This window comes from Chiloscyllium punctatum, chromosome 50 (genome assembly GCF_047496795.1).
Source record: "Chiloscyllium punctatum isolate Juve2018m chromosome 50, sChiPun1.3, whole genome shotgun sequence".
NCBI classification, from domain to species: Eukaryota; Metazoa; Chordata; class Chondrichthyes; order Orectolobiformes; family Hemiscylliidae; genus Chiloscyllium; species Chiloscyllium punctatum.
This window is the reverse complement of record NC_092788.1, coordinates 13,027,023-13,171,201: the sequence shown is the minus strand read 5'-3', so window position 1 is coordinate 13,171,201 and position 144,179 is coordinate 13,027,023. Positions and strand designations below refer to the sequence as shown.

Genomic DNA, 144,179 nt, shown 5'->3' with positions numbered 1-144,179 from the left:
CAGAATTCCCAGTCCAATGTATAATAAAATCTTACATGGTCACTGTAACTTTTCCTTTCCTGCAGATCTTTTAGCTCCTGGTGTGTCTTACACCCCAGCTCCTTGTACATAACTCCACTTGCATTTTTTTCACCTTTTTGATTCCTCAAATCTACCGACACAGATTCTACACCATCTGACCTTATTTAATTTCTTATTATTGATTATTGACTCAATTCCATTCTTAATACTGAGACAACTCTATCTCTTTAGGATGAATATCATTGAATATTCAGCTCCCAATCCTGATCCTCTTGCAGTGATGTCACTGTAATTCCCAATATGTCGTACCTGCCAATTTATGGATGAGTCATAAGCTCATTTACCTTATTCCTTATACTGCATGCATTCCGATATAATACTTCAGTCCTGTATTACCCGTCGCTCTTCTCATTGTCATTTGTTTGTCCAGCTACTGATACCTAAACGGACTCTGACCAGTGGATCATTCCCCTCCCGTTCGAAGTTCTGCAACCCAGATGATATATCTCAAACCCAAGCTCCATCTAGGCAGAAATCTTAATCCCAATCACGGAGAACAGTATCTATGCTTTTAACTATACTATCACCAATTATCCATCATTGGGCAGCATAGTGACACAGGAATGCTGCCTCACAGTGCTAGGGACTTGGGTTCATTTTCAATCTCTGCACCCTATCTGTGTGGACTTTGTATATTCACCCGTGTCTGCATTGGGACCGTTAACTCTTTTCTCTCTCCACAGTACGTCTCTGTGTTTGCTTCAGATTTCTACCATCTAAACTATTTTTGCTTTTGTTCGATGGAGAAATGCAGCAAATGTGACAGGTTTTTGGAAAAGCAGCCGTGGTTCGCGGGTTCCTCTGGGTGTTTAGGAATCTTGCCCGGCCACTTGTCTGAGTAAAGTGACACTGGATGCCCATTCCATCTCTCTCAGTTCCCTCAGTCCCTCGTCACTACATGCAGCCTTTCCTTGTGCCACCCCTGGGACTCCCCACACCCCATTCCCTGGCACTGGATACTCCCTTCGCAGGACTGTGCACACAACGACACTGGGAACTTTCTGACCCGCTGGGGATGCTGGGTAAAGACCCTGCCATTGAAAGGAACAGAATAACTAGAATCCAGTTGTATAGCAAAGCTGAGTAAACAGGCTGAATTACATCCATCTGCTTTGCCATGTTCTAATCTTCTGTTTATCCTCGTCCACCTGCCGACTCGGGAATCCCAATGATCCACATATCGGAAGTGCTGCCTCCCCGACCAGCTCTTTGGCCGTGTATTTATCTGTGCTACTTTACCATTCCTAACCTCACTCGCACGTGACATATTCTAATGTCTCCAAAATTCAAATATCCTTTCAGCACAACTCCAGCAAGGCCTTTTCTTTAATCTGGATAGACTTGATAATAAGCCCTTTGTCTGGTGCGATACCCTGTGAGTACCGTGCTGATACTGCCTGTCATCCCAGATCATTTATCGCCAATGACATCACAGAGCTGAGTTGCTGACAGCTAAACACAATCCAATAGACCAATACATTGATTCCATGGAGAAGATGGATTAAGTTAAATATTCTGGGCCAACAGGTACTTGTAGCCCCTCTCGACACTGCGTGAGAGGCAGGGTGGAATCTCAGTGAAGGGAATCACTGGCAGAGGGGAAATCAGGATCTCAGCTCTGGGTCAAATAATGATTGATAAAGTTTTCACATCACTTCCATGGTTTTGTAATTCACATTACAATTTCTATAGCTCACATAGTAAGTGTATTTTAACAACATTGTCTTTTTGTAGTTTTCATACTTTGGTATGTACACAAAAGCTTTTTTATTCTTGTATTTTGTGTTGAATAAACGCATTTATTACTGAGGATGAAAGGACCTGCTCCGATGGGACAGTCGTCATCTGAACCATGCTGGGATCAGAATCCGAGTGAATCCTAACCAGGGCTGTCAACTGAGCTTTAAACTGATTAGGGGTGTGTGTCAGGGTGGGGGTGCACTTGTAGGGTTGAATTAGAAAAGCCGAATTAAAAGAGGAGGTAAGAGAACAGAACGCAGGAGAGGTTATTAAAATCTCCAGCACAGACGCAAATAGAATAGAGCATCTGGAAATGTTTAACATATCACACTTCAAGTACACTGCACAAATGAATGACAATGAGAAGATGGACGGTTAATGCAGGACTGAAGGGGTTCCAACTGAATGCATGCTGTATAAGGAATAAGGTAAAGTAGCTTGTGGTGCAGAATTAAATTGGCAGACATGAAGCGATGGACATCACAGAGATGTGACTACAAGGGGATCTGAATATTTAAGGATATTTATCCTATCGAAAAGATATGCAGGTGGGCAGAGGGAGTGGGTTTGCATTTTAATAAGAAATGAAATTAAATCAATAGTTAGAAAAGAAGTAAGGTCAGATGGTGTAGAATCTCCGTGGGTAGAATTGAGGAACCACAAAGGTGAGACAACCACAGTTGAAGTCTTGTACAGGGCTCCAAAGAGTAGTCAGGAGCTGGGGCACAAGATACCCCAGGAGATAAGAAAGATGTGTAGGAGATGCAAAGTACAGTAATCATGGGTAATTTCAGTATGCAGGGAAACTCGGAACATTAGATTGGTACTGGATTAGTGGTGCTGGAAGAGAACAGCACCACTAATCCAGTATTTGGTTTTCAGCATCTGCAGTCATTGTTTTTACATTAGATTGGTAGTGGTTCGCAAGGAAATGAATTTTAGGAACGTTTATGAGATGGCTTTTTGGAACAACGTCTGGTGGAGTCCACTTGGGAACAGATGATACTGGATTTAATGACGCAGGATTCGTAAGGGTGAAGGTAAACTTCAGAAGCAATGATCAGAACATGGACGAATTTATAGTGTAATTTGAGAGAGAGAAGATAGAATCAGAGATAACAGTATTTCAGCTGAATAAAACAAATGCAGAGGCATAAGGGAGAAGCTGGGTAGAATTAACTGGGAGAGGGATCAAGCATGAAAGACAGGGGAACAGCAATGGCAGCAGATTCCAAGATTAATTCAGGAGACACAGCAGAGATTCTTGCCGAGGAATAGAGGCATGGCAGTGGAAGGATGAGACAACCAGGGCTGACGAGGGAAGTCAGGGATTGCATACAAGCAAAAGAGCAAGCGTATAATATGGTGAGGGACAGTGGGAAAATAGAGAATTTTGGAAACTAACAGAGGGCAAAAAAGGACAGAGAAGATTAGATATGGAGGTAAGCTAACCAGTAATAGAAAAGAGACTGTAAGAGGTTCTTTCGATATATAAAATGCAAAAGAGAGGCAAAAGTTAATATGGACCACTGGAAAATTATGCTGGAGAAACAGTAGCGGAAAACAAAGAAATGAATGAGGAACTTTGCATCAATGTTCATGGTGGAAGACACGAGTAATTTCCCAAAAAATGAAGGGAGTGATAGGGCAGAGCTGGGTCTGGTGGGCATCAGCAAGAAGAACATGCTAGAAACCTGAATGGCCTGAATTTGGATAAATCACCTGAACCATATGGACTATACCCCAGCATTGTAAGGGAGATAGCGGAAGACGTACTGAAAGTGAAAGTGGTGATCTTTCAGGAATGACTAAAATCAGGAAAGGCTACAAAATTGCTAACGTGACACTCCACGTAATAAGGGAGTTAGGCAGAAGATGGAAAATTGCAGACTCATTAGCCTAACCTTGGTTGTGGGTAACATCTTGGAATCCATCGTGAAGGATGGGATTTCTGAACACTTGGAAGCATTTAGTAAAACAGTGCAAAGTCAGCATTGTTTCATCAATGGGAGGTCATGCCTGACAAACCTGCTGGAATACTTTGAGGGAGTAACGGGCAGATTTGACCAAGGAGAACCAGTAGATGTTATCCACCTGCTTCTCTAAATTCCTGTGATAAGGTGCCACGCAGGAGGGCTTTGAGAAAGATTGGGGCCCTGGTGTTACAGGCAAGGTGCTAGCTTGGATAGATGCATGGCTGTGTGACAGAAAGCAGAAAGTGGGGATAACAGTGTCCTTCTCAGGATGGAAGCCAGTGACAAGTGTTATTCCTCAAGACTCAGTGTTGGGACCACAAAATTCGCTTTGATCATTAATGGTCTACATGAAGGAACTGAGGGCATTCTGGCTAAGTTTTCAAACAGTGCAACGATGGAAAAGAGGGATAGGTAGCATCGAAGAGGTGGTTCGGCTTCAGAAGGGTGCAGTAGCACCCTCTATCACCCCTCTGATGTTCGCCTTCCAGACCACCAATCTCAGGATACAACGCATCATCCTCCACCATTTCTGCCACCAACAGTCAGACCACACCACCAGAGATATACTTCCCTCCCCACCCCTATCAGCATTCTGCAGAGACCATTTCCTTCACGACTCCCTCGTTAGGTTCACGCATCCCCCATCCCACACCTCAACAAGCCACCTTCCACTCCCGGCACCTTCCCTTGCCATTGCAAGAGGAATGAAACATGTGCCAACAACTTCTTCCTGACCTCCATCCAAGGCCACAAGGGATCCTTCCACCTCAGACAGAAAATATCCTGTGCATCCAAACACCTCATCTACTCTCTCCATTTCTCCTGGTCTCCTCTACACTGGGGAGACAGGACATCAACTTGCAGAACAGTTCAGAGAACACTTTCCGTCACACACCCAACAACCCCACTTCCCTGTGGATGAATACTTCGCCTCCCCCTACCACTCCTCCAAAGACATGCAAGTTCTTGGCCTCCTCCACTGCCACATTCGAGCCACTAGACGTCTGGAGGAAGAGCGCATAGTCTTCCACATTGGAACCCTTCAGTCACATGGTATCCAGCGCAATGTCACCATTTTCCTCATCTCCCCTCCCTCCACCTTATCCCAGATCTAACCCTCCAACTGAGCACCACCCATTGAACTGCCCTACGTGTCTATCTTCCTTCCCATCTATCCACTCCACTTTCCACTCTCACCACTCACCTCAATTTAGCCTTCCAAGCTACCTTCCTCCCAGCCCCTTCCATTCATCTATCAACCTCCTTCCGCCAACCAATTCATTCCTGATAAAGGCTTTATGACAGAAACGTTGAATAACCTGTTCCTCAGAGTCTGCCTGACTGGCTGTGCTTTTCTAGCAGCACACGTTTTGACTCTGATCTCCAGCATCTACGGTCCTCACGTTCTTCTGCTGAAGGATTTGCACAGGTTAGGGGAGCAAAGAAGTCGCAGGTGGAGTATAATGTGGGTAAGTGTGATGTCATGCAATTTGCCAGGAAAAATAAAGGCATGGACTATCTTCTAAATAGCGAGCAAGTTCAGAAGACTTGGTGGTGGGGGGGATCAATGGGAGGGTCTAGTCCAAGGATCTTGAAAGGTAAACCTGCAGGTTGTCAGCAGTTGGGAAGGCAAATAAAATGATTCCATTCATTTCAAAAGGGGTTGAATATAAATGCAGGGATGTACTTCTGAGGCTCTATAAGATTTTGGTCAGGCCGTATTTGGATTATTGTGCTGGATCTGGAACATTTTCCGATGAGATTCATGAAAGTGCTCCCAGGAATGAAAAGCTTAACAGATGAAGAACATCTGAGGGCTCTGGGTCTATATTTGATAGAGTTCAGAAGGATGTTAGGAGGTCTAATTGAAACTTACAGAATATTGAATGACGTGGACAGGGTGGATTTTGGGAAGATATTTCCAATGGAGGGGAGACGAGGACCCGAGGGGACAGAGTAAAGAGAAGTCCTTTTCAAACACAGATAAAGACGAACCTCTTCAGCCAGAGAGTGGTGAATCTAGGGAATGCACTGCTACAGAAGGCTGTCGAGGACAGGAAATGGAGTATATTTAAGACAGATAGGTTCTTCATTGTAAAGGGATGAAAGGTTACAGAAAGCGGAAGAATGAGGTTGAGAAGCTTAATTGCCATCATTGAATGGCGGAGCAGGCTCAATGGGCTGAAAGGCCAAATTTCTGCTCCAATGTCTTCTGGTCGTATGGTTAATATTGGCTCTCCTCATTCCTCATTGGAGATGTATCCTGGAATTTGATCTTCTTATGCTTTATAAAGAGTAACATCCCAATACTGATGACTGGGAAATATCATGTTCCCTCCCTCCAGTCTCTGCAGCCATGTCCCCAATATCATGCTCACATTCAAATTGAAAACCAGTGCATGGTACTTAATCACAGTTGATTGATATCGACAACATTAACAGCATGACCCTCACCTGCCCTCTCTGATCCTCGACTAACCATCTGAATTGTGTGTCGCATCATATTCTCTGTTAACATATCCATGCCATTTGTCTGTTATAACTCATGTTGTCATAGGCACATTTGCCTGTCAGATTATGGACTAGAAAAGTTCTCTCCATATTTTACTGACATTATAATCACTGATCAGTTGTTACAGACTGAATGTTTCCATTTATAAATGGAGAAACTTGTTTATCCTGACAATCCTTTGACATTACTCCCATATCTAAGGCAGATTGAATGATTACACGTAATCAATCTACCATCTCCAATATTCCTTCCCTCAGTCACCCCCAATATGTCCTAAGCTAAATGAGTAAATTTTAAACATTCTTTTGAATTTTAATAAAATCAATATTAAACTCAAAGGGCTTAACTGAAGCTATTCATTAAGTGACTGTAATTAATGTCCACTTCCATGGATCCTAATTATCACATTGGAGAGTTTCCATCGTTGAAAGATAATGGACTCTATTCAATGTGTTATCGCATAGTTTGAGTAGGAACATCACTGACAGCACTAACAGGGATCAGCAGCTCCAGAGAGAAGGGGAGGAGAGATCAGAATCTGAGAACATTAGGCAGGAGTGTTACAATAAGTTTTCATAATCTGAGGACCATGGATTGGAATGTTCCAACAATGTATCAGAATCTGAGAACATTAGACGAGAATGTTCCAACAATGGACAGGACTTTATCCTTGAGTCGTTTCTGGCTTTCTCAGCCTTGGATATCATTAGCATATCAGATCCAGAATAGTCTTTGGATTATTCAAGGTAGTTACTATCCCATCCTTGCAATAGTTGGCGTTCCTGGTAAGTCATTATGTTTGTCTACTAAACCGGGTTGAACTGAATTTCTGCTCATGATATGTACATTTTGGAAAGTGCAAGTCAATATCTTCAGTTCCAAACCAAAATTCATTTCTTTATATATTATAACTATCATACTACGATTTATAAAGTACTCACTGTTTTGCGAGAAAGAACCAGACTCTTCTCAAACTCAATCATCCATTTTGTCCTACACAGATTTAGATCTCCATGTCCTCCTCACTCACCAAACCTGTCCAATATTACCGTCATGATATCCCAGTCTCGTCCTTAGTCTCAATGCGATATCTGAATAAACCATTTGTGCCTTTGTTCAATCCAGATACAACAGTTTCACGTTCCTTGTGACCACATGCCCGTCACTAACTAATTACAGTTGAGAATGTTTAACTTGTTCTCTGCACATAAGGGAAGACAGTTTATGGTGGTCAATCCATTTACTCATAATCTAGAGCCACAGAGAAATACCACATGACGGAAATTGAGGAGTTTAAAAGCAATCATTATTATTTGTTATAAAACCCAATCTGCTTGCCTCAAGTCCTTTAGGGTTTCAATGTGTCATGCTTCCATCGTCAAGTTTCCATGTGACTTCTGTGATGAACACGTGGGTGTATTTACCTCTGAGAGAATTAAAAATCAACAATAACTATCTGACAGCACCAAGAGTTCTGAAAAATAGATATAATGTAACATTTGGTCGAACAACCCAATTAGCTCATTGCCTGAAAACAATTTCAGCAAAACATTTTAAATTATACCCCAAAATACCCACCTACCAAGTTTCAATTTCTTTTATTGACAATCTTAGCAGCCAATGATACAATACAATAATTTGGCAGTACAAGACCTTGGAAAATTGAACAGTTGAGAGGAGAACTTCCAAGCTACCAGCATCCAAAGACAGCCTGAAAAATAGCTCTCCTATAGGTATCTTTATTGATTAGTAACTGGTGAAGCAGATTCCACAAGAAGAAAGGAAGACAGGAATATGGAGAAGAACCGAAAGCTTCCTGGTTTTGAGATAAGAAGTTTTGTTTTGTATATCTTAATTCGGAGTGTAATTGGACTAGTATTGTGGAGGGGGAAGGTAAATGACAGGTTAGAGGAAGAAGTTGTAAATAGCCTTTCGTTTATCATTCTCTGTTATACTTTAAGAAATAAAGTTGTTAATTTTTACTTTAAATAGATTTGGACTCTAGAATTATCACAGATTACTGCATGGGATAAATCGTTTCTCTGTTGCTGGTTTTAATTAAGCAGGAAGATTTATCCTGTGTTGTAACACTACAAACCCATAGATATGCGTTTTACTCTTTACGGTACTGTGGAAGAGCTGAATCAGCTACTCAGTTCAAGATCTGCATAACGTGCTGCCCTGACCAGGGCTTCATACATCCTGGGAGAGAAGAACACAGGTAGAGATAGCTCCCTTTCTCTGCCTGTTTTCTGTATTGCTACATCTCATATCCATTCAGTTACGTGATCATCCCCGATTTTAGGTTCAATCTCATTGAAATTCTCCCCGAGAGTGATGCACATCTCCATAGGTATCTCTGGTGCTAGCTTTATTGATGCTACGTACAGATGTAAGGGACTTATAAATTCCATGTCAGTCATAGTGCATAGAGAAGGAATGGCTTTTTGTGGCACAGGAAAGAAATGGCGAAGTCTAAGTGAGAGGAAATATGTTTTTGACAATCCCTGAGAGTGTTGTTGAGGCAGTATTTGGGGTATTGTGGATAGACATTCTCTCAAGTTTCGCCAGATTAATCGCTGTGCTGATGGCACCATGAGCAGTGAGTGAAGCTCAGTGAGAGAATAAGAGGCGTTTGCATTGAACCTTAAGGGGGATGGATAATCACTCATGATGTTCTAAATACGTTTTGATACGGAGAAAAATTCCATTGCTTGTTTTTTACTTGGGTTGTATGATTGTCGATTGTTTAAGAGCCTCTGAGAGCATTCCCCTCAACCCACACCAAATTCATATGTCGCATGAGAGAGACAGAGGGCCAGTGTTTGAATAAACCCTCCCCAAATTAATACAGTGCATTTAGTGTATGGTCCTACACTGTAAGTCTCGTTATCCACAATCCCTACAGCAGCCACAATACCTTCATGCTAAAACAGTTAATTATTCCCAACAGATTCTGACCTCCATGGAGAACATGGGTCTGTCTTCTCGGTGATGGAAGATTCCTCTTTGAGACTTGGCACAAATCATTTGGCTTCCCTCCTCATTGCCAGTAAACTATGTTAAAGCAGCACACGTTCTACAAACAATGGAACCATGATTAACATCATGGAGTCCTCTATCAGTGCAGCCTCGGTTTCATTGGTTGTTCGTGTTGGAATATCAATGACCCCCTCTTGTTCCTGTCAAACTGTCTCGTGGGGATGAATAGCCTCCTTCTGGTCTCATGGAACATGTTTAAATGTCTGATTGGGTTCCGCCTGCTCCTATTTACGAACTCGATACACTGAACAGACTACTCTTCTTCCTGTGTAACAGGCAGGAGTATTGAATCTGCTGTCGTTCTTCCTGTTCCTGAATGTTAGCTCATACCCGTGTTCAACCAACTTGAGATGCTGAATGAGCTCCTCTTTTAACTGTGAAAATGTGCAGTGTCTGGCCATGCTGTTACATAAATGTTACCGAAACGTTAACAACACAAACCGGAATGCTGTCCGGGTCTTGCTGCACATGGACACAGAATGATTCAGGAGCTGATGGGGGACAAAATGTTCTGAACATTCTGTGATCTTCAGTCATCACACCTACTTCTGATCTTATGATGGGAAAAGACATTGAAGGAGCTGAAGATGTTTGTGCTGAGGAGTATATCCTGAGGATCTCCTGCAGAGATGTCCCGGGACTGAGAGGATTGTTGGTGACTGACCCCAAACCTTATTGTGTTCTAAAGACCCCATCCAGTGGGAAGGTACAACTGATCCACATTCAGATCAAGTAAGTAGGTGGTCCTGATGCCATCCTCAGTCAAACACTGCCTTGATATCAAAGACATTCACTCTTTCCGGAGCCCCTGTGGTCAACTCTTGTTCATATCAATAGGTGACGGTGTATGTGTCGGGAATGTTTTCCACTCACAGAAGGTAATCACTGTCAGGAATGATCTGGGCTGGAGACCGAGGGGAACTATCGCACGGAAAGCATTTAAGGAGGAGTTAGATGGATTTTTGGCCTGTCAGACAGCTAAGGGGTGAAGAATTGGGCATTAAAGATGAGTTAATGACAACAGTAGATCAGCCATGATGTTATGCAATGGTTTGATCATCCGAATTACCTGATCCTGTTTCTTTTCTCCTCATATTCAGCAATTGCAAAGTTAATGGCTGTAATTTTCCTGAATGTTCTTTTATTGAACGTTGCAATCAGAGAGAGTAAAGTATTTTGTGAGTCATCTCTTGTTGAGGTATGGGGACTGTATTCACGGTGAATCTGGGTCTATAAAATCACCAACAAATGAACCACACGTTGCAGAGAGGAAACACTCTGTAAAGAGACCAGAGACGTCTTTCGAACCAAATAACATTTTCGAACGGACACCAAACCATGTGTGACAGGCTTGAGGGAGTGGGCCATTAGATACTTTGTCACCGCTCTGTGTGCTTTTGGTCTCAGCAGCACGTTTCTGTCTGTATGCCATTTTACACATACCAAAAACAACTTTGAATAAATGCAAACATCCAGAAACCACAATCCTCTGGGGAAGGGAATTTCTACTTGAACATCCCTTTGAGAATTTCTCATTTGTGTTCCAACAAATGTTGAAGGGTCACGATGTCCTTTTCCAGTCCCACTCCTCCATTGGTTACACCCATCTTAAAGGCAGCCAGTTTAGTGAGGTGACCAATGATTTAGGTCATAGACTAGGCCATTTTCTAGAAAAATGTGAGACACAGAAAGTTGAACTCATAACAAATGGCAAGATGATAGAGTGCCCTAAATTCTATTCTGCCTTTGAAGTTATTCTGCTCATAGAACCTACTGGTAGTGGGATTTCTTTCTTGAACAGTGGGATTTGGCTGAATTCCCTTCTTTTCAGGCAGTGGAGAGATTCCAATGAGTCCTCACCAGGAATCCTTCACAAGTGGTAAAGATGACACAAGGATTTTATGGTCTCACACTTTGCTATCTGGCGGAACAAAGTAAGAGAGTGGGTTCAATCGGCTGCTCCTTCTCAGACAGGGGACATTTTTCTCCCTCTCTGTGTTGGAACATACAATTTTGTCAACGGAACACCAAACTGGACCATTCTCTCGAAAACCTGATTATGGATTATATGCAGGTGGGTCATTGCTCTTGTTGTACACAATTCCTTCCAATCGCAAAAAAATGTCCCTACTTTATAATTTGATGACATGCTTACATGTGTCTGTGTAATTTGTAAATATTGGTAGGTGTCTTCATAGTATGTGTGTTAATATCAATGCATCTATTTCTTAAAGGTTTTTCTCTAGCTTTAGTCTCCCTGACAGGAGATAATATGCATCCAGCTGATACACCTTTCAGAAAGTCATGGATGGTTCAATACTATTTCTCAGCTAAGATTGAAACTGATAATCCCCCATAACAAAAGGCCGGCCTTCCAGGAATGAGTACAGTGAAACCGATTTGAAAATCTTCGAAAATAATTATACCTTTTTTATTTTAGTTGAGGGGATCAATCCTTCACACAGTGCATCAGGTGTGGTCTCAGCAATGCCTGTACAGATGCAGTAAAACATTCCTGCGATTAACCCTGATACCTTTTGCCAAAAACAGCATCATTCCACTTACTTTCCAAATCACTTGCTGCATCTGGAACTGACTTCATATGATTCATGTCGCAAGAACATGGAAATCTCCTGTATCACAGAGTTCGGCAATCTCTCTTCATTTAAATTGTTTACCATTGTTTCATCTTTCACGCCAAAATAGACAACTTACCTTATATTATTTCTGTTGAATGTTTGCTCACTAACCTTCCCTGTCTGTATCACATTGCAGACTCATTACCTCTATTTGACGACACATTGAATGACCATCTTGGTATATGAGCTAATTGAGCTCCAAGCCACTCGCTCCCCTTCCTCCAGATCTTTGATTCCGATTATTGATCACTGATGACCCCAAAGAGATCTCTGAGGCACTCCATCATTTACAGCCTGAAAATAAACATTTACCTCTACTCTCTATTTCCTGTTAGCGACAGCTTCCCTTTTCCTGTGTAGCGGCTCAGGTGGGTTGAATGGCCTCCTCCTGGACTGTGTAGTGTACTGAACGAGCTGAATTACTTCATTCTATGCTCCTGTGTAATTCCTGACAGGGGCGGAATGGTCTCCTCCTGTGTCATTGTAACGATCCTGTCTGACTCAATGGAGTGGTCCCCAACCCTGTTGGATTGAGGGAACAACACATGGGATGGGCAGAAGTTGCCCATTCGGCTGCACCATTCAGAATGTTCATGGCTGATCCGAGTGTGTCTGACCATCCATTTCCTGTCTGTTCCCAATAAACACTAACACTTCTGTCCAGTAAAGATGAGTCGAGCTCAGCCTTGAATATCTTCAATAACTGAGTCTTCACTGCTCCCTGAGGATAAGGACACCACAGGTAGCACAAAACGTCCTTATTTCATTGTGGGACTGTTATTTTAAAACTGTGATAACTGAACATCAAATCTCCACATCTTTTCAGACATAAGGACAGAATAATATGGAATAATTCGGAATGTAATCCATTCCGGACTCCAAACCTATCCCACATTCCCACTGACCCTTTCCAATCAAATATGTATCGTACCCAGCCTCTGCTGCTGTCTCAGGAAGAGAATGCCTGATAGCAGAAGACCGCAGGAGCATTAAGGAAATGATCAGATTGAGGCCATTCAGCCTATCGAGTCGGAAATTCCGGGCAATAATTCTTATATGTACCTCGATCTCATTCTTCTGCCTTCTCCCTGGAATCCTTGATCCCCTTACAAATCAAAACACATCGACTTGTGTCTTAATGACACTTGTGTCTGTGCCTCTGTGTATCTGTATGTAAGTGTTTGTGCGTGTGTATGTGTGTCTGTCCCTCTGTTTGTGTGTGTCTGTATGTGTGTGTGTGCCTGTGTGTGTGCGTGTGTGTGTCCAAATGCTTGTATTCTGTGTGTTTTCGTGTCTACATCTATCTGTCTGTTTTTCAGCCTGTGTTTCTACCTGTATTTATGTCGATTTGTATGTGACTGTATATGTATTCGCGTGTTTATACGTGTATATATATCTATATCCTTGTAAGTATTGTGTGTTTCGTCTGTGTATTTCTGTGTCTGCGTCTCTGTGCAGTGAGGTAACTGTTTTTTTGGGGGAGTGAAAGGACTGTTGTTGGAACTGCCAGTGGGTTTAAACTGAGAATTGTCTTTCACTGAACATTGCTACTTAACATTGTCAGTAGGACGTGGATGTTTCAGATTCTCCACACGAGGCGTCCTGGTCCTCTCCAGCTCTTTAAGAGTCCTTCACACATGACGGGGTGAGGGGAGTGAGAGAACGGATATCTGTCAGTCCACTACCTGGATTGGCCCTTTCTATCCTATTGCAGGCTGTTTCTCCTGGAATGGGAGAAAGGGATGGAGGGAGAGTGTGAATGGGTGACCCTGCTGTTTGTGCTGGTGTAGGTGGGGGGAGTTGTGAGGTGTCTGGAGTGAGTCAGTCGACAGTTTTGAATCCATATAGTATGATTAGTTGCTGAATTCAATAGTAAGAGTAGTAGTGCCTTAGCCTTATTTGGAGATAGAGCGTGAACCTTCTTCGGGGTTAGGTGCTATAACAGATATACAGTGAGTGTGAGGGATCAGAGAGTATATGGTAACTCTTATCCTAATAGAGCGAGGAGGATATTGTTGCTTGTCCAGTATTGTGGGACATTCCTTCAGATCATCTCAGCGTCTAAGTGAGCCTCCCTGAATGTTTTGTCCAGGTCTATCACTAATAACGACACAGACATGTCCCTCAGGTTCCGCAGTATCAGTTGAGGTGGAATTTACAGATAACAAGGAGAAGAAAATATTAGTGTATTATATATCGAAACCAAATGGTAGCAGAAAATCTGAGCATCATATGTTCTGGAAATTAGATAGGCAAGTATTGTGGATACCGCAGTCTTATTGAATGGTGTCAAGTTGTATCTAAACTGCGTTAAGTAAGTGACTGCTGAAGCTGTGAAAAATAAGTTCTGTAAGTTTATATGAGGTGAGTTGAAGAGTATGTTGCGAAGCAAACTCGAGAGCAGGTTATTTCGGATTTGATGTTGTGTGGTCAGAAGGTCGAATTATTAACCTTGGTCTGAAGCAGCCTTCAAGGAATAATGACATTTATAAGTTGCAGTTTACAAGTTGTCTGCATACAATATTGAATGCTTAAATAGTCCAGTCAAACATCATTGAAGATTTGAGGCGAGAGTTCAATATATCTACAGTGAATTTGGAAAGTATAATATAACATTCAGTGGGAGACAAGCAATGGTTGTTAGAGTCATAGAGTCCGACATCACGGAGACAGGCCCTCCAGCCCAAACTGGTCCATTCCGACCGAAATGCCCACCCACGCTAAACCCATTTCCTGCAATTGCCCCGTATCATTCTAATCTTTTACTATCCATGTATTTGTTCAAATGCCTTTAAAATATTGTCAATGTATCTGCCTCAACCACTTCTCATTCCATATGCATTACAGCCACTGAGTTAAAAAGTTGTTCCTCAGATACCCTTTTATTATAGAACATAGAACATAGAACAATACAGCGCAGTACAGGCCCTTCGGCCCTCGATGTTGCGCCGATCAAAGCCCACCTAACCTACACTAACCCACTATCCTCCATATACCTATCCAATGCCCGCTTAAATACCCATAAAGAGGGAGAGTCCTCTACTGCTACTGGCAGGGCATTCCATGATCTTACGACTCGCTGAGTGAAGAACCTACCCCTAACATCAGTCCTATATCTACCCCCCCTTAATTTAAAGCTATGCCCCCTTGTAATAGCTGATTGTGTCCCCTCTGACCTTAAACTGATGCTCTCTAGTCTGTGATTGCCCAACCCTGGGAAAAAAGACTGTGCATTCACTCTATCCATGCCTGACATGATCTTATAAACTACAATATGATCCTCATCATCTTCATGCACACAAAAGTAAAAAGCCCGAGCTTGTCCAACCTCTTTCTATAACTCAGACCATTGAGACCTTGGCAACATCCTTGTAAGTGTTTTTCTGCACTCTTTCCAGTTTAATAACATCCTTCCTATAGCAAAGTGAACAAAACTGAACATAACGTTACCAATATGGCCTCACCAGCGTCCTGTATAACTGCATCATAACTCCCTAATTTCGATACTCAGTGATATAAACCGATTAAGGCCACTGTGCCAGAAGCTTTCTTCAATGTCTACCTCTGAATCAACTTTCAGAGAATCATGCACCTGAATTCCAAGGTCCCTCTGTTCCACTACACTCCTTAGGACCCAACCATTCACCATGAAACTCCAACCTTGATTTGACTTTGTAAAATACAAGAACTTACAATGATCTATATTAAAATCCATTTGCTATTTCTCAGCCCACTTCTCCAGCTGATCAAAGTACTGCTGTAATTTCTGAAATTTCTGATAACCTTCCTCACTCTCCATGTTGCCGCTTGTTTTAGTGCCAGCTTCAAACTTACAAATCATGCCTGTACATTCTCATGTAAGTCATAGATATCTGTAATATGTAGTGGTGCCAGCATTAACCCCTGAGGCATTCCACTATTCACAGGCCTCCAGTCTGACCAGCATGTTTCCAGTATTATTCTCTGCTTCCTACCATCAAGGCAATTTTGTACCTAATTTGCCAGTTCCCCCTCAATTTCATGCGACCTAACCTTCCAGAGCGGCGTACCATGTGGAACCTTATTGAAGGCCTTACTGAAATCCATCCAGACTACGGATACCACCCGGGCCTCCTCAACGTTGCTGGTTACTTTATCAAAGAACTCCAATAAAATTGTGAGTCATGATCTTCCTTGCGCAAACTCCTGTGCTGAATTTCTTGAAGGGCTTTTGCCCGAAACATCGATTTTCCTGCTCCTCGGATGCTGCCTGACCTGCTCTGCTTTTCCAGCACCATTCTAATCTTAGTCCGAACCACACCCTGTCTTTCCAAATGCATGTATATCCAAACTCTCCGAACCTTCTAAAGTAACCTACCCACTAGATTTTAGGATTACTGGTCCTTAGTTCCCAGGTTTATCTTTGTAGCATTTCTTGAACACAGGCTCAGCATTCACTATGCTCCAGTCATCCGGGACCTCATTCGTTGGCCAGCGATGATAGAAAAGAGCCAAGTAGTGCTCCCGCATTTTCTTCTCTATCCTCCTATCCTCCTGCGCTGTTCCTGAATATAACTGGTCAGGACCAGGAGTTTTTAGAAATATTGCAAAGTCTGCAACATACATTTATTTATTTCAGGTACAAACACCAAAGAGTGAGAAAGTGACTCAGTGATGGTTAACATAACAAATTAGAAAATATGTTAATCATAGGAAGTGACTTGAGAAGAATTCCAGCTATTGTGAAAACCTGAGAATTCTCAGACATTAACGATCCAAAAAAGAAAGGCCGTGAAACTGTAAAGGAAATCAAAAAGAGAACGTACATTTTAACAAACACGAACACAAAGACTGCATCAATCTGCGATCTATATTTCAAAGGAAACAAAATAAAAGCAGAGTCAAATGTGGAAATTTGTAATCGGGAGAGGAGAGGTCATTGTGGAGAACAGGGAAATGACCGAGAAATAACCAGTTACCTTGCATCTGTCTTCATGGAGTAAGAGCCAGAAAATCCCCCAGTAATATCAAGTGATCATATCGGACTTCTGGAGCTAAAGACATCAAGTCAATTCATATCAGAAACAAGGTAGTATTTGAACATGGAGCTGGATTGACCATTGCTAAGTCTGACGAAACAGATGTACGTCCTATCAATATGTCAGAAATAAACTACCAATAGAAGTATTAATTGCACTGTCGATGACTGTTTTATTTTCCTGTACATTCTGCAGAGACCGGAAACTGTTGTGGATAAACGTGATCCAAGAACGACCGACGAATGGAAGGGATCTAAACAGCTACAAAGGGAAAAAGACATAGTGTGGCTAACTGCAGACCGGTTAACTTGACATTTGTAGGGAAACTGTTGGAATCTATTACACAGGATGGCATTTTTGCTATTTATAAATTAACAGCAACAATGGAGAGAATCAGCATGCATTTCTGATGGAGAAATCATACTTGATAAACTTCGGAATTGTTCGAAGTTGTTCCTTACAGCATAGATAATGGGGAATCAGTAGATTTGGCATAGATTGGATTTTCCGAAGGGTTTCTATAAGAACTCAAAAAACGAGGTTGTAAATGCAATGAATGTGAAGGGTATTTGGAGGAATATATGTAAGTGTAAAGTTAAAGTTTGGTTCGCCTTCATATAAGAGAGTCCGAACATCGATACAAAGATATGTTGAAGCAGTTTCACAGCGTGTTGGTAGCACTGTACCTGGAGTAATGTGTACAGTTTTGGTGACCAAATCTCAGAAAGAATAAACTAACCACAGAGGAAGTGCAATGGACATTCTCCAGATTAATCCATCAGATGGTGAGAATGCCTGATGAGGAAACTCGGCCTGTGTTCGCTAGAGTTTCAAAGAATGAGAGCTGGATCACAGTGAAATTTAGAAAATTCACAAAACATCTGACAAGTTGGAAATTAACGGAACGCTTCCCTCGCTGTCTATTCCACATTCAAGGCAAATAATGGCAGGATCTGGGACAGGCCAGTTAAGGCTACAATAAGGAGGAAATTCATCGGTTGGAGGAGACTAACTAACACAGGGGCATGGGAAGCTACTGGCAGGCAAGATTAGGGAGAATGTCCTGATATTCTACAAGTGTCTCCAGCAGAACAGAATAACCAGAGAACAGGTAGGACTCATTAATGACTTGCCAAGTTGCATTCAAGCTAAAAATTGCATAACACCAGGTTATAGTCCAAAAGGTTTATTCGGTGGCACGAGCTTTCGAAGTGCTTCATCAAAGCACACAACCACCTGATGAAGGAGCAGTGTTTCGAAAGCCCGTGCCTCCAAATAAACCTGTTGGACTATAAGCTGATGTTTTCTGATTTTAAACCTTATCATAAAGAATGCAGCAGTGAATATGGACGAGCGGTGGGGAGTGTCATAAGTAAGTTTGTTATTGATACGAAGATTGGCCGGGTAGATGACAGTGTGGAGGAACGCCTTATGTTACAGGAAGATACAGATGGAATGATCAGATGGTCACATCAATACAGGGAAAATGGTCAGATGGGTGGATCAATGGCAGATGGAATATAACTCTGAAAAATATGAAGTGATGCACTTTGCAAGAAGGAATCAGACAGGGGAGGACTAAATAAATGACAGCACACTAGGACGGTCAGAGGGTGCTTCTCCACACATCCGTGAATGCGACTGGACAGGTTATTGCACAACTTGGGAACGCATAGGGGAGCGTAAACACAGCCTTTATTCATCGAAGCATAGATTATAAGAGCTATGGGGAACTTTCGTTAGGCCAAGATGGAATACTGTGTGTAATTATGGGGGCCAAATTACAGGAAGAATGTGATTGTACTGGAGGGAGTGCAGAGTAGATGCACCAGGATGTTCCCTGGGGTGGAGTATATCAGCTATGGAGAGAGGCTGGATAAGCTCGGGTTGTTTACTTTGGAGCAGAAAAGGCTGAGGGGGGGGGGGGATGTGAATCAGAAGGATAAGATTCAGGGTGGATCGACAGCAGCTGTTGCTTTTAGTCAAAGGGCGACATTTTTAAAGTGAAGAGTTTGAAGTTTAGTGAGGATTTGAGGACTGTTTTTTTACCCAGAGTTTGTGGGGTCTGGAATGCACTGCTTAAGAGGGGAGCTGTTATGGTAACCTCAAAATCTTTAGAAAATACATAGTTGTGCAGTTGAAATGCCAAAAGATTCACAGCTACAAGCTTGTGTCGGAAAGTGGGCCGAATGTAGGTCGTGTTGTATTTCTGATGGAAGAGTGACAGTGCTTCTGTTATTGTATGGATGTGGGAGGTCAATCATTGAGTCGCTTAAGATAAGAATTGATGGGTTTCTGAAGAATATCTTACCAAAGTATGTAAGAGGGAACTTGTAATAATTTCTGAAAATATGTCAATGGCAAAATTAACAGAAAAAGTTACAGCTTTCTTACAGTCTGATACCAGAGAATTGAGGACAGGGAAATAGCAGATCAACGGAGCAAATACTTCAGTTAGGACTTCATAGAAGAGAAAAAAAACAAAAAAAAATCTTCTTAGAAATACTAGATAACTTTAGTCTGGTGAGAAAAAGGGAATAGCCACTAAATTAGCAACTAAACAGTTTTAGAGAAAAATATTGAAGTGAAATTAATGGGCATAGACAAAGTCAACAGAGATTTATGAAATGGGAATCATATTTGAGAAAGTGGCTTTTAACAAAATTATGAGAAGGTATCCATGCAATATGATTGGAATCTCAGAAAGAGTTTTGATAAAGCCCCAAGCCTATTGTGCAAATTCGAATCCTGTGGGACTGGGGCTAAAATACGGTCATGGTTTTAGAATGGGAGAGCTGGCAGGAAAGAATGAGTAAGAATAGGACCATGTTTTTCTTTGAATGGAACACTTCGAGGAGATAACAAGGATATATCGAGATTTGACATCACCTATTCCCAATACACATCATATCTTTGGTTGAGGGGCTCATATGCTATATTCCCCAGTCTGCTGACAGTACTAAACGATGTCAGCATGTGAGTGGATGAGGAGGATGTAAAAAAGATTCCAATGTGATGGAGATATGTGGAGAGACTGGGCAAATACGTGGTAGATGGAGAGCAATCGGAGAGATGAGATGTTGTACACTTTGATGGGAACAATAGAATGGTATCCTATCATTTGCAAAGGGAGTGGTTGAAAAATGTTGCACAAGAAGTGAACTTAAGCTGCATTTTTATTTTATTTCTGCGCGGCCCTCCGAGTCCATGTAAGGCAGTGAGTTCTGAAGCCAGAAGTCAATACTAGGAATAGCATTGGCACGCTGACCAGTGTATATATAACCAACAAGTGGGGAGCTGTAACATTGAAAACGATCTGTATTTCCCTGTACACCAATCAGTGAAAGTAATATTGTAGGAGCAGAGAGCAGGAAGGCAGATAAATGGTGTATTCACCTTCATTTCAGGGAGATTTGAATACAGGAGTAAGGGTGATTTACTGCAGCTGTATAGAGCCTTAGTGGGGCCCCATCTCGAATATTGTGCAATATTGTTCGCAGTTTTGGTCTCCTTGCCTAGTAAAGGACATTGAGGGAGAGCAGTGGAGGATGACCAAACTGATCTCTGGGATGACAGGTTTGTTGTGGGACCAGCGATTTGGGGTGACTGGGCCTGTATTTTATGGGGTTTAGTAAAATGAGTGGAGATATCATTAGACAATAGACAACAGACAATAGGTGCAGGAGTAGGCCATTCTGCCTTTCGAGCCTGCACCACCATTCATTATGATCATGGCTGATCATCCTTAATCAGTATCTTATTCCTGCCTTATCTCCATAACCATTGATTCCACTATCCTTGAAAGCTCTATCCAACTCTTTCTTAAATGAATCCAGAGACTGGGCCTCCCTCTGGGGTAGAGCATTCCACACAGTCACCACTCTCTGGGTGAAGAGGTTTCTCTTCATCTTTGGTCCTAAATGGTCTACCTGGTATTTTTAAGCTGTGTCCTCTGGTTTGGCACTCACCCATCAGCGGAAACATGTTTCCTGCCTCCAGAGTGTCCAATCCTTTAATAATCTTATATGTCTCAATCAGATCCCCTCTCAGTCTTCTAAACTCAAGGGTATACAAGCCCAGTCTAGTCTTTCCGCACAAGGTAGTCCGGCCATTCCAGGAATTGACCTCGTGTACCTACTCTGCACTCTCTCAATAGCCAAAATGTCTTTGCTCAAATTTGGAGACCAGAATGCACACAATACTCCAGGTGTGGTCTCACCAGGACCCTGTACAGCTGCAGGGTCTTTGCTTCTATACCAAATTCCTCTTGTTATGTAGGCCACCATGCTATTAGCTTTCTTCACTATCTGCTGTACCTGCATGCTTACCTTCATTGACTGCTGTACAAGAACACCCAGATCTCTCTGTACAGCCCCTTTACCTCAATTGATTCCATTTAGGTAGTAATGTGCCTTCCTGTTCTTTCCACCAAAGTGGATGACCATACATTTTCCGACATTAAACGGCAACTCACCTAACCTGTCCAGGTCACCCTGTAATCTCCTAACATCCTCCTCACATATCACCCTGCCACCCAGCTTAGTATCATCAGCAAATTTGCTAATGTTATTACTCATACCATCTTCTATATCATTAATATATATTGTAAAAAGCTGCGGTCCCAGCACTGATCCCTGCGGTGCCCCACTGGTCACTGCCTGCCATTCCGAAATGGAGACATTTAGCACGACACTTTGTTTCCTGTCAGCCAACCAGCTTTCAATCCAAGTTAGTACTTTGCCCCCAATACCATGCGCACTAATTTTGCTGACTAACCTCCTATGTGGGAATTTTTCAAAAGCTTTCTGAAAGTCCAGGTACACTACATCTACTGGATCTCCCTCGTCCATCTTCAGAGTTACATCCTCAAATAATTCCAGAAAATTAGATTTCCCCTTCATAAATCCATGCTGTCTCTGACCTATCCTGTTACTACTCTCCAGATGTGTCGTAATTTCGTCCTTTATAATTGACTCCAGCATCTTTCCCACCACTGAGGTCAGGCTAACTGGTCTTTAATTTCCTGTTTTCTCTCTCCCACCTTTCTTAAAAAGTGGTACAACATTAGCCACCCTCCAATCCGCAGGAACTGATCCCGAATCTGTGAAATTCTGGAAAATAATTACCAACACATCCACGATTTCACGAGCTGCCTCCTTCAGTACCCTGGTATGTCGACCATCAGGCCCTGGGGACTGATCAAACTTCAGACCTAACAGTCTCTCCAACACCAATTCCTGGCAAATATAAATTCCCTTAAGGTCAGGCCGTTCAGCCAATGTTACCTCAGGGGGATTGCTTGTGTCTTCCCGAGTGAACAGAGATCTGAAGTACAAATTTAATTCTTCTGCCATTTCTTTGTTCCCTGTAATATGTTCCCCTGTTTCTATCTTCAAGGGCCCAATTTTAGTCTTAACCATTTTTTTGCCTTTCACATATGTAAAAAAGCTTTTTCTACCCTCCTTTATATTTTTGGCCAGGTTACAATCGTACCTCTTTTTTTCTCTGTGTATTTCCTTCTTAGTAATCCTCTGTTGTTCTTTAAAAGCTTCCCACTCCTCCGTTTTCCCACTTATCTTTGCTACGTTATACCTTTTCTCTTTTAACTTTATATGTTTCTTAACTTCCCTCGTCAGCCACAGCCGCCCATGCCTCCTCGTAGGAGCTTTCTTCCTTTTTCGAATGAACTGATCCTGCATCTTCTGCATTCTACACAGAAATATCTGCCATTTCTGATCCACTGTCATCCCTGCTAAGGTATTGCACCATTGAACTTTGGCCAGCTCCTCCCTCATAGATCCATAGTTCCCTTTATTCAACTGAAATATTGTCACTTCCGATTGTACCCTCTCCCTTTCAAATTGCAGATTGAAACTTTTTGTATTATGGTCACCACTTCCAATGGCTCCTTCACTTCGAGGTCTCTGATCAATTCTGGTTCGTTGCACAATACCAGATCCAGAATTGCCTTCTCCCTGGTCGGCTCCAGCACCAGCTGCTCTAAGAATCCATCTCGGAGGCACTCCACAAAGTCTCTTTCTTGAGGTCCAATACCATCCTGATTCTACCAGTCTACCTGCATGTTGAAATCCCCCATAACAACTGTAGTAACATCTTTGCGAGAGGCCAATTTCAGCTCCTGATTCAACTTACATCCGACATCCAGACTACTGTTTGGGGCCTGTAGATAATTCCCAAGAGGGTCTAAGTACCCTTAGAATTTCTCAGCTCTATCCATACTGACTCTACATCCCCTGATTCTAGGCCCCCCGGCAAGGGACTGAATATCATCTCTTAACAACATGGCCACCCCACCCCCTCTACCCGTCAGTCTGTTCTTACGATAGCACGTGTAGCCTTGAATATTTATTTCCCAGGCCCTGTCCACTTGAAGCCACATCTCAGTTATCCCCACAATATCGTATCTGCCAATTTCCAAAAGAGCCTCAAGCTCATCCATCTTATTTATAATGCTTCGTGCATTCATATATAGTATTTTTAATTTGTGACTATCCTCACCCTTCCCCAAAAAACTCATATTTCACTCAACCTTATAGCATGATCACTTTTTGAGTTTTCTGCGTCATTGATACAGTTGTCTTTCTTGACTTCCCTTTTTCTAACTTTCCCTTCGATTTCCTTCTCAAACATCCAGTTTGTCCCCTCCCCCCAGCTACTTAGCTTAAATGCAGCTGTGTTGCAATAGCAAACCTGCCTGCGAGAATGCTGGTCCCCCAACCTATTAAGGTGCAAACCGTCTCTCTTGTATAATTTATGCTTACCACAAAACATACCCCAGTGATCCAAGAATTTACATCCTTGCTTCCTGTGCCAGTTCCCCAGCCACACGTTCAAGTCCATTATCGCCTTGTTTCTGGCCTCACCAGCCGGAGGAAATATATCAAACTCTGACAGTGTGAGACAGATTGGAAGCAGGGATGATAGTCCACTTTAAAGAAAACAGTCAAATCGTATTTTTTACACAAGCGTTATCAAAGAACCGCGTGTATATCGAATAGAGAAGCAAACTTGATGGGCCGAAAGCACTACATCCGTTCTTATTTTATATTTCACAATGTATAAACATATTATTTGGGATATGAACATTGTATGAGGAAAACTGCATTGAGGAGATGTGCGGCCCTGAACTAGCATGACGAAAGCTCAACGTAATGAATAACCTCCTCCTTTCCCGATGTTTGTGTACAGTCTGTGGGAAAGCTCTGTAAATGTTGTCACAAGTTCTCAGATGTTAGGAAGGAGATCTCTGCAGGATCGATAGGACTGTGTTTCCCGTTCCCTTTTCTGATAACGAGGCTGGTGCCAGCTGTTCTGTCCTGGTTTATCCTTTAAGACCTCAGAGCAGTTTGATACAATTGAGTGTCTTACTTGACCGATTCAGAGACCATTGAAGAGTTGATCACATGTCTGTGCGTCTGGAGTCACTTTTAGGCCACACCAGTAAAGCACAGGAGATTCACTTCCTGAAAGTACATTGGGGAAGGAGATCGATGTTTACAATCAACATTGGACACAAGAGCACTATTACTGACACCAGATTTTCGGACTCGATATTTTATTAATTGTTTCTAGCTTCCACCAGCTGCTAGAGCATTGACCTGGTCTGCATTCGTAATCCAATGATATTTCCACAACAGCACCATCTCCACATGGGGACCTATCGGAAACCACACTGAGCAGGTTATTTCTGTGCTTCTTGACAGCTCTGTCCAAAAGAATTCCCACCAATTTGACTGTCGTGATGGGAGTTCGAGGTGGTAATTGGTAAGATTGTAATTATTCTCCTCTTCGGGGACTGGACATAGCTGAGTAATTTTCCGCATTGCCAGGGAGATGTCAGAGTTGGATCTGGAATGAAAAAGCTTCCCCAGGGACGCGGCTTGTTGTGCAGCACAAGTCTTCAGTCCCATTGCAGGAATGGTTTCAGGGCCCATTGCCGTTGTCATATCTACTGTGTCGAGCTGTTTCTTCACGTCACATACAGCAAATCGAATTGCTTGAAGACTGGCATCTGTGAATCTGTGGGCATCATGATGACTGTGAGTGTGAGTCAACACCTGAGGGTAGTGCAGACTTTTTTTCACTGATTTAGAGTTGTTCCGATATTTAGGATGAGGATTTTTATGGCGTCTTCTGCTCCAGTAAATTGTTTAATAATCCATCGATATTTATGTTTGGATTTGGCAGGACGACAGAGCTTAGATCCGATCTGTTAGTCTTGGGATCATTTCCCCTTCTCCATCAGTAGTTATTTCTGCTGTTTGGAATGCAACCAGTCACGTGTGGGTTGTCAACAGGTTTAGGTGCACGTGATACCGTATTTGGCATCAGCCCTGTATTCAGTGACCTAACCTGGTTTCTGATGCGGTAACACTTCCATTTTCATATTCTCATTCTGCTGAGAGCATCTCTCTGGTGTCACACCTCCAATTTGTTACTTTATCTCAATCCATTTAAGGTAATAATCTAAATCGTTTCTTTTCCACAATGTCAACTTCGGTATTTGAAATGAATGTGTTTCCCTCTGTTTTTCTCCCTGACATGACTAAGAGCTCTGCAGTGTCAATGATGTCAGTCTTGTGCAGTTTTAGAATCTAGGAATTTGTGCACCATGCATTATCGTTCTGTCCCCAGTTTACGGCGCTACAGGTTGGATGGGATGATTCAGCATCATTGACATCCTTCATTGGAAATTGTCCAAAAACAGAAATTGCTGAAGAAATTACTGAAAATGTTGCAGCATCTTCTGGAATGAATGCAGAGTTGAACTTTCAGGTCCAACGACCCTTTACAAAGCGCCCAGTTCTTCAAGCAATTTTTGTATTTTTATTTCCAGTAGCCACAGTTACTTGTTTTAGTGAAAATTTGTTCTGTGCCTATTCATTTCTGGAGAAACTCACCAGGTCGGTCAGCATCTGCAGAGACAGAGAAACGGCGTTAGCATTTCAAGCCCAGTGTGACACTTCTTCAGAACTGAAAAGGATTGGAACCTGGGATTTTTAATCCCTTGTCAGAAGTGGGGGATGGATGACAGGGAAAAGAGGGTGTGGCAATGATTAACGGGCTTTTCGCACTGCTGAACGAGTGCATGATGTAAAATGTGTTTAAATTAAAGTGTGAATGGGGGAAAGTGGTTCTCTCAATTGAGTGCAAGATAAAGAAGACACAACCACACAAGGTCATAGGGAGGCCAGGAGGGAGAGTGTTGACTATGTGGCATTATATAGATCTGGCTATAGATACGTTTTCACTGTCGAGATCATCGCCCCCTTTAGACAAAGGAATCCAAGTGTTTGACTTCTTATTGGCACTAGTAAGCATTTCATGCAGTCTTAGTATTGTAATATGGAGAAAAAACAAATCAGCATATGAAGTTTGGGCTGAGTATTGTTTACCTGTTATGTTTAATATTGTTTAAATTTGCAGTGCTTATCTTTAAATGCTTGTTCTTGAAATTAGTATCAGATGGAGTGTAGGAGGTTGGGTGGTGATATTGTAAAAGCGTCTAAAATCATGCGAGATATGGGTAGGGTGAATAGCCAAGATCTTTCCAACGGCATGGGGGAGTTCAGCCATAGAAGGTACAGGTTTAAGCTGTAAGAGGAAAGATTTAAAAGGAACGAAGGGACAACTTTTTTACACAGAGGGTGGTTGGGTATGGAATGAGCTGTCAGAGGAAGTGGGGTAGGTGCCAGTACAACTACAACATTATAAACTCATTTGGACAAACATATGAATGGGAAACATTTCGAGGCATATGGGCCAAATGAAAGCAGGTGGGACGAGCTTAATTTGGAAAATTTGGCCAGCATGGACAGTTAGAAGTGCTTCACGCAGGGTCCAAGTGGTTTTGTGAAAGAGAAATTATACTTTGCCCTGTAAAATTATGCAAAGTATTTCTGGAGATGCCTGAGAATGTAAAAAGCAGACTTGATAAAGGGGATCTGGTAGACACGAGGCTTTCCAGAGATTTTCCACAAGGTATTACAAAACAAAAGTTCTTACACGTGACAGAAGGTCGTAGGATGATGGATAATGTATTAACATGGGATGGTGATTGGTTCACACATAGAAATCGGAGAGTCAGGATTAATGAATCTTCATGATAAAGGTGTATCTGCTGGAGTACCACAGCTCTGAGTCCGATGGCATCAGTTATTTACAATCTATACTGATAGCCTGAAAGAGGGAGTTGAGTGCAACATACATCCAAATTTATGGATGACACTGAGAACCAAAGGCAGGCAGTTATTTAATGGAGAGGACTTCCAGAAAAGGAGCAGTACAAAGGGATTGGACTCTTCCCGTGTATGAAACTTAAAGTCAGCATGCTGGTGCAGCAAGTAACTGGGTTGTTTCAAAAGATGGGTTCCTGGGACGAAAGGATTGTGTTAATGAGAATTTCTAAAATGGTGAGGCGATTATTCATTGGGGTTTAAATGAATGAGGAGTGATACTGCTGAAAAATACAAGACACACAGAGGGGTTGACACTGTAGATGTTGAGAAGTTGTTACCATTCCTGGGTGGAGTCCCGAACTTGAGGACATAGATACCGAATATGGAACATCGATTTCAGTCTGAGATGCAAAGTGATGTCTTCTCTCAAAAGGTAGTGAATGTCTAGAATTCCCTAACCCGGAAAGGTGTGGAGGGACAACAAATTTGGACTATACAAACACCCAGCGGGTATATATAACTCATTCACTCTCCTCAAGGATCGGCAAGAAAGTGGAGTAGAGTCCTGGAGTAGATCAGCCATGTTCGTATTAAATGACAGGGCAAGCTTGAGGGGCCGAATAGCCTACTGTTGTTCCTCATTTCACATGTTATGCTTTTGAAAAGTAATTGGTTATTTTCCTGGAAGTTGTGTTGTGTAATGCTACATTCGGATGAGCAGAGGATTTGTTTGAGTTTACCCTGGGTGGGATATGGGGGCTGTATTCACAGTGAATCTGGGTCTGGGACATGGCTTAAATTTGGAGCAGAAGTTACAGAGATGGGAAGCCTGGAAACAGGGATTGGAGGTGAGGGTCACTTCCTGATCCAGGCTAGATTTTCCAAGTACATTTCCAAAACTTCACCTAAGCATCGGAGTGGCCTCGATTTGCAGGTCCGAAGGGCTGAATGGAACATCAGAACACAGGGCTGAGGGATAGGAGTGGGCCATTCGGCCCTTTGACACTACCCCACCAGTAAATGAGATCGTGGCTCATCTCATTGTGGTCCCAGCTGCACTTTTCTCTCCATGCACCTTTATCCCTGATTCACCTGTCTATGGAAAATCAGATGAAGCCAGCCCCGATATAATATAAAGATTCAGCCATCCCAAACTTCTGGGAAAGAGGATTTCCACTTGACTAAATTCCCACTTTGTGAATTTCTTCTCACTCCATTTGTGACTGAGGATGAAGGGTGTTTCTATTTCCTTTTCTAGTCCCAATCCTCCACTGCTCACAACAAATTTTAAATGTAACCAGGTTGGTGATATGGCCGATGATAAAGGTCTCAGACTGGCTTAGGTTCAGTGATAAGAAGTCAGGCAGATTTCTTTCGTCAGCCACAAGTTATTAACAGAACTAACGGAGGAGTATGGTGGATCTGTGAGTGGCACTGCTTCCTCACATCACCAAGGAGCTGGGTTCGATTCCAACCGCGGGCAACCCTCCATGTGGAGTTTGAACATTCTCCCCGTGACCGTGTTGGTTTCCTCTCAGTGCTCCAGTTTCCTGCCACAGTCCAAAGATGTGCAGTTTAAAGTGGATTGCCCATAGTGCCCAGGGATGTGTAGGTTAGGTGGGTTAGTAATGGGAAATGTAGGGTTACATGGATAAGGTAGGGGGCCACGTCCAGGTAGGATGCAGTTTAGTGCATCAGTGCGGACTTAATGGACGGAATGTCCTGCCTCCACACTGCAGAGGTTCTATGACAATGACTACAAATTTGGCCTATACAAACACCCATGTAATCCACACTTATCAAGGTCTTGTATGTTTCATTCTCATTCCAAGCGTACCCTGTTAAAGCCTTCATAATATAAGCCCATGAATATGTGAAATGAAACATCTCTGAACTGCTTTCAATGTAATTATATCCTTTCTCAGATAAGGAGACACAAAAAAAATCTCACACTCAGATCATAAAGTTTATATTTGTTTTCTCAAGGTGCTGAGTGTCTTTGGAACTCTCTTCCCCACAGACCGTTGGAGGCAGAAATATTGAATATTTTTGAGGCACCGACAGAAGGTTTATGAATAACAACAGAGTCAAGGATTATCGAGGAATGGGCAGCAATTTGCAGCGTAGAGGAAAATGTAGACAGTGGTGTCAAATTACACCGGTCCGGAACATCCAGGAATATAATGCAAAATGAAATTATAATATCGATAAAACATTAAGGGGGAATTCAAGATACCGGAGATCCGGAAGGTCTGTTTTGCTGGGCTCTGCATCATAGCACGGGCAAAGTGGTTCTCTAACCCATCCCATCCCAGCCATTTACGTAAAATTCAACATTAAAAGAGCGATAGAATCTTTACTAATCCCGTTTTATCATATGGAAATGACAAAACATGGGAAAGGATCGAGTAAGTCCCAACACACAGTGCACCCGTCAGAAGCATCGAACATGCCTGAGGCTGTAGCTCTAACCCACTCTGCTCGTTCCATAGACCCAGTTACTCACCAGGCCTTGGTCACTGAGTTCACCAAGTTATGTGAAATGATTGAAGTAATGATTGAAGAAGGGTTCAGCAGTGGCTAGATCCGCTCTCAGCCGTGCTCCAAAAACATGAGCAGCAACTTGACAGCCTTGGAAACAGAACAGATTATGCCAAGCGCTGAACTGCAGTGACAGAGACCGCGATCAGTTCCTTTCAGGAGAGGATCCTCGCCTTTGAAAAGCAGGTCCATACCTTAACTGACCATGATGACGACGTCGAGAACAGGGATAGGATGAAGAATGTTCACATCGTCAGTCTGCTGGACCGGATGGAAGGTGGTCAGCCAGTGAGTTTATTGAAAACTGGCTGCAGCGATTCCTTCACTTCAAAACTGAAAAGGGGCAGGTGAAGACTGAGACAGTTAATCGAGTTATGGTGCGGAGGTCAGACTCAGACCAGCGCCTTCACCCTGTCCTTGTGCGGTTACATAGTTATGGGGATAAACATAGGCAGATGGAATCTTCCAAAACCCAGGGGAAAGATCTGATGGCTTTAATTCACGAGGGCTCCAGGATGATGATCTTTCAGGACTTTTCAACGGCGGTGATTCAGGACAGAAAATCTTTGGATGATATCAAGAGAAGAGTAAGGGAACTCGGGAGTCAGTATTCCTTCATATACCCAGCGGTGCTCCGTATTGCTTTCAATGGATCCATACACTTGTCTGACTCTCCAGAGAAAGCGAAAACTTTGTGACATTTTAAAGTAAGATGGATGTTTAGATAATCACGTTTCTCTCTTAAAGAAATTTTCTTGGATTTTTCTTGTATTAACCAGTGTTAAATTATAGTCGGGGATGGGTAGAGTACTCACTTTTAACTTCTTCATTAGTATTACTACACTTTTTCTCTTTCCTTGCTTGTGTCTGGGGAGCGACTCAAGCTGGAGCGGGTTACAAAGGTAGTTGTGATGACTAAATACCGACCAAAGGGCAGTTGAAGCCCGATTTTTGTCGTTAATTGCCCTGAATGTCATGTTGGTAGCAGACAGAAGATGAAGCTTTGGGGTATGTAACCGTCCTCACTGCAAGGGCGTGGTGGGGGGGCAGGTGTTGGGGAGGGTCATTGGCACTTTGGATTTTGTTTCACTTTTTGTTTTTTTTGTGTGTTTAGTTTTGGAAAGATTTGAGAGCTTGTTAGATGTAGTAGTCTTAGTTCATGTTGTTTTTAAGCTCTATGAGTCTTTTTTCATTTATGATCAGTGATGTGTAATTCGAGTTCTTCCTCTCTAGAGCTCAAATGTTGCTACAGTGTGTGATGGATAATGATGTGCTTAAATGTGGTACCTGGAACAATAAGCGGAGCCATCGTCCAGTCAAGAGGAAAAATGTACTGTCTAGTCTTAGGAAGGAGAGGGTGGATGTTGTCCTATTGCAGGAGATGCACCTTGATGACAAGGACCATTTGATATTACAGCAGGGCGGATTTGATCGGGTTTATTTCTCGTTTTATTAATAATAGGAGTAGGGGAGAAGCCATATTGGATAGGAAGAATCTTCCAGTTAAATTACTAGATTACATTGGACATTCACAGGAGGTTCATAATCCCCAAACCCTTGAACTATGGGAAAGAATACAGTATTTTGAATGGTTATTGCCTCCCGTCGCACCCTCTTAAAACCGTGGTAGATGCATTTTCCAAATTAAGTTATCTTGTCTCATGGTGCATTAGTGTAGATGATTTCACCTGTCGTATGGATCCCACAGTGGACAGAATGTCCAAAGGTTCCCCAATACCCTCGTCATAATGTAAGAAATTAGTTGATTCTTGTGCAGAACGAGAGCTGGTGGATGTCTGGAGGCAGATCCACATCACAAGTAGGGATGTTATTTTCTCCTATCACCCACTTAAATGCCACACGAATGTTGATCTCTTCTCCATCCCTGCAACATTCTTAGATTCGGTGGCATCCTGCACAATTGGGAAAATTACAATTTCTGACCATGAAGCAGTTTCACAGTTTTGAGACGCTGGCGAATGGATCCTTATTTTTCTTAAGGCTCGTTAGTTCATTGAGTATTTCTGTAAAGATTTCAGATCTTTCTTAGCCATTAATGCAGATTGAACCAGTAACACATCCATTCTATGTGAAACTACTGACGCTCATGCCAAGGAAATAGTTATTCATCAGGAAGCGGCAGAAGGGGGAGCAGGAACGCTGGCTCGAGGCACAGCTGAGGACAGTCGAGAGTGCATACTGTGATAGCCCCTCAGTGCCTAATCTGCAGAGGATCAAAACGCTTCAGTCTACAGTGAATTCCACGCTCACACAGACATCCAGGAAGGAACTTACTTTTGAAAAACAAAGGCTGTTTGAACATGGTGATAAGCCAGGCAAGTATTTAACCTAACTTGCCAGGAAAATGAGCGCCCCCTCAAGCCATTACCTCAATTAGGGAATGTACTGGGATCCTTCCCTCCGATTCCAAAAAGATTAATGCAGCCTGTCCGAGATTTTTCACCAAATTGTTTCAGCCTGAACATTTTGAGGATAGATGGATTAAGATGGAGTCATTTTTCAAGAACCTGGGTCTTCCAGGAGTAACCCCTGAATAAGTGTTGTGCCTTAATGTACCATTGTCAGCGCAGGAGGGCGTGAAGCAGCTTCAGAATGTAAAGGCGCACGTTCCTGACGGATTTCTGAGTAAATTTTATAAATAATTTATAAACCTATTGTCAGGGCTGATGTTTAACGTGTTCCGTCACTCATACAGTCACGAACCCATCCCTCCATCCTTAAAAGAGGCTCATATCTCTCTGATGCTTAAGAATGGAAGATCCTGGAGGATTGTGCTTCTTACACGCCAATCTCACTTTTAAATTTCGGTTTCAAAATCCCGTCTGTGACCTGTACATTAAGGTGGAAACTTTGCTGACTTCCGTTACCAAAGAGGACCAAGCATGCTTTATAAAGGGCCACAGATCTTCCTACAATGTTAAGAGTTTACTCAATATGATCCAAGAGTGTCAACAACAATCTGTCCAGGGATTAATGATCTCTTTAGATGAGAGAAGGCATTTGTTTGGGTTGAATGGCCGGAACTCTTCTGTACATTAGAATGGTTTGGTCTATGCAAGGTTTTTATCAAGTGGGTGAGGGTCCTTTACCGTGATCCTCTGCCTGCGGTTCTCACTAATGGTGTGGCCAACCAGTAATATTAATATTTCTCCAGGCAGCCGACAAGGTTAACACCTTTCACCATTGTTGTTTACGTTGTGGATTGAGCCACTGGCGGAGGCCATCCGTAGGGATGCCAACATATTTGCCCCAGAAGTAGGATAGAAGTCACATAAAATTACATTGTATGTTTTTTGTCAAATTCCGCAATTTCGGTGGTTCATGTGATGCAATTCATTGATTCGCTTGTTGCCTTTCCGGGCGATAAGATTGGAGGCCATGCCTATGGGAGGTCTTAGGGAAATACCTGATACTGTGGGCAAATCCTGGTTTCCTTTTAAATGGTCACTGGGGTGGTTTCTCTATTTCAGTATATTCATTGCATCTGTCTTTGATAATTTATTTATCGTGAACTGTATCCACTTGTTTGACAAAATTAAACAAGACCTTCAAAGATGGGAGGCATTTCCAATATCCTGGCTAGGTCGGATAGCTGTTGGGGTAAATGTAGGGGAATGGGTCTGAGTGGGTTGCGCTTCGCCCAATCAGTGTGGACTTGTTGGGCCGAAGGGCCTGTTTGCAAACTTTAAGTAATCTAAGATGATTTTTAGAAAAAAATGGCTGGTTTAGCTCTTTTATTTGGCACCATAAGTGATCTTTATCAAGCTAACAAAATTGCAACTGCCCCACAGATTTTGGGGAGTTGATCTCCCCGATTAAAAGCAATCGGTTTTTTTCATCCTATGTGAGTGCCTGGGCCACTGTGGTCTCGGCATCAATATGGTTCGACATTGAGCCCTCTCAGACAAAGTGAACCCTTATTAGTCTGTTGTTCTTAGATAAAATGACAACGTTTATGGAGTATTGTCATAAACTAATGATGATCAATACTGCTAAAACTTTAAGGACAATGCGTCAGATCGAGGGCAATACAGACAAAAACATGTTTCTTACCCCTATAATTGGTATACCGTGTTGTCAACCGGGGATAATGGATTCCAGGTTTAAACTCTGGGCAGTGAGGGGGATACCTTGCTTGAGTGATTTAGAATTAGTAGAATCCCTACAGTGTGGAAACAGGTCATTGGGCCCAGCAAGTCCACTTAGACCCTCTGAAGAGTAACCCACTCACACCCATTCCCCTACCATCTTATATTTACCCTGATTAATGCCCCAAATTACAGATCCTGGAACATTATGAGCGATTTAGCAATGGCCAATTCATCTAACCTGCACATCTTTGTAACTGTTGGAGGAAACCTACGCAGACACAGTTGAGAATATACGAACTCCACACAGCCAGTCACCCAAGGCTGGAACCAAACCCGTGACCCTGGTGTTGTGAGTCAGCCGTGCAAACCACTGAGCCACCACGTGTTACTTGAGGGAGAAACAATGATATCATTTGGTCAAATAACTCGTTAAGTATGGACTACCTAGTATAGACTTCTTCTGTTTGTATTTCCAGATTAGAGATTTGATTTTTTTAAAAAATTAACGGAGACTGATAGATCCGATACAGAGAAGTGGGTTCTTTTTGCTAAGAATACACTCTCTGTCAGTCCCCTTTATCATTAGTTGGATAATATCCCCTCAGACAAGACTATGCAGCTTCGTGACGTCTGTGCGAGAGAGTTGAGGGTTTAGATCTCTTCAGAGACATTTGAGAATATTTGTGAAAATGCTCAAAGGATTTTAATCTGCAACAGTACACATTGCATGCAGTTGTAAATTCTTCATAGGGTCAATCTGACACCAGTGTTTCTCTCAAAATTCAAAGTGGGATTATCTTCAGCATGTCCTAAATGCAGAATGACAACAGCACTCTTGCTCATTGCATAATGTCCTGCTGCAGGCTTCATATATATTGGAGCACTGTGTTCGGTGTGGTAGAGTGGGCCTTGGGGACCGAATTGGAGATGGACCCGGTTTCTCTTTTCCTGGGCCTGCCCTGAGTATCTTACGCATGGGAAAAAAATCCTTGCTTTCTGTGCTAGGAAACTTATTCTGTTGTGTTGGATGTCTGAAAACTCCTCGGGGCTGTTGGTCTTTGTAAGATCCTCATGGAAAATATCCCTTTGGACTTTCTCACCAGTATGGTGCACCAAAAAACAGAGATTAGTATAAGTCATAGAGTCAGAGAGATGTAAAGCATGGAAACCTTTGGTCAGACCCATCCATGCCGACCACATATCCCAAACCAATCTGGTCCCACCTGCCAGCACCCGGCCAAAAAGGCTCCAAACCCTTCGTATTCATATACCCATCCAAATGCTTCTTAAATGTTGCACTTGTATCAGCCTCCCCCACCTCACCTGGCAGCTCATTCCATACACATGCTACCCTCTGTTTGAAATAATTGCCCCGTAGGTCTCTTTTATATCTTTCCCCTCTCACCCTAAACCTATGGCCTCTCGTTCCGGACTCCCCGACCGCAGGGAAAAGACTTTACCAATTTACCCTCTCCATGCCCATCATAATTTTGTAAACGTCTATAAGGTCACCCCTCAGCCTCCGAAGCTCCAGGGAAAACAGCCCCAGCCTGTTCAGCCTCTCCCTATAGCTCAAATCCTCTAACCCTGGCAACATCCTTATACATCTTTTCTGAACCCTTTCAAGTTTCACAACATATTTCCGATAGGAAGGAGACCAGAATTGCACGCAATATTACAACAGTGGCCTATCCAATGTCCTGTACAGTCGTAACATGATCTTCCAACTCCTGTACTCAATACTCTGACCAATAAAGGAAAGCATATCAAATGCCTTCTTCACTATCCTATCTACCTGCGACTCCACTTTCAAGGAGCTGTGAACCTGCACTCCAAGGTCTCTTTGTTCAGCAACACTCCCTGCGACTTGACCATTAAGTATATAAGTCCTGCTAAGATTTGCTTTTCCAAAATGCAGCACATTGCATTTATCTGAATTAAACTCCATCTGCCACTTCTCAGCCCATTGGCAATTTGGTCAAGATCCTGTTGTAATCTGAGGTGACCTTCTTCGCTGTCCACTACACCTGCAATTTTGGTGTCATCTGCAAACTTACTAACTATACCTCTTATGCTCGCATCCAAACCATTTATGTCAATGACAAAAAGTAGTGAATCCAGCACCGATTCTTGTGGCACTCCACTGGTCACAGGCCTCCTGTCTGAAAAAACAACCCTCCACCACCACTTTCTATCATCTACCTTTGAGCCAGTTATGTATCCAAATGGCTAGCTATTCCTGTATTCCATGAGATCTAACCTTGCTAATCAGTCTCCTATGTGGAACCTTATGAAAACCCTTACTGAAGTCCATGTAGATCACATCTACCCTTTTCCCCTCATCAATCCTCTTTGTTACTTCCTCAAAAAACTCAAGCAAGTTTGTGAGACATGATTTCTCAGGCACAAAGCCATGTTGACTATCCCTAATCAGTCCTTGCCTTTCTAAATACATGCACATCCTGTCCCTCAGGATTCCTTCCAACAACTTGCCCACCACCAACCAGGAAACATCTTTGGAAATTTGTTCTGCATACTTTCTAGTTCAATAATATCCTTTCTAGAGCAAGATGAACAAAACTAAACACAATACTCCAACTGCCGCCTTACCAACATCCTGTACAATTGCAGCATAACGTCCCAACTTCTATACTCAATGCGTTGATGAAGGCCAATGTGCCAATAGCCTTCTTCACTGTCCTGTGTATCTGTGACTCAAATTTCAGACAACCGTGCACCTGATCTCCAACGTCCTTTTGTTCCACGACACGTCTTAAGGCACTATCATTCGTCATTAAACTCCTACCTGGATTTGACTTTCCAAAATGCAAGACGCCACATTTATCTATATTAAACTCCATTTGCTATTTCTCAGCCCACTTCCCCAGCTGATCAAGATACTGCTGCAATTTCTGATAACGTTCCTCACTGTAAATGATGCCTCCTAATATAGTGTCATCTGCAAACCTACTAACGTTGCGTTGTGCACTCTGGTCCAAATCATTGATGTAGATAACAAACAGCAATGGGCCCAGGACCGACCACTAAGGCACTCCACTAGTTACAGGCCTCCAGTCTGACAAGCATGCCTCCACCATAGCCGTTTGTTTCAGAACATTAAGCAATTGTGTCGCCAATTTGCCAGTTTACATTGGAGTCCATGCGATCTAACCTTCTATAGCGGCCTACCATGTGGAACCTTATCAAAGGCCTTACTGAAATCCATATAGACTATATCCACCATCTTTCCTCGTCAACCTTCCAAGTCACTTCCTCAAAAATCTTGATCAAAATTTGTAAGGCATGATCTGCCACGCACAAAGCTATGCTGACTGCTCCAAGTCAAACTCTGTCTTCCCAAATGCATCTATATCTTATATCTCCGAACCTTCTCAAGTGGTTTCCGAAACAGATTTGAAGCTTACTGGTCTATATTTCCCAGGTTTTTCTTTGCAGCCCTTCTGAATAAGGGCACTACATTTGCTACTGCCCTGTCTTCCGAGACCTTGCCCCTGAACTACCTTCTCTCGCCTTGTGGAGTGCTCTTAGATATATCTGGTCAGGACCAAGAGATTTATCTGACTTTGTGCATTCTAATATGTCCAACAGCACCTCTACTGTGATATGGACTGTACCAAGATATCGCAACTCACCTCCCAAAGGTCACAGATCTTCATGTCTTTCTTCATGTCTTTCTTCATGATAAACACAGAGGGGAAATTGAAGACCTCACCCATCTCTTGAGGTTTTACACATGCATGCCTATTTTGGATTGTAAGGCGTCCTATCTCTCTCTAGTTGTTCATTTTATTTACTATACTGAATTTGGATTCATCTTAATCTGCTCAGCCAAGGCTAACTCATACCACACTTTAGCCCTGCTGATTTCCTTCTCCAGTAAACTCCTGTAACCCCTGTGTACCTCCAGAGATTCCCTTGGAACCAGCTGCCTGTACCTGAGCGACGCCTCCTTTCTTTCTGGTCAGAGCCTCAATATCTCTTGTCATCCAGGGTTCTCTCTTCCAGCCTCACTTTCCCTTCACCCTCATAGAAACATGTAGACCTTGAACTCGAGCTATCTCACTTTTGAAGCCCTCCCACTTGCCCTGGATCCTTTTACCTGTAAACACACTACTCCAATCAAGCCCTGCAATCCCCTGTCAAATTTCAACAAAATTCGCCTTGCCCCAATTTAGAACTTGAATCTGTGGACCAATTTTGTCCCTACCATACCTATTTTAACATTAATACATCTCTGGTCACTTTTCCCAAAATGCTCCCCCACTTTACCGCCGTCACCTACTTTCCCAACAGTAGGTCGAGTTTGTCCCTTCCCCAATAGGACCCTCTACATGCGGCTTGTTGAAGCTTTCCTGAACACACTTAACAAATTATATTCCATCTAAGTTCTTAACCCTCTGGAAGTCCCAGTCTATGTTAGGATAATTAAAATCACCTACTATGACAACCCTATTGCTCCTGCAAGTCTCACCAGTCTTCCTGCATATATGTTCTTCTAATTCCCATTGATTATTTGAAGGCTTATAGTGCAACCACTATAACGTCACCAAACCCTCTTATCGTTTGCATCATTTACAAAATCTCATTGGATATTATCTCAGTTATTTCATCTTTAAATATTAGAGTGATACGTGCCTTAATCAGAACTATTGATATTTAAATTGTTTCCATTTACATCTCTTCCTCGCAGTGACTTTCACATTCGCAGCATCCCTTGTCAAGGCACAGTGGAGATATGGAGCTGTAAATGGATGGGAGCTGCACATCCTATCAGTTCCAACATTGGTTGCAAGTTTCCCCACACTGAGCTGCGATCTAACACAGTCTTCCCGAACAATGCAACAATCTGGGTTTATATATGAATGAACTAGTGCGGACTGCACAGCCCCCCCACGCTGGACATTTAGCCCAGGATTATAGATCCAGCATTGGTGTGGGCTGCACAGAGTTTCACTCTGCACAGAGCTGGGTTGCATTCAGCAGACACTAGCCGGATCTACACAGTGGTCCATCCTGAACATGTAATGGTTATGTGAGTTAGATTGCGAATGTGAGAGAACTAAACATCCGGCTATGTCTTTATTTTTGTTTTAATTCTTGTGATTGGACTCTTCAAATCCTGACTCATCCAGTTTGACCCGACCCTCTGGATGAGTCATGGTACCTGTTGTTGCAGCATCTGTGTCTGACACATGACCAACAATGGAGCAGAGGCTGCAGAGAGGGGCATCTCTGTAAAATGGAATGAGGGAATCACCATCAGATCAGCCGTGGTCTTAGTGAATGGTGGGGCAGGATTGTGTGGACCACTGATGCAACTTATCTTATATTTCTGTTTGTTCCAAGCAAACTCCCCTTCTCTCCCAGTGTCCCATACTGGAGGGGACTGAGTCACCTCCTCCTGTTCCTGCGTCACAGGATCCTCAAGCCTCACTAGCCTCCAGATTTCCCTGTGCCCCAGTTTTGAGCAGTTGAATAAATGGCTCCTGTTCCTGTGTCCCAGTCTCGAGCGGTTGAGTGACTGTTTCCTGTCCCTGTGCCCCAGTTTCAAGCAGTTGAATGGCTCCCTCCTGATCCCAAGTTTGTGAAAGTAGATGTCCTCCTCCTGCTCCTGAGTAACAGGCTCCAATAGCTCTGTGCTCACCTGCTGCTCCTGTGGAATGGAGGTGAGGGACTGAATGGCCTCTTCACATTCTTTACAGCTTTTGTTGACGAAAGGCCTTTCCCCGTTTCTGTAAAACACCATCAAATTCTGAATGATGTATTTTTGTATTTGACTCTCCGTGATTGAGCAAACAAGCTGGTTGGCAGAAATCAGATGCTGAATAGCCTCCTCCTGTTCCCGTGTTATACACTGAGGAGTCAATAGACTCTCAGAGATGTACAGCACGGAAAAAGATCATTCTGTCTGGTCATCCATACGCCAAATATCATAAATTAATCTCGTCCCCCTTGCCAGCAATTGGCCCATCTCCCTCTAAACCCTTCCCATGAATATATCCATCCAAATGCCTTTTAAATGGTGTAACTGTCCCTGCCTCCACCACCGCTTTTGTCTGTTCCATCCATACACACAGCGGTCTTTGTGTGAAAATGTTCTCCCTCATGTCCCTTTTTAAATCTTTCTCCTCTCACCTTAAACTTTTGTCTTCTAATTTTGGACTCGTCTATCCTGGGAAGACATTGACTGTTTACCTTATCTATGCCCCTCATGATTTTATAAACCCCTTTAAGGATCCCCCCCCCACCCAGCCTCAACACTTGAAAATAGCCCCAGCCTATTAAAGCTCTCCCTGTAACTCTAACCCTCCAACACCTGCAACATTCTTTTAAATCTCTTCTGCACCCTTTCAAGTTTGACAACATCTTTCTGACAGTAGGGAGACCAGAATTAAAGGCAATATTACAAAAGTGGCCAAACCAATGTCCTGTACAGATTTAACATGTCATGCAAATGCTTCGACTCAAAGCACGCACCAATCAAGGGAAGATCACCAAATGCCTTCATCACTGCGCTGTCTATCTGTGACGGCACTTTCAAGGAACGGAGAACCTGCACCACGAGGCTATCTTTGCTGCCTCACAGGGCAGCGCCCTGGGTTTAATTCCATCCTCGAATGACTCGCTGTGTGGAGTTTGTACATTCTCCCCGTGTCTGTGTGAGTTTCCTCCGGGTGCTATGTTTTATTCCAACTGTATAAAGATATACAGATAAGGATAGATTGGCCATGCTAAATTGGGAAATGCAGGCTCAGAGGGATAGGGCAGGTGTTTGTCCAGTGGGATACTGTTTAGAGGTTCGGTGTGGCCTCGATGGGCCGAAAAGCCTGTTTCCTCACTGTAGGGATTCGATAATTTCAATGGAGTTCTCCTTCACTGGCAGCTTTCGATAGGGCACTACCTGTAAGTCTTACCTTGATTTGTCTTGCCCAAATGCAACACCTCATATGTAACTAAAATATACTCTATCTGCCACTCCTCGGTTCACCTCAGCAAAGTCCCATTATAGTCTGAGAGATCATTCCTTACTATCGACCACACCACCAATTTTGGAATTATCTACAAACTTACTGACCATACTTCATATATTCAAATGTAAATGATTTGTATCAGTGACAAAAGGCAGTGGACCCACTATTGATCTTTGCGGCACGCCACTGGTCACAGGTCTCCACGATTAATGAACAAATGTCCATTGTCACGCCCTGTCTCCAATATTCAAGAAAATTTCGGATCTAAATGGCGAGTTCTCCCTGGATCCCAGCCAGTCTAACCTTGCTAACCAGTCTACCATGTAGAACATTTTGGTAATCTTACTGAATTCCATAAAGACAACATCCAGTGGCCTGTCTTCATCAATTATCTTCATCACTTCCTCAAAAGATTACACCGAGTCAGTGAGACGTGATCTCCAATGTACAAAGCCCTCTTCAGTCCTTGTCTTTTCAAATGCATTTCCATCCTTTCCCACAAAATCCCCTCCAACAATTTAGTCTCCATTGACGTCAGGCTCAGCGATCTATGGTTACCTGTTTTTTTTTCCTTACTTTCTTAAATAATGACACTATGTTAGCTGCCCTCCAGTCTTTTGACACCTCACCTGTGGAAATCAATGATACAAATATATCAGCAAAATGCTGACCAATTTCTTTCCTAGCTTCTCACAAACATTTGGGATACAACTGATCAGTTCACCTTTATGTGTTTTAAAATGTCAAACACCTCCTTGTAATATAGACACCTTTCAATGTTTCACTGTACATTTATTCATTCTCTCGCTCTTGTAACCTCCTCCTCATTAAATACTGAGGAGAATTTTTTGTGTCATATCCCTCCAATCTCGGGTGGTTCCATACATAGGTAGTCTTACTGATCTTTAAGGGGCCCAGTTCTCCCCCTAGTTAATCTTTTACCATTAAAGGATTTGTACGATTTCTTCAATGCCTCGTTAACCCTATTTCTAAAGCCATCTCATGTCCACATTTTTTGGCCCGAATTCCCCATTGACTGTCCACTTATTGCCCTTATACTCCTCTCGGGATTCACTTGATCTCAGCTCTGTTTACCTGACATATGCCTCCTTCCTTACCTTGACCAGACCATCAATATATCTACCCATCCAGCACTCCCTGCACCCACCAGCCTTGCCCCTCTCACTAATGGGAACACGTTTGCTCTGGATTCTCTGAAACCACATTTTGATGGCCTTGCATTTTCCAACCATCCCTTTACCTGTGAATAGGGTATTCCAATCAGCCTTTCACAGGGATCGCCTAACACTTTCAAAATTGGCCTTGTTCAAAGTTAGAACTTTAATGTTGACATCAGGTATTTCCTATTCCACAACTAATTGAAAACTAATATTTATGCGAAACAGACTTGAAAGTTAAATCAACACTTCCTGCCCCTCTATAATGGGCTCGAAAGTCTGACTAGGCTCCTCCTGTCCCTCTGTAATAGACTCAAGAGACTTAATGGCCTCCTCCAGTTGTTCTAAACACACTCGAGAGGCTGCACGGCCTCCTCCTGTCCCTGTGTAACAGATCCGAGACACAGCAACCCATGGATTGTGAGCAGCCGTTAAACTGTATCTGATGGAGGTCCATGCTTTCTCAGATACAGAAACACAGACAACACAATGTACTGCAGGTGCCCTCTCAGTTACACTTTATGCTGCTGCAGCAACACATCTCTTTGTTCTGAATGGTTCTGTTCACAAAATGTGCCAATATTCCAGCTTTCCACCTTTTCAAGTAGCAACAGGCTAATATGGGCTGAATGGTCTTCTCTTCTCCCTCTGTAAGAGGCCCATTGGGAGAGAATTTCTTTGGCCTGTTCCTGAGCAGCAATCCCAATGCTCTATCTCAAGGTTATGAAAGGATTTGATAACAGGACATTAAAACCAGGATTGGCCGCACACTGGTCAATAAGCACCGTACTTTGTGTTCAGGTAGCTAGAAACTTGCCCACAACCCCCCCCCCCCCCCGCCTTTTTATGCAGCCGATCTGTTATTTTATAACTGCCTCCTTTCATAAACAGAATGGAACATACATAGACCCCTGCAGTGTTCTGTTAATACTCTCATATACAAGGAAATAAAAGATATAAAATATTGAAAGATTTATGGTCCATCCCTCAGCAACCCTCATCCATTGCATCCAGTATATGAAAAGTGATTTATTGAACTGGTTAACTGAGCCTATTGTTCAGTGACTGCGATTAATACCAATCTCCATGGATTCTAATTATCCCAGTGGAGGGTTTCCATCTTTTAATGATAAATGGGCTCCGTTCAATGTGTCAACCCATAACATGAGCAGAGCATCACCGACAGCACTGACAGGGATCAGCAGATCCAGAGAGAAGGGGAGGGGAAATCAGAATCTGAGAACATCAGACTGGAATGTTCCAACAATCGATCAGAATTTGAGAACATTAGACTGAAATATTCCAACAATGGATCAGAATCTGAGAACATTAGACAGGAATATTCCAACAATAGACAGGAGCTTATCCGATTATATTTGGTATCTTTCTGCATTTGATTGGATGTCATTATCATTGCGGATCTATTTCGCTCTTCTCATTATTCAATACTTTTATTATCCCTTCCTGGCTATCGTTGGTGTTCCTGGTGAGTGTCACTATCCAGATTTTGTTTTCTATAAACCAGCTATGACTGTATTATAGTTATTTCATATCGTCTACACTTCCTGCCACTATTATTGTTCCAATCCAATCCAATCTCTCAATCTCGATATTCACTCTACAGACCACTGCTAACTGCATCAAGGTGTTCAATTCCTGTCTCTCTCTCTGCTCTGGCAGTGTTACTCACGGATCTCTATGTTGATCTATTCAGTTTCAGGGGAGAATCATAATGCATCGTATCATTGCCTTTGCTGTTAAGAGCATGGAGATCACTGTCTACTGTTCTGGTTACAAACTCCACTTCCTTCCACTGTTTCCATCCCATCCCTGGCCAATATCTGCAGCTGAAGCAGACAAGTCACAACTGTGGGATATCTCTTTGACAATGAGCTGATTCTTGACACCATTCCCTGACATTTCTAACTTGAAATACTCACTACTCCAGAATACATCTCACTGGTTTATTCCATCTGCTGTTTGAACCTTGAGCTATGAAGTACAGGCTTAATGAAGCCAATAATCTGCTGCTGACGGTCCCGGCTTCAAACCTGCCGAAGCAAATCTGATTCGACCTCACACCAAACACCCATCCATCTGTCATTCATGTGCACGCGGATGTATATTGCTGTTTTGTCTGGCAATGCCTTTATTTTAACATTCTCAAACACTTCACCTCATCTGTCCATGAAACTTCCCTCGTTCTCTCTATTGATAAACAAAAAGCCTGCCAGCTGTTCTTATTTAAAATTGTTTTCTCCATGTGCGTTCCTTCTCAAACAATGAGTTTCGCATTCAACCACGCCTATCGCGCACACTGTCTCAGTCTCTGATGAACACACAGACAGAGCAAACCTTCCCATTATAGGCAGTAATCTGATGCAAGTATAGTTAGCATATGTTAGTATAGTTTTCAATACTCTCCAGATAGTGCAGTTTACTGAGCAACACACTAGCATGGTGTGCACAGCTCTCCATGCTGGGCTGTCATCTTGTCCCAGTTTATGTTTGTTTGTGGTGTTCGGTGAAGCAGATTCAGAATTTGATGTAACAAACCATTTCAGCTGATCTGACAATGCCTTTATTCAATGTTCTCATTGTTGTAATTTTACTCACGAAGATCTCACTTCTGCAGTTAGTCCCACTGCCCTGTCTTTTCCCCCAAATTTACACAACATCTTTTCAGTTAATTAACTGTCTGTTTCTGTCTTTAATGTGAATCTCTCTGTCCCTCTGTATCTTTCCCTGGCCTTGGGTTTTGTCTCCCTAGTGTATCGAGTGCTGGCATTGTGTAGCTCCGAAATAATGAAATGGCGTGTGTCAGGCTGTTGTTCACTTCCCGGTGTGTCCCATGTGCTGGTTCATGGACAGGTGTATTTCAGAAGTTATGAGATACATCCTTGTACCTTGGTGTGTACCTGTGGCTGTCCCTCTCAGGTGACCTAGCGATCAGTAACACGAGAAAGACCACTGAGTAAAGGACCAGGCATCTAAATTGCCTGACAATGCTGTCACTTTTTTAATAAAATGTTATTTTCTCCTTATTTTTAGTAAGAGGTCTTTAAGGCCAAACTTCCTACTGAAAACGGCTCAAGTAAATAACTTATGGGGGTTTTAGGTTTTAATAAATAGTAGTAACCATGGCCAGCTCGCATAGACCAGGCTTTCTAGGTTTCTTTTCATTGTAGCAATAATAATCACCAGGTGCTTGGGGTCCCAGAACGGGTGTAAGTTTTAGTAAATGATCCCTAGCTGCTATTCTCTCTGGAAGCTCACTTGATGCTCTTTCCTCCTGGATTGGAGAACTGTATGCAAGAATGCATGTTTGAATCTTCCTTTTTGCCAAGGGGTGTGTTTAGGTGATTGTAGTATATTGGAACAGTTCTTTTGTAGAAGGTACTGTATCCATTATTCTGTTATGGTTTCCAATAGTTAAGTTAGTCTAAATTCCTCTTCATTGTGTATGGATTTTGATTACAGTGTTTAAATACATTGTGTTTTGTTTAATGGCGAGTGATTTGACGAGTACCATCACATCTGGAACACCCACTTCACATCTTCCTTTAAAATAAGGAAAGGTTGGCATCCAAGATAGCTCCTTAAACAAGTTTGAGTCAGTCTGGTTGGTCTATTGCAAACTGGAGACTCTTATCTGGTTCTAAATCGGTAGCACCAAATTGGGTTTAGAATTACAATCCCTACAGTCCGCAAACAGGCCATTCGACTCAACAAGTCCACACCAACCATCCGAGGAGTAACCTACTCAGACCCATTCCTCAATCCTATTATTACACATTTACCCCGACTAAGGCACCTATCCCACACATCCCTGAAAACTACAAACAATTTAGCATGGCCAATTCACCTGACATGCACACTTTTGGATTGTGGGAGGAAACTAGAGAATCCAGAATAAGCTCATGCAAACACTGGAGAGTATGCACTGGGAGGGTATTGGGTTCAAAGGTCCTGTATGGTAGTTGTTAGTGTCTTTGGTTCCGGATGTTGAATTCGGATGGTTTAAACAGTGTGTTGAGTATAAAGACAATTTTCGTCACTAAGAGTTCTCTGGGTGTGGAAGAAGTAAAGTTAGGGGTTTTACAAAAGGTAATGAAGGGAAGCTGTAGGAATTGGCAGACAAGCTGGAGTTGGGGTTGTGTTTGTCTGTGCGAAAATGAGAGATAATTACAGCTAGAGCTCGGCAATTACATTTGGTGGAAACGCCATCAGAGTCTTTGGAAATGGCTAGAATTCAATTTCAAATGAGGCTCCTTGAACATGAAAAGGAATTGAAACAGTTTGAATTATGATGAAAAGTTGAAATAAAAAAAAGGAAATGAAGACGAAAGAGAGAAAAAGAGAGAAGAAAAGCAGAGAGTTTCAACTTCAAAAGTTAGTAATTCGAGAGGAAAGTTGACATAGAAGGTGGAGATGAAGGCAGACAGTCGGCTGGATAAGGAGGATAGTGAGGATGAGCAACCCTATATTGCCAAAGGACTGATGGGGATCTGTTTAAATACATCCAGGTATTATCTAAATTTGATGAGAATGATGGAGGGAGCCTTTTTAATATCATTTCAGAAAATGGCTAAACAAATGCAGTTGCCAGAGAACATGTGGATTTAGTTGATTCAAACAAAGCGGATAGGCATTTGCATCCCTATCAGAGGAGGTATCTGCTGAGTATGAGGAGGTAAAGAAAGCCATTTGAAGTGCATATGAGCTTGTGCAAGAAGTTGACAGACAGTATTTCAGGAATCTAAAATAGCATGCCTGGTTAAACGCACGTTGTGTTTGAAAGGATCAAACAAATTTTGAAAGGTGGGGAAGGGTATTAAAACAGAGCAAACCTATGACCCTGAGAGAGATTCTTATTTTGGAGAAGTTCAACAATTTACTTCCTGCAGTCATGAGAACCTCATGTGGAAGAGCAGAGAGTAACAATGGGAAGGTTAGAAGCTAAAATGGCTGATGATGATGATTGAGTTCAGAAATCAAAGTTTGGTTTCTGTGAGAGATTGAGAAGAATGTGTGAGATTTTCTTAGAACATATCCCTGTGAGAGTAAGGTTTACTGGCATAGGCCAGGAGTAGCAGGTAAAGAGGTTAAAGCATTAAGAAGCAAAGAAGGAGGTAATTCTTTTATGCTGAGACATGAGGAGCTATGTCATTCAGAAGGACTATGGGAGAGATGAGAAGTGCTCCATTATGTAACGTGTGGTTGGAGTGTCCAGTGGAAACACCAACAGATTGATTCCCCAATGGGGAAGGAGGCCTTGAGCTTGGTGTTGGTGTTACAACATTTCAGCATTTAAATTGCAAATAACGTATCTGAGACAAATCGTTTTCACTGATCGTGACCCCTTAAAGATTTTGGAGATGTTTTGGGAGAAAAATACCAGTCTGTGTCGACTGAGCTTATTATTTCCGCCATTCAATATGAGATTATACATGTGACAGGGTTAGAAAATCTAAGTTTTGACACTTTGTGGAAACTTGAGTGAAGAAAGACAAAGGCATTCTGTGGCAGGAGTAAAATGACTGAAATCGAATCTCGTGAACATTTGTATGCTCAGAGTCAATGTAATATATATGCATTGCAGTCAATAGACAATAGACAATAGGTACAGGAGTAGGCCATTCTGCCCTTCGAGCCTGCACCACCATTCAATATGATCATGGCTGATCATTCCTAATCAATATCCTCTTCCTGCCTTATTTCCATAACCCTTGATTCCACTATCTTTGAGAGCTCAATCCATCTCTTTCTTAAATGAATCCAGAGGCTGGGCCTCCACTGCCCTCTGGGGCACAGCATTCCACACAGCCACCACTCTCTGGGTGAAGAAGTTTCTCCTCATCTCTATCCGAAATGGTCTACCCCGTATTATTAAGCTGTGACCTCTGGTTCGGCACTCACCCATCAGCAGAAACATGTTTCCTGCTGCCAGAGTGTCCAATCCTTTCATAATAGTATTTGTCTCAATCAAATCCCCTCTTAGTCTTCTAAACTCAAGGGTATACAAGCCCAGTCACTTCAGTCTTTCAGTGTAAGGTAATCCCGCCATTCCCGCCAGTCTACTCACAGAGGAAGATTAGGAGGTCTAAAATGAATCCCTTTTTGTATATTGATGGATCAGTTTATTAAAGGTGGAGTTGTGAGTATACTATCACTATAAAAAGGTTATTTTATCTAGGGATTTTTTTTTGAAGAGAGGTTATAAAGACAGAGGTGCAGAAATGCTGTCTGAAAACAGTTTAAGTAAATAATTGAGAAAGCCTTTAGGTTTTATTAAAACATTGGTAACAATGGAAGGGCAGCGGCCAGCTCTCCCAGACCAGGTTTTCTTGGTTTGTTTTTAGCTGCAGCATTCAGAAGCTGTTGAGGATTCCGGAAAGGGTTGGAAGTTTCAATAGCTGATCCCCAGCTGCTTTTCTCTCTGAGATCTCTGTTGATGTTGATATCTCTTCGATCGGAAAACTGCATGTAAGGATCTGTATTTGAATATATCTTTGTGCCAAGCAGTGCATACCAAGAAGATACGGTATCTATTGTTTGTGTAAGTGTTCAAACATATAAGCTATTTCAAAATGTTCTTTTCTTTAAGTGTATTTTAACTAAAGCATTTCAATAGATTATATTTTGCTTAATGTCGAGTAGTTTGACCAATCACAACATATCTGGAACGCAAACTTCACATCTATTTTTAAAATAAGGAAAGTTCTAAGCGACCTTCTTAAAATATTTTGCAGGGATCTGGTCTGGTCTACAACACTGATAGATGAGGAGTTTCTGACTGACTCTTATTGATAATGTAGTGGAGGGGTTGGGGATGGTTTGCTGGAGGTTGTGCTGTGAGCTGCCTGAGACATTCAGGGAGACCTGAGGAATTGCTGACCCATCTTTGGGTGGAGCCTGGGGACTGTAGTTACAGCATCTGGGTCAGTAACATGAGCTACAAATGGAGTAAAGGTTACAGAGTGGGGAAACTCTGAAAACACAGAGTTAGTGTGTGTGTGGAAAGGGATCTGTTGGACCCACCCGAGTTTTCTATTAACAGCCTCGCAAGCTACACTTAATCCAGGAGCAGAGTGTGAGGGGACACTGATTAAACAAGGAGCTGGTCACAGAGCAGTGTCACCTCCTTTAACGCGTCCTGCAGCTTCACCCCAGGGGAAAGGACGGTGCTGCCAGTGGCTGTTCGGGTCACAGTTTCATTCAGCTTCTATGTTCTGGAACTTTCCAAACAGGACTGGGTGACATAGCAGTCATAGCCCAGTATGTTGCCATCAATGTAACCATTCGGTGACAGAGGATATATATGGTGGATGAGGTAAATACATTGTTTCACCCTCATCAGGGAGCTGCTGGGTGTATCCAGTATAATGGGATTCCCGATGGTGTACATGGCATCTGCAGAGTACCCATGTCAATGGGGAGAGGTAGAGGAACTGAAGTAGCTCTCTCTCTGTTAATGTTACCGTGTGTCCATGCACAGTACACTATGTTGGTGAATACCTCTGTCCTGACAGCAGCCACAGTTCCTTCATTCACAAGCCGACAGCAATCCCATCGTCTTCGGGTCTCCATGTAGAAAGGAATGAATGTATCTTGGATAAAGGCCGTCCCCTTAATACATGCTTGAAAACAGTATCCCCATCACCAACCAAACACTTCAAAACATTCCATGTGTACGGAGAGCAATGGGGTCACTTGGAGTGTCTGGGAGCAGACGATCAAGATGGAGAAAAACCTCACATGTCTGAACGGGTCTGAGAGAACCCCCCAGGACACAGTATCATTAATCCCTGTAATCCCTCTCCATTTCAGTAACATACTGCCTTCCATTATTACTGTAAATGAAATTACAGGTTATATCGTGTTATATTGCACCTGCCAAATTATTATCCATTGCCTTTACATCTCTTGATAATTTAATCTCTTGCTTATCACAGCAACATGACCAAACTCAGTATCTCTATATCTGTTCCATCCTCCTGATCATTGATTTCGATTGTCAATAGTGGAGGACCCAGCACTGGTCACTGTGTGACTCCACTGGTGACGTTCTGTCAAACTGATTTAGACTGATTTTTCCGGAGTACCTGCTTCCTGTTTGATACACAGTCCTCCCCCATTACTGTGTAACACAGTGGAAAAGCTGAATATGAATGAGGAGAATCAGTCAGGAATCCAAACTCTCGAATCTGCTCCGCCATGGAATACAATCTTGGCTGATGTCATCGCGACTACTGTTCCACATCCCTGCTATCTCTCGATCGTTAAACTCTGGTCTCTTGTTGGAAATTGCGGCTGATGAAAAAAATATCCACTCCACATCTGCACTTTCAATTATATTTCGCATTTTACAGACCTCAATGAGCTCTCCTATCGTTCTTAAAAAATCGAGAGTATAGGCCTGAACTGCTCAATTTCTCTTCATAAGACAAACACTTCAAATGTGGAATCATTCTAATGAAGCTCTTCTGAATTGCGTCCAATGGAAACACCTCATTCTGCAGGACACCCAAACTGTACTCCAGTTGCAGCCTCACTAATGCCTTGCATAGCTACAGCAACACTCCCTACCTTTCTACTCTATCCTTTTACAAATAAACGATGAAGTTATACTTGCATTTCTCAGTACTTGAAGTACCCGCAAGCAAGTTTTCTGTGATATGCAAGCAGGCACCCAGATCCCTCTGCACTTAAGCTCTTTGAAGTTTCTCTCCATTTAGATAATAATTTGCCTTTTTATTAGACTGGCCAACTTGAATAACCCCATATTTATCCACTTTAGTTTTCATTGCCAAATGTTTGCCCATTCATCCAATCTATACATATAGTTTTTAAATCTCTTGCATCATCATTCCGAAGTAATTTCCCGCCAATGTTAGTGTCATCTGAAAATGTAGCTATAGTATTTTCTATCCCGTCAACCGAGTAATAATGTCGATCCCAAATGGTTGAGGCATGAGAACCGAAATCTATGGCACCCAACAAATTGCATTTTCCAATATAAAATGATACATTTAATTCATCTGACTGCATTTTGTTGGTTTACCAATCCTCCATCCAAGCCAATAAATTACTCCTAAACTGATGCTGTCTGATCTTACCACTCACTCTTTGGAGAAGCGACATATCCGATGCCTTCACAAAGACCAGATATATTCCATCTCCAGGATTCCCACTATCCACCTTGCTTGTCACAACTTTAATAATTCAAGAAAACACCTCAATCGTAGTTAATCTTTTGTAAAACCATGTTGAGTCCGATGGATTGTGGTTGACGTTTGCAAATGTCCTCAACAATGGATTCTAATAATTTGCCTGAAATTACAATACTTTATTGTGACATTTTACTCCCTAATGTATACAGCTATTTTAAGTTCTTCCCTTTCTAAAACCTTTACGTTTTCTTTGAATTCCTGTTTGATGGGCAAAAGGGTTTTAAGAGATGTGCTCCAATTGCTGCATAAGCGGTATGTGTGGCTGACTGGACTCAACATCCTGCTGGTGTACAAAATCAATGGGATGAAGTCTTTCTGGGGTTCCCATGTTGTCATCTCCAAGGCCAGAATGACCACCTCCTGTTGATGCGTTAGAGGGGTGGGGGATTATGGAATCTTCCCGTTGCTGTGTAACATTTTGAGGGGCTGATGGGTCTTCTCATATTTCTCCATAATCGGTGGAGATACTAAACGTTCTCCTCATGTATCCCAGAGATGGGACGAAGGGAGCAATTGGTCTTCACTTGTTCCCATACAACAGACACGTGTCTGAATTACCTCCTCCTTTCTCATGAAAGAAGTCTCAGATAGTTTGTATCCTAACACATTTCCCTTGCAACAGATTCGGTGGGTCTGAATGGCCTCCTGTTATCCCAGTGTAACAATCTCCAGTCATTGTGTGACCTCTTCCAGTTCCTTTGTTACGGACTTGAGGAGGCTGAATGGACTGATCCTGTTGCTGTGTAACAGGATACTGGTGCAGCATTGCCTACTCTGGGTCCAGTGTTATAGATTCAAGGGGCTGATTAGCCTCCTCCTATAAATATACATCAGGCTCGAGGGGCTGAACAGCCTCGTCCTATTCTGGTGTAACAGGCTCGAAGGCCTGAATATCCTCCTGTTGTTCCTGTGTAACAGGCTGGAGAACGGAATGGATTCCCCCACGATCTGTGTAATTCTCTTCAGTTCTTGGCTCCTTACTGTCATCAATGTTGAAATAAGATCATCCTTTATTTTTGTAAACTCCAATGGATACTGGATGAACCTGATCATCCTTTCGTTATAAGCTAGCACCTTCATAGCAGGAATCAGCTGAGGGAACCATCTCTGAGCTGCCTCCAACATAACAACATCCTTTTTTCATTGAAGAGGTTAAATCTGTACACACTACTCCAGATGTGATCTCACTAAGATCCTGTACAGCAGCAGCAATGCTTTACCAGCCTGCTGTAAGGTTCCCACCCAGGTTAGAGCAGTCTCAGCTCTCTGGGGGAATACAGAGCATTTATGAACGATCATTGTCCTTCTCTACTCCACTAGCATAACGGGAGATCTGGAGAAAATGTCACAATGATGCTTAAGAAGATCATAAATGATGTGGCGAGATGATCTCTACCATTAATCTCCCCAAATCCCACATCGCTCAGATTCTCCAGAATCTCGTAAGGTGGAGTGCAAAAACAGCAAGGAGAAGGAAACATTGATTGGAGTTATATATCAAAGTGAAAGCTTCAATACAAATGCTGGACATGTTATAAAACAGGAAATGAGATATACACATTTGTGTCTACTGCAGTAATAACGTACTGTTGACATTATATCTAAACTGTGTTAACCCAACTGAATGCTAATGCTGGGAAAAATGGATTTCATGAGCATGTGTTTGATAGCTGGCATTAACATTTTGTCGAGCACTGAGCTAGAGATCAGGTTATTTAGAAATTGATGTTGAATGATCAAAAGAACTAATTGAAAACTTTGCTGTAAAGGACCTTTTGGAACAGTGACCACAATGCATTGGCTTTCTTTTATGCTGTTTGAGTACACGGTAGTTTTGTTTTATTTGAAGTAACTGTCATAAATCTGAATCATGCAAGCTCTGAAGGTGTGAGGAGAAATTGGGGACTGCAGATGCTGGAGATCAGAGTCGAGGAATGTGGTGCTGGAAGATCAGAATCGAAAAGTGTGGTCCTGGAAAAGCACAGTCAGGCAGCGTACTAGTAGCAGGAGAATTGACGTTTTGGGCATAAGCCCTTCATCAGGAATGAGGCTTATGGATGAAGGGGGCTGAGAGATAAATGAGAAGGCGGTGTGGCAGGAGGGAGTTAGCTAGGAATGCGATAGGTAGATGAAGGTGGGGTTGAAAGTGATAGGTGATGAAGGGAGACAGAACGCCTCATCTACTACATACATTAAAGCCAGTGTGGTCTTCTCTACATTGGTAAGGCAGGTGGATCATTTCAGAGAACATATCTGGGATAGCCACATTGACCAACTCCACTGCCTTGTGGCTGAGCACATTAACTCCCCTTTCCACTCTGCCAAGGACGTGAGAGTCCTGGGCCTCCTCCATCGCCAAACCCTAACCACCCGAAGCACAGATGAAGAAAGGTTCTTCTTCTACCTTGGGACCCTCCAACCACAGAGGATTAATGTAGGTTTCACCGGTTTCCCCATTCACCCTAACTCCACCTTTTCCCAGTCCAATCTTCCAACTCAGCATCCTCCCCCCTTTTGAACATTCCTATGTGTTCATCTTCCTTCCGATCAATCTGGTCCACCCACCTCCCCGACCTAACCCTTTCAGCCTCATCTTCCACTATCTAGTAGATCACAGGAATTAGCTTCGAAAAATGCCAAGTACCGTAGTAAGCCAGGGGATTCGGAGAAATATAGGACCCAGTAACGGATGACCAAGAAAAGAAAATCAAAAAGCGAAAAAGCATACAAACAAAAGAAAAACATAAAGACTGCTAAAAAAAGTACATCAGTGTATGAAACAAAAATAAAAACAAGGTCAAATATGGAACAGTGGGTGTGCGGACAGAATAATTTATTGAAGACAACAGAGAAATCGCAGGGAAAAGAAACAGTTTCTTTGTGTCTATCTTCAAGGCAGAATATCCAGAAATTCTCCCAGAAATACCAAGTGACCATGGGGCTTGTGTAAGTAAAGTCTAAGATTATTCTTATAAGTGTTGAGGTCATGTTTTAAAAGAAAGCTGGATTGAGTATTTATAAATCTGACAGATCAGATGTACTTGATACAAGAATTTCAGAGGAAGCAGCAATAGGCATATTGATAGCATCGCAGATTATCACGTTGTTTTCCAATACATTCCCGAAAGATATTTAGCCAGTCTGGATAAGGCAAAGGTTACAAATATTATCCAATAGTTTAAGAAAAGATGAAGATGGAGAGTGGTGAACGACAGATCAGTAACTTGTCATCCGCGGTCGGGTGTCTGTTGGGCTCGATTATAAAGAACGTGTTACTGGATAGATAGAAGGTAATGGGAAAACTAGGGAGGATGATAATGCATCGATGAAACGAAAACCATAAGCGGCAAACATTTTTTGGAATGGTTTGAAGATGATTCTTGTGGACGTAGGCAATGAGGAGCTAATGGATAACGTATCTTTGGATATTCAAGAGGACCTTTTTTAAGAACTCTCCCACTAACATCATAAGAAAAGTTAAAGTAAAAGGAATTGGGAAGAATTAGGTGGCACAGTGATATAGTGGTTAGCACTGCTACCGCACAGCGCCAGAGACACGGGTTCAACTCCCACCTCAGGTGACTGACTGTGTGGAGTTTGCACGTTCTCCCCGTGTCAGCATGGGTTTCCTCCGGGTACTCCGGTTTCCTCCCACAGTCCAAAGATGTGCAGGTCAGGTGAATTGGCCATGCTAAATTGCCCGTAGTGTTCGGTAAGGGGTAAATGTAGGTGTATGGGTGGGTTGCGCTTCGGCGGGTCGGTGTGGACTTGTTGGGCCGAAGGGCCTGTTTCCACACTGTAATGCAATGTAATCTAAACACAAGCAAATAGGAAACGAAAAATTAGGTTTACATTCATGTGAATGTAATTGAAATATAGAAGATGCCATGCGCCAGCTGCACAGAATGTTGCTGAGACTAAACTGAGAGTATTGTGTCCCGTTTGGAGTCCCAATCTAAGATAGAATATACTACAGACGAACTGCAAAAGGTATTCTCCAGATTAATCCCTAAAATGGCAAGATTGTCTGATGTGGAAACTCAGCCTGTGATCTCGAGTTTCAAAAGATGAGAGGGGATTTTACTGAAACTTAGAAACATAGAGGGGAGAGAATAACCGAGGGACATGAAGAAGTGCAAGCAGGAGAGATGAGGGAGAATCCCATGATATTCTACACGGACAAGTAGAACAGAATAATCAGCAAACAGTTAGTATCCATTAGAAACCAAAGGGGCAATCTGTGTGTCAACCCGGAGAACATTGATAGATTGTTACATGTAAACATCACAGCTGTTTTACTTGGGAGAAGGAGGATGCAGGTACAGAATTCAGGAAGATGGACTGGAAAGCTCTTGGAAAGAGATTGATGTAAAATACGAGCGGCGGTTTGAGGCTTTGTCTGGTATAAAATTGGACCAATCTGCAGGTCTGGATACTGTTGGAGTCAAGGGAGGAAAGACGCTGACTGGAAATTTTAATTAGAATCTGACAATAGGGGAGGTGCCAGAGGACTGGAGAACAGCTATTATGATTGCACTTCACAGTAAGGGTGGTAGACATAGACCAGGAAACTATAGACGAGCGAGTATTAAATCACTGTTCGGGAAACTACTGGAGAAAATAGAGAAGGAGAAAATTGAACTCCAATCAGAATGGCATGGCTTGATCAGGGATAATCATCATGACTTTATCAGAGTGAAGTCACACTAATGGAGTTGATTCAATTAGTTTGAGGAGGTCGCTTATTTAGTTTTGATGCAATGCCTTTGACAAAGTTCCACATGGGAAACTGAAAAAAAAATAAAGTTAAATCTCAGAGTATCAAGGATAACTTGAAAAGTTACAGCGAAAATTGTCTTAGTGTCAGGAGGCAGAGGGTGGTGGGAGAAGGCTGTTTGTGTGATTGGAGACCAGAGTCCCCTGGTGTACCACAGGGATCAGTGCTGTGTCCCTTATTGTTTGTAGCATTCATAAATGATATAGATGTGAATCTGGAGGGGGAGTGGGGGGAGGGGTGGGAGTTGTGCTAAGTAAGTTTGTGTTTGACACAAAGATTGGCCGGGTGGTTGGTAGTGAGGAGGAAGTTCTGATTTTGCAGGAAAATACAAGTGGAATGATCAGATGGGCAGATCAATGGCAGATGGAATGTGATCCTGATAAATATGAGGTGATGTACTTTGGAAGGAGGAACTAGACATGGGGTGTACACAATGATTGGCAGCACACTAGGGAGCTCAGAGGGTATTTCTCCACACATCCCTGAATGTGACTGAACAGGGTAATGGACTAGTTAAGAATTGAACCGTGGGTGGAGCGTTTATTAATCATGGAGAAGATTATAAGTGCTATACAGGGCTTGGTTTAGTCCATGATGGAGTACTGTATGTCGGTCTGGGACCCTCATTACAGGAAGGATGTGATTGTACTGGAGGGGGTTGCAGAGGAGATTCACCAGGATGTTCCCTGGGATGGAGCATATCAGCTATGGAGAGAAGCTGGATAAGCTCGGGTTGTTTACTTTGGACAGAGAGGCTTAGGGGGATGTGATTCAGAAGGATAAGTTAACAAGGGGCATCGACAGGGTGGACAGACAGCAACTGTTCCTTCTAGACAGAGGGTCAAGAACAAGGGACATCACGTTTAAAGTGAAGGGTTTGAGGTTCAGAGAGGATTTAAAGATGACGTTTTCTTCACCCAGAGGGTGTTGGGGTCTGGAAAGTAAATTCTGAGAGGGGGGTTATCAAGGATAACCTCTCAACTGTTAAAAGTACTTGGCCAAGCACTTGGAAGTGCCATAACATTCCAGGCTATCAGCCTTTTGTCGGAATGTGGGACTAATATAGATCGTGCTGTATTTCTGTTGGCACAGAGACTATGCTCCTGTGAGTATATGATGTGGAAGGTCAATGATTGAGCCGCTTTACACAAGAATTGATGGGTTTCTGAAGATAATGTTCACAAAGGTTATAAGAGTGAACTGTTATAGCTTGTCAAATTATGTCAATGTGAGAAGTATGAAAAAGAAGTGGAGGTTTTTTCCAGTTTGAAACCAGAGAATGGAGAATGGGAAACAGGGAAATGGCAAAACTATGAATCCACTGCTTCAGTTCTGTCTTCACAGTACACAGACAATACCAGGAAAACCAAGTCTGGCGTGGAAAACGAAATAGTACATGGAACATAGAACATAGTAAGTAAATCGTTTGGGAGAAATGATTGGGACTGAAAGTAATGGTCATAGACAACACTAACACAGGTTTATGAAATGGGAATTATGTTTGAGAAACAGACTGGGAGAGAAATGAAAGAGAAGCAATGGATGTAAAACATGTGGATTTTCAGAAAGATTTTGGTAAAGCTCCAAGCCTAGTTTGCAAAATCAAATCTTCGTGGATTGGGGTGAATATATGGCCATCCTTCTAGAATGGGACAGCTGGCAGGAAACAGTGAATAGAAATAAACAGACTTGTGAAGCAACAGCCTGACATTGTATTTAAGGTCTGATTCTGTGAGTATGACTATACCCCTGACACCCCATCACCTTCCCCGGATATCTCCTCTCTCACCAGCAGGACAGACAAAGCAGAAGTGGTGGCACCGTGGGATACAGTTTGAAGGGAATTGTTCTGGGAGTCCTCAACAGTGACTCTGTATCCCATGAACTCTCATGGCGTTAGTTTACACATGGGAAAGGAAACCTCCTGCTGATTACCATGTACCAGCCTCTTCCAACTGATGAGTCAGTACTCCTCCAAGCTGACCAACACTTGGAGGAAGCTCTGAGGGTGGCAAAGGCACAAAATGTACTCTGGGTTAGGGACGTCAATGTCCACAAAAAGAGTGGTTCACAGCAGCATTACTGATTGAGCTGGTTGGGTCCGAAAGGATATAACTTCTCGACTCGGTCTGCGGCAGGTGGTGAAGGAACCCACAAGAGGGAAAAGCCATATTTGACTACAGCCTTACTAATCTGCCAGCTGCAGAAGTATCTGTCCATGGCAGTATCGTGTAAAAGTGACCACTGCATAGTCATTGTGGAGATAAAGTCACACTTGCATATTGAGAATAACCTCCACCATTTTAGGTGGCACTGTCACCATGCTAAATAGGACAGACTTTGAACAGATCTAGCAGCTCAAGTCTGGGTTTCGATAATATGTTGTGGGTCATCAAAAGCAGCAGAATTGTGCTCCAGCACAACCTCATGGCCTAGCATATCCTCCTCACAACAATTACCATCAAGCCAGAGGATCAACCTTGATTCAATGGAGTGTGCAGGAGGGCAGGAGCAGCACTGGGAATACCTGAAAATGAGGTGTCTGCCTGATGAAGTCACCAACCATGACTACCTGCGTGCCAAACAGCATAAGCAGTTCGTCATAGACAGAGCTAAGTGATCCCACAAGCAACGGTGCAGATCTCAGCTCTGCAGTCCTTCTACTTCTAGTAGAGAATAATTATGGACAATGAAACAAGTAATCGGAGGAGGACATTCCACAAGTATCCCCATCCTTAATGATGGAAGAGCCTAGCACTTCAGTGCAAAAGATAACGTTCATGCATTCGCAACAATCTTCAGTCAGAAGTGCTGAGTGGATGATCCATCTCGGCCTCCTCCAGTGGCCCTCAACCATTCAGTTACCAGTCATCAGCCAATTTGATTCACTCCACAAGATATCCAGATTCAGTTGGAGACACTGGATACCTCAGAGGGTACATAACCTGACAACATTCTGGCAATAGTACTGAAAAGTTGTTCTCCAGGCCTTGTCACTGCCCTCACCAAGCTGTTCCAATACCGTTACAACAACATTTCCCCGATTACATGGAAAATTACCCCATGTATCTCCTGTATATAAAAAGCAGACCAAATCCAATCCGGCCAATACCACCGCATCAGTATACTCTCGATCATCAGTAAAGTGGTGGAAGGTCTCAGTGCTTTCAAGCAGCACCTGCTCAACAATACCCTGGTTAATGACGCCCAGTTTGGGCTCCACCAGGGCCACTCAGCTCCTGACCTCATTACCGTGGTTCAAACATGGACAAAAGAGCTGAATTCCAGAGGTGGGGTGAGAGTGATAGCCCTTTAAATCAAGGCTGCCTTCGCCCAAGTGAGGTATCAAGGGGTCTTAGCAACACTGGAATCAATGGGTATCAGGAGCAAACTCCCCGCTGGTTAGAATCATACCTGACACGTAGGAAGATGGTCATGGTTGATAAAGTTCAGTCAACTCAGCTCCAGGATAAATCTGTCGGAGTCCCTCGGGCAGTAGCCTAGGCCCAAACATCTTCAGGGCTGCTTCATCAATGACCTTCCCTCCATTTTAAGGTCAGAAGTGGAGATGTTTGCCAATGATTGCACAATCTTCTGCAACATTTGTCGCTCCTCAGATACTGAAGCAGTCCATGTTCAAATACAAGACCTGGACAGTATCCAGGCTGACAAGTGGCAAGTAATATTCACGTCACACAAATGCCAGACCGTGAACATCACGACTAAAATACAATCTAACCTGCCCCTTGGCATTCAATGGTGTTACTGTCACTGAATCCACAGTGGACTGCGGCGGTTCAACAAGGCAGCTCACCACCACCTTCTCAAGGGGCAACCAGGGACAGGCAATAAATGCCGGCCCAGCCAGTCACACCCAGATTCAGGAAATAAATATCATTTTTAAAAAGAATAACAGAGGAAGTTTTCTGGGATATCACAGAGATCGGTGCTCAGGTCCCAGTTGTTCACAATACCCATTAAACATTTAGTTGCAGGAATCAAACACAATATATCCCAACCTGCTGATAGAACTAAAGGATGTTGGATTGCGAGTGGGTGAGGAGGTTGTAAAAAAGCTTCAAGGTGACTAAGACAAGTGGAGTGAATGGGCAAATACGTGGCAGATGGAGAGCAAGGTGGGTTGAGGTGACAGTGTGCCCTTTGGTTGGAACAAGAGATTGGCAGCTTTTCGTTTGAAAAAGGATTGTTTGAAACATGTTGATCTGAAAAGCGACGTATGGGCCTTTTTGTTGTTTCCTTCTGCGCGCCCCTCTGAGGTCCCTGCAGCACAGTGAGGTCTGAACCCACAAGGCAACACTGGGATTGGCATTCACACGCTGCCCAGTGTACATAGACCTACCAAGTGGGGAGCTGTAACATTGCAAAGGATCTGGATCTCCCTGTAGACCAGTCACTGAAAGCAATATTGCAGGAGCAAGAACCAGATAGGAAGATCAATGATGTGCTGACCTTCATTTCAGGGGGCTTTGAGTCCAGGAGTAAGCGTGTCTTACTGCAGCTGTAGAGAGCTTTGGTGAGACCCTATCTCAAACACTGTGCAGTATTCTGCTGATTTGGTCTGAGTACATAATAACGGACAAACCTGACATTGAGGGAGAGCAGTGAAGGATGACCAGACCGATCTCTAGGATGACAGGCTTGTTGTGGGAGCAGAGTTTGGGGCGACTGGGCCTGTATTCCATGGGGTTTAGGAAAATGGGTGGAGATCTCAGTGAGATATATAAAGATCTGACAGGGTGAGATGGATTGGAAGCAGGGATTATAATTCCCCTGGCTGTGGTGTCTAAAACAAGGGCCCACAGTATTAGGTACAGACAGACCATTCTGCAATGAGATGACAATAAATGTCTGCACTCAGCGACTGGTGAACGTGGGGAATGCGCTCGAACCTGGAAGCCAAGACACTGAATATAAATAAGGATTTAGAGATAGTAAAGGAATGGTGGGAGAGAACGAGAACGATATGGAAATAAAGGGTCAGGTATCATTATATTGAATTGGGTAGCAAACTCGACAGACCAAATGGACTACTGCACTTCCTACTTTATAGCTTCCCACAGTTAATCACATTAAGGGATGTGTACAGTGTGTGGGAAAAGTGCAGTGTGTATATATTTGAACATGAACTGGAATGGGGAAGGCTCAATGTGTTGTATGACCTACTCCATTCCCGATGTTTCTATGTAGTCTGTAAATGTTGTCACAAGCTCTCAGATGTTAGGAAGGAGGTCTCTGCAGGGTCAACAGGACTGTGTTTCTCATTCAATTATTCCGATACTGAGGCTGGGGCCGGGTGTTCTGTCTGGTTTTATCCTTTAGACCTCGGAACAGTTTGATACAATAGAATGTCTTGTTTGGCGGATTCAGAGACCATTGAAGAGTTTATCACATGTCTGTGTGTCTGCAGTCACGTTTAGGCCAGACCAGGAAAGCACGGGAGATTCATTTTCTAAAAGGACATTTGTGAAGCAAATTGGTGTGAACAATCGACATTGGCTTGAAGGTCACTATTTACGGACACCAGATTTTGCATCCTAATATTTTGTCAATTGTGTTTAACTTCCACCAGCTGCCAGTGCATTAGCCTGGTCTGGATTAGTAATCCAGTGACCTTTCCACAGCAGCACCATCTCTACATGGGGACCTATCTGAAATCATACTGAGCAGGTTATTTCTGTGCTGTTTGATAACTCTGTCAAAAAGAACTCCCACCAATTTGACTGTCGAGGTGGGTCTGAGGGGGAGGTAACTGGTCAGATTGTAATTATAATCCTCTTAGGAACTGGACATAGTTGAGTAATTTTCCACATTACCAGGGAGATGTCAGAGTTGGAGCTGGAATGAAACAGTTTCCCCAGGGACACGGCTTGTTGTGCAGCACAAGTCTTCAGTCCTATTACAGGAATGGGGTCAGGGACCATTGCCTTTTTCGTACGTACTGTGTTCAGCTGTTTTTTCATGTCACGAACAGCAAATTGAATTGGTTGAAGACGGGCATCTGTGATTCTGTGGGTATCATGGCGAGGGTGAGGTGGATCATCAACTCCACACTTCTGGCTGAGGGTGGTGCAGATACCACATCCTGGTCTTTTACACTGATGTACAGGACTGTTCAATTATTTAGGATGGGGATATTTGTGGAGTCCTTTGCTCCAGTCATTTGTTTAATCATCCATCACCATTTATGACAGAATGTGACAGGATTGCGGAGCTTCGATCAGATCTGTTGGTCAAATGTGGTAGCTTTAATGGGTGAGCATCAGGTTTAGGTTCACGTGGTTCTGACCCTGTCATGTTCACTCACAGTCATTACTGAAACATAGATCGTATTGATGGTAATGGCAGACTGAGGAAATTATTCGAGGCTAAAAGTTACAGGTTGTGGTTGAATGCTGTTTTGCTTCTCCTGCTGTAGTCTACAGCACTACATAAATACGCAGTTTTGAGCTGCAATATCTGCAATGCAATTCTGCTGTCTGTCCCTTAGTTCACATCGAGACCCATTCACCCATCAGTCATGTACTCAGTGACCTACTCTGGTTTCTGATGTGGTAACACTTCCATTTTCATACTCTCATTCTGCTGAGGGTCTCTTCCCGGGTCATGCTTTCAATCTGACACATTCTGCAAAACAATTAACTGATTTTAATCAATTGTTTAATTCATCTGAATCTTTTTTCTTGAGTAATACCATTTTCTGTGTTTAAAGTGAATGAGTTTCCTCTGTTTCTCTCCCTGACCATGATTAAGAGCTCTGTTGTGTCAGTGATGCCAGCCTTATGGAGTTTCAGAGCCAATGAATTCTCTGGATTCCCAATCATCTTCACCACATTGTATGTTTCTTTTTTTGGTTTGATGCCTTATTACTCATGGTTGCCTTGTCCTGCCATGAGTATGTTTCATCTCCTTTGGGATGAATTTCTGATATCCTCCGAAATATCCCCAGAAATTCCTGCTTTTGCTGTTCCATGGTCTGCCCTGCTCAGCTCCCCTTCCAATTAACTCTGGCCAGCTCCTCCCACATGCCTTTGAAGTTACATTGCACATTTATAATCACATTACATCAAGAAGAGAGCAATAGATATAAACCGAAAGAAGGAGCTTTGAGAGAAGAGACGCAAAGAATAATTGGTACATTTCTTAACTAGATACAAAGAGAGAAAGAGCGAGACAACATAGATGAGGAAATGTGAAAAATGAGAAAACTAGATCATCGAAAGAAATAGATGCATATCCCTCAATGTTTTGGCAATTCCTGTGCGCTGTGGTCATTTGTATAGTGCATGGACAACAGAGCAATGTGTTCAAATGCTGGCTCTGATGCCAGAATTTTTATTTCCAATAATATGACAGACACTAGCTTTGGAAAATATCCAACAGGCCAACATATTGAATTCTGGTAGAAAGGGGATTAACTGAAATAAGTTGGGACACCAGAAGCAAGCATTTATAACACATCCTGATAAGAAGGAGAGATTGGAGTGGAGAATTCCAGAAAAGGAGGGATCGTTGAGAGAAAGGGAACATATCATTTTAGATGAGAATCAAATGATGTTTTAATGTTTTATAAATTCTTTACATCATATGCATCACTTTTTGTTAACTGTGTCTCCGTTATTCATTTAGAATGTGTTGTGCACATATGAAAAATGTTACTTATCTGCACACACACATTGATTAAACAGTGCATATAAAATCATTGTTCCACCATTGAAACTGTCCTGTTGTTGTGTTACGCGGATACACGAACACCAACTAGCCACCAAAAGACAGGACGCACTATCACTATGTTCCATACATACAGACAAAGAAGGGCACCACTTTGACTGAGACAAAGTACACATATACTAAGACACGCAAGGACATTCTGAGAGGAAAGGCATTCTGACCAGAAGTCCATCAATAAACGCATCAATTTAGATCCTATCTACCTACTCTTGTAAAACAAAAGAACTGGAAATGACATCACCCATCTTAAGAACCCAAGACCTAAAAATAGAGAGGCGCAACATACCACCAGCACGTCAGCAGAGACTCTCACTGATGATGTTACCTAGTCATAGTATCGAATCATCAGAAAACAAACCTTCAAGCACAGCGGGCTAACTTGCATACATACAAACTGTTATTTTTCTTTTATTAGTGGAATTTGGGAGTTCTTTGTCACTCATGTATTAACAGATTACGAGGTGAGGTGAGCTTTCTTGGGTTTGTGGTTTTAATTAACAGAAGTGCTCGACATAGATGTCTCCACAGTTTGGGGCCATGCCGTAATGGACTGGGACAGATTTGAACAGATTTCAGGTACAAAATGTCCCAGCAAATTCCAACACGTTGCAATTAGTGACCTAGATCTTCAAATAAAACCGGTCTGAAAATCTGTTTAATTTTGTTTACTGGTGGTTGTTTAAATTAAAAGTGAGGGAAAAGGCTTTTAAAATTACTAAAGAGGTTCCCAAATTTGCCAAGAAAGTTTAGAAAGACAGAAGCAGGACATTTTTTAGAATTAGCAAATAGGTTGGAATTGGGTTTAACCAGGGACAAAAGGAAAGCTGAAATTGTAATGGATTTGGTCAAGCAATTTGATGTATCAAAGAAACAGACAAGTGCAGTCGAGTTAGAAAAAACTTAAATTGCAAATATGGCAACTGAAGTTAGAAGATAAAGAAAGAGACCGAAACAGAGAGAGAAAAAAGAGGAGAGGAAAAAGAAAGAGAGAGAGAATTTGAGATTCAGAAGTTGGGAATTAGACAAGAAAGTTGAATTAACAGGATGGAGATGAAGGGAGAACGTCGGGATGTATACAAATATATTAGTACCTTGCCATATTTCGGTGAGAAAAATGTCAAAACTTTTTTTATTTCATTTGAAAAAAATGACTCGGCAGATGACGTGTCCAGTGAACTTGTGGGGAATGCTCGTTCAGACTAAGCTGGTGGGCACAGCTGGTGAGGTATGTGTAGCGCTGTCAGATGAGGGATCAAGAGATTATGCAGGTGTCAAATTGGCTATTTTGATTGGTTATGAATTGGTACCAGAAGCATGTAGACAGAGGTTCATTAAAATAGAGACGGAACCAGGTCAGACTTATGTTAAGTCTGAAAGAATTAACTGCAGTCATTTTGATAGTTGTGTGCTGGACTTAAAAATAGATAAGACCTGTGAGGCTCGAAGGGAGATTATTCTGCTGGAGATGTTTAAAGACTCACTTCCAGAGATGGTAAGAATTCATGTGCACGAACAGAAAGTTCAAGAAGCGAGAAGCGCGGCAGAAATGGCAGGTAAATATGCATTGGTGCATGAGATGAAATTTAGCTTCCGGGAGAATTTACATGCAATGAGGGATAGAAATTGGGAGAAGGGAAGTTCACACATTACAAAGCAAACAGTAGCGCACAATAGTTTACCACAGGTGAAAAAAGAAGCCCAAAGGGGTTGAAAGGAGGTGAAAGGCCTCAGGTGTTCTCAGTATAAGGGAGTGGAACACAGAAAATGACAGTGCTGATGGTTTAGGGAGGGCACTGGGAAAAGGTGTTTTCATTGAAGTAAGCTGGGACACACTGTGATGGTCGTTGAAGGAAGGCACTTTGGGGAAAGATGCGGTAGAAGAGGCTAAGCCAGTGGCATTAGTGAAACTGGTAAAGGAGACCCCAAGTAGAGCCGAGGAGCTGCAGGAGAGTGCACAGCCGAGGCAGGGTCTGGGTATGGAGTCGGTACCTGATCTCTGAAAGAATTCACCTCTGTAGATAAAGTTTACTTAGAAAGATCGGGGGAGAAGGACAAGAAGTTATAATTTTGTGAGATGTGGGATCTGCTCAGTCTCTAATAGTTGAGAAGAGAGACGCTGGAAAAGCACAAAAGATCAGGCAGCATCCAGACAGCAAGACAATTGAATATCAGGCAGAAACCCATCGTCAGGAATTTGGGGGGGGGGGGCGGAGACAAGGGGGCTGAAAGATAAATACGAGGGTAGTAGCTGGGCTGGTGGGAGGGTCACTGGGAAGGCGATAAGAAGATGTAGGTTGGAGTAATAGTGATATATCGGTTTGGAGGGTGGAGTCGGTAGGTGGGAAGGAAGCTGGGCAGTTCAAGAGGGCAGTGCTAGGTTGAACGGTTGGATATGGAAGAGGTTGGTGGAGGGGAGATTTGGAATTTGGTGAAGTCAACGTTGATGATGGTTCTAGTTTGAGGGTTCTAGTTGTCCTACCACCTATCCACAACACCCTCCTCTCCGAGCTATCACCATCACACCCCACCTGCGTCTAACTATCGCCTTCCAAGCTATCTTACACCCAGCTCCACTCCCACTCTCCTATTTATTTCTTGGCCCCCTTCCCCCTCCCTTACCCCACCTCCCACTTTCCTGATGAAGAATTTATGCCTGAAACGTCAACTCTTCTGCTCCTCAGATGCTGCCTGGTTGGCTATGCTTTTCCAGCCCCACACTTTTCAACTCTCACCTCCAGCATCTGCAGCCCTCACTTTCTCTCGGCCTCGAATAGTGAGAGATGAACGTATTTTCACTCTTTCTGTCATATTAATCAAGATCGTGACAATTTGTGGAATGGGGTTAGAAATTAAGTATTCCCTTGTGTAATATCAGGATGGAATGCCAAATCAAGGTTGGGGCAGTAACAGTGACAGTGAGTAACAGAGTGTCAGTTCCAGGAGTACAGTTTATTCTTGTGAACGATTTAACAGGATCCAAGGTGGGAGTGGCACCCCTTGTATTGGAGAAGGCAAAAGGAAAACTAGGGAATTGGGGAGTTAAAAGAAAAATACCCAGGATTTTTCCAGACTGTATAGTAACAAGATTCCACTGTCATCAGTTAGAGCAGGAAGGAAAACCGAAATAAAAAGCCAAAGGAGTTGATGTGCAGTTAACTGACCCCCTGTTTGCAGGAAAAACCTGAACAGGCAGAGGGTCAGGCAGAGGGGTTTAGTCCAGAAAGGCTCATGGACTGACAACAGATATATACACACACATTCACAAACACATACACATGCACACACACAGAAAAGGAATCAGAATATATTGTCGAACATTATTAACTTAAAGATAGAATCATAAAATTAAAATGGAGACCCCGATAGGTTACTGCAGAAGGGAAATGGGCTGAAGTGCACGATATTGTGTTAGCAGTAACGTACAGTGTTACGGGTAGCACATAAACTAACTGCAGGGGGTCACCTAGGTGGACAGAAGAATCAGGTTAAGGTACAGAGGCATTTCTAGTGGCCTGGAATGCACAAGTACGTGGTTTTTTTTTGTTGCACATGTCAAACATTCTAAACGATAGGTCAGTCACAGGCAGTAATAAAACCAGCACCTTTGTTACCAATTCCTGCATTCGAAGAACATTTCACGTAGGTTATGATTACTTGTGTCGCTCCCCTATCTAAAAAAAAGGTGGAAACCATTATTTGCTAGCCATAATGGATGTGTCTACCAGATTTCCAGAGGCAATTCTATTATGGAGTGTTAAGGTAAAAAGGGAGGTGGAGGAGTTGGTATCTTTCTTTACTCACTGTGGGCTCCGCAGAGAGATTCAGTCAGACCAAGGTCTCATGTTACCGCTCAGCTGTTTAAGGAAGTCATGGATAGCTTAGGCATACAGCAGTTTAAATCAAGGGCGTCCCATCCTGAATCCCAGGGAGCCTTGGAAAGTTAGCATCAGACGCTGAAGACCATATTAACAGTGTACTGTCAGGATTACCGGAATGATTGGAATGAAGGTGTCTCATTGAATTGTTTGCCATTGGACAAAAATTATTTGCCCCAAATAAATCTACTCAGTTTACTTCCTTTGAGTTAATATATGTACATGAAGTGAGAGGTCCTTTGAAATTAATTGAATATAAATTAACAGGACCGAAGTCAGAGATCTCACACTCGGATTATGTATCTGAGGTGAGGGAGAGATTAGATGGAGTAGGTGAGTTCGCTAAACAGCACCTGAAGGGCACAGCATAGAATGAAGCAAGTGGCAGATAAAAACTCGGAAATTTTGACGATTTCCTGTGGGGATGACGTATTGTATTGTCACCAGTGATAGGAATTCCCTTCACAGCCAGGTTTAGTGACTCAGGAACAGAGTTACAGTCAGATGAACAAATTGTGCAGTTTAACTGTATGATGTAGTGACCTTTAGCAAGTGATTTAAAGCTCACACGTTACAGTTGGCAGAGCATGTTGAACGATTACAAGAAGCAAACTTGGTAATAAACTTAAAGAAAACAGCATTCACGAAGGCAGAGGTGCCGTTCTTGGGACATTACATTAGACATGGAAGATTGACCCCATGGAACACAAAGACGAAGGGCTTTGAGGAATTTCCACAACCAACCTCGAAGAAAGAGGTGCTTCGATTTTTGGAACTGAGTGGATTCTATTGGAAGTTTGTTCCAAACTTCAGCAGCTTATGAGCACCACTGATGGACTTAGTAAAGAAGAACACCGAATTGTGGTGGACAGAACAATGCCAGGAGGCATTTGAGAATTTTAAAGCAGGATTAATCACCGCACCAGTTTTAGCCATACCAAATATTCTGAAACCCTCGGGATATCGGGGTCGGAGATGTATTGATACAGAAATATGATGATGGGATTGAATGGCCAATTGGCTACTTGTCAAAAAAACTCAATATCCACCAGAACCAAAATACAACATCTCCATTACTGAAAAAGAATGATTAGGTTTCGCACTGGCCTGACAATATTTTAATGTTTATGTGACAAATAAATTGTTGGAGATGGTTGTGGACAACGGCAAACATCTCGCGTTTTTTGGAATATTTAAAGACCAGAATATGAGAATATTTCATTGGAGTCTTATCACGCTGACTTTAAACTTACACAATGTACATGCTGTGGGTCCTAAAATGTGATAGCAGATGTGTTTTTGCGGATTTAAAGGAACAGGTGTTGATAAGATTTGACTTATCCCAGTGTTTTATATGTGTGCAAAATTAATATGAATGATATAACTGAGATTAATACTTTTGTATTTCATAATAATGGGATTAAGAATTAGAGGAAAGGAAACGAAGCCATCTTTTCATTCTGATGGTTCTTTTTTTTCTGAAGGGGGGTGGTGTTATGAAGCCGAAAGCATGTCAGGTCACTTTAAGACAGAACGGGTTTTGTTGAATACAAAGTACAGCACAGATGCCAGCTAAATGTCTGATTGTTCCATATGTCACAAATATTATTGTTTGGGTACCTGGAAAGCAATCAAATGTGAGAATTATTGTATCATTGGAATTATATATATCCAGCATTTTGAACACTAGAGGGAGAGCCGCTGCCATCCAACAGCAGAGTAACTGCTGCAGAGCAGGAGTGGTAACTGACCATCTCAAACACTCTCTATCAAAGATACATGTTCATGTAAACCTACTTGCAATAAAAACATGACCCAGGGAGATCAGCAGCTGGAAGAGTGAACACAGCAGGGAAGATAGAGACTGTGTGGTCTTGAGATTGTTATGTTTCATATGTGGGTTGTTGGAACAGCAGATTTTGACAGAGTCAGAGTCAGATAGTAAGTAGCTAAGAAAAGAGGGGCTTGTATTTGTGAAGCCCCTCTAGTGTTCACTATTAAAGTTTCGAACTTAACTTGTTAAGTTTTGTTTAAATAGTGGAATGTAGGAGATCGCTGTCGCTCATATTTTAACAGATTACGAGGTGAGGCGAGCTTTTCTGGGTGTTTGGTTTTAATTAACAGAGGGGTTCGAGTCCACCTTGTAAATGTCCATCCACGCTAACCCCAATTCCCTGCAGTTGGCCAATATCATCCTAGACTTTTCCTATCCACATATTTATCCAAATGCTTTTGAAATGTTGTTAATGTACCCCCCTCAACCACATCTGCTGGCAGCTCATCCACGTACCAGCCTCTGGGTAAAGAAGTGGCCCCTCAGGTTCCCTTTTATTCCTTCCCCTTTAACCTTAAACTGATCCCCTCTAATCCTCGATTCTCTACACCTTGGAAAAAGACTGAGAGCATTAACCCTACCATCGTGATCTTATTCAGCTCTAAAAGGACTCCCTCAGTCTCCTTCACGCTAAAGAAAGGGTGCTCGCTTGTCCAAACTCTCCCTATAACTCAGACCAATGGGTCCTGGCAACGTCCTTGAAAATTTCTTCTGCACTCTTTCTAATTTAAGAGCATCCTCCCTATAACAATGTGACAAAACTGAACACAATACTCTCAGTGCAGCCTGACCAAAGTCCAGTATAACTGCAACATAACTTCCCAGCTTCTCTGTACTCAATGTCCTCCCTGATGAAGGCCACTGTGCAAAAAGCCTTCTTCACTGCCCTGTCTACCTGTGACTCCACTCTTAGAGAACCGTGCACCTGAACTCCAAGGTCTCTCTGCCCACTACACTCTTGAAGATCTTTCCATTCACCATGAGACTCCTACCTTGAATTGAGTTCCCAAAATGTAAGACATCACCCATCTATATTAAATTCCATTTGCCATTTCTCGGCCCACTTCCCCACTTGATTAAGGTCCTGCTGCAATTTCTGATAAACTTCCTCACTGATCACGTTACCACTTATTTTAGTGTCATCTGCAAACTTACTAATCATACCTTGTACATTCTCAACCAAATCATAGATAACAAACAGCAATGGACCCAGCCTCCGGTCTGACAAACAACCTTCCACTCAATCCTCTGCTTCCGACCATCAACCCAACTGTGTATCCAATTGGACAGTTCCCCCAGCATTCCACGTGATGGAACCTTCCTGAGCAGCCTGCCATGTGGAACCTTCTCAAAGGCCATACTGAAATCCATAGAGACTACGTCGACTGCTCTGTCCTCATCAACCTTCCTGGTCACTTCACCAAAGAACTCTAAGAAATTTGGGAAGCATGATCTCCCACTCACAAGTCTATGCTGACTGCTCCGAATCAAACCCTGTGTAACTAATGGGTGCAGTCAATGGTATGCTGTCTTCATTGTAAGATGATTCGAGTACATAAGTAAAGCCATCTTCCTGCTGTTGTAGAGCCTTGCTGAGAGAGCATTCGGGGCACTCTGTACAGATTTGATGCTCTTTGTAAGGAATGATCTCCTTACCACAGACACTGGTGATGGTAACATGAGGATAGAGTGAATAAGCTGAGTGTTTCATCTGTAGAGCTGTGAGAGACGAAGAAATTGTGATGCTGAAACACGAGGAGTGGCAGCGATCACTTATTTCCAAAAGAGACATTGATAGGGAGAGAAATTCCATACTTTACCCAGGATTGATTGGTTTGATTTATTGTCACGTGTACCTCAGTACAGGGAAACACGTTGTTTATGAGCAGTGGGGGAAGATCATATTAAGCAAGGCCAGACAAATCATAGGGTGGAAATAGACTTGGACAGAGTAAGGCATACAGGTTACACTGAACAGGACATGCACTAGACAAGGTCAATATGAACAAGATCACCATTATTTGAACTTAGAGAGTCCATTCATCAGTCTATCGTGACTTTCCTAATAGTTTATTTGCCTAAATTAACTCTCCCCACGTTATTGAGCAGTCAGCGTGTGAACCCTGTACTGAACATCAGGTTATTCACAATCCCTAACAGCAGCCACAATACCTTCCATCTGAAACAGGTAGCCATTCCCACCAGCTTCCACCCTACATAGAGAACACCAGGCAGCCTTCTCGGAGATGGTACATGCCTTCTTGAGATTTCACACAACACATATGATTTCCCTGCTCACCGTGAGTAACCCACGTTAAAGTCCCACATGTGTATCATGAGCGTTGGAGCCACGAGGTACAACGTGGAGCAGTCTGTTTGTGCAGCCTCTGCTCCAATTGTTCATCACGTTAGAGCATCAATTAGGAGACAGTGAGAACTGCCCATGCTGGAGATCAGAGTAGAGAGTGGTTTGCTGGAAAAGCACAGCAGGAGAGTCGACATTTTGGGCATAAGACATTCATCAGGATCAGCATCAATTACCTTATTCTGCCCCCGTGTAAGTGCATTGAGGTGGAAATGGCCTTCTACTGTTCCTATATAAATGGCTCAACTGGCTGAATGGCCTCCTCTTGTTCATGTGTAAGTAACTCAAGGGGCTGAATGGCCTCGTTCCGTTTCTGTGTAATTGACTCAGGGGACTGAATGACTTCTTCCTTGTCCAATTGGACAGGGCCAAGGGCCTGACCTTTTACCCCTGGTTCCTGTTTGAAAGCTCGATGTACTGACAAGTGTGATAATGCTGCAGCTTTAAGAGGTTATTTTGTCCTGGTTTCTTTTAAGAGAGAGATTGAATGATCGTTACCAAGCTGGTTAGTTAAGACCACTTGAGTAAACAGCGAGGGAGGCCTTAGGTTTATTTTAATGCAGCCTGAATGGGTGTGACCAGCTCTCACAGATTAGGATCTTTGAGTTTGTGGCAATCTGTGACGGAATATTCAGTTTTGCCAAAGGCTGTCTTTATGGGATTTTCGTATATAGGAACAGTTCATTAGTAATATCTCCACGCTATATTATTCTGATAACTTGTCCAATAGAATTAAGTTATTCTAATTTCCTTTTTCTTTGGTTTCATTTTATCTTTCGTGTTTAAATAGTGTTTAGCTTCACACCGAGTATTTTGACCAGTCACATTGCATCTGGAACAGACAATTTACATTCCCTTTAAAATAAGAAAACATTAGAGTCTAGGAGACTGCCTTCCAATATTTTCGAGGGGCTCTGGTGTGGTCCATCACACTAGACTCCTTCTCTTCCTGAGTAATAGGCTGGAGGCACTGAATGGGCTGTCCCTGTTCTTCTCCAATAGTGTCAATGGGCTGAATGGCTTCCTCATATTCCTGTGAAACCAGCGTGAGGTGCTGAATGAACTCTATTTTTACTGGGGCAATGTGCAGTGTCAGGCAGTGCTGTTACATGAATGTTACTGATACTTTAACAGCACAAGTCTCAATGGAGTCTGGGTCTTGTTGCACATGAACACAGATCAGTTCAGGAGCTGAGAGGGGAACAAAATGTTCTGAACATTGTGGAATCTTCAGTGACTATCCCCACTTCTGTTCTTATGTTGAGCAGGGTGAGGTTGGGGAGACATTGATGAAGCAGCTGAAGATGTTTGTGAAGAGGAAGCTACCCTGAGGATCTCCCACAGAGGTGACCCAGGACTGAGATGATGACCATCTTCCTTTGTGCCATGTTTGACACCAAACACTGGAGAGTTTACTCTGATTCCCATTAAGTCCCGTTTTGTTAAGCTCCTTTATGTCAACAGACTCAACCACTGTCTTGATATCAGGGTCTGTCATTTTTACCTGAACCCTTGTCTCAACCTCTTTTGTGCACATCAATAAACCATGATATAGGAGCAGCAAGTGTTTTCTTCAAACAGGTGGGATTGAATGTCAGGATTTCTCTTCTCAAGAGTGTTCGGGGAGCGAGATGTCTGAAAGTATTTGAAGAGGAGGGAGATGGATATTGATCTGTCAGAGAGGTGAGGGCTATGAGGAATTGGATATGAAAGAGGATTTGAGACCAAGAGCAGATCAGTCACGATCTTAGTGAAGGGCAAGGCAGGTTTGGGGAGTGAATGACCTGCCCCTGTTTCTGATGTTCTTACATTCTGTTATTGGAGTGTTAGTGGGTGTTATTTTCATGAATGTGCAATTACTAAATATTGCAGTCAGGGAGACCAGATGATTTTGTGAGCCAACTCTGGTTGAGGTATGGGGGCTGTATTCACAGTGAATCTGGGTCTAACCATGACCAACAAATGAAGCACAAGTTGCAGAGAGGGGAAGCTCTGTAAAGAGAGATGAGGGGCCTCTTTCATACCCGTGCCTGGATTTTCCAATTACACTTCCCAAATCACTTCAAAGCATGTGGGACAGTATTGAGAGGATGAATGGTCTCCTCTATTTCTGTGCACCAGGTTATAGGAGTAAGTAGCCTCCAACTGCTCCTGTCTAGCAGGTTTGAGGGGCTGAATGGAACACAGGAACATTGGACTGAGGAGCAGGAGTGAGTCATTAGATACTTTGAGCCTTCTCCACCTGGCAGTAAGATTGTGGCTGATCAGGTTGGGGTCTCAGCCCCACTTTCCTGTCTGTGTCCCATTATCTGTGACTCACTTCTCTGTCAAATATTTAACTAATGCAGCTTTCAATCAATGTGAACATAGAGGCACGATAAACTTCCAGTGAAGATAATTCCCACTTGAAAGGTCCTTTCAGAATTTTTCGTCATCCTTCTTATAGAATCAGAGAGTCATGCAGAATGGAAACAGACCCGTTAGTCCAATCTGTTCTCTCCGATCAGATATCAAATCTGATCCAGTCCCATTTGCCAGCATTTGACCAATATCCCTCTTCTTTCAGATACTTTTTAAATGTGTGATTGTAACCGCCTTCAGAACTTCCTCTGACAGCACTTTATGTACACACACCACTCTCTGTGTGAAACATTTATCTTCAGGTCCCTTCTAAATCATTCGCCCTCTCCCCTCCAACCTATGCCCTCTTGTTCTGGACTCCCCAATCCTGGGGAGCAGAACGTGGCTGTTCAGAATATCCATGCCCCTGATGGTTTTATAAACCTCTATAATGTCACCCTTCAGCCTCTGACACTCCAGGAGAAAGCACCTCAACCTAGCCAGCCTCTCCCTACAGCTCAAACCTCCAGTCCTGGAACATCTGTGTGTCAGTCATTTCTGCAGACAACCAAGTTGTACGCAGTATTCTTAAAGTGGCCTCACCAACATCCTGTACAGATGCACCATACCACCACAACTCCTATATTCAATCCTCTGACTGATTAAGGCAAATGTGCCAAATGTGTTCTGCACCACACTGTCTATCTGCGACTCCACTTTCAAGGAACTATGCACCTGCAGCCCTATGCCCCGTTGTTTCACAACATGCCCCAGGACCTGACCAACAATTGTATAATTCCTGCCCTGGTTTGCATTTACAAAATGCAAAACCTCGTATTTATCTAAATTAAACTTCATCTGTCCATCCATGCCCCTTTGTTCCATCTAATTGTGGTCTTGTTGTAATCTGAGATAATCTACTACACCACCTTTCTGATGTCATCTCTAACCTTTCGAACTATGGCCCCAATATTCACATCTAAATCCATTACATAAATGATGAAATGCAGTGAACTCAGTATTGATTCTAACAGCACACTGCTGCTCACAAGCCTCCAGTCTGAAAAATATCCCTCTTCCTTCAAGCCAATTGTGACGAGCTTCCTCTGTATCCCATGTGACAGAAAGTTACTGATCTGTCTACCAATCGGAATGAAATACTAGCTATGAAGAGAGGCTGAATAGGTTAGGTTTATTTTCACTGGAAAAAAGGAGATGGGGTGGGGGGTACCTGATTCAGGTTTACAAAATCATGAAGGGTATAGCCAGGGTGGATAGAGAGGGGCTTTTTCCCAGAGTGAAGGATTCAGTAACGAGAGGTCGTGCTTTCAAAGTGAGAGGTGGAAAGTTTAAGGGGGATACACGTGGTAAGTACTTCACACAGAGGGTGGTGGGCATTTGGAACGCTAGCAGAGGTGGTGGAGGCAGGCGCGGTAGATTCATTTAAGATGCGTCTGGACAGATGCAGGAGTAGGTGGGGAGCAGAGGGATACAGATGGTTAGGAATTGACCGACAGGTTTAGACAGTACATTTGGATCGGCTCAGGCTTGGAGGGCGAAGGGCCTGTTCCTCGGCTGTAAATTTTCTTTGGTCTTTGTTCTTTAAATGAACACCTTGCTGAAGCCCATATAGTCAATGCCTACCAAACTGCCTTCATCAATCTTCTTTGTCACCTCTTCAAAAAACTCAACCAAATTAATGAGACATGATTTCCCATGTTGTCTACTCTGAACAGCCCTTTCCTTCCCAAATGTATGTAAATGCTATTCCTCAGAATCCCCTCCAACAACTTACCCACCACTGACATCAGGCTCACCCGTCTAGAGTTCCCCGGCTTTTTGGGGTCACTGTTTCCTTTTCTAGTCCCACTCCTCCACTGCTCACAACAAATGTTAAATGTAACCAGTTTGGTGATATGGCTGATGATATCGGTCTCAGACTGGGTCAGGGTCAGTTTTAGGAACAAGTCAGGCTAGTTTCTTTAATCTGCTCAAACAACACGTTTATGATCGAGAGCAATGTTACTCCAACTATGGTGGAAAGATTAATGGCAAAGTGTTTGGGTATTGCAAATATATAATCAATGGCTTAGAAAGGATGGATGCTAAGAAATTGTTTCCGTTAGGCGAGGAGACTAGGACCCATGGATACAGCCTTAGAATCAGAGGGGGTCAATTCAGAACAGAAATGCGGAGACATTTCTTCCGCCAGAGAGTGGTGGGGCCTGTGGCATTCATTGCTGCGGAGTGCAGTGGAGGCAGGGATGCTAAATGTCTTCAAGGAAGAGACTGCTAAATTCTTGATGTCACAAGGTATTAAGGGCTACGGGGAGAATGCAGGTAAGTGGAGTTGAAATGCCCATCAGCTCTGATTAAATGGCAGAGTGGACTCGATGGGTCCGATGGCCTTACTTCCCCTCCTATATCTTATGGTCTAATATTTCCCTTTCTAAACACACATACACAGACACAGACACACACACACACACACACACACACACACACAGACACACACACACACACACACACACACACACACACACAGACACACACACACACAAACACATGCATACAAACACATGCATACACACACACACACAGATTAACAAAATTTCCGCAATTTTAACTTGAAACAACTTTGTCCAGATATTATTGTAACTCCTGATAAAAGTAAAAATTGAGATTGTCCAAAACGTTATTCTGCTTCTGAAGATATTGTACTCACACAGCTGCTAGCAATGGGATTTCATCCTGGGAGAGTTGAATTTGGCTGAATTCCCTTTGGTTTAGGCAGTGAGGAGATTCCAGTGAATTCGGCTCAGGGAGCACCCAAAGGGTAGCACGGTGGTTAGCACTGCTGCCTCCGAGCACTAGGAACTTGGGTTCAATTCCAGCCTTGGGTGACTGTCTCTGTGGAGTTTGCACATTCCCCCCTTATCTGTGTGAGCTTCTAATGGGTGATCCAGTTTCCTACCACAAACTGTGTAGGTTCGGTGGATTGGTCACGCTAAATTGTCTGTAGTGTTCAGGGATTTTTAGGTTAGCTTCATTAGTCAGGGGTAAATATAGGGCTATGGGTTGTGAAGGTTGGTATGGAGTTGTTGGGCCGAAGGGCCTGTTTCAACACTGCAGGGATTCTATAAAAATAAGAATGGTAACGATGACTGCAGATTTTTTTTTAGCTCGCGCACGTTGCTGTGATGAGGAACCACAAAGGAGAGAGTGCAAGAGGCCATTCTTTTTCGGGCAGATTACAGTTTCTCCCTCTCTGAGTTGAATCACACAGTAATGTCATCCTCTCCCAAACTGGACCATGTGAGGTCTCCTTGTACATTGTCCAAACTATGTCTCCATCACATTCCCTGTTCCATGTAGGTACATCATTGCTACTGTCATACACCGAGCCATATCCTTAGCAGAAAATGGTCTCGGCCGATTTGAAATATGTTTACATGGCCTTGCGTCAATAAAAAATAAAATAATTAATGTATTCAGAATACCTGTGTTAAAATGCATGCATTTTGTAACAAATACAGAAATTTGCTGGAAAAGCTCAGCAGGTCTGTCAGCATCCAGATGCCTTTTACATGCAGTAGTTGGACCAGCCTCCATCACTTCCTCTGGCAGCTCATTCCATACGCACACCACCCTCTGTGTGAAAATGTGCCCTTTAGGCCTCATCAAAACTTTTCCCCTCTGGTTCAGAGTCAGGGACACTACCCACTACACTACCATACCCAGACTTGGGTCAAATTTTAGTGCCCACTTTCAGCTCAGTGTGGATTTATTATAATCAGGTTCCCATTACTGAACTACACAAAACACTTTGTATTGTTAAACAAATACAAGATATTTGTCTCAACTGTAGGATATTGAGTGTACTTGCTATGCTATCAAAGTTAACTATAAACATCTTTAATTGCTATTATCTGTAGTCTGCAATATTAAGGAAAGAAATCCTGCAAACACACTCTGCCCAATGAAGAGTCTTAAATAGATATTTATTACTGAACACCAGAGACGAAGGAAGAGCTTAATTTCTGACTCCAAAACACCGATCACTCTTACCCACCTCTAACGTGCGACTGCCCTCTTCCTAAAACCATGAAGTGACACCAGGCCGCTGATTACTGTCCAGCCTCTCCTCCCCACTGACTGTGTCTGCAATCTGTCCCTCCTCTCCCTAACCACACAAGGCAAACCAAGCTCAGGGTCTTTGTGATAATCAAGGCCGGAGTGTGCAGGCCTCCTGGAGAGGGAGATGGGCATTTTAAAATTGAAGGGTGAGGGGGAGGTGACAGTCATATCACACACTGGGCTGAGTGGTGGCAGATGGAGTTTAGTTTGGATTAATGCGAGGCATTGGATTTGGTAAATCAAACAAGAACAGGACCTATACAATTAAAAGTAGGGTCTTTGTCAGTGTTGTAGAACAGAGACCTAGGCCGTCAGGTTTAATTCTTTAAAATTTGCATCTCATATAGATATTGTGGTAAAGAAGGTGTTTAACACACTTTTCTTCATTGGTCAGACCCTTTGAGTATCGGAATGGGGATGTCATGTTGAGGATGTACAGGACATTGGTGAGACCTCTTCTGGAATACTGTGTCTGGTCTGGTCATCCTGCCCGCTCACTCCATAGGCACACCACCCTCTGGGTGAAAAAGCTGCCCCTTAGGTCACTTTTAAATGTTTCCCCTCTCACCTTAAGTCTATGTCCTCTAGTTTTGGACTCCCCGTGCCCTAAGAAAATACCTTGACTCTTCACTTTAATATTATTGACCTTGATATTATTAAACTGGAGAGGATTCAGAAGAGATTAACCTGGATGTTGCTGGGAAAGGAGGGAGTGAGCTACAAGGAGAGGCTGGATAGGCTGGGACTGTTTTCACTGAAGCATATGAGATTCTGCGGTAACTTTACACAAGGGCTGATGTCTTTTCCCTAGAGTTGGGGATTCAAAACTGAGGGATATTTTAAGATGTGAGGAAAAAGATTTACAAAAGTCAGGAGAGGTAATTATGTAAGACAGAATCTGGCTTGGGTGTGGAATGAACTTCTAGAGGAAGTGGTGAAAGCAGGGACAGTTACAATGTTTTGAGGACATTTAGATCAGTCCATGGATAAGACATCAGTTTGGATGGTGCGGTGAGCAGCTGCCCTCTCCCTCCCCCTCTCTGAAAGTATCCCTGTTGGTTTTCACCCTCTGCAAATGCCTGTGCATTGGCGTGTGGAGGCTAGCAGAGGGTGGCATTGCATCACTTTAAGCACCACAGAGACTGCCAGACCTGCCCCACACACAGACACACAGATACACACAGCAATTGTTAGGACACAACATTGAGCTCATCTGGTAATATAAACGAAACATAAAGAAACGCTCAATTTGTCTTGTAAACTGTTAAAATATGAGTGACAGAGAACTCCCAAATTCCACTGTTTAAACAAAAATATCAATTTATTTTTAACTCTGAAAGTGAACATTTTACATCAACTATTCACAACTCTGAGAGCCCCTTTCTTTAACTGCTTATTACCCTACTCCAACTCTACAGTAATGTACTGTTTCAAAAAGACACTTATTAAAATTACATAAACGTAATTTCAAACCCACACAGCAGCTGTTGTTCCATCTGACCTCACACCAAAATCCCTTTTTCCCATCTTTCCTGGGAAGACAGGCTCATGTTACAGGATGTTATCGAAGTGTCTACATTTCAGCATTCTGAAACCTGGGAACACATCCTTCCATGACACTGTCTCTCAGTCTCCCCCTCTCTGTCTATACCCCAAACCCCTCCCATGTGGTGATATTTAAACTGATTCCCCGCCTGGTCTCTGTGGCAGTGAGGTTCATACCCACAACACCCCCTTGTCATGGCAACAATGGGGATATGGAGCTGGAAATGGGTGGGAGCTGTACATCCTGTCAGTTACAGAACGGGCTGCAAGTTTCCCCACACTGGGCAGGGATCTAACACAGTGTTACAGAGGAATGCCCTGGGGTGGGGTACAGAGCTCCACATGCTGGGAGGGCAACTGCTCCTGGGTTACAGATCAATGCACTGGGGTGGGGTACACAGTCCTACATGCTGGGAGGGTAACTGCTCCTGGGTTACAGATCAATGTACTGGGGTGGTGTACACAGCCCTACATGCTGGGGGGGTAACTGCTCCTGGGTTACAGATCAATGCACTGGGGTGGGGTACACAGCCCTACATGCTGGGAGGGTAACTGCTCCTGGGTTACAGATTAATGCAATGCGGTGGTGTACATAATCCTACATTCTGGGAGGGGAGCTGCTCCTGGTTTACAGATGAATCCATGGGTGATCACTGCACAGGTCCCTGTGCTGGTCAGACTATCTAGTTGAGGTTTATAGATAATACAATGATGTGGTTTGTGCAGCTCCCAATGCTGGATGGATATTTGTTTTAGGTTTAGACATTAGTGTCCTGTTCTGTTCTGCACAGCTCCCCGTCCTGGACAGATATCTAGTCTGGGTTTATGGATCAATGCACTGCTGTGGTCTCCACAGCTCCCTGTCCTGGACAGATATCGAGTCCGTGTTTATATATCAATGCACTGCTGTGGTCTGCACAGCTCCCCGTCCTGGACAGATATCTAGTCCGGGTTTATAGATCAATGCACTGCTGTGGTCTGCACAGCTCCCCGTCCTGGACAGATATCTAGTCCGGGTTTATAGATCAATGCACTGCTGTGGTCTGCACAGCTCCCCGTCCTGGACAGATATCTAGTCCGGGTTTATAGATCAATGCACTGCTGTGGTCTGCACAGCTCCCCGTCCTGGACAGATATCTAGTCCGGGTTTATAGATCAATGCACTGCTGTGGTCTCCACAGCTCCCCGTCCTGGACAGATATCTAGTCCGGGTTTATAGATCAATGCACTGCTGTGGTCTGCGTTGCTTCCCGTCCTGGGCAGATATCTAGTCCGGGTTTATAGATCAATGCACTGCTATGGTCTGCACAGCTCCCCGCCCTGGACAGATATCTAGTCCGGGTTTATAGATCAATGCACTGCTGTGGTCTACACAGCTCCCTGTCCTGGACAGATATCTAGTCCGGGTTTATAGATCAATGCACTGCTGTGGTCTACACAGCTCCCCGTCCTGGACAGATATCTAGTCCGGTTTTATAGATCAATGCTCTGCTGTGGTCTGCACAGCTCCCCGTCCTGGACAGATATCTAGTCCGTGTTTATAGATCAATGCACTGCTGTGGTCTCCACAGCTCCCCGTCCTGGACAGATATCTAGTCCGGGTTTATAGATCAATGCACTGCTGTGGTCTGCATTGCTTCCCATGCTGAATACTCGCTGGAGGAACACCGCAATCCAGGCAGCATCAGGAGGGATAGAATTTGATGTTTCAGGTGTAGCCCTCCTTCAGGATCCTTACAGAATGGTTACACCTCCTGATGCTGGCAGGATTGCTGTGTTCTCCCACCTTCCTGACTGTCTTCTTTGGACTGCAGCATCTGCAGCTTTTCTCTCTCTATCACAGCTTCCCAAACTGGACAGATGTCGAGCCTGCGTTTGAAGATAAGTGCCCTGACATGATCTGTGTGCAGTGTTCCACTCTGGACAGATTGCTGGATTGTATTGACCAGTGTAATGGATGAATCTGGACAGATTGCTGGGTTGTACTGAGCAGGACACTGGCCTGGTCTGTACAGTGAACCACGGTGAACAGATATCTCCTCTGGGTGTATGGTGTCTGGGCTGGTTCTGGGAGGTGGATTGAGAATGTGGTATATCTAACCATTTCAGCTGATCTGGGAATGCCTTTAGTTCCCATTCCTGTGATTGGACTCTCCTTCTCTCACCTCATTAATGTTACAGTGTGTCCAGGAACAGTACCTCATGTTGGTGGGGTGGGTAGGGGGGAAAGGTCATGGACAGGTCAAGGGGTTACCCGGAACGTTCTGTCCCCAACATTCTATAACTGACATTTCCCGGTACGTTCTGTCCCTGACATTCTATAACTGCCATTCCCCGGAACGTTCTGTCCCTGACATTCTATAACTGACATTCCCCGGAACGTTCTGTCCCGACGTTCTATAACTGACATTCCCCGGAACGTTCTGTCCCTGACATTCTATAACTAACATTTCCCGGAACGTTCTGTCCCTGACATTCTATAACTGACATTCCCCGGAAGGTTCTGTCCCTGACATTCTATAACTGACATCCCCCGGAACGTTCTGTCCCTGACATTCTATAACTGACATTTCCCGGAACGTTCTGCCCCCGACATTCTATAACTGACATTCCCCGGAACGTTCTGTCCCTGACATTCTATAACTGCCATTCCCCGGAACGTTCTGTCCCTGACATTCTATAACTGACATTCCCCGGAACGTTCTGTCCCGACGTTCTATAACTGACATTCCCCGGAACGTTCTGTCCCTGACATTCTATAACTAACATTTCCCGGAACGTTCTGTCCCTGACATTCTATAACTGACATTCCCCGGAACGTTCTGTCCCTGACATTCTATAACTGACATGCCCCGGAACGTTCTGTCCCTGACATTCTATAACTGACATTCCCCGGAACGTTCTGTCCCTGACATTCTATAACTGACATTCCCCGGAACGTTCTGTCCCTGACATTGTTTGCGAACGGCCGGACGTCAGTGAATTGAACAAACGATAAGATCCCGAGGGAAGAGATCCCGTTCCAGGGAGAAGGAGACACTGTTCCGAAGGCCCCTCAGGCAGTTAAAGGGGTGAATACATTTTCCCTGCGTTTACATTTCTCCCCGACACAGGATCGACCACAATTTAGACCAAAATACAGGAATTCCCAAACTCCGTTTGTCTTCAGGAAACTGGGAGAGAATCCTCCAGGACAGCAACGTTCCCACCCTCCGTATTAGGAACTGGGAAGGAGTGACCTGTGTCTGCTCTCGAGTGATCGAGTATGTGGGAATATTCTAGAAACCATCTGTCCTTATGGATGTGTCTCTGTGTGTTTGGGGAGGGAGGGTTTCTTGTGGTAGATGTCACATTTTTGTAAGTAATTCCGACCTTCCCATTTGTTATTCCAGCTCCAATTATTTTAATAAATCCCTGAATACAGGGACACATTTGAAAATCTCACTGGGTCCCCAATCAAACGGGTCCCTTTGCCTCCAGGCTGATGGATAATGGGTTTGTTTTCCTTCCTCACAGTTAACGTAGTGACCATCTACGTCCTGCTTTATAAAGATTGTGGATTGTCTCCATGTGTCAGACGTTACCTGGGGGCCATGGCAGCGGCGGATCTCCTGGTCATTATCCTTGACCTGATCCTGAGACACATTCCCATTGTTTATGAGGAACAGTTTTATTTCCTGAGGGACTCCGTCCCCGTGTGTAATATCCACGCCGTCCTGCTTTATGCAGCCACTGACTGCTCTGTCTGGTTCACCGTTACTTTCACCTTTGATCGGTTTGTGGCCATTTGTTGCCAGAAGCTGAAAAGTAAATATTGCAGAGAGAAAACGGCGGCTGTGGTTCTGGGAGCAGTGACTGTGCTGAGCTGTTTAAAGAACATTTCCTGGTATTTTATGCTCAAGGCTCGGTATTGGCTGATGAACGCCCCCTGGTTTTGTTATGTAACAGAGGCTGTTCAATCCTCCATTGTCTGGGTCACAATCGAGTTCCTCCACCACATTCTAACCCCGGGTGTCCCATTTCTCCTGATTCTGCTGCTCAATGTTCTCACCGTCAGACACATTTTAGTGACCAGCAGAGCCCGCAGGAGACTCCGCGCTCACACCAATGGGGACGCTCAGTCTGACACTGAAATGAGAAACCGAAAAAAATCCATCATTTTACTGTTTGTGATCTCGGCCAATTTCATCCTGTTATGGTCAACGTTAATGCTGTTTTCTATATGGAGACGGATGTGGTGGATTGGGTATCGGTCTGTGTATCTCCATTACTTTGTGCAGGAATTGGGCTTCATGCTGCAGCTCCTCAGTTGCTGCACAAACACCGCGATTTATGCCGTGACCCAGACTAAGTTCAGGCAGCAGCTGAAGAATGTGCTGAAATATCCCTTCACCCAAATCCATCCATCCATCAAATTCCCTCATTAATCAATCAATCCGGGATTTTCTCATTTCAGTTCAGTGTTTCAGCGATGGAGCAGCCTGTCGCTATGGTAACAGACTGAGGGGAGCGCTGGTTTGTCCATCCTTATCCCCCAGGGGGGTTACAGGGAAACATTTCAATGTTTCTCACAACTCAGGGGCCAGTGAGAAAAGGCACCATCCCACTGACTGTATCCATCACTTCCATTTGTAACCAATAAAAATGTTGATTAAATCGTGCCGAGCAGCAGAGTGACCGATGTTGTTGTGTGTCTTTGTGTTGGAGAAGCTGAGCTGGAGAGAGACAGACTCAGCCCCAAGTCCTGGTCCTCAGTGAAGGGGAGGGCACCGCGCCCTGAGCTCAGGAGCTGGGTTTAACTCCCTCTGTCCCCCCCCACACTGCAGCCTGGCCTCCCCATTTCCTCACCCCCACTTTTCCTCCTCAATTCTCTCCCTCTCTTTCTGCACACTCTCTCTTTCTCACCACCTCTCCCTTTCACTCTCCCTGGTCCCCTCTCAGACATCCCCCCCAACCCCGGTTTCTCCACCTGCCTCCACTATTCTTTCTGCCTCACTCTCCCCTCTCTCTCACACCCCCAACATGAATTTCTCCACCTGCCTCCATTCTTCTCTCTCCCCCTCACCCTCACTCTCTCTCTCTCCTGCCGTCTCTGTCTCCCTCCTGCAATTCCGTCTCTACCCCCATTTTCCCCGAACTCCTACATCCCGCATCTCTCTATCGTCTCACCCCCAACCCCCACACGCAGCCTCAACACCACCCCCAGTCTCTGGGTCAGAGTAAGAGGGAAGGACCTGGGAGATCGGACTATGTCAGATCTAGAGGAAGGGTGGGAGAGAGATTCAGTCAAAGAGAAACGATGGGAGGTGGGGAGAGAGAGAGAAACGGAATTCAGGGGATCGAGAGTAAGAGAAGTTGGAGAAAGAGTGATGGAACAGGGAGAGAGAGAGCAAGAGAGAAATAGGGTGAGAGGGGGAGAGAGAGAGAGAGAGAGACAGGGGAAGAGATAATAAAGAGGGGCGAGAGAGAGGGGCGAGAGAGTGAGGGTGAGAGAGAGGGGAAAAGGGTGGAAGAGAGGGGGAGAGAGGGGAGAGAGAGCAGGGGAGAGAGAGTGGCCAGAGAGAGTGGGTAGAGAGAGTGCGGAGAGAGAAAGTGGGGGAGAGAAGGGGGGAAGGAGAGAGAGGGGAGAGAGAAAGGGGAGAGAGCGCGGAGAGAGAGAGGGAAGAGAGAGCAGATAAAGGGAGAGGGAAATGAGCGAGAGGGGAGTGAGAGTGGGAGAGAGAGGAGGGAAGAAAGAGGAGGGGAGAGAGAGGGGGGACAGAGAGGAAGAAAGAGAGGAGGAAGGAGAGAGGAGGGGGAGAGTGGAGGGGACAGGAGGGCGTGAGAGAGGAGTGGGGGTAGAGAGAAGAGGGTAGAGAGAGGGGGTTAGAGAGAGGGTGAGGAGAGAATGGGGTAGAGAAAGGGGCATAGAGGGAGGGGCATAGAGAGAGGGGGTAGAGAGAAGGGAGAAGACGGGGGGAGAGAGTGAGATGGGCAGAGAGAGGGCTGGGGAGAGAGACAGGGGAGGGAGAGGATGGGGGAGAGAGAGAGGGTGGGAGAGAGAGAGGGGAGGCCGAGGGAGTGGAGGGTGAGAGAGGGGGCGGGAGAGAGAGGGGGAGGGAGAGTAAGATGGGAGGGAGAGTAAGAGGGGAGGGCGAGAGAGGGGATGGAGAGAGAGGGGAAGGACAGGGAGAGGGGAGGGAGAGTGAGAGGGGAGGGAGATTAAGGGGAGGGAGAGTGAGAGGGGATGGAGAGTGAGAGTGGAGGGCGAAAGAGGGGAGGGAGAGAGAGGGGAGTGGGTGAGAGGGGAGGAAGAGTGAGAGGGGAGAGAGAGTGAGAGGGGAGGGCAGGAGAGAGGAGAGGGAGAGAGAAAGGAGGGAGAGAGAGTGGAGGGGAAGGCGAGAGTGAGGGGAGGCGAAAGAGAGAGGGGACGGCGAGATAGAGGGGAGGGCAGGGGTGAGGGTGAGAGGGGGGAGGGCGAGAGAGGGGGAGGGAGAAAGAGAGCGGAGGGTGAGAGAGAGGGGAGGGAGAGTGAGAGGGGAGGGAGAGTAAGAGGGAAGGGAGAGTAAGGGAAGGAAGAGTGAGAGGGGAGGGAGAGGGAGACGGGAGGGTGAGAGAGGGGAGGGAGAGTGAGAGAAGAGCGAGAAAGAGAGGGGAGAGAGAGTGAGAGGAGAGGGAGGGTGAGGGGGAGGGAGAGTAAGAGGGGAGAGAGATTAAGAGGGGAGGGCGAGAGAGGGGATGGAGAGAGAGGGGAGTGGGAGAGAGTGGAGGGAGAGTGACAGGGTAGGGAGAGTGAGAGGGGATGGAGAAAGAGAGGGGAGTGTGAGTAAGAGGGAAGGGAGTGTGAGAGGGGAGAGAGAGTGAGAGGGGAGGGCGAGAGAGGGGGAGGGCGAGAGGGGGGAGGGGAGGGCGAGAGAGAGGGGAAGGACAGTGAGGGGGAGGGAGAGAGAGGGGAGGGAGAGTGAGAGGGGAAGGAGAGTGAGAGGGGAGGGAGAATGAGGGGAGGGTGAGAGAGGGGGAGGGCGAGAGGGGGGAGGGGAGGGCGAGAGAGAGGGGAAGGACAGTGAGGGGGAGGGAGAGAGAGGGGAGGGAGAGTGAGAGGGGAGGGAGAGTGAGAGGGGAGGGAGAATGAGAGGGGAGGGTGAGTAAGAGGGGAGGGAGAGTGAGAGGGGAGCGTGAGGGAGAGGCGATAGAGAGAGAGGGGGAGAGCGAGGGGGGAGGTCGGGGGAGGGCGAGAGAGGTGAGGAGAGGGCGAGAGAAAGGGGAAGGACAGTGAGGGGGAGGGTGAGTGAGGGGGAGGGAGAGTGAGAGGGGAGGGAGAGAGAGTGGAGGGAGAGTGAGAGGGGAGGGAGAGAGGGAGGGAGAGTGAGAGGAGAGGGTGAGAGACAGGAGGGAGGGAGGAGGGAGGTAGAGAGTGGAGAGCGAGAGTGAGAGGGGAGAGAGGGGGTGGGATGGAGACGGGAAGGAGAGGGGGGAGAGTGAGAGGAGGGTGAGAGAGGGGAGGGTGAGTGAGAGGGGAGAGCGAGAGAATGGAGGGGAGGGTGAGAGAGATTGGAGGGAGAGTGAGAGGGGATGGAGAGAGGTGAGGGCCAGAGAGGGGAGGGTGGTAGAGCAGATGGTGAGAGTGGGGAGGGCGAGAGAGGGGAGGGAGAGAGAGGGGAGGGAGAGAGACGGGAGGGAGAGAGAGGAGAGGGAGAGTGAGAGGGGAAGAAGAGTGAGAGGGGAGGGAGAGTGAGAGGGGAAGAAGAGTGAGAGGGGAGGGAGAGAGAGGGGAGGGAGAGTGAGAGGGGAAGAAGAGTGAGAGGGGAGGGAGAGTGAGAGGGGAAGAAGAGTGAGAGGGGAGGGAGAGTGAGAGGGGAGGGAGAGTGAGAGGGGAGGGCGAGAGAGATGCAAGGAGAGAGAGAGGGGAGGGAGAGAGAGGGGAGGGAGAGAGAGGGGAAGGAGAGAGAGGAGAGGGAGAGTGAGAGGGGAAGAAGAGTGAGAGGGGAGGGAGAGTGAGAGGGGAGGGCGAGAGAGATGCAAGGAGAGAGAGAGGGGAGGTCGACAGAGCGGAGGGAGAAAGAGAGGGATGAGAGAGTGACAGGAGAGGGAGAGTGAGGGGGAGGCAGAGTAAGAGGGGAGGGAGAGTGAGAGGGGAGGGAGAGGGGAGGGAGAGAGATGGGAAGGAGAGAGAGGAGAGGGAGAGTGAGAGGGGAGGCAGAGTAAGAGGGGAGGGAGAGTGAGAGGGGAGGGAGAGAGGGGAGGGATGGAGACGGGCGGGAGAGAGAGGGGAGGAGGAGTGAGGGGAGGGTGATCAATGAGAGGGTGAGAGAGATGGAGGGAGAGTGAGAGGGAAGGGAGAGAGAGGGGAGGGAGGGTGAGATGGGAGGGCAAGAGCGAGGAGAGAGAGAGTGAGAGGGGAGGGCAAGAGAGGGGAGGGAGAGTGAGAGGGGAAGGAGAGTGAGAAGGGAGGGTGAGAGAGGGGAGGGATAATGAGCGGGAGAGTGAGAGATGGGTGGGAGGGAGACGGGTGGGAGACAGAGGGGAGGGAAAGTGAGAGGGGAGGGAGAGAGGGTAGGGATGGAGACAGGAGTGAGAGAGAGGGGAGGAAGAGTGAGGGGAGGGTGAGAGATGAGAGGGTGAGAGAGAGGGAGGGAGAGTGAGAGGGGAAGGACAGTGAGAGGGGAGGGCCAGAGCGAGGGGAGGGAGAGAGAGAGGCGAAGGAGAGAGAGGAGAGGGAGAGTGAGAGGGGAAGGAGAGTGAGAGATGGAGGGAAAGAGAGAGGGGAGGGCGAGAGAGATGGAGGGAGAGAGAGAGGGGAGGGAGAGAGAGGGGAGGGAGAGAGGGGAGGAATGGAGACGGTAGGGAGGGAGAGAGAGGGGAGGGAGAGAGAGGGGAGGGTGATCAATGAGAGGGTGAGAGAGAGGGATGGAGAGTGAGAGGGAAGGGAGACAGAGGGGAGGGAGGGTGAGATGGGAGGGCAAGAGCGAGGGGAGAGAGAGTGTGAGGGGAGGGAGATTGAGAGGGGAAGGACAGTGAGAGGGAAGGGCCAGAGCGAGGGGAGGGAGAGAGAGAGGCGAAGGAGAGAGAGGGGAGGGAGAGTGAGAGGGGAAGGAGAGTGAGAGATGGAGGGAAAGAGAGAGGGGAGGGAGAGAGAGGGGAGGGAGAGAGGGGAGGGAGCTTGAGAGGGGAAGGACAGTGAGAGGGGAGGGCCAGAGCGAGGGGAGGGAGAGAGAGAGGCGAAGGAGAGAGAGGAGAGGGAGAGTGAGAGGGGAAGGAGAGTGAGAGATGGAGGGAAAGAGAGAGGGGAGGGCGAGAGAGATGGAGGGAGAGAGAGAGGGGAGGGAGAGAGAGGGGAGGGAGAGAGGGGAGGAATGGAGACGGTAGGGAGGGAGAGAGAGGGGAGGGAGAGAGAGGGGAGGGTGATCAATGAGAGGGTGAGAGAGAGGGATGGAGAGTGAGAGGGAAGGGAGACAGAGGGGAGGGAGGGTGAGATGGGAGGGCAAGAGCGAGGGGAGAGAGAGTGTGAGGGGAGGGAGATTGAGAGGGGAAGGACAGTGAGAGGGAAGGGCCAGAGCGAGGGGAGGGAGAGAGAGAGGCGAAGGGGAGAGAGGGGAGGGAGAGTGAGAGGGGAAGGAGAGTGAGAGATGGAGGGAAAGAGAGAGGGGAGGGAGAGAGAGGGGAGGGAGAGAGGGGAGGGAGCTTGAGAGGGGAAGGACAGTGAGCGGGGAGGGCCAGAGCGAGGGGAGGGAGAGAGAGAGGCGAAGGAGAGAGAGGAGAGGGAGAGTGAGAGGGGAAGGAGAGTGAGAGATGGAGGGAAAGAGAGAGGGGAGGGCGAGAGAGATGGAGGGAGAGAGAGAGGGGAGGGAGAGAGAGGGGAGGGAGAGAGGGGAGGAATGGAGACGGTAGGGAGGGAGAGAGAGGGGAGGGAGAGAGAGGGGAGGGTGATCAATGAGAGGGTGAGAGAGAGGGATGGAGAGTGAGAGGGAAGGGAGACAGAGGGGAGGGAGGGTGAGATGGGAGGGCAAGAGCGAGGGGAGAGAGAGTGTGAGGGGAGGGAGATTGAGAGGGGAAGGACAGTGAGAGGGAAGGGCCAGAGCGAGGGGAGGGAGAGAGAGAGGCGAAGGGGAGAGAGGGGAGGGAGAGTGAGAGGGGAAGGAGAGTGAGAGATGGAGGGAAAGAGAGAGGGGAGGGAGAGAGAGGGGAGGGAGAGAGGGGAGGGAGCTTGAGAGGGGAAGGACAGTGAGAGGGGAGGGCCAGAGCGAGGGGAGGGAGAGAGAGAGGCGAAGGAGAGAGAGGAGAGGGAGAGTGAGAGGGGAAGAAGAGTGAGAGGGGAGGGAGAGTGAGAGGGGAGGGCGAGAGAGATGCAAGGAGAGAGAGAGGGGAAGGAGAGAGAGAGGGGAGGTCGACAGAGCGGAGGGAGAAAGAGAGGGATGAGAGAGTGAGAGGAGAGGGAGAGTGAGGGGGAGGCAGAGTAAGAGGGGAGGGAGAGTGAGAGGGGAGGGAGAGTGAGAGGGGAGGGAGAGAGAGGGGAAGGAGAGAGAGGAGAGGGAGAGTGAGAGGGGAAGAAGAGTGAGAGGGGAGGGAGAGTGAGAGGGGAGGGCGAGAGAGATGCAAGGAGAGAGAGAGGGGAGGGAGAGAGAGAGGGGAGGTCGACAGAGCGGAGGGAGAAAGAGAGGGAGGAGAGAGTGAGAGGAGAGGGAGAGTGAGGGGGAGGCAGAGTAAGAGGGGAGGGAGAGTGAGAGGGGAGGGAGAGTGAGAGGGGAGGGAGAGAGGGGAGGGATGGAGACGGGCGGGAGAGAGAGGGGAGGAGGAGTGAGGGGAGGGTGATCAATGAGAGGGTGAGAGAGATGGAGGGAGAGTGAGAGGGAAGGGAGAGAGAGGGGAGGGAGGGTGAGATGGGAGGGCAAGAGCGAGGGGAGAGAGAGTGAGAGGGGAGGGCAAGAGAGGGGAGGGAGAGTGAGAGGGGAAGGAGAGTGAGAAGGGAGGGCGAGAGAGGGGAGGGATAATGAGCGGGAGAGTGAGAGATGGGTGGGAGGGAGACGGGTGGGAGACAGAGGGGAGGGAAAGTGAGAGGGGAGGGAGAGAGGGTAGGGATGGAGACAGGAGTGAGAGAGAGGGGAGGAAGAGTGAGGGGAGGGTGAGAGATGAGAGGGTGAGAGAGAGGGAGGGAGAGTGAGAGGGGAAGGACAGTGAGAGGGGAGGGCCAGAGCGAGGGGAGGGAGAGAGAGAGGCGAAGGAGAGAGAGGAGAGGGAGAGTGAGAGGGGAAGGAGAGTGAGAGATGGAGGGAAAGAGAGAGGGGAGGGCGAGAGAGATGGAGGGAGAGAGAGAGGGGAGGGAGAGAGAGGGGAGGGAGAGAGGGGAGGAATGGAGACGGTAGGGAGGGAGAGAGAGGGGAGGGAGAGAGAGGGGAGGGTGATCAATGAGAGGGTGAGAGAGAGGGATGGAGAGTGAGAGGGAAGGGAGACAGAGGGGAGGGAGGGTGAGATGGGAGGGCATGAGCGAGGGGAGAGAGAGTGTGAGGGGAGGGAGATTGAGAGGGGAAGGACAGTGAGAGGGAAGGGCCAGAGCGAGGGGAGGGAGAGAGAGAGGCGAAGGAGAGAGAGGGGAGGGAGAGTGAGAGGGGAAGGAGAGTGAGAGATGGAGGGAAAGAGAGAGGGGAGGGAGAGAAAGGGGAGGGAGAGAGGGGAGGGAGCTTGAGAGGGGAAGGACAGTGAGAGGGGAGGGCCAGAGCGAGGGGAGGGAGAGAGAGAGGCGAAGGAGAGAGAGGAGAGGGAGAGTGAGAGGGGAAGGAGAGTGAGAGGGGAGGGAGAGAGAGAGGGGAGGGAGAGAGAGAGGGGAGGGAGAGAGAGGGGAGGGAGAGAGGGGAGGGATGGAGACGGTAGGGAGGGAGAGAGAGGGGAGGAGGAGTGAGGGAAGGGTGAGAAATGAGAGGGTGAGAGAGAGGGATGGAGAGTGAGAGGGAAGGGAGAGAGAAGGGAGGGAGATTGAGATGGGAGGGCAAGGGCGAGGGGAGGGAGAGTGAGACGGGAAGGAGAGTGAGGAGGGAGGGTGAGAGAGAGGAGGGAGAGTGAGTGGGGGAGGGGAGGGCCAGAGCGAGGGGAGGGAGTGAGAGGGGAGGGTGAAAGAGGGGAGGGAGAGACAGTGGGGAGCGCGAGAGAGAGGGGACGGAGAGTGAGAGGGGAAGGAGAGTGAGAGGGGAGGAAGAGTGAGAGTGGAGGGCGAAAAGAGGGGAGGGCGAGAGTTGGGGGAGGGAGAGAGAGTGGGAAGCGCGAGAGAGAGGGGAGGGAGAGTGTGAGGGGAAGGAGAGTGAGAGGGGAGGAAGAGTGAGAGGGGAGGGCGAGAGAGAGGGGAGGGCGAGAGAGGGGAGGGAGAGTGAGAGGGTAAGAGAGAGGGTAGGGAGAGTGAGAGGGGAGGGAAAGTAAGAGGGGAGGGCGCGAGCAAGGGGAGAGCGAGAGAGGGGAGGGACACTGAGAGGGGAAGGAGAGTGAGAGGGGAGGGAGAGAGAGTAAGGGGAGGGAGAGTAAGGGGAAGGGAGAGTGAGAGGGGAGGGAGAGTGAGAGGGGAGGGCGAGAGCAAGGGGAGGGAGAGTAAGGGGGAGGGACAGTGAGAGGGGAAGGAGAGTGAGAGGGGAGGGAGAGTGAGTGGAGGGGAGGGCTAGAGAGGGAAGGGCAAGAGATGGGAGGGGGAGAGAAGGGAGGGCGAGTGAGAGAGAGGTGAGCGAGAGAGGGGGTTGAAAGAGAGGGGAGGGTGAGAGAGAGGGTAGGGAGAGTGAGAGGGGAGGGAGAGAGGGGAGGGATGGAGACGGGAGGGAGAGAGAGGGGAGGAAGAGTGAGGGGAGGGTGAGAGAGGGGAGGGCGAGAGAGAGGGGAGGGCAGGAGCGATGGGAGGGAGAGTGAGAGGGGAGGGAGAATGAGAGGGGAGGGCGAGTGACACGGGAGGGATAGTGAGAGGGGAGAGTGAGAGAAGGGAGGGAGGGAGACGGGAGGGAGAGAGAGAGGAGGTAGAGTGAGAGGGAAGGGAGAGTGAGAGGGGAGGGCCAGAGCGAGGGGAGGGTGAGAGAGGGGAGGGCGAGAAAGGGGAGGGCGAGAGAGAGAGAGGTGAGCGAGAGAGGCAGTTGAAAGAGAGGGGAGAGTGAGAGAGAGGGAGGGTGAGTGAGGGGGGAGGGCGAGTGACACGGGAGGGATAGTGAGAGGGGAGAATGAGAGAAGGGAGGGAGGGAGACGGGAGGGAGAGAGAGAGGAGGGAGAGTGAGAGGGGAGGGAGAGTGAGAGGGGAGGGAGAGTTAGAGGGGAGGGCCAGAGCGAGGGGAGGGTGAGAGAGAGGGGAGGGTGGGAGAGGGGAGGGCGAGAGATGGGAGGGTGAGAGAGAGGGAGGGAGAGAGAGGGGGAGGGGAAGAGAGGGGGATGGAGAGTGAGAAGGGAGGGCGAGAGAGGGGCGGGCGAGAGAGATGGGAGTGAATAGAGAGGGGAGGGCGAAAGAGGGCAGGGAGAGAGAGGGGAGGTAGAATGAGAGTGGAGGGAGAGTGACAGGGGAGGGAGAGAGATTGGAGGGCGAGAGAGAGGGGAAGGCGAGAGAGAGGGGAGGGCGAGAGAGAGAGGGGAGGGTGGGAGAGAGGGGAGGGTGAAAGAGAGAGGGGAGGGTGAGCGAGAGGGGAGGGTGAAAGAGAGAGGGGAGGGTGAGAGAGAGGGGAGGGTGAAAGAGAGAGGGGAGGGTGAGCGAGAGGGGAGGGTGAAAGAGAGAGGGGAGGGTGAGCGAGAGGGGAGGGTGAAAGAGAGAGGGGAGATTGAGAGTGCGGAGTGCGAGAGAGCGGAGTGTGAGAGCGTGGAGGATGAGAGAGGGGAGGGCGAGACAGAGGGGTGAACGAGAGAGGGGGTGAGAGAGAGGGGAGGGCGAGAGAGAGATGGGAGTGCGAGAGAGAGGGGAGGGCAAGAGAGAGCGACAGGGAGAGAGAGAGGGGAGGGCGAGAGAAGGCGACAGGGAGAGAGATGAGAGAGAAAAGGGTGCAAGAGCGTGATTGAGAGGGTATGAGAGATCGAATGAGGGAGAGAGTTTACGAGAGAGATGGGGGAGCAAGGGGGAAGACTGAGAGAGAGGGAGGGGGATAGAGAGAGGGAGAGAGGGGACAGATACGAGAGAGAGTGTCTGACAGAGAGAGAGAAAGAGAGACAGTGAGCGAGCAAGAGAGATGGTTGAGACAGAGAGAGAGAGAGAGAGAGAGAGAGAGAAGGGGCGGGATAGAGAGAGAGAGAGAGAGGACTGCAGAGAAAGAGAGGTGGGAGAGTGAGAGAGAGAGGTTGTGTGAGAGAGAGAGAGTGAGAGAAGGGAGAGCAAGATAGAGAGACGGGCCAAGTGAGAGGTAGAGAGTTGAGAGAGGGGCGAAAGAGAGAGAGGTCGCAAGAGACGGAGGGAAGGCCGAGAGAGACAAAGACAGACCGAGACAGAGGGGTGAGAGATGAAGAGAGGGTGCGAGAGCGATGAGGCAAGAGCGAACGGGGGAGAGAGGTGGCGAGAGAGAAAGAGAGAGGCAAGAGAGAGAAGCAAGAGAGAGGGGCGAGAGAGAGAGCGAAACTGATGGGAGAAAGACAAGAGCGAGACAGATTGAGAGAGGAGAGAGAGGCGGGTGATAGAGGGAGGGATAGAGAGAGAGAGGGAGAGAGTGACTGAGAGTGGGGTGAGACAAGGGTAAGAAAGAGTGAAAAAGAGAGAGAGAGAAAACGAGACAGAGAGGGAGAGAGGTGAGAGTGAGAGAGCAAGAGAAAGGACAAAGCAAGGGTGGGAGAGAGGGAGAGTGTATATGGAAGAGAGGGTGAGGGAGAGAGGGAGAGAATGAGTGAGAGAGAGCAAGAGAGGGACGACAGAGGGGCGAGAGAGGTGCGACAGAGAGAGAAAGGGGAGAGAGAGGAGTGAGAGAGAGAGTGAAAGAGGAGAGAGGGGGAGAGAGAGGGACAGAAACTGCGAGGGGGAATAGAGAGAGGGATAGAGAGAGAGCACAAGCGAGCGAGGGAGACCAAGCGAGTGAAAGAGAGACGGGGAGAGCGAGAGAGAGGAGGACAGAGAGAGAGAGATGGGGACAAGCGAGAGACAGAGTAATGAGAGAGAGGGGTGCAAGAGAGAGAGGAGCTGGGGGGGGGGAGGACTGAGAGAGAGAGAGAGAGAGACGGAGAGAGAGAGCAACAGACAGACAGAGAGAGAGAAGAGCAAGAGTGAGAGAGAAGAGTTGAAAGAGGGAGGGAGGGCAGAGAGAGGGAGACAGAGACACAGACAGACAGACAGAGCACAAGCAATAGAGAGAGAGCACGAATGAGAGAGAGCGAGCAAGAGAGAGAGTGAGATGAGACAGAGAGGGAGGCAAGAGAGAGGGAGAGAAGGAGGGAGAGAGAGACCGTGAGAGCGTAAGGGAGGGTGAGAGGGTGAGAAAGCGCGAGCGAGATGAAGAGAGCGAGAGGAAGAGTGAGAGAGAGAGAGGGGGCAAAGAGAGGGATAGAGATAGAGCGGGAGAGAGAGAGAGGAAGAACAAGAGAGAGAGGATGCGAGCGAGGGACAGAGGGATGAGAGAGAGAGAGGGCACAAGAGCGAGACAGAGGCAGTGAGAAAGGGAGGGAGAGCTGAGAGAGCTGAGAGAGCTGAGAGAGACAGAGAGACAGACGGTGTGAGAGAGATAGAGGGGGCGAGAGAGAGATAGAGGGATGAGAGAGAGGGAGAGAGGGGCAAAAGACACAGACAGAGGCAGCAAGAAAGGGAGGGAGAGCTGAGAGAGCAAGAGAGTCCGGGAGACAAAGAGACAAAGTGAGAGAGAAAGAGGGGCGGTGGGGGGGGGGGGGGCGGGAGGCAAGAGGGGGATGGAGAGGGGGAGGGAGCGGGAAGGGGGCAAGCGAGATGGCAGAGAGAGAGGGCAGAGAGAGTGGGGGAGAGAGAGGGGGAGAGAGAGGGGAGAGAGAGGGGAAAGAAAGAGGGGGAGAGAGGGTAGAGAGAGTGGGGGAGAGAGGGGGAGAGAGAGGGTGAGAGAGAGGGGAGAGAACGGGTGTAGAGTGGGAGTGAGATTTTGGGGAGAGGGTGGGAGAGACAAGGAAATAGAGGGGGGAGAGAGAGGGGAGGAGAAGGGGGAGAGAGAAGGGGAGAGAGGGGTGAAAGAGAGGGGGAGAGAGAGACGGGGAGAGGGAAGGGGAGAGAGAGGGGAGAGAAAGGGTGTAGAGAGGGAGTGAGAGTTTGGGGAGAGAGTGGGGGAGCGACAGGGAGAGAGTGGGAGAGAGAGAGGGGAGGAGAGAGATAGGCGTGAGAGAGCGAGGGTGAGAAAGAGAGAGAGTGAGTGAGAAAGAGAGCGTGGGTGAGAGAGAGGAGGGTGAGAGAGGGGTTGGGGGTGAGAGGGGTGTGAGAGAGAAGGGGTGAGAGACAGAGGGGGTGGGACAGAGAGAGAGAGAGAGACAGTGTGGTGAGAGAGTGACATGGGAGACAGAGAGGGTGAGAGAGAGAGAAAGAGAAGGTAAGAGAGAGAGAGGGGTGAGAAAGAGGGAGAGTGAGTGAAACAGAGAGAGTGTAAGTGAGACAGAAAGAGCGTGAGTGAGAAAGAGAGAGCTGGTGAGAGAGAGGAGTTTGAGAGAGAGGGGGGGTGGGAGTGAGACGGGGATGAGAGATAATGGGTGATGGAGAGAGTGAAAGTGGGAAGGGGGAATAGGGAGAGTGGAGTGAGAAGGAGAGTGTGTGAGAGAGAGTGGGGTGAGCGAGAGGGGTGAGCGAGAGGGGTGAGAGGGGGAGGAGTTAGAGAGAGAGCGCGGGGTAAGAGAGAAAGGGTGTGAGAGGCGATGAGAGAGAGGGGTGAGAGTGAGGGCGTGAGAGACTGAGGGTGTGAGAGAGTGAGGGGCTGAGAGAGTGAGGGGGTTTGAGAGAAGGGGTGGTGAAAGAGAGAGAGGCAGTGAGAGAGAGGGAGTGTGAGAGAGAGGGGTGTGAGAGTGAAGGGTGAGAGAGAGGTTGAGAGAGAGAGGGGGTGAGAGAGAGAGGTGGGTTGAGAGAGAGGGAGGGTGGGGGTGAGAGAGAGAGGGATGAGAGAGAGAGAAGGTTGAGAGAGAGGGGTGGGAGAGAGCGGTGAGAGAGAAGAAGGGGTGAGAGAGTGACAGGGTGGAAGAGAGGGGTGGTGGGAGAGAGGGAATGAGAGAGAGAGAGAGCTGGGTGAGAGGTCGGTGAGAGGGAGAGGTGGGAGTGAGTGACAGCGAGGAGGTGGGGGAGAGAGAGGGGGAGAGAGAGGGAGGGTGAGAGAGAGAGATGGATGTGAGAGAGAGCGAGGGGTTGAGAGAGAAGGGAAGAGACTGAGGGGGTGAGAGAGTGAGGGGATGAGATATTGAGGGGGGTTGAGAGAGCAGGTGGTGAGAGAGAGGGGTGTGAGAGAGAGAGGCTTGACAGAGAGGGGTTGAGAGAGAAAGAGAGGGGTGAGAGAGAGTGTGAGAGAGAGTGATGAGAGAGAGGGGGGTTGAGAGAGAAAGAGAGGGGTGAGAGAGAGAGGGGAAGGGAGAGAGAGGGATTGGTGAGGGGGTGAGAGAGTGAGGGGATGAGAGAGTGAGGGGGGTTGAGCGAGAGGGTGGAGGGTGAGAGAGAGGGGTGAGAGAGAGCGGGGTCGAGAGGGAGGGGTTGAGAGAGAGAGAAGGGGGTGAGAGAGAGTGAGGGGTTGAGAGAGTGGTGTGAGAGAGGGGGCCGAGAAAGGAGGGGAGAGAGGAGGGGAGAGAGCGGGAGAGGGGGCAGAGGGAGTGAGAGGGGGCAGGATTGGGGGCAGAGAGAGAGGGCGCAGAGAGGGGGGAGAGAGATGGGGAAGAGAGAGGGGGAGGGAAGGGTGAGAGAGGGGGGAGAGAGAGGGGTAGAGATGGGGAGAGAGATGGGGAGAAGAGGAGGAGAGAATGGAGGAGATGGGGAGAGGGAGAGAGAGGGGGAGAGAGGGGGTGAGAGAGAGTTGTTGAGAGAGAGGGTGTGAGAGAGAGGAAGTCAGAAAGAGCGGGTGAGAAACAGGGGTGTGAGAGAGAGAAGGGGTGTGAGAGAGAAGGGGTGTGAGACAGAGGGAGTGGGAGAGAGAGGGAGATGTCGGCTAAGAGAGAGAGAGTGGGGTGAGAGAGTGAGATGGGAGTGATAGAAAGAGGGTGTGAAAAACAGGGGGAGAGAGGGTGTAGAGACTGGGGTCAAGAGAGGGGGTAGAGAGAGGGGAGAGAGAGAAGGGAGAGAGTGTGGGAGAGAGAGGGGGTGAGAGAGAGGGGGTGAGAGAGAGTGGGTGAGAAAGAGAGAGAATGTGAAAAAGAGAGAGTGGGAGAGAGAGAGGTGTTGAGAGAGAAGGGTGGGTGAGGGGGTGAAAGAGAGAGAGTGAGAGAAAAAGAGAGAGAGTGAGAGAAAAAGAGAGAGAGTGTTGAGAAAGAGAGAGTGTGAGTGAGAAAGAGAGAGCAGGTGAGAGAGAGGGGGTGAGAGAGGGGTGTGGGGTGAGAGGGGGTGAGAGACAGAGGGGGTTGGACAGAGAGAGAGAAACTGTGGTGAGAGAGAGAGGGTGAGAGAGTGAGATGGGAGTTAGAGGGGATGTGAGATAGGGCTAAGAGAGAGAGGGAGTGAGAGACAGGGAGTGTGAGAGAGCGGGGTGAGAGAGCGAGGGGTGAGAGAGAGAGAGGGATGAGAGAGAGAGGATTGAGTGAGAGGGAGGTGGGAGAGACTGGGGTGTGAGAGAGAGAGGGGTGAGAGAGAGAGGGGTGAGAGGGTGAGAAGGTGGAAGGGAGGGGGTGTGAGATAGAAGGGGGTGTGAGAGAGAGAGGGGGTGAGAGACAGTGGGTGTGAGAGAGACGGGGATGTGAAAGAGAGTGAAGGAGATGGGGAGAGAGGGGGTGAGAGAGAGGGGGAGAGAGGGGTAGGGAGAGGGGGAGAGAGGGGGGTGAGAGAGAGTTGGTGAGAGAGATTTGTTGAGAGAGAGGGTTGTGAGAAAGGGGGTGAGAAACAGGGGTGTGGGAGAGAGAAGGGGTGTGAGAGATAAGGGGTGTGAGACAGAGGGGGTGGGAGAGAGAGAGAGATGACGGTTAAGTGAGAGAGAGAGTGGGGTGAGAGAGTGGGGGTGTGAGACACAGGGAGAGAGAGGGAGTAAAGAGTGGGGTGCAAGAGAGGGAGGGGAGGGAGAGAGTGGGAGAGAGAGGAGTTGAGAGAGAGGGGGTGAGAAAGAGGGGGTGAGAAAGAGAGAGTGAATGAAAAAGAGAGAGAGTGTAAGTGAGAAAGAGAGAGCGTGAATGAGAAAGAGAGAGTGGGTGAGAGAGAGGGGGTGAGAGAGGGGGGTGGGGTGAGCGGGGTATGAGAGAGAAGGCGTGTGAAACAGAGGGAGTGGGACTGAGAGAGAGAGAGACTGTGGTGAGAGAGAGAGGTGAGAGAGTGAGATGGGAGTGACGGGGGTGTGAGAGAGGGCTAAGAGAGAGAGGGAGTGAGAGAGATGGAGTGTGAGAGATCGAGGTGAAAGAGCGAGGAATGAGACAGAGGGGTTGAGAGAGGGGTTGAGAGAGGGGGGTGAGAGAGAGGGAGCGAGAAGGAGAGAGAAGGGAAGAGAAAGAGGCAGAGAGATGGTGGGAGAGAGGGAGGGGGTGAGAGAGCGAGGATGTGTAAGAGTGTGTGTGAGAGAGAGGGTGATGTGAAAGAGATTGGGGTGGGGGAGAGAGGGGTGATGGAGAGAGAAAGGAGAGAGAAAGAGGAGGTGAGAGAGAGATGGATGTGAGAGAGAGGGGGGTGAGAGAGAGAGGGGTGAGAGAGGGGGGTTGAGAGAGAGAAGGGGTGTGAGAGAGAGAAGGAAGGTGAGAGAGAGGGGAGTGAGAGAGACGGGGGTGAGAGAGAGAGGGGTGAGAGAGAGTTGACGAGAGAAAGGGTTTGAATTAGAGGGGGGAGAGAGGATGAGAGAGAGAGGGGTTGAGAAAGATGGGTTGAAACAGAGAGGAGGTGAGGGGGAGGACTAAGAGAGAGAGACGGAGATAGAGCGACAGACAGAGAGAGATATAGAGCAAGAGTGAGAGAGAAGAGGTGTGAGAGGTCGGGTGGACTGAGAGAGATGGAGGGAAAGAGACAGACAGAAAGAGCATGAGCAACAGAGAGAGAGAGCGAGCACGAGCGAGAGAGAGTGAGCGAGAGAGCGTGAGATAAGAGAGGGAGGAAGGCAAGAGGAAGGGAGAGAGGCAGGGAGAGAGAGAGAGCGTGAGAAGAGGGTGAGAGAGTGAGAGAGAGAGAGCACGAGGAAGAGAGCGAGTGGAAGAGTGAGAGAGAGAGGATGCGCGAGAGAGAGAGGGGGTGAGAGAGTGGTGCGAGAGAGGCAGGCGAGAGAGGAGGGGAGAGAGGGGGCGAGGGAGCGGGAGGGAGAGGGGCGGGATTGGGGCAGAGAGACGGCACAGAGAGGGGGGAGACAGATAGGGAAGAGAGAGGGGGAAAGGAGGGGGAGAGTGGGGGAGTGAGATGGGGAGGAGAGGGGGAGAGAGTGAAGGAGATGGGGGAGAGAGGGAGTATGAGAGAGCCGAAGAGCGAGAGGGTGAGAGAGGGGGGTGAGAAACAGGGGTGTGAGTGAGAGAAGGGGTGTAAGAGAGAATGCGTGAGAGACAGAGGGGGTGGGAGAGAGAGAGAGACGATGGCTGAGAGAGAGAGAGTGGGGTGAGAGAGTGAGAGTGGGGTGTGAGAGAGGGGGTGTGAGAGACAGGGGGAGAGAGGGGGTAAAGAGTGGTGGGCAAGAGAGAGGGTAGAGAGAGGGGAGGGAAAGAGTGGGAGAGAAAAAGGAGTTGAGAGAGCGGGGGTGAGAGAGAGAGGGGGTGAGAAAGAGAGAGCGGGTGAGAGGGGGTGAGAGAGGGGGGTGGGGTGAGAGGGGGGTGAGAGAGAAGGGGTGAGAGACAGAGGGGTTGGGACAGAGAGAGAGACTGTGGTGAGAGAGAGAGTGAGATGGGAGTGAGAGGGGGTGTAAGAGAGGGCTACGAGAGAGAGAGTAAGAGAGAGAGAGTGTAAGAGAGAGGGGTGAGAGACGGAGGGGTGATAGAGAGTGGTTGAGAGAGAAGGTTGAAAGAGAGAAGGGGTGAGAGAGAGAAGGAGGGTGAGAGAGAGGGGAGTGAGAGAGAGGGGGGTGAGAGAGAGAGACGGTGGAAGAGAGGGGGTGTGGGAGAGAGAGGGGGGGAGAGAGCTGGGTGAGAGGGTAGTGAGAGGGAGAGGTGGGAGTGAGTGACAGAGAAGGGGTGCGAGAGAGAGGGGTGATAGAGAGAGGGGATGAGAGAGGGAGCGAGAAGGAGAGAAAGGGGATGAGAAAGAGGCAGAGAGTTGGTGGGAGAGAGGGAGGGGCTGAGAGAGCGAGGGTGTGTGAGAGTATGTGTGAGAGTGTGTGTGAGAGAGGGGATGTGAAAGAGATTAGGGTGGGAGAGAGAGGGGTGACGGAGAGAGAGGGGAGAGACAGAGGGTGTGAGAGAGGGATGGATGTGAGAGAGAGAGACAGGGGTTGAGAGGGGGTGGTGAGAGAGAGAGGGGGTGTGAGAGAGAGAGGGGTTAGAGAGAGAGGGGAGAGAGAAGGGTTGAGAAAGATGGGCTGAAAGAGAGAGGAGGTGAGGGGGAGGACAGTGAGAGGGAGAGAGAGAGAGCGACAGACAGAGAGAGAGAGATAGAGCAAGACTGAGAGAGAAGAGGTGAGAGTGGTAGGTTGGACTGAGAGAGAGAGAGAGTGAGACAGACAGAGAGAGCATGAGCGACAGAGAGAGAGAGAGCACGAGCGAGAGTGAGCGCGAGTGAGACAGACCATGAGATGAGAGCGAGAGGGTGACAAGAGAGAGTGAAAGAGGCAGGGAGAGAGAGAGAGAGCGTGAGAAGAGGGTGAGAGAGTGAGAGAGACCGCAAGAGGAAGAGAGAGAGCGGAAGAGTGACAGAGAGAGGATGCGAGAGAGAGGGGTGTAAGAGAGAGGTGCGAGAGAGGGGGCTGAGAGAGGAGGGGAGAGAGGAGGGGAGACAGGGGGCGAGGGAGGGTGAGTGGGTGGGATTGGGGGCAGAGAGACAGCACAGAGAGGGAGGAGAGAGGGGGCAGAGAGGGGGAGAGAAAGGTGAGAGTGAACTGGAGAGAGAGGAGGAGAGAGACGAGGGAGAGAGGGGGGGAGAGAGAGAGGGGGGAGAGAGGGTTTGAGAGAGAGGTGTTGAGGGAGAGGGGGTGAGAGAGAGGAAGTGAGGGAGAGGGGTGAGGAAGAGAGGTGTGAGAGAGAGAGAGAAGGGGTGTGAGACAGAGGGGGTGGGAGAGAGAGAGACGTGGGGTGAGAAAGAGAGTGAGTTGAGAGAGTGAGAGTGGGGTGAGAGAGTGAGATGGGAGTCAGAGAGGGGGGTTTGAGAGACAGGGAAGAGAGGGGGTAGAGATTGGGGACAAGAGAGGGGGTAGAGAGAGGGGAGAGAGAGAGGGCAGGAGAGAGGGGAGAGAGAAGTGAGAGAGGGGAGAGAGAGAGGGGGTTTGAGAGAGAGGGGGTGAGAGAGAGGGCGTGAGAAAGAGAGAGAGTGAGTGAAAAAGAGAGAGAGTGTAAGTGATATATAGCGAGCATGAGTGAGAAAGAGAGCGGGTGAGAGAGAGGGGGTGAGACAGAGGGGGGGATGAGAGGGGGTTGAGAGAGGAGGGGTGCGAGACAAGGGGGGGACAAAGAGAGAGAGACTGTGGTGAGAGAGAGGGGATGTGAGAGAAGGCTAAGAGAGAGAGAGAGGGAGTGAGAGAGGGGTTGAGAGAGTGGGGTGAGAGAGCGAGGGGGATTGAGAGAGAGGGTTGGTGGTGGGAGCGAGAGGGGTGAGGGAGAGAAAGGGTTTAGAGAGAGGGAGGTGGGAGAGAGAGGGGGTGAGAGAGAGAGCTGGCTGAGAGGGCAGTGTGATGGAGAGGTGGGAGTGAGTGACAGAGAGGGGGTGGGAGAGAGAGAGGGGTGAGTGAGGGAGGGGGTAAGAGAGAGGGAGCGAGAGAGTGGGTGATGTGAAAGAGATTGGGGTGGGAGAGAGAGGGGTGATGGAGAGAGAGGGGAGAGAGAGGCGGGTGAGAGAGAGATGGACGTGAGAGAGAGAGGGATTGAGAGAGAGGGGGTGAGAGACTGAGGGGGAGACAGACTGAGGGGATGAGAGATTGAGGGGTGTTGAGAGAGGGGGTGGTGAGGAGAGTGAGAGAGAGAGGGAGTGGGAGAAAGAGGGGTGAAAGAGAGGGGTTGATAGAGAAAGAGAGGGGTGAGAGAGAGACGGGTGAGAGAGAGGGTGTGAGAGAGAGTGGTGAGAGAGAGGGGTTGAGAGAGAAAGAGAGGGGTGAGAGAGAGAGGGAAAGAGAGAGCGGGGTGAGCCATGGGGGTGAGGGGGGAGGAGTTAGAGAGAGAGCGCGGGTTAAGAGAGAAAGAGTGTGAGAGAGAGAGGAGTGGTGAAAGACGGTGAGAGAGTGAGGGTTTGAGAGCAAGAAGGGGGTCAGAGAGAGAGAAGGGGGTGAGAAGGAGGGTTAAGTGAGAGGGGTGAGAGAGAACGGTTGAGAGAGAGAGGGGTTGAGAGAGAGACGGGGGAAAGAGGAGGTGTGTGTGAGAGAGAGAAGGTTTGAGAGAGGGGGAGAGAGAGGGGTTGAGAAAGATGAGTTGAGAGAGAGGAGGTGAGGGGGAGGACTGAGAGAGAGAAAGACGGAGAGAGAGAGTGACAGACAGAGAGAGAGATAGAGCAAGAGTGAGAGAGAAGAGGTGAGAGAGGTAGTGTGGACTGAGAGAGAGAGAGAGAGAGAGAGTGAGACAGACAGAGAGAGCATGAGCGACAGAGAGAGAGAGAGCACGAGGGACAGAGAGCGAGCGAGAGAGACCGTGGGATAAGAGAGAGGGAGGCAAGAGAGAGGGAGAGAGGCAGGGAGAGAGAGAGCGTGAGAAGAGGGTGAGAGAGTGAGAGAGAAAGAGCAAGAGGAAGAGAGCGAGCGGAAGAGTGAGAGAGAGAGAGGACGCGAGAGAGAGTGAGAGAGGGGGGTGAGAGAGTGGTGCAAGAGAGGGGGCGAGAGAGGAGGGGAGAGCGGAGCGGAGAGAGGGGGCGAGGGAGGGGGAAAAGGGCAGGATTGGGGGCAGAGAGATGGTGCAGAGAGAGGGGGCAGAAGGGTGAGAGAGAAGGGGAGAGAGAGGGGGTAGAGAGAGGAGGGAGAGAGAGGGGGAGAGCGGGGAGAGAGAGGGGTAGAGAGAGGAGGGAGAGAGAGGGGATGAGAGAGAGGTGTTGAGAGAGAGGGGGTGAGATAGATGAAGTGCGAGAGAGGCGGTGAGAAAGCGGGATGTGAGAGAGAGAAGGGGTTTGAAACAGAGGGGCAGGGGGAGAGAGAGAGAGGGGTGAGAGTGACAGTGGGGTGAGAGAGTGAGATGGGAGTAGAGAGAGGGGGTGTGAGAGACAGGGGAGAGAGGGGGTAGAGAGTGGGGGCAAGAGAGGGGGTAGAGAGAGGGGAGAGAGAGGGGGGGAGAGAGAGAGGTGTTGAGAGAGAGGGGGTGAGAGAGAGGGGGTGAGATAGAGGAAGTGCGAGAGAGGCGGTAAGAAAGCGGGGTGTGTGAGAGAGAAGGGGTTTGAGACAGAGGGGAAGGGGGAGAGAGAGAGAGAGGGGTGAGAGTGACAGTGGGGTGAGAGAGTGAGATGGGAGTGAGCGAGAGGGGGTGTGAGAGACAGGGAAGAGAGGGGGTAGAGAGTGGGGGCAAGAGAGGGGGTAGAGAGAGGGGAGAGAGAGAGGGGGAGAGAGAGAGTGGTTTTGAGAGAAAGGGGGTGAGAGAGAGAGGGAGTGAGAAAGACAGAGAGTGAATACAGAGAGAGAGTGTAAGTGAGAAAGAGAGAGTGAGTGAGAAAGAGAGAATGGGTGAGAGGGGGGAGAGACAGGGTGTGATTGAGAGAAAGAAAGTGGGGTGGGGGGTAAGAGAGAGTGGAGTGAGAAGGAGATGGTGTGAGAGAGAGAATAGGCGAGAGAGAGAGAGGGGGTGAGCGAGAGGGGTGGGGGGAGGGGTTAGAGAGAGAGAGAGTGAGGGGTAAGAGAGAACGTGTGTGAGAGAGGGTGAGGGGGTGAGAGAGAGAGGGATTGAGAGAGAGGGGTTGAGAGAGAGGGGTGAGAGAGAGAGGGTTGAGAGACAGAGGGGGTGTGTGTGAGGGTGTGAGAGAGTGAGCGGATGAGAGAGTGAGGGTGGTTGAGAGAGATGGTGGTGAGAGAGAGGGAATGAGAGAGAGGGAGTGAGAGAGAGGGAGTGAGAGAGAGGGGTGAGAGACAGAGGGGGTGAGAGATAGTGGGGTTGAGAGAGAGACAATGGGATGAGAGGGAGGGGTCTGGGGGTGAGAGAGAGGGGTGAGTGAGAGGGTTGAGAGAGAGAGAGCGTGGAAGAGAGAGGGGGTAGGAGAGAGAGGGGGTGAGAGAGAGAGCTGGGTGAGAGGGGGTGAGACAGAGGGGGGTGAGAGAGAGAGGGGGAGTGCGAGTGAGAAGGGTGTGAGAGAGAAAGAGGTTGAGAGAGAAAGAGGGGTCTGAGAGAGAGAGAGGGGTGAGAGAGAGGGGAGTGAGGGACAGAGAGGGGTGGGAGAGAGTGAGGGGGATGAGAGAGCGAGGGCGTGTGAGAGTGCGTTTGAGAGAGGGGGATGCGAAAGAGATTGGGGTGGGAGAGAGAGGGGTTGACAGAGAGAGAGAGGGGGAGAGAGAGAGGGGTGAGAGACAGAGAGAGTGCGAGAAAGAGGGGTGATAGAGAGAGGGGTTGAGAGAGAAAGAGGGGGGTGAAAGAGGGGGAAGAGAAAGAGGGGGAGAGAGAGAGAGGAAGAGAGCAAGACGAAAAGTGAGAGAGGATGCGAGAGATTGAGGGGGGCAAGCGAGGGGAGCGAGGGGGGTGAGGGAGGGGGAGGGAGAGGGGGTGGGAGTGGGGGCAGTGAGAAGGGGAGAGGGAGGGGTGAGAGAGGGGGAGAGAGGGGAGAGAGGGGGGAAGGGGGAGAGAGATGGCAAGAGAGAAGAGAGAGTGGGGAGAGAAGGGGAGAGAGAGAAGGGGCAGAGGGGGAGAGAGAGGGGGAAGGGGGAGAGAGAGGGGAAGAGAGGGGGGAGAGATGAGAGAGATGGGGAGAGGGGGGAGTGATGGGGAGAGAGTGGAGGAGAGGTCGTGACAGAGATGTGTTGAGACAGAGGGGGCGAGAGAGAGGGAGTGAGAGAGTGGAAGTGAGAGAGAGGGTGTGTGAGAGAGGTGGGGTGAGAGAGGGGGTGAGAGAGAGGGGCTGAGAGAGAGCGTTTGTGATAGAGGGGGTGGGAGGGATGGGAGAGAGAGGGTTTGGGAGAGAGAGCTGAGTGAGAGGGGGTGAGAGAGAGAGGTGAGAGGGGGAGTGGGGAGAGAGAGTGAGGAGAGAGGGGGGAGGGGTAAGTGGAGGGTGACAGAGAGAGGGGGTCTGAGAGAGATCATGTTGTTAGAGAGTGGGGGAGTGAGAGAGAAGGGGAGTGAGACAGAGGGGGTTGGAGAGAGACAGAGATGGGTGAGAGAGAGGGGTAAGAGAGAGGGGGGTGTGAGAGAGAGTGCGAGTGAGAGGGTAAGAGAGAGGAGGTTTGAGAGAGAGAGGGAGAGAGAGAGCGAGTGAGGGGGTGAGAGACAGAGGGGTGGGAAAGAGAGGGGGAATGGAAGAGAGTGGGGGGTGGGAGAGAGAGGTGGGTGGGAGAGAGAGTGGGGGGGTGAGAGAAAGGGGAGAGATAGAGAAGGGATTGAGAGAGAAAGGGGGACAACAAGAGAAAGAGGGATGAGAGAGATGGGACGCGAGAGAGAGAGCAAAAGTAGTGAGAGAGGTGGTGAGATAGACAGTGAATGACGGGTTGAGAGAGAGAGAGAGAACGAGTGAACGGATGAAAGAGTTAGAGGGGTGTGAGGGAGATGGGGTGAGAGAGTGGGCGGTAGAGAGAGAGACAGAACGAGAGCAAGGAGGAGGGAGGAAGAAAGGGGTCAAAAGAGAGAGAGAGAAATGGGGCAAACGAGAGAAAAAGGGAGCGAGAGAGGGAGTATACAGAGAGAGAGAGAGAGCGGGGTGTGAGACAGAGTGCGAGAGGGAAAGGGAATGAGAGAGAGAAAAAGGGAGCGAGAGACAGAAGGCAATAGAGCGAGAGAGAGGGCGGGATAAGAGAGAGGGCAGGGGAGAGAGGGGTGAGAGAGAGAGAGGGGAGAGAGAGAGAGACAGAGAGGTGGATAAGAGAGAGAGGGTGTGAGCTGGGGAGAGAGGGTGAAGGGGTGTGTGAGAGAGAGAGAGGGGGGTGAGGGAGAGGGTGTAACGGGCAGAGAGGGTGAGCGGTGACAGAGAGAAAGGGGTGAGAGAGAGAGGGTGAGAGACAGCGAGGGGGAGAGATATAACAAGGTGAGAAAGAAAGGGGGTGTGTGAGAGAGAGGGCTGAGAGAGAGAGAGGGGCTTAGAGAGAGAGAGCGTGAGAGAGAGAGGAGGTGAGAGACAGGGGGTGAGAGAGATAGTGAGTGGGGAGAGAGAGGGAGTGAGTGGTGAGAGAGATGGAGTGAGAAAGAGAGGGGGTGAGAGAGGGGTGAGAGAGGAGGAGAGGTGGTGCAGAGAGAGGGGTGTGAAGAGGTGAGAGAGTTAGAAGGGCGTGAGAGAGGGTGTAATAGAGAGGGGGAGAGAGAGTGGGATGAGAGAGAGTGAGGGGGTGAGAGAGAGCGAGGGGGAGAGATATAACAAGGTGAGAAAGAAAGGGGGAGTGTGAGAGAGAGGGGCTGAGAAAGAGGGGCATAGAGAGAGAGAGGGGGTGAGAGAGAGGGGGTGAGATAGGGAGAGTGAGAGAGAGGAGGGATGAGAGTGGGAGGGGAGAAAGAGGGACGGGACGAGAGAGGGAGGGTGAGAGAGAGAGGGGTGTGAGAGGGGAGGGAGGGGGAGAGACGGGGAGCGAGAGAGGGGGGAGAGAGGGGGAGAGAGGGAGGGTGTGAGAGAGAAGGGTGTGAGAGCGAGGTGAGAGAGAGGGTGAGAGAGAGGGGTGGGGGGAGAGAGAGAGAGGGGAAGAGAGAGTGGGAGAGAAGGTTAGAGAGTTAGAGTGGTGAGAGAGGGGTGACAGAGAGAGGAGGTTGAGGGGGGTGTAAGAGGAGGGTGGGGGGATGAGAGGGGGCGGTGCGTGAGGGAGTGTGTGGGGGATGGGGTGGAAGAGGGGGTAAGAGAGGGAGGTGAGGGAGGTGAGGGGGAGATAGCGGGGTTTTGAGAGGGAGATGGGAGAAAGAGAGGTGTGTGAGAGAGCTGGGTGAGAGGGCGGTGAGGGGGGCTGAGAGAGAGAGAGGTGGATGAGAAAGAGAGTGGGGGTGAGAGAGAGAACTTGGTGAGAGAGGGGGGATGAGAGAGAGCAGAGGGTGTGAGAGAGGGAGATGGGAGTGAGAAAGAGGGTGGTTGAGAGAGGGGAAGAGAGAGAGAGGTTGAGAACGAGGGGGGTGAGAGAGAGAGGGGGTGAGAGAGAGGGAGTCAGAAAGAGAGAGGGGATGAGAAAGAGATAGAGAGAGGGTTGGAGAGAGGGAGGGGGTGAGGGAGAGAGGCTGTGTGCGAGTGTGTGTGTGAGAGAGAGAGTGATAGAGGGAGGTCAGACAGAGGGGATGTGAGAGACATTGGGGTGGGAGAGAGAGGGGGTGACAGAGAGAGAGGGTAAGGGTGTGAGAGAGGGTGTGAGCGAGGGGGAGAGTGAGGGGTGTTGAGAGGTGAGGGTTGAGAGAAGGGGGTGAGAGGGAGGGGTTGAGAGAGGGGGTGAGAGAGAGCGGGTGAGACAGAGGGTGTGAGAAAGAGAAGGGGTGAGAGAGAGGGGTGAGAGAGAGAGAGGGGTTAAGAGGGGTGGGTGAGGGGGGTGAGAGAGAGAGGGTTCGAGAGAGAGGTGGAGAGAGAGGGTGGTTGAGAGAGAGAGGGAGAGAGAGAGGGAGAGAGAGAGGGGGTTGAGAGAGAGGGGTGAGAGAGAGAGAGAGTTCGAGAGTGAGGGGGTAAGAGAGAAAGCGGCTGAGAGAAAGGGGGTGAGAGAGAAGGGGTGAGAGAGCGAGGGGCTGACAAAGAGAGAGAAGGGTGAGAGAGAGCGAGGGGTGAGAGAGGGGGGTTTAGAGAGAGAGGGGGTTTGAGAGAGCGAGAGACAGCGGGTGAGAGAGAGAGGAGGAGGAGGAGGGGTGTGAGAGAGAGAGGGTGAGAGGAAGGGTGAGAGAGAGAGAGTTTGAGAGAGAGGGGGTGAGAGAAAGAAGGGTGAGAGAGAGAGGGGTTAGAGAGAGAGAGGTGAGAGAGGTGTGAGTGAGAGAGGTGTTGAGAGTGAGGTGGGTTGTGAGAGAGAGAGGGAGTAAGAAGGAGAGTGGGGGATGAGAAAGAGACAGAGAGAGGGTGGGAGAGAGGGAGGGGGTGAGAGAGAGAGGGGTAAGAGAGAGGGGCAGTTTGAGAGAGTGCGAGTGAGAGGGTAAGAGAGAGGAGGTTTGAGAGAGAGAGGGTGAGAGAGAGCTAGTGGGGGGGTGAGAGACAGAGGGGTGGGAATGAGAGGGGGAATGGAAGAGAGTGAGGGTGGGAGAGAGAGGTGGATGGGAGAGAGAGTGGGAGAGAGGGGGGGTGAGAGAAAGGTATTGAGAGAAAGGGAGACAGCGAGAGAAAGAGGGATGAGAGAGATGGGACCCGAGAGAGAGAGAAAGCGAAAGGGGTGAGAGAGGGGGAGAGATAGACAGTGAATGAGGGGTTGAGAGAGAGAGACAGAGACAGAGAGAGAGAACGAGTGAACGGATGAGAGAGTTAGAGGCGTGTGAGGGAGAGTGTGTGAGAGAGTAGGGCGCTAGAGAGAGACAGAACGAGAGCAAGGAGGAGGGAGGAAGAAAGGGGGCAAAAGAGAGAGAGAGAAATGGGGCGAACGAGAGAAAGAGGGTGCGAGAGAGGGGGTATAACAGAGAGAGAGAGAGAGTGGGGTGTGAGACAGAGCACAAGAGAGAAGGGGAATGAGAGAGAGAAAAAGGGAGCGAGAGACAGAATGTAATAGAGCGAGAGAGAGGTGGGGATGAGAGAGAGGGCGGGGGAAAAAGGGGTGAGAGAGAGAGACAGAGAGGCGGGTAAGAGAGAGGGTGTAAGCAGGGAAGATAGAGTGAAGGGGTGAGAGAGATAGAGGTGAGAGAGAGGGTGAGGGGTGACAGAGAGAGAGAGGTGTGAGTGAGAGAGCAGGGTGGAGAGAGAGGATGTGAGAGAGAGAGAGAGGGTGAGAGAGGAGTGAGAGAGAGGGGGTCAGAGAGAGCAAGGGGGAGAGATATAACTAGTTGGGTGAGAAAAGGGGTATGAGAGAGAGGTGCATGAGAAAGAGGGCCTGAGAGACGCGGTGAAAGAGAGGCGGTGAGAGAGAGGGGGTGAGAGAGATAGTGAGTGGTGAGAGCGAGAGGGAGCGAGAAAGAGTGGGTGAGAGAGAGGGGTGAGAGAGAGGGGTGAGAGAGGGGGAGAGAGGGGGGAGAGGTGGTGGAGAGAGGGAGGTGTGAAGGGTATGAGAGAGAGGGTGTAATAGAGAGGGGGAGAGAGAGTGGGATGAGAGAGTGGGGTGAGAGAGAGGGGGGCTGTGAGAGTGGGAGGGGCTGAGAGAGAGAGATGGGCTGAGAGAGAGGGGGTGAGATAGGGAGAGTGTGAGAGAGGAGGGAAGAGAGTGGGAGGGGGAAGAGGGACGAGATGAGAGAGGTAGGGTGAGAGAGAGGGGTGTGAGAGGGGTAGAGAGGGGGAGAGAGAGAAGGGGAGAGAGAGGGTGGAGAGAGAGGGGAGAGAGAGGGGGAGAGAGTAAGAGTGGTGAGAGAGAGAGGGATGAAAGAGAGAGTGGGTTGAGTGAGGGGGTGAAAGAGGAGGGTGAGGGAGGGGGAAGAGGGAGGGGAGTGAGAGGGGGCGGTGTGTGAGGGAATGTGTGGGGGATGGGGGTGGGAGAGGGGGTGGGAGAGGGGGATGAGGGAGGTGAGGGGGAAGATAGAGGGGCTGTGAAAGGGGGATGGGAGAGAGAGAGAGGTGTGTGAGAAAGAGCTGGGTGAGAGGGTGGTGAGGGGGTGCTGAAAGAAAGGTGGGTGAGAGAGAGAGTGGGGTTGAGAGAGAGACGTTGGTGAGAGGGGGGATGAGAGAGAGGGGAGGGTGAGAGAGAGGGGTATTGAGAGAGAGAGATAGATGGGAGTGAGAGAGAGAGTGTGTGAGAGAGGGGAAGAGAGAGAGAGAGGGTGAGAATGAGGGGGGTGAGAGAGAGAGGGGGTTAGAGAGATGGAGTCAGAAGGAGAGAGAGGGAATGAGAAAGGGATAGAGAGAAGGTGGGAGAGAGGGTGGGGTGAGGGAGCGAGGGTGTGTGTGAGTGTGTGTGAGAGAGAGAGAGTGAGAGAGGGGGGTGAGAGAGAGGGGGAGAGAGGGAGGGTTTGAGAGTGGGAGGGTGTGAGAGAGGGACGGGATGAGAGAGGGAGTGTGTGAGAGAGAAGGGTGTGAGAGAGAGGTGAGAGAAAGGGTGAGAGAGAGAGGTGGGGGAGAGAGAGGGGAAGAGAGAGTGGGAGAGAAGGTTAGAGAGTTAGTGTGGTGAGAAGGAGAGGGATGACAGAGAGAGGAGGTTGAGGGGGTGTAAGAGGAGGGTGAGGGGGGTGAGTGGGGGAGGTGCGTGAGGGAGTGTGTGGAGGATGGGGTGGAAGAGGGGGTGAGAGAGGGGGGTGAGGGAGGTGGGGGGGGAGATAGCGGGGTTTTGAGAGGGAGATGGGAGAAAGAGAGGTGTGTGAGAGAGCTGGGTGAGAGGGCGGTGAGGGGGGGGGCTGAGAGAGAGAGAGGTGGATGAGAAAGAGAGTGGGGGTGAGAGAGAGAAATTGGTGAGAGAGGGGGGATGAGAGAGAGCGGAGGGTGTGAGAGAGGGAGATGGGAGTGAGAAAGAGGGTGGTAGAGAGAGGGGAAGAGAGAGAGAGAGGTTGAGAACGAGGGGGGTGAGAGAGAGAGGGGGTGAGAGAGAGGGAGTCAGAAAGAGAGAGGGGATGAGAAAGAGAGTGGGGGTGAGAGAGAGAAGTTGGTGAGAGAGGGGGGATGAGAGAGCGCGGAGGGTGTGAGAGAGGGAGATGGGAGTGAGAAAGAGGGTGGTAGAGAGAGGGGAAGAGAGAGAGGTTGAGAACGAGGGGGGTGAGAGAGGGGGTGAGAGAGAGAGGGAGTCAGAAAGAGAGAGGGGATGAGAAAGAGATAGAGAGAGGGTTGGAGAGAGGGAGGGAATGAGAGAGAGAAGGGTAGGAGAGAGAGATGGTGTGAGAGAGCGGGTGAGGGGGTAAGAGAGCGCGGAGGTTTGAGAGAGAGAGGTTGAGAGAGGGTTTGAGAGAGAGAAGAGGGGTGTGAGAGAGAGAGTGAGAGAGGGAGGTGTGAGAGAGGGGATGTGAGAGACATTGGGGTGGGAGAGAGAGGTGGTGACAGAGAGAGAGAGAGAGAGAGTGTGTGAAGGGTTGAGAGGGGGAGTGAACGAGGGGTGTTGAGAGGTGAGGGTTGAGAGAAGGTGGTGAGAGAGAGGGGTTGAGCGAGGGGGTGAGAGAGAGGGTGAGACAGAGGGTGTGAGAAAGAGAAGGGGTGAGAGAGAGGGGTGAGGGAGAGAGGGGTTGTGAGGGGGGGTGAGAGCGAGGGATGTGAGGGGGGGTTGAGAGAGAGGTGTGAGAGAGAGAGGGTTCGTGAGAGAGGGAGAGAGAGGGGGTGGGACAGATGGGGAATGGAGAAAAATGGGGTGGGAGAGAGAGGGAGAGAGAGAGAAGGGTGAGAGGGAGAGTGAGTGAGAAAGAGGGGAAGTGGAAGAGAGAGAGGGGTGGGAGAGAGAGAGTGGGGTGAGAGAGAGTGGGGTGAGGGAGAGAGCGGGTGAGTGAGAGAGTGGGGTGTGAGAAAAAGGGGGAGAGACAAAGTGGGAGTGAGAGTGGGTCAGAGAAAGAGTGGAGGTAAGACAGAGAAGGGGTGGGAGAGAGGGCGTGGGAGAGAGAGGGGTGGGAGAGAGACGGTGAGAGGGAGATGGGGTAAGAGAGAGAGGAATGAGAAACAGACAGAGAGAGGGTGGGAGAGAGGGAGGGAATGAGTGAGAGAAGGATAGGAGAGAGAGAGATGGTGTGAGAGAGCGGGTGAGGGGGTAAGAGAGCGCGGAGGTTTGAGAGAGAGAGGGGTTGAGAGAGGGTTTGAGAGAGAGAAGACGGGTGAGAAAGAGAAGGGGTGAGAGAGGGGGGTGGGAGAGAGAGTGGTTGAGAGAGAGGGGTGGAGAGAGGAGGCGTGAGAGCGAGGGGTGTGAAGGGGGTGAGAGCGAGGAGTGAGAGGGAGAGGGTTCGAGAGAGAGGGAGAGAGAGAGAGATGGGGATGGGAGAGAGAGGGGTGAGAGAGAGAGACGGTGAGAGTGAGATGGGGTAAGAGAGGGAGTGAGAAGGAGAGAGGGGGTGAGAAAGAGACTGGGAGAGAGGGTGGGAGTGAGAGAAAGAGAAAGGTAAGAGAGAGGGGGTGTGAGAGAGAGTGGGTGAGGGGTTAACAGAGAGAGGAGGTTTGAGAGAGAGAGACGGGTGAGAGACAGTGCGGGTGAGGGGCGAGAGGGGGTGAGATATGGGGTTGATAGAGAGAAAGGGGGTGAGAGAGTGGGGGGCTGAGAAAGATAGAGAGGGAGGGTGAGAGAGAGAGGGGGTTTGAGAGAGCGAAAGAGAGTGGGCGAGAGAGAGAGAGGGGATGAGGGGGTGAGAGAGAGTGTGAGAGAGAGAGGGTGAGAGAGAGGGAAGGGGGTGAGAGAGTGGGTGAGAGAAGGGTGAGAAAGAGAGAAGGGGAGAGAGAGAGAGGGCTGAGAAAGAGAGAGAAGGGGAGAAAGAGAGGGGGTCAGAGAAAGAGTGGATGTGAGGGGTGTGGGAGTAGGGGTGAGAGAGAGGTGGTGAGAGAGCGGGGATGAAAGAGGGCAGGGTGAGGGAGAGGGGGGCTGAGAGAGAGAGAGGGTGAGAGAGAGAAAGGGTGAGAGAGAGAGGGGTTGAGAGAGAGGGGTTGAGAAGAGGGGTTGAGAGAGAGGGGATGAGAGAGAGAGGGGGTTTGAGAGTGAGAGGGATTGAGAGAGAGGGGAGTAAGAGAGGGGGTTGAGAGAGAGGGTGTGAGAGAGAAAGGGGTTCGAGAGAGACGGGATGGGGGAGAGATGGGGATGGGAGAGAGACGGGTGAGAGAGAGAGAGGGGTTGAGAGAGAGGGGTTGAGGGAGGGGTTGAGAGAGGGGTGAGAGCGAGGAGTGAGAGAGAGAGGGTTCGAGAGAGAGGTTTTGAGAAAGAGTGGTTGAGATGAAGAGGGGGTGGGAGAGAAATGGGGATGGGAGAGGGGGTGAGAGAGAGAGAGAAGGGTGAGAGAGAGAGTGGGGTGAGAGAGAGAGGGGGTGAGAGGGAGAGGGAGTGAGAAAGAGAGGGAGTGGAAGACAAAGAGAGAGGGTGAGAAACAGGTGGTGGAAGAGAGAGAGGTGCCGGAGAGAGAGTGGGGTGAGAGAGAGAGTGGGGTGAGAGAGAGAGAGGGGGTGAGTGAGGTGAGGGAGAAAGGGGGACAGACAAAGTGGGATCGAGAGTGGGTCAGAGAAAGAGTGGAGGTGAGACAGAGAGGGGGTGGGAGAGGGGGGTGGGAGAGAGGGGGTGGGAGAGAGGGGGTGGGAGAGAGAGAGGGGGGTGGGAGAGAGGGGGTGGGAGATAGAGGGGGTGGGAGAGAGGGGGTGGGAGAGAGGGGGTGGGAGAGAGAGAGGGGGAGAGAGAGAGGGGGTGGGAGAGAGAGGGGGTGGGAGAGAGGGGGTGGGAGAGAGAGAGGGGGAGAGAGAGAAATGGGAGAGAGAGAGAGGGGGAGATAGAGAGAAATGGGAGTGAGATGGAGTAAGAGAGAGAGGGATGAAAACTAGACAGAGAGAGGGTAGGAGAGAGGGAGTGAGTAAGAGAGAGAAGGGTATGAGGGAGAGGCAGTGTGAGAGAGAGCGGGTGAGGGGGTGAGAGAGAGCATGTTTGAGAGTGAGAGGGGTTGAGAGAGAGGTGTTGAGAGAGAGAAGAGGGGTGAGAAAGAGAAGGGGTGAGAGAGAGGGGTGAGAGAGAGGGGTGAGAGAGAGGGGGATTGAGAGTAGGGGTTGAGAGCGAGGGGTGTGTGGGGGGTTGAGAGCGAGGGGTGAGAGGGAGAGGGGTAGAGAGTAGGGGTTGAGAGCGAGAAGAGGGGTGAGAAAGAGAAGGGGTGAGAGAGAGGGGTGAGAGAGAGGGGGATTGAGAGTAGGGGTTGAGAGCGAGGGGTGTGAGGGAGAGGGGTTGAGAGTAGGGGTTGAGAGAGAGAAGAGGGGTGAGAAAGAGAAGGGGTGAGAGAGAGGGGTGAGAGAGAGGGGGATTGAGAGTAGGGGTTGAGAGCGAGGGGTGTGAGGGGGGGTGAGAGCGAGGGGTGAGAGGGAGAGGATTCGAGCAAGAAGGGGAGAGAGAGAGATGGGGATGGGAGAGAGAGGGGTGAGAGAGAGAGAAGGGTGAGAGTGAGAGACGGTGAGAGTGAGATGGGGTAAGAGAGGGAGTGAGAAGGAGAGAGAGGGGATGAGAAAGAGACTGGGAGAGGGTGGGAAAGAAGGAGTGACTGAGAGAAAGAGAAGGCTAAGAGAGAGAGGGGGCGTGAGAGAGAGCGGGTGAGGGCTTAAGAGAGAGAGGAGGTTTGAGAGAGAGAGGGGGGTGAGAGACAGAGCGGGTGAAGGGGCGAAAGGGGGGTGAGATATGGAGTTGAGAGAGATAGAGAAGGGGGATGAGAGAGAGGGCCTGAGAAAGAGAGAGAGGAATGAGAGAGAGAGGGTGAGAGAGAGAGAGGGATAAGGGGGGAGAGAGAGAGGGTAAGAGAGAGAGAGTGAGAGAGAGAATGGGGTGAGAGAGAGAGCGGGTGAGTGAGAGAGAGGGGATGAGGGAATGAGAGAAAGGGTGAGAGAGAGAGAGACGGGGGTGAGATAGAGGGTGAGAGAGAGAGAGTGGGGTGAGAGAGAGTGGGTGAGTGAGCGAGAGGGTTGTGACAGAGAGAGGACGATGTGAGGGGGTGTGAGAGAGAAAGGGGGAGAGAGAAAGGGGAGGAGAGACAAAGGGGGAGACAGAGTGGGTCAGAGAAAGAGTGGAAGTGAGACAGAGAAGGGGTGGGAGAGAAGATGTGGGGGAGAGAGAGAGATTGAGAGAGAGGGTGAGAGTGAATTGGGGTGAGAGCGAGAGGGAGTGAGAAAGAGAGAGGGGAGGAGAAAGAGAGAGAGTGGGAAAGAGGGAGGGAGTGCGAGAGAGAGGGTAAGAGAGAGAGAGATGGGCTGAGAAAGAGAGAGGGAGTGAGAGAGAGGGGGTGAGAGAGAGGGGGATTTGATGGTGTGAGAGAGCGGGTGAGAGAGAGGGGATGAGGAGGTGTGAGAGAGAGAGGGTGAGATGAGAGGGTATGAGAGAGAAGAGGGTGAGAGAGAGAGGAGGTGAGAGAGTGGGTGAGAGAGAGAGGGGTGAGAAAGGGAGAGAAGGGTGAGAAAGAGAGAGGAGGAGAGAGAGAGGGCTGAGAAAGAGAGAGGTGGTAGAAAGAGAGGGGGTCAGAGAAAGAGTGGATGTGTGGGGGGGTGAGAGAGGGGGTGTGGGAGAGGGAGTGGGAGAGAGGGAGAGTGGGGGTGAGAGAGAGGTTGGTAAGAGAGCAGGGATGAGACAGAGGAGGGTGAGACAGAGTGGGGATGAGAGAGAGAGATGGGAGTGAGAGAGAGGGGGGTGAGAGAGAGGGGAGTGAGAGAGAGGGGGGTGAGAGAGAGGGGAGTGAGAGAGAGGGGGGTGAGAGAGAGGGGAGTTGAGAGAGAGGGTGTGAGAGAGAAAAGGGTTCGAGAGAGACAGGGTGGGAGAGAGATGGGGATGGGAGAGAGAGGTGTGTGAGAGAGAGAGAGAAGGGTGAGAGAGAGAGTGGTGAGAGAGAGGGGGGTGAGATAGAGAGGGAGGGGTGGGAGAGAGAGTGGAGTGAGAAAGAGAGTGGGCTGAGAGTGACAGCGGGTGAGTGAGAAAGAGGGATGAGAGATGGGAAAGAGAGAGGGGTGAAAGAGAACGAGAGAGGGGAGAGAGAGATATGGTTTGGAAGAGCGAGAGAGAGCAGGTGAGAGATAGAGGGGATGAGGGAGGTGAGAAAGAGGGTGAGATGAGAGGGTGAGAGAGAGAAGGGGTGAGAGGGAGAGCGGGTGATGTGAGGGGGGTGAGAGAAAGGGGAGAGACAAAGGGGAGAGAAAGAGTGGAGATAGAGAGAGGGGGAGAGAGGGTGTGGGATTGAGAGAGAGGGGGTAAGAGAGAGAGGTGGTTTGAGAGAGCGAGAGAGAGCAGGTGAGAGAGAGAGGGGTGAGGGGGGATCAAAGAGAGAGAGTGAGAGAGAGGGGTGTGAGAGAGAGGGGAATAAGAATAAGAGAGATTGGGGTGGGAGAGAGAGGGGGTGACAGAGAGAGGAGTGAGGTGGGAGAAAGTGAGGGGTTGAGAGATGGGGGTTGAGAGAGGGGGATGAGAGAGAGGGGGGTTGAGAGAGGAGGGTGAGGGAGAGAGGTGGTGAGGCAGAGGGTGTGAGAGAGAGAGAGAGGGGTGAGAGAGGGGGAGTGAGAGAGATGGGGTTTGGGAGAGAGGGGGTGAGAGAGAGAGGGGGTAAGAGAGAGAGGGGGTGAGAGAGAGAGGGGGTGAGAGAGAGGGGTGTGAGAAAGGGTAGTGAGAGAGAGGGGATGAGAGAGAGAGGGAGTGAGAGAGAGGGGTGTGAGAAAGGGGTAGTGAGAGAGAGGGGGGTGAGAGAGGGGGTGGTGAGAGAGAGCGGGGTGAGAGAGAGGGGGAGAGAGAGAGGGTGAGAGAGAGAGTGGGTATGAGAGAGGGGGGAGTGAGAGAGAGGGGGTTGAGAGAGAGGGGCAGTGTGAGAGAAGGGTGAGAGAGAGAGGGAATGAGAAAGAGAGAGGGTGGGAAGAGGGGGAGAGAGGGGGTGAGAGATGGGGTGAGAGAGAGAGGGGAGAGAGTGACGGGTTGAGAGAGAGTGATGGGTTGAGAGAGAGAAGAGGGTGAGAGAGAGAAGGAGTGAAAGCGAGGGTTGAGATGGAGAGGGGTTGAGAGGGAGGGGGGTGAGAGAGAGGGGCTTTGAGAGAGAGGGTGTGAGAGACAAAGTGGTTCGAGAGAGACAGGGTGGGCGAGAGATGGGGATGGGAGAGAGAGGAGTGAGAGAGAGAAGGGTGAGAGAGAAGTGGTGTGAGAGAGAGAGTGGTGAGAGAGAGGGGGTGGGAGAAGGAGAGGGGTGAGAGAGTGGACTGAGAGAGAGTGGGGTGAGAGAGACAGCGGGTGAGTGAGAAAGAGGGGTGAGAGAGAGGGGTGTGAGAGAGAGGGGTGAGAGAGAGATCGGGTGAGAGAGAGACAGGCTGAGAGAGAGAGAGAGGGTGAAAGAGAGTGGGTGAGAGAGAAGGGGTGAGAGAAAAGGGGTGAGAGAGAGGTGAGAGATAGTGAGGGGTGAAAGAGAGAGAGGGGTTAGAGAGAGAAGGCCTGAGAGAGAGGAGGTGAGAGAGACTGGGTGACAGAGAACTGGTGAGAGAGGGGGAGAGAGAGAGATTTGTGTTAGAGAGAGGGATAAGAGAGAGAGGGGTGAGAGAGAGAGAGGGATGAGAGAGAGGGGTGCGGTAGAGAGAGTGGTGGAAGTGAGAGCGGGTGAGAAAGAGACAGGGGGTGACAGAGATACAGGCTGAGAGAGGGGGGAGGGAGAGAGTGGGTGAGAGAGAGGGGGTGAGAGAGAGAGGAGTGAGGGAGAAAGAGGGGTGGAAGAGAGAGCGGGTGAGAAAGAGACATTGGGTGACAGAGAGACAGGCTGAGAAAGAGAGGAGGTGAGAGAGAGAGAGGGCCTGAGGGAGAGGGGGTGAGTGAGAGGGGGTGACAGAGAAGGGGGGAGAGAGAGAGGTGTGTGTGAGAGAGAGGGGTGAGAGAGGGGGTGTGTGAGAGAGATCAGGGTGGGAGAGACTGGGGACAGAGAGGGGGCTGAGAGAGAGAGAGGGCTGAGAGAGAGGGGGTGAGAGAGAGAGGGGTGTGAGAGAGATCGGAGTGGACGAGAGAGCGGGTGAGAAAGGGGGGGTGAGAGAGAGACAGACTGAGAGAGGGTGAGAGAGAAGGTGAGAGAGAGGCGTGAGAGAGAGGGGATGAGAGAGGGGGTAAGAGAGAGTGAGTGGAAAGAGAGTGAGGGGTGAGAGGGTGAGGGTGAGAGGGGCGATGAGAGAGATCGGGGTGGAAGAGAGAGCGGGTGAGAAAGAGAGAGGGGGTGAGAGAGAGTGGAGGAGTGAGAGTGGGTGAGAGAGGGGTGTAGAGAGTGGGAGAGTTGGGGAGTGATGGAGAGATGGGGAGAGGTGAGAAAGGGGTGAGAGAGGGGTGTGAGAGAGAGGTGAGAGGGAGGGGGGAGAGAGAGGGGGGAGAGAGAGGGGTGGGGAGGGGAATGAGAGAGGGGTGTGAGAGAGGGGTGAGAGAGAGTGGAAGAGAGAGAGGGGGAGAAGGGGGAGATAGAGGGAGGTGAGAGAAAGTGGGTGAGAGAGAGGCGGAAGAGAGAGGGGGAGAGAGACAGGGGGAGGGAGAGGGGTGAAAGAGAGGGTGAGAGAGAGAGTGGGAGAGGGGGAGAGAGAAAGGGGGTGAGAGAGGGGGTAAAGAGAGGGGGAGAGAGAGGAGGGAGAGAAAGGGGAGAGGGTGAAAGGGGGAATGAAGCGATAGGGTGAGAGAAAGGGGGTGAGAGGGGGAAGAGAGCACGAGAGGGGCAGAGAGAGAGGGTAAGAGAGTGAGAGGCGGGAGAGAAACAGGGTGAGAGAGATGGGTTGAGAGTGCGAGGGGGTGTGAGCGAGAGAGAGAGGGGGGGCAAGAGAGAGAGAAAGGTGCAAATGAGCAGGAGGGAGGGGATGGAAATGAGACAGAGAGTTTGAGAGCGAGAGAGCGCACGAGAAGGGGACAAAGAGAGAGAGAGCGAGCGAGAAAGAGAGAGAGATAGCGAGGAGGCAGAGCGTGATAGGGAGAGATAGAGGGAGATCCAGTGACAGAGGGATGAGAGAGAGAGGGATGGGAGGGGAGAGAGAAGTCGGGTGAGAGAGAGAGAGTTTGGGTGGAGAGTGAGTGAGGGGGTGAGAGAGAAAGAGAGGGTGAGAAAGAGAGAATGAGAGTGAGGGGGTGAGAGAGAGAGTCAGAGAGAGATGTCTCAGGGAGGACCAGTCCAGCAGAGGTGAAAGCAGGTCCCTCACAAGATGATGTGAATGAAGCCTAGAATGTAGCTGTTCCTTCCCCAGCTCTGTGTCTATGTCCTGTCTTCCAGGTCTGAATACAGAAGGTCACTAACCCCTCCCTGTGCTCTTCACTGTGAGTGATCTTACCGACTGCAGGATTTACTGAAGGCTCCAGACCTCCCTCTTCATGTCTCTCTGACTGACCAACCGTCTTTGATGTGGTTATGGACGAGACAAGAGTTAGGAATTCGGCTGAGACAGGAACATCCAGATGACCTACAGGAGAAAGAGAAACAGACAGAATGGGAAATTAGACTGATGCAGTGAAGGTTACACATGGAGAATGGCACTGAGTCCACAGAGATCTGGAAAATCCCTGTCTCCATCCCTGGCCTGTGCTGCTGCGTCTCTCTGGAATGGAGAATTCTGTTGGCTCAGGATCTGGAGTAGCTGCAAGAGTGAGAGACGCTGACAGAGGCAGCAATCAGACCCACACAGTGAGGGATACCACATGGAGAGATACTGAGTGATATCACCAGAGTGCAGGAAGGTATCAGGATCACACAATGGTCATGATGAAAGGGTTGTGATTCATGGTGCACGGGGATCAGTACTCAGTGACGGTTGACCTACGAGTGGGACAGGTGATGGCCTCGTGCTATTCTCACCCGACTGTTCATCCAGATGTTAATGCCGGTGTCCAGTATAACCCATCTAACTGCTTAATATCCTTTTAGGAAGGAAATCTATTGTAGACAGCGGGTCTGGCCTACACATGATCCAGACCCAGAGCGATGGGGTTGACTCTAAACTGATCTCTGTAATGATCCAGCAAGGCACTCAGCTCAAGGGCAGCTTGGGGTGGGCATGCGATGCTGGCCAGCCAGAGACAGCAACATCCCATGAGTGAATTAAACACAACACTGCTGGGAGCAGTGTCCTGGTCAACCATGTCGGTAGGCTTATGGACAGGGCTTTAAACTGACAGAGAGGATGCAGGGCCAGGGTTCAGGTGAAAGGAACTTTCCAAATCCAAAGAGAAAATGGTGATGTAGCTGAAGACAAGCAGAAAGGAACAGGAAGAGACAGAGTTTAACTGAAACTGTACATCAGTGAATTGGACTGTGACAAGAAATTGTGGAAAGAGTCAATTGTGATGTTCTTTTTTGGAATGGACAAAGTCTCTGCAATAAGGAGGATGGACTGGGGCACAGAGATAAATGAGATTTAGTGGTGACAGGGTGAACAATTGGTGGAACATGAATATTTTATTGTACACCTCCTTGAGGGGTGTCAGGGAGTGCAGGATGGGTAACCCTGACAGTAATGGGTAACAAAGGCATTACAGCGAAAGCATTTGGCCTCAGATGATGCAGCTGAATCAGTCTGAATGCAGATTCTGGGTCACGTGTCAAAAACACAAGCAGGAGAACAGTTTAGAGGCTGCCTGACAGCAATTCATTGCTCAACCCTGTTACACATTCCAATGTATTCCTGTGTAATGCAAAGGCACTGTGATAATTCTGGGAGACTTCAGTCTTTGTATAATCTGGGACAGTCACATCGGCAAAAGGGATGGTCTCCGAACTACTCTTTGAATGTTTGTGTCAGTGTTTCTTGAAATAACACATTGTGGAAACGGCCAGGGAGGTGACTATCTCAGATCGCCCGTTGGGTGATGACGCTGAGGGAAGGAGTAATGTCCCACTGAGATATCCTCTGGGAAATTGTAGTGTAGTGGAATTCAGTGAGATGATGGATTTTTAAAGTGACCATAAAGCACACCCAACAATCACAACCAAAGCCATTGACATGTGTTTGAGAGGAGAACTGACCAAGGTAAACAGGGGAAACAGTGAAGTGTATGGCTGGAAATGGACAGTGCAAAACATTTACAGTCAGAGAGATGTCCGGCACAGAAACAGGGCCTTCGGTTTCCAACTCATCCACACCACCCACCTATCCTAACATAATCTCATCACATTTGCCAGCACTTGGCACAAATCCCTCTCAACCCTTCCTGTTCATATACCCATCCAGATGCCTTTTAAATGCAGTAATTGTACCAGTCTCCACCACTTCACCAGGCAGGTCATTCCATACACGCAACACCCTCCACATCAAAACGTTGTTCCTTACGTTCCTTTTATATCTTTCCCCACTCATCCTGAACCTAGGCCCTCCAGTTCTGGACTACCCCATCCCAGGGAAAAGACCTTGTCTGTTAATCCTAACCATGCCTCTCATGGTTTTATAAACCTCCATATGGGTTACCCCTCAGCCTCAGACATTCCAGGGAAAACATCCCCAGCCCATTTCACCTCTCTCTTTAGCTCAAATCCTCCAATCCTGTCAGCGTCTTTGCAAATCTTTTCTGAACCCTTTCAATTTACACAACATCATTCCAAAAGGGAGGAGACTAGAATTGCACGCAATATTCCAAAACTGGCTTATCCAATGTCCTGTGCAGCCACAACATGACCTCCCAACTCCTCTACGCAATGCACTGATCAGTAAACACAAGCATACCAAACTCCTTATTCACTATCCTATCAACCTACAATTCTCCTTTCAAGGAACAATGAACCTACACTCCAAGGTCTCTTTGTTCAGAAACACTCCCTGGGACCTTAATATTAAGTGTATCAGTCCTGCGAAGAGTTGCTTTCCCAAAATGCAGCCCCTCCCATTTATCTAAATTAAACTCCATCTGCCACTCCTCAGCCCATTGGCCCATCAGTTCACTATCCCATTGTAATGTGAAGTAACATTCTTCACTGTCCACTACACCTCCAATTTTGGTATCATCTGCAAACTTACTAACTCTACCTGCTGTGTTCACATCCAAATCATTTATATAATTAATGGAAAGTAGTGGACACAGCACCGATCCTTGTGGCACTCCACTGGTCACAGGTCTCCAGTCTGAAAAAAACACCCTCCACAACCACCCTCTGTCTTCTACCTTCGTGCCAGTTCTGTATCCAAATGGCTGGTTTTCCCTGTATTCAGTGAGATCTATCCTTGCTCTCCAATCTCCCATGTGGAAACATTTCGAATACCTTACTGAAATCCATGTCGCTCACATCCACCTCTATGCCCTCATCAATCCTTTTGTTACTTCTTCAAAAAATATCTTGAGCCATGATTTCCCACGTACAAAGCAATGCTGACTATCCCCAATTAGACATTGCCTTTCTGAACACATGTAATTCCTGTCCCTCATGTATCCGTCTCTCAAGTGCCCACGACTGACGACAGGCGAACCAGTCTGTAGTTCCCTGGCTTGTCCTTACCACCCTTCTTAAACAGTGGCACCATGTTAGCCCAACCTGCAGTCTTCTGGTACCTCACCTGTGAATATCGATGATACAAATATTTCAGTAAGAGGCCCAGCAATCACTTCTCTAGCTTCCCACAGAGATCGAGATTACACCTGATAAGGTCCTGGGGATTTATCCACCTTTAACCATTTCAAGACATCCAGCACCTCCTCCTCTGTAATGTGGACATTTTGCAAGATGACATCATCTCTTTCCCAATGCTACTTCTCAAACCATCATTCTATTCGATATCTTCCATGTCCTTCTCTACAGGAAATACTTGTTCAGTTCCTCCCCCATCTCCTGCAGCTACACGTGCAGGCTGTCTTGATCATTGAGGGGCCCTATTCTCTCCCTAGTAACCCTTTTGTCCTTTTTGGATTTATAAAAACATTTTGGATTCTCCTTAAATCTATTTGCCAAAGCAATCTCATGTCCCCTTTTTGCCCTCCTGATTTCCCTCTATCCCTAAACAACACTGCACTCACCCCCTCCCTGACTGATCCCTACCCAACACTGCAATCTCCCCATCCCTGACTGATCCCAGCCAACACTGCATTCTCCCCCACGACTGATCCCAACCCAACCCTGCAATCTCCCCCTCCCTGATTGATCCCTACCCAACACTGCACTCACCCCCTCCCTGACTGATCCCTGCCCAACACTGCAATCTCCCCCTCCCTGACTGATCCCTACCCAACACTGCAATATCCCCCTCCCTGACTGATCCCTACCCAACACTGCAATCTCCCCCTCCCTGACTGATCCCTACCCAACACTGCAATCTCCCCCTCCCTGACTGATCCCTACCCAACACTGCAATCTCCCCATCCCTGACTGATCCCAGCCAACACTGCAATCTCCCCCACGACTGATCCCAACCCAACCCTGCAATCTCCCCCTCCCTGATTGATCCCTACCCAACACTGCACTCACCCCCTCCCTGACTGATCCCTACCCAACACTGTAATCACCCCCTCCCTGACTGATCCCTGCCCAACACTGCACTCACCCCCTCCCTGACTGATCCCTGCCCAACACTGCAATCTCCCCTCCCTGACTGATCCCTACCCAACACTGCAATATCCCCCTCCCTGACTGATCCCTACCCAACACTGCAATATCCCCCTCCCTGACTGATCCCTACCCAACACTGCAATCACCCCCTCCCTGACTGATCCCTACCCAACACTGCAATATCCCCCCTGACTGATCCTTACCCAGCACTGCAATCACCCCCTCCCACGGAAAAAAAATAACTAGAGAGAAAATAGGACCCTTCAAGGACCAAAGTGGACGTGTGTGCAGAATCAGAGGAATTATTTCCCCTCTGTGTTGACCTTGGAGAAGGACATAGAGGCTTGGGAACTTGGGCAAGTTAGTGATGATCTCTTAGTGTCAGTCCATATGTGATGAGGATGTTAGGGGATTACAGGGTGACCTGGACAAGTTAGGTGAGTGGGCAGATGCATGGCAGATGCAGTTTAATGTGGATAAATGTCTGGTTATCCACTTTGGTGGCAAGAACAGGAAGGCAGATTACTACCTCAATGGTATCAAATTAGGTAAAGGGGCTGTTCAGAGAGATCTGGGTGTTCTTGTCCACCAGTCAATGAAGGCAAGCATGCAGGTACAGCAGGTCGTGAAGAAGGCTAATAGCATGCTGGCCTTCATAACAAGAGGGATTGAGTATAGAAGCAAAGAGGTGCTTCTGCAGCTGTACAGGGCCCTGGTGAGACCACACCTGGAGTACTGTGTACAGTTCTGGTCTCCAAATTTGAGGAAAGACATTCTGGCTATTGAGGGAGTGCAGCGTAGGTTGACGAGGTCAATTCCTGGAATGGCAGGATTGCCTTACACGGAAAGACTGAAGCGACTGGGCTTGTATACCCTTGAGTTTAGAAGACTGAGAGGGGATCTGATTGAAACGTATAGGATTATGAAAGGATTGGACACTCTGGCAGGAGGGAACATATTTCCGTTGATGGGGGAGTGCCGAACCAGAGGACACAACTTAAAAATACGGGGTAGACCATTTAGGACAGAGATGAGGAGAAACTACTTCACACAGAGAGTGGTGGCTGTGTGGAATGCTCTGCCCCAGAGGGCAGTGGAGGCCCAGTCTCTGGATTCTTTTAAGAAAGAATTGGATAGAGCTCTTAAAGATAGTGGAATCAAGGGTTATGGAGATAATGCTGGAACAGGATACTGATTGGGAATGATCAGCCATGATCATATTGAATGGCGGTGCAGGCTCGAAGGGCAGAATGGCCTACTCCTGCATCTATTGTCTATTGTCTATTGTCTATTGTCATATCACAGGAGAGGATGTGTTGAATGCATTAGAATGTATGAAGTTGGATAAATCTCCTGGACCTGACCAAACATATCCAACAGCACCTCAAGAGGCGAGGGAAGTTCTTGTGGAGTCCCTGCTGATCTTTTTGCCTCACTGTTAGCCACGGGTGAGGTCCCGGAAGACTGGAGGACAGCATATGTTGCGCCCTTATTCAAGAATGGCTGCAAAGATAAACCTGGGAACTATAGATCAGTAAATCTAACATCCGTGGTAAGTAAGTTACTTGAGAAGATGCTGAGAGATTAGATCGACATGCATTTGGAAATACAACATTTGATTGGCAGTAGTCAGCAAAGCCTTGTGCATGGGAGACCATGCCTCACAAATTTGTCAGCGTTCTTTATTGAAGTGATCAGGAAGTTTGACGAGGGCAGGCCAGTACATGTAGACTCTACAGATTTCAGGAAGGCCTTTGATAAGGTTCCACATGGTACCTTGCTCTGGAAGGTTAGATCGCATGGAATCCAGGGGGCGTTGGCAAGCTGGGTACACAATTGGCTTGATGGTAGGAAGCAGAGGGTAACAGTCAGACTGGAGGCCTGTGACTCGTGGTGTGCCTCAGCGGTCATAGAATCATAGAATCCCTCCTCTGTGGAAACAGGCCCTTCGGCCCAACAAGTCCACTGGCCCTCTGAAGATTATTTCACTCAAACCCATTCACCTACTTTATTACTCTGCATTTACCCCTGACTAATGCAACTTACTTACACATCCATGAACATTCTCGGCAATTGAGCATTGCCAATTTACTTGACCTGCAGATCTTCGGATTGTGGGAGGAAACCGGTGCACCCAGAGGAAATCCACGCAGACATGGGGAGAACATACAAACTCAGTTGGTGTGGCATGGTGGCTCAGTGGTTGGCACTGCTTCCTCACAGCGCCAGGTACCCAGGTTCGACCCCAGCCTCGGGTGACTGTGTGGAGTTTGCACATTCTCCCTGTGTCTGTGTGGGTTTCCTTTGGGTGCTCCGGTTTTCTCCCCATTCCAAAGATGCGCAGGTCAGATGAATTGGCCAGGCGAAATTGCCCATATTGCTAGGTGCATTTGTTAAGGGTAAATGTTGGGTAGGGAGAATGGCTCTGGGTGGGTTACTCTTCAGCAGGTCGGTGTGGTTTGTTGGGCCAAATGGCCTGTTTCCATACTGTAGGAAATCTAACCCTAACAGAATCTAACCCACACAGACCATCCAGTGAGGTTGGAATTGAATCCAGATCCACGGTGCTGTGAGGCAGCAGTGCTAACCACTGATCCATTGTGCCACGCAGCTGGTCAGTGCTAGGCCCATTGCTGTTTGTCATCTATATCAATGATTTGGATGAGGATGTTTAAGGCATGATTAGAAAGTTTTCAGATTACACTAAAATAAGTGAGGAAGGGTCTCAGCAATTGCAACAGGACCTTGATCAGCTGGGGAATTGGGCTGAGAAATGGCAAATGGAGTTTAATACAGACAAGGGCGAGATCTTACATTTTGGAATGTCACATCAAGACAGGGGTTTCATGGGGAATGGTAGGGCCTGAAGGAGTGCAGTGGAACAGAGGGTCCTTGGATTCCAGGAGCACGGCTCTCTGAACTCAGGGAGACAGGGCAGTGAAGGAGGCTTTTGGCACACTGGGCCCTTCACCAGTCAGGGCATGGAATATCGAAGTTAGGAAGTTCTGTTGTAGTTGTGCAGGATGTTGGTGAGGCCGCACTTGGAATATTGTGTTCAGTTTTACCCACCTTGCTATAGGAAGGATGTTATTGTTCTAGAAAGAGGACAGAAAAAATTTACAAGGATGTTGCCAAAACTCAACTAGACAGATAAAGAGAGAGGTTGGACAAGCAAGGACATTTTCTTTCGTGTGTAGGAGACTGAGGGGTATCCTTATAGAGGTGTATAAGATCATGGGAGGCATGGATAGGGTGAATGCACTCAGTCTTTATCCAAGGCTTGGGGAATCAAGGATGAAAGGGCATCAGTTTAAGGAGAAAGGGGAAGATTAAAAGGGAACCTGAGGGACAATGCTTTTACCCAGGGGGTGGTACACATACGGAATGAACTACCAGTGCAAGTGGTCGAGGAGGATACATTTAAGAACAATTAAAATGCACTTGGACAAATACATAGAGAGGAACGTATTGGAAGGATTTGGTTCAAGTGCAGGGAAACGGGGTTAGTGTAGATGGACCAGTTTGGGCCAAAGAGCCTGTCTCCATGCTGTAGAACTCTATGACTCTATGAGTATACCCAGGTGTCCCATAATACAGAAGCGACCAAAGCAATAGGAACACGAGCCGGGACAAATGTGAAACAGTCCTGCAGAATTTCACAGGAAGCCAGCTTGGCCTTGCAGTGAAGGGTTCCTGGTACAGGAGCTGTGGTGAGATGCCCATAGAGAACCGGGGAAGGAAGCTGGAAGGCTCACTCCACTGACGATAGCCTGGAGGACCCCCAGCTGGGATAAGGCAGCTGGGATCCGGTCACCCCAGGGAAACCTACAGGCTGTGACCGAGCTTGGTCTCCGACACAATGAGCAGGACAGAAGGTTGCAGGAACATGGGACTACTCCAGTTCCAATTGGGAAGAGCCCAATCCATTGAAAGGAGGGTCTCTGGGGATGGGGAGGCAGCCTCAGGTTACATTGACAATCTGGAAGGACAGTGTATGAGCTCCAAGCAGCTGCATGGGTCCTGTACACCTGCAACATGGAACAACACACATCAGGCCCTAGTAGGAGGTGTCAGGAGCAAATACAATCCCTAGGGAACTAGGGGTCCTCCCAGAATGGGATAATGTGTGCCTTTGGGGTTCTACCTCCCCAGGGAGATAACATCCACACCCGCTCACAGATGGGGACTCCCACTGCCTTGTTCTCAGGTCACTGCATCTTTTGCCCCCAGCCCTGACCCACAGCCGAACTCAGATTCCATGAATCCTGTGGTTCCCCAGTGTAAAGCAGCTTATGGTCTTCACTCCGTACACAACAGCCATTCCAGGCACCCAGCTGGTGGGCAGCACCAAAAAGGCCACTCTCTTTGATCCTGTCTCAAACCCAGATACATTTTTGAATGAGATAGACCGACAGTCTGTCATACACGGACTGGATGCTGACAAATAAATTAAATTAATCACCATGTGACTTTGTCCACCAGGCCATTCAGCCCTCCCTGAGGGACAACAGTGAGGGAGGGACATCCATGATGAAATGAAGGCAGCAGTCCTCACTGCTCGAGAAAAGTCCCATCCCGGATTAGTAACAAACAGCGTAAATATTTGTTCCAGGAGAACACCCACACTAACATGTCTCACTGTCAGTTACAGCAGCTCACCAAGGGCTGGGTTAATGACAGCTGTAAGGACACTTTCGGTGGGGCACTGGGCCGGGTGCGAGGGATTCCAGTTATCCCAAGTGATAATGTTAGGATGGGGATCTTTGAAGACGAACGTATCGGAATTATATTAAAAAAGGTACTTGGATGGGTTATCATGATTCCCTCCCACATGCTGTGGAGATAGAGGGGACATTGACAGGGACCACACTTACGTAAATAGAGAATAGACAATAGACAATAGACAATAGATGCAGGAGTAGGCCATTCAGCCCTTCAAGCCTGCACCGCCATTCAATATGATCATGGCTGATCATTCCCAATCAGTATCCTGTTCCAGCCTTATCTCCATACCCCTTGACTCCACTATATTTGAGAGCTCTATCCAATTCTTTCTTAAATGAATCCAGAGACTGGGCCTCCACTGCCCTCTGGGGCAGAGCATTCCACACAGCCACCACTCTCTGGGTGAAGTAGTTTCTCCTCATCTCTGTCCTAAATGGTCTACCCCGTATTTTAAAGTTGTGTCCTCTGGTTCGGCACTCCCCCCCATCAGCGGAAATATGTTTCCTCCTGCCAGAGTGTCCAATCCTTTCATAATCCTATACGTTTCAATCAGATCACCTCTCAGTCTTCTAAACTCAAGGGTATACAAGCCCAGTCGCTTCAGTCTTTCCGTGTAAGGCAATCCTGCCATTCCAGGAATTGACCTCGTCAACCTACGCTGCACTCCCTCAATAGCCAGAATGTCTTTCCTCAAATTTGGAGACGAGAATTGTACACAGTACTCCAGGTGTGGTCTCACCAGGGCCCTGTACAGCTGCAGAAGCACCTCTTTGCTTCTATACTCAATTCCTCTTGTTATGAAGGCCAGCATGCTATTAGCCTTCTTCACGACCTGCTGTACCTGCATGCTTGCCTTCATTGATTGGTGGACAAGAACACCCAGATCTCTCTGAACAGCCCCTTTACCTAATTTGATACCATTGAGGTAGTAATCTGCCTTCCTGTTCTTGCCACCAAAGTGGATAACCAGACATTTATCCACATTAAACTGCATTTGCCATGCATCTGCCCACTCACCTAACTTGTCCAGGTCACCCTGTAATCTCCTAACATCCTCATCACATTTCACCCTACCACCCAGCTTTGTATCATCAGCAAATTTGCTAATGTTATTGCTGATACCATCTTCTATATCATTTACATATATTGTAAAAAGCTGCGGTCCCAGCACGGATCCCTGCGGTACCCCACTGGTCACTGCCTGCCATTCCGAAATGGAGCCGTTAATCACTACCCTTTGTTTCCTATTAGCCAACCAATTCTCTATCCAATCTAGTACTTTGCCCACAATACCGTGCGCCCTAATTTTACTCACTAACCTCTTGTGTGGAGGAACAGGCCAGACCATGGCATTCCCATTGCCTGTCATTAAAGAATTCGGGTCCTCTCACATCAAGCTGTGGTCCTAACCACACTCACCTTGATATATCTCGGGATACCGGTGGTTAGGATTGCAGGCTGTAACAGATGGGTACGATCATGGTGAATAATGCCTGGATACACCCCCAGGGACTGGAAGGTAGATGGAACTCCCCGGGTGATCACCTTAGTTTCCTTCATTTGCAGTGTTTGAGTGTTCCTGGCTGGGTCAGTATTGATTGCCTGTCCGTAGCTGCTCGGGAGCTGGTTTTGGTGGTGAGCTGTCTCCTTGAACTGTTGCAGGTGGTGGACCCACAATGTCCTTCGGGAAGGAATTCCTGGAGTTTGAGCCAGGAGGTCCCATTCCCTTGCATTTATTCTGCTCACCGGATGTTGGCTATGCATCACAATTCTGTATGGATTCTCAGAACGGAATATGTTTTGTCGAAACAGTTTGGAGAGCCACAGTCACTCAGTGGTGAGCACTGTTACCTCACAGCGCCAGAGACCTGGGTTTGATTCCACTCCTGAGCCACTGTCTGTGTGGAGTTTGTACATTCTCCCTACATCTGTATGGGTTTTCTCCCACTGTTCAATGGTGGGCATTTTTGACAGATTGCCCATAGTGTCGAGGGATATCCGGTTAGCTGGAATAGCCATGGGAAATGCAGGGTTTCACAGATATCATCAGGGGATAGATCTGAGTTGGATTCTCTTCAGAGGGTCATTGTGGTCTCGATGGGCTGAAGGGCCTGTTTCTGTTCTGTAGGGATTCTATGATATCACTTATCAGCCATATGATAATCGGTTTGACCAATGTACAAAATGGCTTTCGCTCAAACAGCAGGCTACTCTGACAACAAACATAACCAGCTTTTAAAATTAGGTTTGTAATTCATTGTATAAGCTTCTTTCTATTCAAAAGACTGGGTGGGGGAGGGGGAATGGGTGAAATGTTCCTGCCTCCTTGCTAAAACACAGGTAGACAGCTAAGAGATGCTGGGTATATTGGACAAGTTATACTCCCAAATCACAAAAGCCAGACAGCAGCCAGATGGTTATCCCATCAGCATAATGTAAAAGGCAACAGTTCCCCTGGGCAGACATATCCCTAATAACGTCTCCACCAAACAAAGGAGGGCCCAGACAGGAAGGTACCGGGTCCTGCTACACAAAGAAACTAACAGGACCAAGCCATCCAAATGATTAGCAACGCTTCAAACTATTAACTGATTCTCTGAATTGGCCAGAAGTATAGAAAGTTCGGAGAAACCATCCAGAAATGAACGAAACCAGGGATCACCTGCTGACTGATCTCTTGAATTTTCTGGAGGCTTTCTGAGGTGACCAACATGGCAAGGGACAGAGACCAGCTCACCATCCAGAGAGAGGGAGAGAGAGAGGGAGAGAGAGACAAGCTGAAGGAAACCTCAGGAGCATGGGAGAGAGGGAGTGTGAAAAACCATTGAGAGAGAGAGAGCTGGAACCAACTGGAATACTGAGTGTCACCCCTTCAGTCTGTCCATGCTTTAACGCCTGTTTGTCTCAGTCTGACTTCCCCTTCTCTCTTTGTCCTTCTGTCTCCCTGTCTGTCTCTTTCTCTCAATCTGCCTTTCTCTCACACCATCCCTCTCACTATCTGTCTCTGCCCCATCTTTCTCTCATCCCCCTTCTCCATCCCCACTCGCTCTACCTCTCTCTCTTTTTCTCACCCTCCCTTTCTCTTTTTCTTTATTTCAGACCTGAAAGTGCTCACCCAATTTTGACCCCGCTAAAAACATTTGCCCCTCATTTTAACTCTCCTCCCAAATTTATTCCCTTCCCCAAATACCTTCCCTCCCTAATACCTACCTTACCAACTGTGCCCCCCTCAAATATTTCGCTGCCCCCAACATTGCTGTGATCCCCACTCCCTGAGGCAGAGGGATTTGAGTGGAAAAGTGTGGAGCTGGAAAAGCCCAGCAGCTCAGGCCTGACCCATCGACTCTCCTGGCTGACCTGCTGTGCTTCTCCAGCTCCACACTTTGTAACTCTGACTCTCCAGCATCTGCAGTCCTCACTTTCTCACACAGGTAAATGAGTCTGGGTTGACTGACTCGCCTGTAACGATTTTAATGTACAGCAAGATCCCAGTCCGAGAATTACAGAAGGTTTACATCACAGATGGAGTCCTTTCTGCCCATCATCCCCCCTCACCCATTAAATGATCCTGGACCGGTTCAGGATCCTCAGGATTGGCCCCTGAATGGCCTCATTGACTATCCTTCCTGTGCAGACCTCTTCACAACCCTGTCTCAGATTTTGCATCACATGCTATCCCTCCCTCCATCTCTCTCTGACAACAGCCCCTCCTTTCTCCACCAACCCCAAAACCCCATCAAACCCTCCCCCTGTCTCTGGCTGTCCCACTCTCTCCTTGTCTCCCACTCTCCCCCTTCCCATGCAGACTCACAGTCCCTGGGCTGGAGGACATAGTGCAGAGACTAACTCACCTTTTGACTGACTGCAGTAATGCACAACAAGATCCCACTCTGAAACCATCGCCAAGTACACACACTGTCCTTCTCCCTCCATATATGCCCTTCTCACTTTCTGTCTCTCCCTGTCTCTCTCACTCTGTCCTTTTCTCACTCCACCTCCTTGACTCTTACTGCCCATTTCTCTCTCTCCACTTTCTCCATCTCCACTCTCTCCATGTCTTTCTCTCTTTTTATCATTCTCCCTTTCTCTTTCTCTTTTTCTTTATTTCAGACACACTCAGAAAATTACTTCATGTTCCTTCCACTCACCCCCTCCCCACAGTGGGTGTAAAACCTAGGAGAGACCAGGCACTGAGGCAAGCTCTTCCCAATGCCCCTTCCCCCAGTCACTGGGACAGAGCAGAGGGGTCCAGGGAGAAAGAGGGAGAGCAACTACAGGAGAGAAAGAGAGATGGATGGACAGACAGTGAGAGGGAGGGAGAGAACAAGAGAAAGACAGGCAGGCAGAGGGGGGTAGAGGAAGTGAGAAGAACTGAGAGAGAGCAGACAGAGACAGACAGAGAGAGAGAGAGAGTGTGTTAAACTCCAGGAAGAGAAATACAATGTCAGACAGATACAAGGAGAAAATGGGAGGAGAAAGACAGGGAGAGTTCAGGCAGACAGCAAGACAGAAATCCCAGGGAGAGATATAGGACAGAGAGAGAGAGGAGTTACAACAGCAGAGAGATAGAGCTGAGAGAGTGGGGTGGTAGTGGGGGCTATGATGTTGCTAGAGTGATGTACAGACAGGAATAGCAAGATCCCACAGAGCTGAGAGACAGATGCAGAGAGAGATGAGCAAGGTGTTAGTTTTGTGAAAGACTGAATGATTAAGCATTCCTGAAAAACCAGGTGAGGTGACAAAGGGGGAAGGGAATCTACTGGGAAATGTAAACAGGACAGAGATGTGAAGGATGGTGAGATATAGAGATTGAAGGAAAGATGTGGGAGAGAGAACTGGGAAAAACAAAAACAGACATGAGAGCTGCAGAGAGAGAGGGAAGGAGTGAAATCTGTGGGATCAGATCCCTCTCTAGCATTATGCTCCTTTGTCTCTCCCCGTTTCCACAGACGGCCTGAATCCCACGATTTGTGTGTGTGTGTGTGTGTGTGTGTGTGTGTGTGTGTGTGTGTGTGTGTGTGTGTGCTCTCGTCTGATAATTCCGTATCGCAGAATAATTTGATTCTCTGTCTCTGTACTGTCCAGGTTTCAGCTCCCAAATCAATACTAAATCATTCACGATTCTATTGAATAGTAGAGCAGGCTCGATGGGCTGAATGGTCTCCTCCTGTTCCTATTACAGATGGTTTTATGTCCTTAACACTACCTCCCAGCTCTTGGTCCCCACACTGGAGGTTATGACTCCACAAGGCCCTGATCTGTCGAGTGCTGCACCCTTCCGTGAGTCTCGGAGGGAACCAGTCTGATTTGGATTGGAGTTGGAGCCTCTCAGTGAGAAGTGAAATCTCCTTGAGGTTCCCCTCAGTCTCTCACTGTAAGGTGGAGCAGGCCAGTCTCAGGGAAGCAAACAGCAGGCCCGGTCTGCCCTGTCCTCCAGCTCCATTTCAGAAGGCCACATGGGAGGGGCTTGGTTCCTTCATCAGCTTCCCGTGCTCTCCCTTCTGGGTTAGGGTGGGGGCCGAATGGCCTTGCTCCTGGCTCTTCTTGAGGTGCAGTCTGGCAATGATTGTGTTATACACGGCATGCCCCTGGAGTGAGGTTGGTTAGCTCAGTTGGCTGGTCAGTTAGCTTACTACACTAGCTGAAGTTACTCTGAAGGACTCTCCTTCCCAACCTCTCCCCTCAGTTGGGCCATAGTCACCCTCTGATTAAATCCCCACCAGACCCCGCTCTGTAATGAGGAGCTGTCCCATGCTCTGGTAAGACTACGGTGACATTACATTGGTTTGTACCTGGAGCTCTGTGTGCAGGACTAGTCACTGCATTACCAGAGGGATGTTAGTGTGTGGGGAAGGTTTACTGGATGAATCCCCACTGGAATGAACAGCACTCTCTTTCCCCCAGTTAATTCACTCTTGCAGCCTTTGTGTCTTTGGAGACACGAGGACCACCTCACCTGAAATAGCAGCTGGATTTTATATTCATGGGCACCTGATAAGATTGGCTAGTTTACACACACACACACACACACACACACACTCTCTCTCTCTCTCTCTCTCTCTCTGTCTCACAAACACTCACTCTCTCAAACATACACACACTCTCACTCCCTCAAACACATACACACACACTCTCTCACAAACACACACTCAGACAGACACGTACAAAAACACATAATCCCTCTCTCACACACACAGACACACAGAGATACGCACACATGCACTCTCTCTCACACACACGGACAGACACTCGCTTTCTGTGTCTCTCTCTCACAGAGATAAGCACACAAAACCACAGTTACTGTACAAACGTGGAGGAAGGTTCAATGGAGAGGTCACTTTCCAAGGACTGAACCCTGATCTCGCATGATGACTGCTCCAGGGAGACAAACAGCAACTGCAAATGACTTGTTGGATCTTCCTGTGCACCGCATCTTGCATCGATAGCATTGGTCTGTTTGGGTGCCTGCTTTTCTAGAGAGTCTCCAAGCATCAAGTGACCATACATTGACAACAGTTTTTCTCCAATCCATGTTTAAGGCACCTGGTGATGTTATTTTTCACTGATTGTTTAAAAAGATCTGAATCTTTTAAAATGGACGTGGCCTCCATCCCAAACCATTTCCACAAGCCACGCTGACCATCCCTAATCAATCCTTGCTTTTCCAAATCCATGTAAATTGTCTCTCGGAATGCTCTCCAACAGCTTACCCCCCACTGCCATCAGGTTCACAGCTCCATAGTTCAATGGCTGTTCCTTGCAGCCTTACTTCAATAATGGCCCATCATGAATCACCCTCCAGTCTTCAGGCACCTCACCCGTTGCCACTGATCGGTCCATCTGACAAGGTCATCTCCATCCTTCTGTAATCTAAGGCTATCATCCTCAGTATTTATCACCCAACCAATCTTCATATCATTCATGAACCCAATGATTAACCCTCCACCATTCAAATCTAAATCTTTTCTATCAACCACATCAGTAAGACCCCAACAGTGAGACATGAACAGACAGAGATTTCTAATTGGGCCATCACTGTCTGCTTCCTGCCACTCAGCATTCTGCGCCAAATTCCTTGGATCTTGAGTTTTTATGTTCACTATCAGTTTCCAATATGGGTCCTGATAAAAGCCTTACTGACCTCCAAGCAGGCGACAGGAAAGTATTGCCCTTATTTAAACACCTGGTCACCTCCTTAAAAAGTGCAATCCCATTGGTCAGACCCGACCCCTCCTTAACACAACCATTCTGACTGGTCTTCATGTACTCCAGTCTCTTTAAATGCTGATTAATTCTCTCTCCCAAAATTGCTTCCAACAGACGTCCCACCCACGATATTAGCCTGACTGGCCTGTAGCTGCCTGGTATATCCCATGTCCCTTCTTGAATAACAGTACCACATGGTCAGTCCGACGACACCTCTCCTGTGGCCAGAGGGGATTTGAAAATGTTTGCAAGTGTACCTGCTACTTCCTCCATCACCTCATTCGGTAAACTGAGATACATTTCCACCGTCTTTGGAGATTTATTGGGTTGGAAGAAGGCCAGACCACTCAGAACCATCTCTCTCTCTATATATATGCTAATTCATTTAATTGTATCAAGGAGCATCTTCACAATTTCATATCAACCCTGTCCCAATGAGCACTGACAAAATGAATCCATTCACTGTAGCCTCTGGGTCCATGCACAAATTCTCACTGTGTTCCACAACTTACTCTTTCTGTCATTATCAATTCACCCTTAATGTCACTGTAAGGTACTTTCAGATTTTTATTTCCTCTCTTAGCACTCCTCTCTCCCAGGTAATTCGCCTGCGATACGATTTGGAGGAGTGTGGATTAGCATTGGGAAGCTAAGAAATGAGGAACACCCGACTGTGCTGAGTGTGGGGCAGTGGGATTCATTTGGGATGAGGACATGGAAGCTGAGGAATAAACCTCAGTCCTGCAGCATGAAAATATACAATTGAGCTGGCAGGTCAGTCACACGAAACGAAAACTTGATCCCTGGGAAAAGAGGGTGGTAACCAAATGAAGGCGGTCTGTTTGAACACAGTCTCTGGAATCTGGACGTGGGAATCATTGCTGAGCAGGGTATGTAGGAAGCAGAGGCAGAAATATACTGAACAATTTCAGATATTCCTCTTAGACCACAAGACATGGGAGCAGAAATTAGGCCATTCAGCCCATCTGATAGTGTGGCACTCACTCAGTCCTGCCTCTCTTACAATGCAGGGATCCCCCAGACTGATGCGCTGACAGTGCAGCACTCCCTCAGTCATGATCCTCTGACAGTGCAGCACTCCCTCAATACTGACTCTCTGACACTGCAGCACTCCCTCAGTACTGACCCTCTGACAGTGCAGCACTCCCTCAGTACTGACTCTCTGACACTGCAGCACTCCCTCAGTGCTGTCTCTCTGACACTGCAGCACTCCCTCAGTACTGACCTTCTCACAGTGCAGCACTTCCTCAGTACTGACCTTCTCACAGTGCAGCACTGCCCCCAGATTGACCCTCTGACATTGCAGCAATCCCCCATTACTGACCCCCCTGATAGCGCAGCACTCCCTCAGTAGTATCCTCTGACAGTGCAGCATTTCCACAGTACTGACCTTCCGACAGTATGGCACACCTGCAGTGCTGACTCTCTGACAGTGCAGCCCTCCCTCAGAACTGACCTTCTGACAGTGCAGCACTGCCTCAGTACTGACCCCCTGACAGTGCATATCTCCTACAGTACAGTCCCTCCGACAATGCAGCTCTCAACAGTACAGACCCTCGGACATTGCAACACTCCCTCAGTAATGACCCTCTGACAGTGCAGCACTCCCTCAGTACTGATCCTCTGACAGTGCAGCACTCCCTCAGTACTGACCCTCTGACAATGAAGCACTCCCTCCGTACTGACCCTCTGACATTGCAGCACTACCTCAGTCCTGACCCGCTGACAGTGCGGCCCTCCCTCAGAACTGACCCTCCGACAGTGCGGCACTCCCGCAATACTGAGCCTCTGACAGTGCAGCGCTCCCTCAGTACTGATACTCTGACAGTGCAGCACTCCCTCAGTACTGACCCTCTGACAGTGCAGCACTCCCTCAGTACTGGCCCTCTGACAGTGCAGCACTCCCTCAGTACGGACCCTCTGACAGTGCAGCGCTCCCTCAGTACTGACCCTCTGACAGTGCAGCACTCCCTCAGTACTGATCCTCTGACAGTGCAGCACTCCCTCAGTACTGACCCTCTGACAGTGCAGCACTCCCTCAGTACTGACCCTCTGACACTGCAGCACACCCTCAGTACTGACCCTCTGACAGTGCAGCACTCCCTCAGTACTGACCCTCTGACAGTGCAGCACTCCCTCAGTACTGATCCTCTGACAGTGCAGCACTCCCTCAGTACTGACCCTCTGACAGTGCAGCACTCCCTCCGTACTGACTCTCTGACACTGCAGCACTCCCTCAGTACTGACCCTCTGACAGTGCAGCACTCCCTCAGTACTGGCCCTCTGACAGTGCAGCACTCCCTCAGTACTGACGCTCTGACAGTGCAGCACTCCCTCAGTACTGGCCCTCTGACAGTGCAGCACTCCCTCAGTACTGATCCTCTGACAGTGCAGCACTCCCTCAGTACTGACCCTCTGACAGTGCAGCACTCCCTCAGTACTGACTCACTGACACTGCAGCACTCCCTCAGTACTGGCCCTCTGACAGTGCAGCACTCCCTCAGTACTGACCCTCTGACAATGCAGCACTCCCTCAGTACTGGCCCTCTGACAGTGCAGCACTCCCTCAGTACTGATCCTCTGACAGGGCAGCACTCCCTCAGTACTGACCCTCTGACAGTGCAGCACTCCCTCAGTACTGACTCTCTGACACTGCAGCACTCCCTCAGTACTGACCCTCTGACAGTGCAGCACTCCCTCAGTACTGATCCTCTGACAGTGCAGCACTCCCTCAGTACTGACCCTCTGACAGTGCAGCACTCCCTCAGTACTGACTCTCTGACACTGCAGCACTCCCTCAGTGCTGACCCTCTGACAGTTCAGCACTCCCTCAGTACTAACCCTCTGACAGTGCAGAACTCCCTCAGTACTGACCCTCTGACAGTGCAGCACTCCCTCATTACTGGCCCTCTGACAGTGCAGCACTCCCTCAGTACTGACCCTCTGACAGTGCAGCACTCCCTCAGTACTGACTCTCTGACACTGCAGCGCTCCCACAGTGCTGTCTCTCTGACACTGCAGCACTCCCTCAGCACTGACCCTCTGACAGTGCAGCACTCCCTCAGTACTGACTCTCTGACACTGCAGCACTCCCTCAGTACTGACCTTCTCACAGTGCAGCACTGCCCCCAGATTGACCCTCTGACATTGCAGCAATCCCCCATTACTGACCCCCCCGATAGCGCAGCACTCCCTCAGTCGTATCCTCTGACAGTGCAGCATTTCCACATTACTGACCTTCCGACAGTATGGCACACCTGCAGTGCTGACTCTCTGACAGTACAGCCTTCCCTCAGAACTGACCTTCTGACAGTGCAGCACTGCCTCAGTACTGACCCTCTGACAGTGCAGCTCTCCTACAGTACAATCCCTCCGACATTGCTGCACTCAACAGTACAGACCCTCCGACATTGCAGAACTCCCTCAGTAATGACCCTCTGACAGTGCAGCACTCCCTCAGTACTGATCCTCTGACAGTGCAGCACTCCCTCCGTACTGACCCTCTGACATTGCAGTACTCCCTCAGTCCTGACCCTCCGACAGCGCCGCCCTCCCTCAGTACTGACCCTCCGACAGTGCGGCACTCCCTCAGTACTGACCCTCTGACAGTGCAGCGCTCCCTCAGTACTGACTCTCTGACAGTGCAGCACTCCCTCAGTACTGACACTCTATCAGTGCAGCACTCCCTCAGTACTGACCCTCTGACAGTGCAGCACTCCCTCAGTACTGACCCTCTGACAGTGCAGCAATCCCTCAGTACTGGCCTTCTGACAGTGCAGCACTCCCTCAGTACTGACCCTCTGACAGTGCAGCACTCCCTCAGTACTGGCCCTCTGACAGTGCAGCACTCCCTCAGTACTGACACTCTGACAGTGAAGCACTCCCTCAGAAATGACCCTCTGACAGTGCAGCGCTCCCTCAGTACTGATCCTCTGACAGTGCAGCACTCCCTCAGTACTGACCCTCTGACAGTGTGGCACTCCCTCAGTACTGACCCTCTGACAGTGTGGCACCCCCTCCATACTGACCCTCTGGCAGTGCAACTCTCCCTCAATACTGTTCCGATGACAGTGCAGCACTCCCTCAGTACTGACCCTCTGACAGTGAAGCACTCCCTCAGAACTGACCCTCTGACAGTGCAGCACTCCCTCAGTACTGACCCTCTATCAGTGCAGCACTCCCTCAGTACTGACCCTCTGACAGTGCAGCACTCCCTCAGTACTGACCCTCTATCAGTGCAGCTCTCCCTCTGTACTGAACCTCTATCAGTGCAGCACTCCCTCAGTACTGACCCTCTGACAGTGCAGCACTCCCTCAGTACTGACCCTCTGACAGTGAGGCATTGCACGTATACTGACCCTCCCACAGTGTGGGGCACCTTCATACTGACTTTCAGATGATGCGGCACATTCTCTGATCATTCAGTACTCCCTCAGAACTGACCCTCTGACACTGCAACAGCCCCTTGGCCCTGCGCCCCTGACGGTGCTGCAATCCCTCAGTACTGACCCTCTGACAGTGCAGCACACCTTCAGCACTGCTCCTTTTACACTGTAGCACACCCTCAGAAATGACGCCCTGACACAACAGCATTCCCTCAGTACTGACACTCTGACACTGCAGCACTCTCTTTGCACTGACATTTCTACAATGTGGCATTCCCTCAGTACTGACCCTCCGACAATGTAGCCCTCCCTCAATACCGATGCACTTACAGTGCAGCACTCCCTCGATACCGACCCTCCGATAACGTGGCATTTTCTCAGTACTGACTCTCCGACTGAGCAGAACTCCCTCAGTACTGACCCTTTGGCAGTGCAGCTCTCCCTCAGTACTGACCCTCTGAAACAACACTCCCTCAGAACTGACACACTGACCGTGTAGCGCTCCCTCAGTAATGACCCTTTGAGTGTGCATCACTCTCTCAGTACTGACCCTCTGGCAATGCAGAAATCACTCAGTACTGACTGTCCGGCACATAGTGTGGTGCTCCCTCAGTACTGACCCCCTCACAGTGCGGTGATCCCTCAGTACTGACCCTCTCACAGCGCAGTGATCCCTCAGTACTAATCCCCTCAGAGTGTGGTGCTCCCTCAGTCCTGACCCCCTCACAGCGCGTTGATCCCTCAGTACTGACCCCCTCAGAGTGTGGTGCTCCCTCAGTACTGACCCCCTCACAGTGTGGTACTCCCTCAGTACTGACCCCCTCACATCGCGGTGATCCCTCAGTACTAATCCCCGCAGAGTGTGGTGCTCCCTCAGTACTGACCCCCTCACATCGCGGTGATCCCTCAGTACTAATCCCCTCAGAGTGTGGTGCTCCCTCAGTACTGACCCCCTCACAGCGCGGTGGTCCCTCAGTACTAATCCCATCAGAGTGAGGTGCTCCCTCAGTACTTACACCCTCACATCGCGGTGGTCCCTCAGTACTGACCCCCTCGCAGTGTGGTGATCCCTCAGTACTGACCCCCTCACAGCGCGGTGATCCCTCAGTACTGACCCCCTCACAGCGCGGTGATCCCTCAGTACTAATCCCCTCAGAGTGTGGTGGTCCCTCAGTACTGACCCCCTCACATCGCGGTGATCCCTCAGTACTAATCCCCCTCAGAGTGCAGTGCTCCCTCAGTTCGAACCCTTTCACAGTGCAGTGCTCCCTCAGTAGTAACCCTCTCACAGTGCGACACTCTGACAGCATGGCCATCCATTAGTACTGACCATCAGAGAGTGCGCACTTCATCATTACTGACCCTCTCACTGCACAGCAATCCCTCCGTCCTGACTCACTGACAATGCAGCACTGCCTCCATACTGACCCTCTGACAATGCAGCACTACCTCCACACTGATCCTCTGTCAATACAGCACTCCCTCCACACTGACCCTCTGACAATGCTGCACTCCTTCCACACTGATCCTCTGATAATGCTGCACTCCCTCCACACTGATCCTCTGATAATGCTGCACTCCCTCCATACTGACCCTCTGACAATGCAGCACTCCCTCCACACTGATCCTCTGACAATGCTGCACTCCCTCCACACTGATCCTCTGTCAATACAGCACTCCCTCCACACTGACCCTCTGACAATGCTGCACTCCCTCCACACTGATCCTCTGACAATGCTGCACTCCCTCCACACTGATCCTCTGATAGTGATGCACTCACTCAGTACTGACTCTGACAGTGTGGAAGTGGCCCTATACTGACCCTCCGACAGTGTGGCCCAATCTCAGGACAAAACCTCTGACAGTACAGCACTCCATCATAACTGATACTCTGACAGTACAGCACTGCCTCAGTACTGACTCATTGACAGTGTCGCACTCCCTCAGTACTGACTCATTGATAGTGAAGCACTCCCCCAGTACTGACCCTCAGGCTCGGTCCTGCTCCTCTGACAGTCCAGCAGTGCCTCAGTACTGACCCTCTGACAGTGTAGCACTCTCTCTGTACTGACCTTCTGACAGTATGGTGCTCCCTCAGTACTGACCCTCTGTAATTTTTGACCCACCCTAAGCTTCTTCATTACGCTGATTTGAACAGAGGTAAAGAAACAGAGTTAGTGACCATCCACCGTCACCCTGTTATAAAACTTATTTTCAAATGTGGCTTGTATGTGATTCCCACAGCCTCTAATAGTTGCCTGGAAGGTGGGGGTGAGCTGTACTCTCCTGCTGCAGTCCTTGGGTGTCCCACAGTGATGTTAGGGAGGGAGCTCCAGGAGTTTGACCTGAACCATGTAAAGAGCTCTCTTACTGGAGTGCCCTTTTTAAAGTTGGGAAGTTAATATAGACCAGGAGGACCCAAGAGCTGCAGTCTTGTCAGGGAGAGAGGCTGGTGGGTCACACACCTCAGGTGAGAGGCGAGGTTGAGAAGCTGGGGCCTTCATGGTAATTTCAGACATGATAGAGATTGAACCAACAATGTTGGCATCACGAACCTGTTAGCTGTGGTAACAGACCCCCCTTTGTAGCAGAGGGATTCAATCCCTTTAATAGAGCAAGCTGGAGAATTCAACACTAAAATCAATCTGTACGGACGCACTAGAGACCTGAAACATCAATACAGAGATTGCTGAAGAAGCTCAGCATGTCGAGCAGCATCTCTGAAGGGAGAGGGAGAAAGAGACAGAGAGAGAGTTCACCTTTCAATCCAGTGATTTCTGCGGGAAAGTTCCTTCAGAACAGACCGTTTTGAGGAAGAGTCACTTGGAATGCGAATTGTTCCTCTCTCTCTTCACCGTTGCTACCTGCTGAATTGTGCTGAATTTCCCCACCATCTGTTTACTTGAGAACTTGACCTGATCCAAGTGTCACTGAGTAATTCAGTCTGTGTTCAATGCCCTGAGGCTGCTTCTGCTGAAAGTTGACAAACAGGTTTAAGGCTGTGTAAGGTATTGTATTCGGAGGGCGGGCTACATGGGAGAACAGATACAGAACAAAGGCACACGGAAATGTTAGGTCTGAGCTGTTCCTTCTGAACTAATATCACAAAGTTACATTGATCAGGATCTTTGTGAAGTGCCTTTGTCAAGTGACCCTTCCTCAAAACCCTGAGATTGGGCCACACTGTCAGAGGGTCAGTATAGGGCCACTTCCACACTGTCAGAGAGTCAGTACTGAGGGAGTGCTGCACTGTCAGAGGGGTCAGTACTGAGGGAGCACTGCACTGTCAGAGGGCCAGTACTGATGGAGCGCTGCACTGTCAGAGGGTCAGTACTGAGGGAGTGCTGCACTGTCAGAGGGTCAGTACTGAGGGAGTGCTGCACTGTCAGAGAGTCAGTACTGAGGGAGCACCACACTGTCAGATGGTCAGTCCAGACGGCAAGCCTCACTATCAGAGGATCTGCACTGAGAGAGCACTGCACCATCAGAGGGTCAGTACTGAGGGAGTGCCTCATTGTCTGAGGGTCAGTACTGAGGGAGCACTGCACTGTCAGAGGGCCAGTACTGATGGA

General features: G+C 48.0%; 1 long non-coding RNA gene across 1 annotated transcript; it reads right to left on the bottom strand.

Moving 5' to 3' along the window:
• Window positions 1-83,355: 83,355 nt before the first annotated feature.
• Window positions 83,356-143,490, bottom strand: LOC140470057 (uncharacterized). Its single transcript, XR_011956324.1, has 3 exons — window positions 143,367-143,490; window positions 120,044-120,206; window positions 83,356-83,685 (listed from the first exon to the last, which is right to left on the bottom strand). It is a non-coding gene; the product is annotated as an uncharacterized lncRNA (long non-coding RNA).
• Between the last annotated feature and the right edge of the window lie 689 nt (window positions 143,491-144,179).